The sequence below is a fragment of the Pyrus communis genome, chromosome 7 (assembly GCF_041283825.1).
Source record: "Pyrus communis isolate YQ-2024b chromosome 7, ASM4128382v1, whole genome shotgun sequence".
In the NCBI taxonomy this organism is placed as follows: Eukaryota; Viridiplantae; Streptophyta; class Magnoliopsida; order Rosales; family Rosaceae; genus Pyrus; species Pyrus communis.
The window spans coordinates 21677636-21810330 of NC_142571.1; the positions used below are offsets into that span (position 1 = coordinate 21677636).

Consider the following 132695-nt stretch of genomic DNA (forward strand, 5'->3'; position numbering starts at 1 on the left):
TGGTGTTAATGACATTTTCCGCTACCTCAAGGGTACTACAGATTTGGGATTGTTCTATACCTACGAATCTCCGAATATTGCCACCCCTTATAACTCTTGGATTGATTCTTGCCTTGTTGGTTACACAGATGCTGGATATCTGTCTGACCCACATAGAGCACGTTCTTAAACAGGTTATGTCTTTACTATTGGTGACACCACTATATCTTGGAGGTCTACCAAGCAAATGCTGGTTGCGACTTCGTCTAACCATGCTGAGATTCTCGCCCTGCATGAAGCATCGCGTGAATGTTTTTGGCTGAGAGAAGTTATGGGACATATTCAAAGCACTAGTGGTTTTACATCAGTCGTTGACTTTCCTACAACGATCTTGGAAGACAATGCAGCATGTATCGAGCAGCTGAAGAAGGGATACATCAAGGGAAACAACACCAAACACATAACGCCGAAGTTCTTTTACTCACACCAGTAGTAGCAGCATCAGAACATTGAAGTCAAGCAAATCCGTTCCCAAGACAACTTGGCCAATCTCTTTACCAAGTCATTGCCTAAGTCTACATTTTAGAAGCTTGTCCAAGGAATCGGTATGCGTAAATTATTTGAGTTGAATCGCTTGTAGTTCTCTTATTTATAAGTTATGTCTAACTCAAGGGTAGTATCTTGAAACATACTCACATGATCTTAAAGTACTCTTTTCCCCTACGATTAAGAGCATTTTTCCCATTGGGTTTTTGCTACCTAACTAGGTTTTAATAAGGCACCCATCTTAGGATGATCATACTCCGTTGAGTTCACTACCTTCGTCCAATTTGACGAGTGTTTTAGACATTATGCATATTTTCTTACTTTTCTCCTTAGTCTATGGGTTTTCCCCATTCCTTGGGTTTTACCATAGCAAGGTTTTTGTGAGTTTTTACAAATGCATACTTCAAAGTAAATTTGAGACTCGCGATCACCCGTTGTGCCGATGACTTCATCAACTATTCTACCTTATCTGCTGAAGATCTGATGCGATGGTTTGTTGAGTATTTACACACTCAAGAGGAAGTGTTGCAGTCATATTTAGAATGTGAATGTGATTTTGTAAATCCTAGGGAATCTGGGAATGTATCGTATATTCCTATTAGGATTAGATTACCTATTAAATGTTGTAATCCTAAAGGGAAATCCTTTACCCTTTCTACTACTATAAATAAAGGCACAATGGGGTGAGTCAAACACATTTCACAATTAAATCAATCTTTGTTCTCCCTAAAGCTTGCCGCACCCCTCTCTCTCTAACCCTAGATCGCTCAATCAAATAGGCCTACAACAAATAGTAATTTTTACAAAAGTATTTTTGGATTCGTAGTTCCGTAAAATCTTTATCGTAACTCCGATTTTGTTTCCGCTTGCGCCTATGCGTTTGTACCATCGAGTACTTCAAGAATGCGGTAAAATAGTAGTTTGCACACATCACGAAAAGATGGTCAACAAAAATCAACTACCTCACCTCTAGGGGCATTTTCATCAATTCATTCTTTTAAAATTTATAAAATTGTAAAATTAGAGATGAGTTGTTACATGGACTCACAAAGATGATAAAGATGTAATACATTATTGATGAGTTTGATACCCAATTGTTTCTTGCCCCGCTCGTTGTGATTTTGAATAGCTTTGTTTTGTCATTACGGTTTGATAGGATTTTTACCATCTGCAAAAGTAGGGATAAAAACAGTTAAAAATACTTGTAAGAGAATAAGGTAATTGTAGTATAAATGGCTCAAGTAAGGTTGCTCTCCACAACGATTATTTAAAACAATTTATATTAAAACCAAATCTTAATTAATTATTTAAAACCAAGTTTTGGAAAGGCTTGATTTTATGACAAAAATAATAAAAATGAATTTAATTAAAAAGTATTAAGGAAATCGACAAGATTAAAGAAACTAAAAGAAAACAATTTTTGAAAATCAAGTTGTAAAAGCACTATAGGGTTCTGTCGTCACCTTAATAATCCTACATAGTTCTTCCAATGACTTATGAATTACACATGAATATTTTGAAGGTTAGGTTTTCCTAAAGTATGTTCTACTTGGACCCCCAATACAGAACATATATCGAACATGCAATCAGTATGTGGTATTTAGACCAAATATGAACTGCAAGACTCATTAAGCTTTGTGAAAACCCTTTCAAAAACCATGCAACCCTTAAGACTTGATATTTATCCTAAATGAAATTACAATTATTAACCACAATAAGCCTTCATCAATTTTAGGAACAACCATTCAATCAAAATTAGATCAAATTACTTTTCTAAATATCTTAATGGTAGCTAAGCATCAAGACAAATAGATAGTTTCAAACACAGTGATTAATAATTCAAAACATGCATGCATAATATCATAAGTAAATTGAAAATAAGTTACATATTCTTCCTAAGGCTCGTGACTTGTCACTAGCAAAAGAGAATTAGTTACGCATAATCATAATTAAAAAGTAAAATATCATTAAGAAAAACATTGAAAACACCTTGTAAAAGAAAGTTGAATCTTCAAAAGCTCTCTAAGCCGAGTTCTCCAAAGTAGTGCGTAGAGAACCTAATGGCTAATTAGCCTTATTTATACTACTACAGAATAAAATCCTGCTAGAAAATGCCTTCTAAAAACTAAGAAACATAATAGGTTAAGAGAAACTAGGTGACAATTTCCTAGTCAAGCATGGAGAAATCTGCCTAACCACAAAACAGCCATGTTCTGTGTCTTAGACACCTCCAAAACCGGCCCAAGATGACTCTTTTAAAAGCTTAAATGTCCTGAACATATTTCCAGAAGGGCTTGCTGTCAAAAGTCACCATCTTGGATGCCCAAAAAAAAAAAAAGGTCACTTTGACAGCACTGCGAGCTGCTTCTTTTATTTTATCGTCATAAATTAACCGCTTGGTAGCAAAATCTAAAACTTTGACACTAACAAGCTGAGAGACTTACGAACATTCTCCAATTGGAGTCACTCCAAAATTTATCCGTTTGATCACTTTTTGTTAAAGAAGAAGTTGAATGTCCTACATTGAAAATATAAATTAAAGTATCAAAATCTCACCAAAATAAATACCACATACTAAAAATAAGGTTAAATATATAGTATCATATCGACTTATCACGGTTACATTATAAAAATCCTTGTAAATACCCTGTAAAGAGAAACATATTCTCAATGAAGGGTGGTCTTAAAGATTCGTATACCATACATAACGGATGGGTGATACTAAAGTTAGAAACTTTTGATTAAGGGTAGTGCTATGCATACATTCATTTTTACTTCTCAAACACTCCTCTTAATGTTCGACCGTCGAATCGAATGAACTGAAGAAAATCAATAACAAAAAATTAACAAGAGTGTGAATTTTCTAGATTAAACACCTTGGCTTTTAAAAAAAAAAAATTAAAAAAAAAATAGTTGGCTTATTTTATATTTGTTTGGATTAGGTAAAAAGTTTATTAGCTAGGCTGCAAATCTTTGACAATTAAACAAAGGGCCACAAATCAAGTTGTTTGGGTGCTAAATTACTAATGGGTATTTGGCAGATCCTAGGTTGGCAGATTATAGTGCTATGTTAATCAACCGATTACATATATATAGATACCACATAATGAAACATGAATAAATAGGGAAGGAGAGCTATGCCTTTAGCTATAGATAGGGGCCATATATGCCATATGTAATGTAAAGAAGAGGAAAGCGACTCAACAACCTCAGAGAGACCGACAGCCCCACGGTTTCTCAGAAAAAGGCAGGGTGAGGGTGGGAAAGAGAGACATAAGGAGGGGCATGAATGGATAGTATTATTATATTATCAGTAGCTAGCTAGTATAAATAGACCATTAGAGTGGGGTTAAAAATAAACATGCTCTGTAGGAGGAGAAAGGGAAAGAGATGAAAGAAAAGGAATGATGGTTCTGATCAGCACAGCAATATGCTGCTTCTGCTTTCTGCTTTTTCTTCCTTCTGCTTCTGCTGGTGCTTGAAAGTTGATGCTTGTTAATCTCCTTAGTATATGATCTTGTGCTGTTTTGGGGTTGTAGTTGTGGTACCGGCAAGTGATAAATGCAGCCCCCACAATGCTACTGCTTTACACATTTCTAAGGGAATTATTTGGGTAATCTCGCCTTTCCCATTCACTTGAGGCTCTTTGGTTGATTCTCGATCGGTTGTGTCCCCCTTGCCTTACATCATGGTCCCACTTTACCCACATATGGTGTCTCGCATTAACCTATGTATACCTATATATATTATGTGTTATTTGATTATTTACAATGTTAATACAGCTAGCTAGCATCCTCCTTCTATGTATAGCATCCTCTATATAGAACTAGTGTCCTCTGTGTGTGTGTGTCTATCTATATATATATATATATATATATATATAGTCCTACTTGATTGACTCGTGGGCTTGCCTTTGTCATCAGTCATATGGAATATGGAAGTGCATGCTGCTTTCTATATAGTTTGTGGCAGGTAAATTAAGGATCCGTTTGATAACTATTTTGCTTTTATTTTATTTTTTTTTATTTTTATAAAACTAAGAACTAAAACCTTATTTAGTAACTACTTTCAGTTTTAAGTTTTCAACTCAAAGCCAAAATTTGAAAACTCATGGAAGTAGTTGTTATGATTGGTTTTTAGTTTTCAGTTTCAAAACTAAAAGTGGTTAGTAAACAAAGTTTCGGTTTTCAAAATACAGGACAATTAGTTATGGTTTTGGAATTTGGCAAGGTGCATGGCAGTATATGTCTGTGAGGAGATGGAGGAAGAGGATGAGAGGAGAGAAGGAGGGTAGGGGACAAAATGCCAGCACCAGAATAATGATGGTGTGGAAGGTAACAGCCAACTGTATGTATGTAAGGTAGTCAGAGTGTTTTGCGATTCTGGTTCGGTTAGAGAGAGAGAGAGAGAGAGAGAGAGAGAGAGAGATTGTTGCACGCATGTGGTCCTAAAAACCCTAGGGCTTAGCTCATGGCCCTTGATCGAGCTAGCTATAGCTATCGGTAGATGATCGATGATACAGAAAAGTTGTATGCATATACACAGTAGTACTTTGCCCTAATTATCATATAATAAGAAAAGTCCAAAAGATATAGTGAAAGAAGGGAGAGCAAGTAGCAAGGAGTATCATGACTACTGTAGGAGGTGCACTCATATATGAATAAACGAAAAAAAGAAGAGAGAGAGAGAGAGGTCCCGACCCCATTAGGATTAGGGCTTCTGGGATATAGGCTTTGGCTATACCTTGGGGGAGGGGGAGAGAGAGAGAGAGAGAGGGCAGGGCGGCACCATTAAGCAGTGAGTGAGTCAGCGATGACGATGCACCATGCCCCACCCTCTGTCTCTGGAGCTTAATTTAATTTGATGTATACCGGTGACAATTCATCGGAAATTCTCAGTAAAGTTGCTTAACAACTGTTTCTGTGCAAATATATATACGTACATAAATAATCGTTGTTTGAAAAGTGAAACTGTTTGTGCTGCTCTACAATGCACATGATCTAGGCATAGCTAATTAAGCTATTCTTTCTTTATGCATATAACAGCTTTCCTTAATTGATTTTTTACCCCGGCCATTGTTTTCGTATGATTTATTCATATTGATGTAATGGACGACAGAAATCAAAAGAGGTGTGTGAGAAGTTAAAAAGAATGTCTAAAAAGCACCTCCATTTGAACTAGGATCAAGGGCACAAGAGTTAAAATGTATTTAACTAATTGAGCTACAAATTTTTTACAACAATATTTCTTAATTATTTAATATACTTGTATCACTTAGAACTACACTCTCATATTATTCCTCTCAATTTGTAAATGAGAGTTTTTAGATTTGATTCACATAATGACAATTTCAATATCAAATTATTCTACTTCACCCCATTCTATATGGTTTAATCCAAGTGTCTCATCCTTTAATATAATTCAGCATTACATTCAAAACATGCGTGTATTGGGACTTTGTATTCACCTTTTCTTATTGAAAAAGATTGATTTTTATCCCAATATATTCAACTCAAACACGATGATGAGAAACCTTTTAATGTAACAGACATGTGTATTAAACTTCACGTGTTATACTACAGGTAGACGATATAATTGATATGTAATAGATCTAGACTATAATATTTGTAGATTGATACACATATTACTAGATAAATGAATTTATAATACCTGTGACATATGCCTTAAAAAATGAGAAATGTTAAGAAGACTCTCTTAATGGTGGGACTCTCCATAAACTCTCCACCACCTCATGTTTTTAGCACAATATTTTATAATGTTGACACATAAATTATGCCAAAAACATAAAATGGTGAAGAGTCCATGAAAAGTTTTGCTTTAACAGTCTTCTTAGCATGAATGATTAGTGTGCAATACTTCAACCCAAACAATGGTTGAACAAATTAACATAGGCATGCATAAAATTCTAAGAAGTGGAGCTGGTGATTATAAATGAGAGTAGGAAGTGAAAGAAGAAATTTGGAAAACGGATTTCAAGACCAAAAAGACCATCTTCAACCGAAGGGTTCAGAGGACCAGAGGGCTGAAAATAGCCCAAAATTTGTCTCTAACCGAGGGCTAGGCTAGAAGGCTCGTGGGCCCCACAAAATCTGAAAGGGCCAAAAGGCCAAAGGGTTGGCCCCTTCCAGCCAGCCTCGGGCTGGCCAAAATTTTTGCTTAATCCTGTCAGATATAAGCGACAGGAATTAGAGCAATAATGTCTGTTATAACTGACATGAATAGTTGGAAAAATTTTGAATACAACGGCTAGATGACGTCAGCTAGCCGTTATTTTTTGTTTTTTTTTTTATAGTTTTTTTTTTATTTACAAATTTTTTTTCCTATAACTTCTATTTTTAAATTTTATTTTTTTCTATAACTTCTATTTTACAAAATTTGTTTCATATATTTTTTTTAAATTCAATTTTTTTTTCCTATAACTTCTATTTTACAAAATTTGTTTCATATTTTTTTTTTTAAATTCCATTTTTTTCCTATAACTTCTATTTTACAAAATTTGTTTCATATATTTTTTTTAATTCTATTTTTTTCCTATAACTTCCTAAGCCATTATACAATCTTAAATTAAACTAGCATTTGCCTACACACTTTGTGTGTATGAACACATTTTTTTTTTGAAAATGAGAAGGAGAGAAGGAGGGAGAGAGAGAGATAATGTGGAGGGAGTGGGAGGTTTTTGTTTTTGGTTTTTTATTTATTTTTATTTTTTTATTGGAGGTATTTTAACATCACCTGTAGGTGAGGTTTCAATAAAAAAACAGTAAAATTTGAATATGTGAAATTACATTATTGCCCATCATTTTTTTTGTGTGATAGAAGACTAATTTGTCTTTTCACCCTCTTTTTGTTGACAAAGAGGGTTTCATTAATTAGTAGAGATTAAGTAACATGAAACAATATGAAACAACATTAAATAACATTAACCAACATAAAAATTATACAACATAAATTTAAATTTAAGTTGTTGTAGTTTTTAAATTTAAGTTGTTGTAGTTTTTAAATTTAAATAATAAATTATGTTTGGCTCTATGGCCCTTTGGGCCTCGATTGGAGATGGTTTTTTGTGACAGTGCTAAAACGAGCCCTATGACCCTTTGGCCCTCGGTTGGAGATGGAGGCAAATATGGCCCTATAATATTCATTAAAATATTAATATCTTAAGGGCCAGAGGGCTAAAACGAGCCCGCTGGCTAGCCCTTGGTTGGAGATGGCCTAAAGTTAATATAAATGTGGTACCCCTAAAATTTTCCCAAGCCCTAACGTTGAAGATAATACTGGACCACAATAATCAAATATGGGCTCGTACATTCACAAATAATATACCAAAATATTATCTCCCCAATGTACAAATATATATATTTTAGTACATCGATATTTTACACTAAGAAGAGAGGGAGTTTAGCAAAGTCACACAATGGGGCAGCCTAATTTGGTATTGAATTCGCCATCGATGAGATTCGAACCTAAGACCTCTCACTTTCAAGTGAAGAGGAATACCATCAGACTGTAGTACTAAGTGCCAATGTACAAATATTATTGGGAGCAATATATATTCTTTGTCATGATGTACAGTATATCATATATATATATATATACACATATATATAGGAAATCTTTAAGGGAAGGGATCCTTATTTTTTATTTTTTTTGTAAAAATGGAGATTAGTTGTGGAGTTCACACTACATTAAACTTTAACGATCTGAACCGTTTATTTTTCAAGTTGCACCTCATAGATCATCCTTGCAAAATATTAGCCAAATCGGAAATGTTTAAGACATCTATTTTTTTTTTTTTTTGGTTAGAAAAGGAAATACATTAAGACATCTAATTGGGTTCAAAGAAGTTAACGAATACTTTGTTATATAAAAAACAATGAAATTTTATTTTGATAATTAAATAGGCAAATGGTTTCGGATTGAATTGAATTTTTGCAAGGATGATCTATGAATTGAGACTTAGAAAATAGATGAACTGACACGCCTGACCCTGATATTCCCCGAACACCAGGGTAGGCACGTGCTGGCCAACACCCAAAGGTGACGAAGCCACATTAGAATGCATGAGAACAAGAAATAAATAAGACTTATAAATTTAAATATAACAAATATGCATTTAAGGAACGTGTTCAGAGCATACAACTAATCTAGAACACTAAAAAGAAATAATATAAAATTGAATGAACAAAGGAGTGGGTCCTACACTGAGAGGACTTCAAGATGCCAATGCGGAAGTGCCTTGATGCCGAGATCGTACGCCTCGATTCTAAGTCCTGAAGGGGCGCAAAATAAACATGAGTGGACCAAGTTAATATATATAATATTGAAATAGTTATCAACACACTAACCCGTTTAATGAAAACTCAATAGCATAATATGTAGTATGTTTTCCGAAAACCCTAGCATGCCATAAAACCTTTCATGAAACATATTTCGTATATAGTGTGCTAGCTGGTGATATCAATATCAGTATCTCTCGGCCCACAGCCATCTTTGTATACCTCTTGCCAGCCATATATCTCCTTCAGCTAGATATCTCCCTCGCCCGTAGGTAGAACCATGACCACTAGATACACACAAAACCATTGAACATAGACTTTCCAAACATAGGTATATATATCTCAAAAGCATCTTCATAGTATAAAGTCATCCATCATCTATACTATAAAGAAATGTGCAAAAGCATGTTCATAAGCAATATAAAGTCATCCATCATCTATACTACAAAGAACATGAGTTCGATAAAATATGGTAATTCAAAATATTCTCAATAAGCATAATATCTCACAAAACGTTTCATAAAACGTAATCATTAAATCATGTTTTCCATGTATGCATTTCTACTATTAAAACATGCATTTTAGAAGTGGTCCACTCACAGATATTCCGTCGTCGAAGAGCCGTGTGAAATAGGAAGAACGGAATCGTCGCTAATAATCATACCTAAGCACATAAATGGTCCAATTAATAAAATTCTATTCAAACGAATGAATTTGGGAAAACGAACATCAAAAACGGATTAAGAATGTCGAATTATCCTAAGAAGGGTCTCGGGTAAATTTTGAAAAAGTCAACACAAGAATATTCCAATAATATTCCACATAATATTCCATTTGGGTTGGGCTGGCCCAGCCGGTTCTGGGCCTAGACTTTGGGCCGGTTCCTTAATTGGGTTTTGGGTTTTGTAAGGGCTTGGGCTCAACAACCCCGCCCAGGGACAATGGGTTTATGCTTTGGGCTAAATGACTTGGGTTTTAGGTTTTGGGTTTTGGGCTTGGGTTAACTAAGGCCCAAGGTTTGGGTTGGCTACATCGGGCCGGTTTAAAATAGGGTTTTAGTTGCCTGGGGCATAGTTTTAGGGCTGGGTTCTAAGGCCCAACGATATAGGTTTAAGGGGCCAAGGGCCCATTTGTTAGGTGGGTCGTCGGACCTCAAGAAAAAGAAGGCCGAAACACGGCCAGGAATTTCCATAGCTCCGATAGAGCTCGAAACATAACCAAAAGTCACCATTTTAGAACCAAAATAAAGGTAAGAAGACATAGGTTCGAAAACTACCAAAAGGAGGTCGTGACATGGCCAGAGTTGACTGTAAATCCACACGAAAGTCGCCGGGATCTGGAAAATTAATCTTCAATATCTCTGTGCAGTTTCGTCAACCAAAATTTACAAGAACGTGATCAAAAACCATCACAAGAATAAAAGAGAGGGTTTAGCATGTCTTGAGGCTTACCTAGTCGGAAAACCCAAGAACTCGCCGGAGAACTCACAACAGCGGCACTAACCACTAGGCTTAGGCACACCATTTAACACCTAAAAGCAATATCAAAAAAAAAAAAAAACCCAAATAAAGTGAAAATACGAAAATACCCTTCTGCTCCGTAAATTTCGGGACGGGTTGTTACAGTTCGGATCGTTGAAGTTCGATGTAAAGTGAGCCCCACACCTAATTCCCATTTTTTTTTTCAAAAAAATGGGAATCCCTTTGCACATAGGGCCTATATATATATATATATGTCTATGTATACATGGACAGATCCGGGACACCATTTTTTACATAGCTTTTGACTCACGTTTTTGTAGAGCCCACTTTGTATGTATTTCAATGATCCGAACCATCTATCTTTTATGTCTTCCCTCAGATATCATGTGTACCAAAAATCACCCAAATCTGAAACCATATGACCTTTGGATTAAGGGTTTAGAGTTTCTTTGTAGAGCCGGAATCATCCATTTTATTCACTATAAATGAAAGTTTTAATGGTTTTAAATTTTTCTAATTTTTTGGAAATATGTCTTAATGTTAAAATTGTCACTTTGTAAAAAAAAATGGATGAGAATAAGCTTGTTCAAGATTTTTCTTTATTTGAGGCACGCTATCTCCCCTTAGAGTAAAACTCAAGCTTTAGGTTCTGAACCTATGTCAACTTGTTCCCACCCTTGGAGTAAAACTCAAATTTTAGGCTCTTAACCTAATCCAACTTGCTCCGACCATTGGGCCAAATATGAGTTTTAATCGAAAACTCATTTTTGGGGAAAATTTAGTCTAGAATTTCCCTTGGTAGTGGGTTGGCCCACCATATATGTGTTTTATATTCTTTTTTAGTGTTCCACAAGTTTCATGGTGTCAATTTAGTAATTTTTCAATATTTATCGAAATATAAATATTTTTTTGGTTAAAATGTTCATAAAATTAAATTAGGATAGTCTACAATTTTATTTTATTTTTAATTTAAAAAAAAAGTTACTTTCAAAAAATAAAAAATAAAAAATAAAAAAAACCATCCTAAATTTGTTCTTTAATAATCTCAGACAAAAATTTAACCTATAAGGGTTGGAGTAGAAAAACTATTTCTAGTTTAAAATCGAAATTTTATGGATTAAAAATTTTAGGTTTTAACCCAAGGTTAGAGATGGTCTAAGGATTACCATTTTTTTCTTTCTTTCTTGTTTTCTATTTTAATCTTATTGAAACTTATATATAGAATCTGGTAGTTTTCGTCTACTAGCATCGGCATTCAGATGTAAGGTTGAATTGTCCGGCCATCTTACGTGTTTTTCTCGTTAGTCGATAGATGCATGTTTCCTCTCATAAACCTAAATCCTTAATTTTGTTGGAGAAATAAGTTTAGGGTGTGCTTTTATTGCTTTTAATTTATAAATGATTTATTAATTTGCGAACTTCAACATGTCTACAGAGAAAAGAACCTTGTGGCAGACAGTTTTAGCAACTTATAATCTTGATTTAGATTGAGGTAATTTTTATTTTGATACTCCTCCTTCTTGTTCAGTTAGTTTCATTTGTAAGTATCGACTTGAAATGTCCTGGTCTAGATTTATTATTGAATAGGTTTGTCTGGGCTCTTACGTTCAGCCCCGTTTTTCAACCAAAAATAAAAACCAAGATGATTATAAATAAGTATGTCCATTCAAATTAACCAACAAGATTGCTAGCGAAGAGAACCCATATTTTACCTAATAAACGCCTTCGAAGTAAACATAAAATCAAATATACGGATGAACTTAAAAAATATTTAAAAATAAAAATATTTGTACCACATTTATTGGTTATCTTATCTAATCATTACAGTCTACCCAGAGGGTTGGAGTCGTGTGAGAGATATCTCATGAAGCATTGGTCTAAGATTAGGGGACTCCATACGACCATGGTGAGAGATTAGGCGCGTGGTATGCTTGATTATCCCTTGGGCGCTTGGCTTGGCCGACGCTTTTGCCGCTACTGGCTGGCAGGACCAGCAGCACTACACAATCAATGACACCAAAAGTCAAAAGCCCCAAACCTAACTATCTATCAAGCTATATAATACAAAGGTGTCCTCCCTACGAAGACTAGTGGCCTCTAATTAACAATTACAATATCAATTAAATAATAGTTAACCATAATAATTAATTACTCTTTACTGGTTCATCACACAGAATGTGAGCTAGCCCTCTCTCTGTGGTTCTGATTCTTTAAGGACACAGCACACAGAAATACATGTACAAGAAATTTTTATACAGGACATCTTTAAGGGAAGGGATCTCTATGTTTTTTTTTTTTTTATAAAAATGGAGATTAATTTTAGGGTTCACACTTTATCGAACTTTAACGATCCGAACAGTCTTATTTTCAAGTTGCACATTATAGACCATCCTTGCAAAATATTAGTCAATTCGAAAATATTTGAGGCATCTAATTAAGTTTAAAGAAATTAACGAATACTTTGCTATAAGAAAAATATTGAAATTTCATCGTGATAATTAAAAAGATAAATGATTTCGGATTGTACTGAATTTTTTCACGGATAATATATGAATGTAGACTTAAAAAATAGACGATTCGAATATTTGAAATTCAATGTGGAGTAGGTCCCACAACTGATCCCCATTTTTTGAATAAGATAGGAATCTCTTCCCTTAAAGGGCCTGTACATATACATATACATATACATATACATATACATATACATATACATAAGCATATGCATATGCATGTGCATACAAAGAGAGATAGAGATTGCTCTCAAAAAATTATTGAAGACAAGGACAAGCTCACATGACCTTAAACCTCATCTTTCATGGGCCCCTTCGTATAAAACTTTCTTCTCCTTCTTCTGATTCCTCTCTCCATCTCTCTCCTCTCAGACATAGTCGTTTTCTTCTAAACAAGAAAAATGGAAGACGGAATTTGATGTTTTGCTTCTCATTCTAGAGCTTCAAAAAAGGTAATTAGCCACTCAATTAAACAGTAAATTTAACCATATATGTGCGTGTGTGCGTGTCTCTCTCTCTCCCTCTCTATCTCTCTAGCTTGGTAGCATAGTTTGGTCAACACTAATATACCAATAAGCTAGTTTACTACTTCATGACCTTATCGTTAAGCCGTCCATGACTAATTTTGTCACGTTTTATTAGGGTTTGCGTTTTTCCTGTTGTGGTCAAGGAAGGCACCGACCCTCTTTTGTGGATGATGAGACTCTCAGACTTTAGGGCCTCAGAGATCTGATCAGAAGCACAAAATGATAACAATTTTCAAAAGGGTATAAATTCTGGTGAGCATGCTAGCCAGTTTTTAATAAACAAAAATTTCCTTATTATTTTATTTAATTTTTTATTTACTACACTAATCAGGTGATAGGGTTTTGGATAATATTGCAAATTATTGTGATAACAAGATCATGGAATTTATGCAAAGAGATCAGAAGGGGTATTCTGACAAAGAAGACCAAGATCAAGATCTAGAACAAGAAGATCAAGAGGAAGAGGAGGATATAATCACCACCAGTAAGTTTTCTTCATCATCATCTCATACTTCAACTAACAGCAATTATGGGTCCTCACCAAAGTACAAAGCCATCCTTTTTCCTCCTCCTCCTGACCACCAGCAGCAGTACGGCCAGCAAAAGCCGCGGCTTAATATTCAGAATCACGGCTCTCCGGAAGCCATAAACTTCATGGACTTATCACTAAACAAAGATATTCAGGCTGCTGAGGGTGGTACTGACGAAAATTACTGGCCTGCGAGCTGCGAAAGGGAGCACTTGTTTGCGAAGGTTGTGACGCCGAGCGATGTAGGGAAGCTCAACCGCCTAGTTATTCCGAAGCAGCATGCCGAGCTGTACTTCCCGCTGGACTCATCATCAAACGACAAGGGATTGTTTTTGAATTTTCAAGACCGGATGGGGAAGCCGTGGCGATTTAGGTACTCTTATTGGAATAGCAGCCAGAGCTATGTCATAACGAAAGGGTGGAGCCGTTTTGTGAAGGAGAAGAAGCTGGATGCCGGCGACATTGTGTCGTTTGAGCGCGGGGTTGGGGAATCCGGTAAGGACAGGTTGTTTATTGACTGGAGGCGGCGCCCTCCCCCTCCTCCTCCACCTCAGCTACATCATCATAACCATTACGCTGGAGGCAGGTTTTACTCGCTGCTGCAGAGGCCACTGCCTTCGTCTGTGATATCGTCTATGCCTCTTAGACACCACGAACATTTTCTTCATTCGAACAACAACGTTCATCATCCGTACCACCACCACCACCATGACCATCAGATCATAAATCAACAATATTTACCGCATCAGATTCATCAGTTGCAAGGTGGAAGAGGTCATCACGTGATTCATCATCAATATCCAAGGGTTATCGATTCAGTTCCGCTTTATCAGCATGGTAACTATAGGAGTTCTACTACTAGTACTAGTAGTGAAAGTGCTAGTGTTGCTTCAGCTGGTAAAAAGCTTAGGCTTTTTGGTGTGAACATGGAATGCTCAAGTAGTCCAACCGAAAAGGAGGATCATCAAGAATGTCAGATATTGTCTTCAACAGCAATACCCTACCATCATCATCATCATCATAATCTTCCATCTTCGACGTCTTCGCTGGCTTCTGCTCCGCTTCAATTCATGAAGCTGCCCAATACAAGTAGTAGTAGTACTCCACCAGACCATCACTTCCTCTCAAACAAAGGGAAATCTACAACTACTTCGTCGTCATTTTATTTGAATCCCTAGAGAGTTTTTGATTGTTTGCTGTTGAAGGACGACTTTTCGATCTTCACTAGTTCACTTTCCTCTTCAATTAAAATTTAAAGGTACCCCAATGGATAATGATTCCCCACAGGTCTAGCTGAAGATCAGCTGCCTTTCAAAGAAAGGAACAATCTACTTGTCGTTTTATTTGGACATATATGGTGATCCCAAGCTAGCTAGCAAAGAGTTCATTTAATGTGAATTTGCAGGTCAATATATTATAAACAGAAGTGAACAAGCATTTTCTTTACATCAGTTACGTACTAGTAGTTGAATTTGCAGTTTCAGTTTATCAGAGTACTACTACTACTGCAGCTGCATTTCTTTTTGCCTTACATATATAACTGATTAGCTGATTTGCGCTTGAGCCTTACTGTATGCATACACATTTATATATGCACTCTCCTTACTACTACACAATGCACACCTAGCTACCAACATCCCACCAAAATTTAAGAGTAAAAAGGTTGAACTTTGATGAGAAAGTTTGCCCCTCAAAGATTGTACATTTTTTTGGCTGAAAATATTAATTGTATATTATTTAGTTCTCGTTACTAATTAATACATTGAAATATAAAGTTCAACTTTCTTCTCCTCAATTACTAGTTTGAATACTGCTGTTATATGTGTATGTAGCAGTAGCTGCAACATGCTTGATATGGACAATTAAATTAAATTAAATTTGTTTCTTTAGGATGTGCATATAGAGTGTTTAATTACTATTTGCTGCTGCAGCTGCAGCTAATTAAATTAGGCACCCTTTACAGTAAGGCTAAGTGCAGAAAGCTCACTGACGTAAAAGGGTACATCTGTTCATCTGTGTTCTTAATTAGTAACTTTATTTCAAAGTTTTTCTAGTGTTATGGCCAAGTACACACACACACACACACACACACACACATATATATATATAGTTATATAGTTATTGCCCCTACCTTTCAGCTTGTTATTACCTTGGTAATTCATGTTTTAATTTCGCTTATGATATATCCAGCCTGTTTTGAAATTGTATTGATATCGATACTGCAAAAACCAGGCAGCTGCTAGAGTTTAACTAGGTGTAAATTAAAACTAATACCATAAATCTGCCCCATATATACGATTAATTCCTTTTGCAAGACCAGTTTAAATAATTTTTTCTGTAAATTAAGCAGTTCTCGTGTAATATTAACCTCTATATATCTATGTAGAATTATATATTTTTTGCAATATAGTTATATATATCTATAAGAGAATGTATACATGTAGTCTAACCATCTCACTTAATTAGTAAATTTACTTGATTATGTACTCCTATATATATTAATCTTCAACACCATTGGTAATTATCATGGATTATTTCATGCAGACATGAGTCTTAAAAAGAATAGCAATCATTTATTAGTTTACATATGATGAAGAAGATTTTTATAATTAGTACTAAACTTGTTTGTAACCTTAACTAATTTGTAACTACACTAATTAATCACATCTCCTTTCGTTAATCTTCATGCGCTAGCTATATATCTAATGCTAGTTTCCATATTAAACACTGCACTCTAACATGTTAGCTTATTCTCTACACTGGCTGCCAATGGCAACTGGTTAATTGCTAAAGGGCCGGCTAGGGTTCCATATTAAAGTTCATTTAATAGAACTAAGTTTTTCTTTTTAAAGAGAGAAATAAGAGGTAATTAATAAGAAGGATGTACTGCATGTAGAGGAACAGGTGATAAGCTGAAACAAATTACTACCCAAAAAACAGTTAAGTAAACTAAGATCAATGCGCATAATATGAACTTATTATATATGTAATGTAAAATTGTTTTATGTGAGGACTTAAATTTAGGATTAATGCTATTTATCAGTAGGATAATGTTAGGGAGACCAAATTTTAAACTAAATTTGCAAACCAAATAATGTCACCAATATGAAATAAACATGTTTATCAACACTTAAGTAATAATCTAATTATCAACATCCACATCAACACGTTACAAAATTTGGTTTAAAAATTGGAAATATTTTTCTCACCACAATAAACTATGATATGTATGCTCACCACCCTAGTTATCATCGTTAGATAAGTTTGAATTTCGAGATTCGTGTAATGGATAGACAAAAATCTCAAAATTAAAACTCATCAAATTTTGTTCAAATCTATATATGAGATACAACACACACACACACACACACATATATAATTTTATTTTTTTTTCCCAAAGGAATGATACAAACTAGAACTACATGTATTTATTTGCAGAATTCCATTGTTACAACATCAAACACCTTACTGTAACTTAACAAGACTGTTGTGCAGGCCACGAAAAATCAGGATTATGATTGATTGTTTTCACAGCCGCATGCCGTTAATCTTCCTGATCAGCTTCAACTGGTCTAGGGTTAGGGTTACCGTGTTGCTCATGAAATCAAAAACCCTAATTTGATCCTGTTGGTAAAGTATTCAAATGGCAATCAACCCTAGCAATGCTCCTCGTTAATTTAAGGACGCATCAACAAAAATCCACACTTGAAAAATGAAATTTAGAAGCTATATCGACATTATGTATAAAAAGAAAAGTATAAATACAGCAAGGTGAGTTTATTGGAACGATCATATACCATGCCAACTGGTGATCAAGTCTAGCTAGCAATGGTCTCTGGAGAGTGCCCATCCTATATATGGCCTATATATATATGTACAGCAAGGAAGTCTATGTAGGTTATCTAGGCTTGATATTAAAAGGCACAATGATGATGGTGATGAACATGTCACATGGCTAAAGGTGGAAGACAAATCCTAATATGCTGCACGCAAGCGCAAGCGCGCAATTTTTCGTACTTATTTCTCACCAGTCTCAAAATACGTTAAGCTATGCCAAGATGCAAGCATACTGACTCTGTTTAACTGGGCACAAACTTGCATGGACCACATTAGGGTTCTAGCCAACTTTCTCTTCTACGATTGTTTACTAAGATCAAAATTGCAAGGGCACGAAGAGAGAGAGAGAGAGAGAGAGAGAGAGAGAGAGAGACTATTGAGGGTTTGTGGTAAGAATTTTAAATGCATCCATAGTAATATTGGGGGTGTACTGTATGGAGTTTAATGGACTTTACTTGACTCTCAAATTTAAGTGTATTCAATAAGAATTTTAGGAGTCAACAAAAGTCACCCTACATTGAATCAATAAAATGTTTATTTGAAAATGCTTTGAAAATGACTGAAAGCGCTTTAAATAAAAAGTTTTTTTGCTCCAACTTTTTGGAGAGAAGCACTTCAAGTGTTATATCAAGATTCATTTGAGTTTTTACTAAAGATTGATTCCAAAAACATTTTCACCAAAATAGTTTTCAATCATTTTTAAAATATTTTTAAATGAGTCCAAAGACTTTTATGACTTCAAAAAAGTCTATGAAAGTATCTTGTGGTATTCAATTATGACTTTTTGTGAGTCTTCAAAACTTCATGTGCATTCAAAATTTCATTGATTTTAAGCTATTTATTTTTATTTATTTTATTTTATTTTTTTTTTTTTAAAGTCATGGTTTTGATGGACTTGATTGCTTTTATAGTAAGTTTTTTGTCACTACAAATCCAACCTCTTCCCCTAAATTTTACCATAATGCAATGACTATCATTATCACTACTCCCACCACCGTGTCGCCACTACCACCCTTTTACCATAACCATCTCCTCCACCTCGACATCCACTGCCACCACTATCACCGTCGCCCCAGCCATCCCATCTTCATGAGCATATTTTCCAACCCTACTATGATCTTGACCGACGCTATCATCACTACCACCATCATCACCACCGCCCCTATTCCTACTCCTTCCCACCCCACCACCGCAATCACCACCTCTATTATTATCGCCATCACCAAATACACTAATTTTACAACGACTATCTTGCCAACAATCATCACATGTCACTTTTTTTTTTTTTTTTTGTCAAGGGTTTACTTTATTTATAACACAAGAGATTACATAAGAGAATGCCCAAATATAATAAACACGCAAACAAAAAGAGGGACCTCTATAGTAACCCAACAGCCCAAAACATAGTTTTGAGCCCTAAATAAGAAAAACACCAAAGCAAACCCTAGCAGCTTCCTACCTCCGCTGCCAACGAACATCCCCTACACCCATCTGAAATCAAAATAACTAAAGCCCCAAAGCTGGATGAAAAAAGAGCTACAGCAGGACCATAAAACAGAGCCCCAATCTCCTCCACAGCAATAGCCGCCACAAATCAAAGGAAGCCAGCGGGAAAAAACCCACTAGCAACCGTACCAACAAAGGCAAACCAAAGTAAGAGCATCACGTGTCACTTTGTCATAGTGATGTTCACAATTTTAATAATAATAATAATAATAAAAAAGTCGTCAGTGAAGGCCCAAATTTTTTTTTCTTTTATCGAAGCCGAAGCCCGAACCCGGAAACAGGAAGAACCAAGTGTGAAACAGGAAGAACCAAGTGTTTTCAGAGTGCCGAGTGAGAGAGACGGAGAAAAAAAAAGAGGGAAAAGCAAAGAGCGCCATGGAGTACAGATGTGTATAGTGCGGTGGTCGCATGACGACTCTGTTCGTCCATTACTCTCCTGGCAACATTCGTCTCATGAAATGTGTAAATCCCTTTTTTCTCCCTTTTATTTAGTTATTTTCTTTGATTTTTGAGTTGTTTTCTGCTGCTACAAAATTGGTTTGATTTTTCTGTGAATAGGGTAATTGCAAGGCAGTTGCAGACGAGTACATCGAATGCGAACCCATAGTAAAGCTCCTATTTTTTTCTTTAATTTTTTTCCTTCAAAATTCAACAAATTTGTTACATTTTTTGTTGTTTGCACTGCCAGATTATTCCGATTGATTCGATTCTGCACAAGACCAAAGCTTACACACATTTACTCTATAATGTCATCGACCCACAAGCTCCATCTTTCCAGGTACTGAAAATTATGCTGCTTTTTGCTTCTGGGGTTTTGCGGTTGTACTGTTTCTTTGAAAATTTGAGTTCCCAGGAGTTGCTTATTTGTTTTTTTGATACCCTTTCCAGAGTTTAATGTGGAAGTCGACTTTCGGGTTTCTTCTGTTGGATGCTTGTATCCATTACCATGCTTGTCAGGATTTTGTTTTTGGAAATTTGAATTTTGATTCTTTTTGCAAAATATGTGTTTTTATATGCATTGGGTGCCTTAGCAATGTGTATAGATAGGAGTCTCTTCCTGGAAAGAAGCAAGGAAGAATGGGGCTTGTCCATGAGCTTCGCTTTGTTACTTTGGATATTTCAAAAGGTTGGTGGAATTTTTACTGGATTTCACGGGTTTCATGCATCTAGGATGGTATATTATAAGTTTTAACAGATGGTTAAAATGTTCCCATTTCAGTCTGATATGATAAGAAATGTTGTTCCTATTTCAGATGCTGATGGATATTGTCTTTGGAATATCATGTTTTTTTCAACCTTTGTACTCGCTATGAGGATTCTTTTCAGCACATTCCCCAGACCGCTCAGGTAACATTTCTTGTTGATACTTCTCAGGATGACAGTGAATTTATATCAAGATTTTAACTAAGGCATCTCCTTATTTACATGTCTGTTTGGAAACTTGTTCAAGAAGCACTCCTGTTTGATCAGTCGGTAAAATGCGTGATGATGGGTGCTCAAGCTTATACTGAGAATAATAATGATTAGGAATTTGGTCAGGCTTAAGTTGATATGGTTCAAGAGCACAGTTTGAAGTTTAGGGAAAAATATTATAGAACACATAAGAAAGAAAGACAATTTGTGATCACCCGTGAGTCATGGTTTAAAAGATAACTGGATTGTTGTAGCCAATAGATACATACATATTTACAAACCCTAACATATGAATGTGTGATATTGTCAATTCTGGAACAGGTATAAAGAGCTTCTGCTGGCAATATTTATTTCAAGTTACTTCAAGATGTTTCTTATTGCAATGATGGTATGGTTCGGAAATCAAATAGCGTGTTTTTCTTTCTTGCATATTTGTAATTTTCTCCAATATACTTGGTTACACTCAACGCATATCTAATGTAAGGATGCGTTATGCGTTCTACAGGGATGGAAGTGTCCTATGATTTTGATCATTGATTTATTTGTTTCATCACCCAACACTGGCACTCAAAGGTCAGATGATAATGTATTTACAGTCCTGGACATGTTTTCAAAGTTTGCAATTTTCAATAACTAAGACTCTATGTATGTGTCAACTTTACCAGCGAAGTATCATCACAAATTTGTTACGGCAAAATGCTATTGCTAGATGCTCATTCATCCGATTACTTTAGGTCTAAGGATTACACATATTGTTTTATGATATAGAATAGATGTCCTGCTTCGATTTGATGCGGAGGTGTGCGTTAGATAACATTAGGTTTACTTAGTATAGACTCTTACTCTAAGGATGGCCAACTGCAGCTGAATATTCTTCTTTTCTTCTTTGTTTGAAACAGTGATAACTCGGTCACCTATGAGTAGATGTATAGCGGCCTGCTTCAGTGCTCATGTGGTAAAGTTTTTGGTCACATAGAGGTGCTGGAGTTGGGAACTTTGAGATCTTAAATCATTGTTTGTTGAATTCTCTCCCTGCATCGAAATGCAGCATTTCTTTAGACTCGTATTCTCATTTACTAATCTTTTGAACAAATAGATCAATACTTCCAGCAAAGGTGGTGGTGGTGTTGAGTGCTGTAATATGTGGTGTACGTATATAAGATGTGTATGGTACTATTATGAAATAGAGCAGTGCATATATTCTTTTTCTACCTATGTACATTGGACTAGTCCATTCAGTTCTCCTTGGCGTATTAATATGCATTTTCAGCTTTATGTTTTAACCCGTGGATGGCCGCTTAGTACTACAATATAGTGATTTCCCTCTTCACTGGAAGGTCTTAGGTTCGAAAAATGACAGGTTTGATGCTACTTTATGCTGACTGCAGGGCTTAACACAAAATTCTACTCTCCTTTCGTACTCAAAAGTTGTAACTTGGATTGGATGCCCGAAGGAGGCACGAAAAGTTAAATCACATGACAATGCTTGGTTGACCTAAGATACCATCATATTGATGCATAAACATTGTGGGTTCAAATATGAGGAGAGAATATAACACACAACACTCCATTGAAATTTGAAATGTTCGAAAACAAACAACATTAACATACAGGAAAGCAGAAATGCTGCACAGGAACGCAGCAGCTGATACAGGGAAATTAATTAAAGCAATATTTACATAAGATGGGTGTTTAATTCTGAAGGTTATCATAGGATTAAACCCAATCATAATCATCTGATTTTGATAATGATTGTAATTACTACTCCATTAGGGATGGAACCTCAAATTTCAGTACCAACAACCAAGACATCACCATTAGTGTCTGGTCATTGTAATATATTTGAGACCCCAGCAGCCATGTTGCAGCAGATCCTGTAGAACGCCATTTCCAGAATAATCGCCTGTGGAACGAAAGACTCAGTACGAGTCTAGAACTAGAACTTGGTATTGAGGTTTTATACCATTCCCCATCGGGGACTTGATTGATGGTTTTGAGGAGATGCTTCGGTGAAAGAACCCTATAGTTGCCTGCTTCAAAACCGTATGCTTCCAAGACTCGGTTTTTGTTTTCTTCCAGGGCAGATAAGGAGCAATGCAATACTCTGCAGCTTCCCTAACCTGCAAATAGAGTTAACAGAAATCAAATTAAGTTGAGTGAAAACGGAAAATAGCCTCCCGAAGCTTCAATACAAGAGCTTTTATTAACTATTTCAGATTTGATTGCTCACCTTGTCTTGTGATACAGCTTTGCAGTCGGATTCTTCTCAGAGCAACTCCCAGTGGCTAGATGCGAGTGGATGATGGTTGAAGACAATTTTACTGAGTTCCTAACGATTTTGGATGAAGAAAGTAGACTATTTGAAGACAATTTGCTGAGGTTCGACTTTTGATGAAGAGAGTGCATTATTTGAAGACAACTTTGCAGTCGGATTCTTCTCAAAGCAACTCCCAGTGGCTGGATGCGAATGGATGATGGTTGAAGACAATTTTGCTGAGTTCCTTACGATTTTTGATGAAGAAAGTAAGCTATTTGAAGAAGATTTTGCTGAGGTTTGTACACTTTTGATGAAGACAACTATGCTGAGGATGATTTGTAGGTCTGCTGACAGGGGAGACATGGTCTCCAAACAACTGCTTCTGTGAAAAGACATCTCTGCTTTATCTGGACTCGTCGGGGGAGAGTAGATTTCCAGATGTTTTCTCAAACACAGGCTTTTGCTGCTGTTTCTTTGAACTAACATGTTCACCTAACAAGGTTTGAAGTTTCTAAAACTAAGGAATGCTAAAAAATGGCCAAAAAGAACAAGAACAGGCTTCGCTAACCTACATCGTTGTCCTGGACATGATCGTCCAAAACTAGCAGAAGAAGTTTCTGATGCCTAAAGTTCCTGAAATGTAGCTAAGGGTGTAGATAAGGGCAATGTTTTACTCATGCTATTGCTGTTTTCCGATACTACGATCTTGTTGTTTTTCAATAACTAAGATCTTGCTGTTCACTAGCTATGCTGATGTGTTTCTTGAATGGGTAATACCGACTAAACCTATCTTGCTGCGTTTCTTACTCCGCAGTTGCTATCCTAGACTGGTGCTCGTGACTCATAGAGTCACCAAAATCCTGTATGTTGTTTCTTCCCAGGATACTAACTTACTAATCCTGGTCAACAATGATAAACCAAGGACTATGGGAAAAAAGCTGCGATCTCCGTATCTTCTAGAGACGGCAACTCATCAATGCATGCAATATATTTATTGGCACGCACAAATTCTCCCAAATCCGTGTTCATTGGTGACAGCAACAAGTAACCAAACGGACCCATAAGCTCTTCTGGATTAAAAAAAGCCTGGATTAAGAATCATAAAGAGAAAGCGTTAAGTTTTGATGTAATTTTGTGCTCTATATTAGAAAGTTCATATAAAATGAAGGAAACAACTTCTCACCTCTGAAATCCTTTCATCTGTAGCTCGATCTTGAACACCATTAGCGAGTTTGCTGACTTGTTCATAGGGATCATTGGTTGAAATACTATTCTTGTATTCAGGAGAAGAACTATTATCCGGGATTAAAGATTGCTGCTTTGTGCAATCTCCATAGACATTGGGATCAATTCCATGCCTAGTGTGTAATGGCTGCTGCACTGTGTAGGGGCAGTAATCCTGTGGTTGATGTGGCTGTGGTGACTGCAGTGGCTGCAGTGTGGAGGGGCGGTAGTCTTGTGGTTGATGTGGCTGCGGTGGCTGATGTGGCTGTGGTGACTGCGGTGGCTGATGTGGCTGTGGTGACTGCAGTGGCTGCAGTGTGGAGGGGCAGTAATCCTGTGGCTGATATGGCGGCAGAGTCTGATATGTCTGTGGTGTCTGCGGTGGCTGCAGCGGTTGAGAGGGTGAATTTGGAACTTCCCCCTCAGCACACAACTGGTGGATTAAGAATCACAAACAAGCAGGTGTTAAACTTTGGTAGGCTTTGCATGTTCATACAAAACATGTGGAAAAAGCATATGATTATCTCACCTCTCGAACCATATCAGATGCAACTGGATCATCAGAATCATTGAATTTCCAGCCAGCAGTTTCATCATCACCACCAACGGTCAAAATGCCATTGCAGTCCATAGGACAAGAACCATCTGGAGACTCAGACCTATTAACATCTCCTGGCTCTTTGGATCCCAAATGTTCCACTGGCGCCGCAATCACATCACTTACAGCATCTCGATCTTCTTCAGAATTCGCTCCCGAATCAGCTAATTCGCCGCCGATTGAATCAACCTTCGGCTCCTTATAACCAGCTGACTTGTTCCTCAGACGGCAGATGACAAATTCCATCCGCTTGGTGGGTTTAGAACCCACCTCAGTTTCAGTGAGATAATACTCATGTAATATCCAATCGGTCTTCGTTGCATTGGACACACGACCTAAATAGAAGGTCAGAGTCCTCTTCATCCCAATCACAGCTTTGGACCATTCGGCCTTGATCTCACGTTCCTTGCCTGTGATCTTGTAAAAGCCTTTGTCTGTGGCCCGGTTACAGCGAGTGCTGTTGGCGTACTTGTAATCGGGCCGGCTGAAGAAGAATTCTGAAATCCAACAACAAAAACAAAATGTTCAGAATTTGAAACCAACCACCCCAATTCTTGAAGTACAAAATCACAAAAACTGAAAAAAGATCATTACAACAAAAACTAAATATTGAAATGGGAAGCCAACCAAACTTCAAATCTTGAAGGAAAAAAAAAAACAGCACAAAGATTGAAAATTTACGTAAACAACGTCATAATCCATCAGAAACAAGATACGGGTAGTGAAGAGAAAGTAAGATACAATAATTGGTTACCTGGAAGATCGCCGGGATCGTACTTGCTGACATCGATTTCACGGATGAAGTGGCGGAAACGGGAGTCGGTGCCCTCTATCTTCTTCCTCAAGTAGTAGCTGACCAGCGACTCATCAGTGGGGTAGAATCTGAACCCAGGTAGTGGGATCACATTCACACTCACTGCATCTCCTTCTTCAGCTGTCATGCCGCTGCGGTTGCTGCTGCTACTGCTCATCTCTCTCTCTCTCTCTCTCTCTCTCTCTCTCCCCCCGATCGAACTGTGATTATTGTTTGGATTGCGTGGGGAAGCAGCATTTCATCGGTGTTGTATTTATATACACTTAATACACTCATCAAAGACCCGCTTATCACTCGAAGCACTGGTGTTTTGAAAGTTGACTAGTGCTTTTTCCTAGTCTTTGAGCTTATGGCGTAAGTTCATCTTTTGCTCCCTACACTTTTGGGGTTTCTTTCATTTTGGTCTTCCAACCTTTTCTTATCAGTTTCTTTTATTCGAGTAATATACTGGAGTCCAATTTAAAATTACATTGTAATAAATTTTAACTTTAGTAACGAGAGAAGAGGAAGAGCATACTGTTGTAGCTAACTTGGTTACGCTTAATTTATACGATGTTAATTACAAATCAATTTTAACTTAAGCGACGTGAGAATATTACACTGTTCTAACTAACTTGGCTATGCTTAATTTTTCGACAAGAAACAACAACGAGATTTCATTAATCAGCCAACACCATTACACCATTACAGAGGTGCCAACCACTTGGAACCTAAACTTTTTTTTTAACAACTGATATTATCTACACTAAAGAGACAGGAGAGTGGGCTAGCTAAGTCTCATAATGAGCTAAGAATCAAATCTGAAATCTCTCGCTTACCAATGAAAAGGAAAATCACTAACTGTAGTACTAAGTGGCGAACACAAACCATTTATTAGGTTGTAAAGAAATGTCCTCATTTACCACACATTTTTAAAAAGCTAGGGGACCAATTTGGTTAAAAAAAAGTTCAAAGACCCAAATAGAACAAATACTAAAACTGAAGGTGCAAATTTATACTATAGTCTTGAGCTTGTGATACAAGTTTACCTCAGTCACAAACATGGCTGCGACATATATGTGGATGACATCAACGTCTTTTAACGCGGAAGTTTTAAGTTTATAATTTTGTCCTGCCGTGGGAATCTTCTGATTCTTATCCGCCCCTCCTGAGGCAAACTGCACCTAACGGTTACAAGAATCATTTAGGTGGTTACACTTTTTTGCTATCTAACAGCTCATGTTGTGCCACATGGCTCAACCATTTTATTCTTATCAGCCCCTCTCGAAAGGTTGAGCTTTATCAACCTTGTCCAATATTTTTTGGAGGGAAGCATACGATCGGGAGAAGTCGAGAACTTTCTAGACTCTGAAACATGGGTGCTTTGCTCACAAGTCACAAGAAATAATTGTTTGGAGTAGAGTCATAAGACTGTAGTTCCAACTGTCGGAACCGGATAACGACCAAAGTGAAGGGGTGTGGGACCAAAGAGTCAGTATTCGTCCGTACAAGGGATCGTCAAATTTCTTAGCAGACTAGCCTTCATGCATGCACTCATGCGCGTGCAGAATACATTTTTTGAATTACAACTTGCTATTTAATAAACATCTGATTGTATTAGATTATTACTAACCCATTGTAAGATTAAGTCCACCCCTCCCTTTTAGTATAGAAATCATCATTTGTTAAAAAAAATAAAAAATAAAAAGGTCATTTGACAACTAATTGAATCACATTATTATGCTCGTGCAAAAGATCTTTTTTTTTATTTTTTTTATTTTTTTTTATTTTTTTTATAATTGGCACGACATGTCTCTTAAGTGTTTAAAAATAGAAAAAAATAATATAACTGATTGAATCACATTATTGTGCGTGGGTGAAAGACCTTTTTTTTTTATTTATCACCAGCTGTACATGACTCTTAAGATATTTTGAAAGTGTTTAAAAGTAGAGAAAATAATATTTAATAAACAACTGATTGGATCACATTATTGCTAACTCAAATCTGAAATCCAAAGTTCCACGTGAACAGAAGTTGAGTGCGCTGCCACGCGGGCCTCACCGCTTGCATGTTGTCGGCTCAAATGCCTTAATTTGCGCTTGAACTGCATGTGCCTGACGCAAAAAATTTATAAATTTGGGTGACGTCACTCTAACGTCAGACAGTCTCAAGCGAGGAGTCAGGTCATGCTCACCCCAATTGCTCGGTCCTTGGGAGATGGGCCCACTAAATTGCCTTACTAATAGGCATGCGCTGGAGCCGATTTTAGAGGAATTGGGGGATTTAATCGTGGGCCAATTTCGAGGGGTGGACATGCTCCAAGTAAGTGGAAGTACTTTTGCTCATCATTATTTAATGTGATGTGTGTTTATCATTTTATTTATCATTATTAGATGAATTTGAATTTTAAGATTCGTGTAGTAGATAGGAATAAATCTTAAAATTCAAACTCATCAAACGATGATAAATAGGATAATGAGTATATACCACACTAAATAGTGGTGATCAAAAATGCACTTCAAGTAGGTTGAGCTTTGGTAAATTTTTCCAATATTTTTTTTTGGAGGGAAACACGTATTCCAGTGAATACACTACATCACTACGTTAACTGTGCATGTCCATGACAAGAATGGAAGTTCAAAGTATAACAGATGTCGAGTTTGTATATGGCTTACTTGTAATACTTGCGCATGTGTATAATTTAGATGAATTACACCAGGAGGAACTTATTTTGATTGGATTTTTTAGGAGCACGAGTGATTTACAAGAAGTAAAACTCCAACAACCTGTAAAAATTTGACAATTTAAAATATTTCAAATTAAGTTCTTCACAGTAACAATCTAACTCTTAACCATTCTTCTCTTCCCAACGTTTAATCTCAAATTCGAATTCTTCTTTGCCTCATTCATTGATTCATTGCTTTCATTTTGTCTATTACATTGGCAGCCATGATATTGAAATGCCCGGAACCAGTATTTAAGTGACAAAAATGGCAGAAAATATTTGAAGTAAAACGAAAAACCAATACAAAATATTCCATGCAACATTCAAATGTTCGAAATAAACCACATTCACAAAAGCATTTTTCTTTTGATACAACATTCTCAAGGACATGATAATAAAAGCAATATTAACAAAGATACAAGTTTTGGTGTTTCACACTTAAAAAGTAGGTCATTGATAAGTTTAAGACCTTCAATTTTGATCATACATGTTTTTTGAAATATAATTGTAACCACTACTCCATCGAGGATGGAACTCAAAGCTCCAACTTTCATAACCAAGAACAGTTGAGTCTCCAGCAGCCATGTAGCAGCAGCTCCTGTATAGTGAAGGTGGAACAAAGCAAATCCGCTTTTGATCGAAAATCATAGGACGTGGTTGGAATTGAAATGTTGTTACCCTGGACGATTTGATTTATCGCCTAATGGAGATGCTTCCGGGAAATCGAAAGAACCCTTCAAATTCGCTGCGCATTCCACGCCTGCCTGCTTCAGACGGTATGAGCAGACAGCAATACAATGCGCTAGCTGCAGCTTCACAGTCCTGCAAACAGAAATCAAATTAAGAACATCAGTGAACGTAGAAAATAGCTTCTCGGAGTCAAAGGTTAAGCATAAGACCATTCATTTAATCACTGTGATGTTTTCAGCTTGATTTTCTCACCTTGTTTCTTGAAACTGCTCTGCATTCGGATCCGTCTTGGAGCATCTCCATGGGGGTAAACAGGAATGGATGTTGGTGGATATTGCAGTTGTCTGAGGAATATCTGTAGTTGTGTTTATAGAAGAAGTACCGTCTTCGAATAATGCTTCTGAGAAAAGACATTATTACCTTATCTGGACTCGTTGGGTTCGGAGAATCCGGATAGCAGTTCAACCATTTGCATTTTCAGGTGTTCCTTTGTACCAACAAAAGTTCACCTAACAAGGTTGAAGTGTACAGGACTTGGAGATTCTGTGACACACAACAATGATTCGGACATAATTGTCCAAAACCAATACTGTGTGTCAAAGACTACATATCTTGGTTTCAGAAATGTAGATAATTGTAAGTGTCTTTCAATTATTTGTAGGAGAATATGACGATGTAATAATGCGAGTTTGAGACACATTCTTACAAGGCCCTCTTAATATTCTCCTACAGATAAGAGTATCGTTGTCATTAACGATATTGGAGTTTTCCTCCAATAGCTAACGCAGAATAATCTTTTGCACGTCCGTGGAGTAACTCAGCATTAGTATCACTGGTTTACTCCACTATACCCATCATACACCCATCCCAATGATTCTCATAGGTTGAAGCCATTGGAAAGAGTGTACGATGCCTCTGTTATTCAAGAACTTTGAGGGAAAAGAGTCGCAAGCTCCATATTTAAAGATTGCGACTCGTTGCGTCCAATACAGGTATTGGCAAGCAGAAGCTCTCCCAGTTCTGAGAACAATATTGGTGACTGCAATGGGTAATTCTGTAGCTGATCAAACGGTTGGAAGGGTGATCCCCGATTTTCTTCTGGCTGAGAATAAGCCTGGATGAAGAATCATGACAAGCAAGCGTTAAGTTTTGATGTACTTCTGGTGCACCATATTAAGTTCATGTAATAAAAATTCAGTCTAACCTCGGAAATCCTTTCATTTGCAGCACAATTTGGAGAATTATAAGCGATGTTGATAACTTGTTCGTTGTCATAATTGGTTGCAATGTTGTTCTTATTTGTACGATAAAAACCATTATCCCCAATTGGAGATGGACAGTTACTGAATTCGCTGCTATGGGCATCTGGAACATCTCCCAGCTGGTGTTGCTGATGTGTTTGAGGTGGCTCGGGAGGAGGAAAGGGTGAATCCAAATCTTTTTGTAGCCCAGCAGGAAACTGCCATATTAAGATGGACAAAACAAAGCCAAGGTTAAATTCTGAGTAACTTCTTGTGTTTCGTATTACCAAGTTCACATCAGAAATCTTTAAAATGCGTATTCATCCTCACCTCCAGAATCACATCATTTAGAGCTTGATCAATAAAATAAGATGAAATACCGCTACTAGTTTCACCATCACCATGATTACCATTGCCAAGCACAGCAAGTTCTAGCTGTTTGTATGTCAGAATTTCCTCTGTGTCGGAAATCACATGATTCATTGCAGCAGCTTGGTTATCAGTATTATAGGTTACGCAACCACCAATACCAGGATCAATTGATTCATCACTACAGACATCAGGAGCATTTCCAAGCTGAGGTGGCTGATGCGGCCGAGGTGACTGGGGAAGAGGAAAGAGTGAATTCAGATATTCACCAGCTGAAGCACATGACTGCAATGTGTAATTCTGTAGCTGATCAAACTGTTGAAGGGGTGAACCCCGATTTTCTTCTGGCTGAGAATAAGCCTGGATGAAGAATCACGACCAGCAAGTGTTAAGTTTTGATGTATTTATGGTGCACCATATTAAGTTCATATAATAAAAAGTTCATTCTCACCTCGGAAATCCTTTCATTTGTAGCAAGATTTTGAGAATTATAAGCGATGTTGACAACTGGTTCGTTATCATAATTGGTTGCAATGTTATTCTTAATAATATCATAAGAATCATTGTCCCCAATGGTAGATGGCCAGTTACTGAATTCGCCAATATGGACGTCCGGAAAATTTCCCAGCTGGTGTGGCTGAGGTGGATCGGGAGGAGATACGGGTGAATCCAAATCTTTTTCTAGCTGATCATAAAACTGCCATATTAAGATTCACCAAACAAAGCATAGTGTAAATTTTGATATACTTCTTGCAATTCGTATTACCAAAATCCACATCAGAATGTTTAAAAACAAGTATTCATCCTTACCTCCAGAGTCATATCATCTACAGCTTGATAATTAAAATGAGATGAAATGCCGATACCAGGTTCACCATCATCATGATCGCCACTGCCAAGCACAGCACGTTCTGGCTGTTTGTCTGCCAGAATTTCTTCTGTGTTGGGAACCATATGATTCATTGCAGCAGCTTGGTCATCAAAATTATAGGGGATGCAGCCACCAGTACCAGAACCAGGATCAACTAATTCATGACTATAGATATCAGGAGCATTTCCAAGCTGAGGTGGCTGATGCGGCTGATGTGGCTGATGTGGCTGAGGTGGCTCAGGAGGAGGAAAGAGTAAATCCAGAAATCCTCCTAGCGGAGCATATGACTGCCAGTGCCAGATTAAGAATCACAAAACAAGCAAGTGTTAAGTTTTGATACACTTCTTGTGCCACATATTAACATTTTACATCAGAAAATGTTCGGAAAAGTTCTTTTGTCCTTCACGAAAGATTAGCTCATGCCCGTCAAAGGTACAAAGTACTACTCTTAGTCATGAAGGAGAGAGGACCAACACATCCAGAAACCTCCCTCTGATTCCATGTTTATTAAAACAAAAAACAATAAAGATAAATACATACGGGGACATAAAACCAAACCTCATGAATCATGTCACGGAGAGCTTGATCAATAGAATCAGATGAGACACCGCCACCAGGTTCACCATGATCATGATTTCCACTGCCAAGTAGATCATCTTCTAGCTCTTTATATGTCAAAACTTCTTCTGTATCTGGAGTCATATGATTCATTGCAGCAGCAGAAGTGGTGTGATCATCTCTGGGACTAGAGGCAATGTAGCCACTATTACCAGGATCCGCTAAATCATCACAGACCGATGTACCCTCAGGTTTCTTTTTATCAGACTTAGAATCAACTGGCTTATACTTCAGGAGGCAGAGAACATAGTCCCTCTTCAGATCCCTCTCCTGACGGGGACTAGAACCCTGCTTAGGTTTAGTGCAATAGTACTCGTGTATGATCCAGCCAGTCCTAACGGATTTAGATGCACCACCTTCTTGGAAGGTCTTGATTTGGAAGGTTAATGTCCTCTTTTTGCAAGTGAAGTATTTCAAGCTGATATCCCGCGGCTTGCCTGTGATCTTCCAAGAGCCATGCTCTGTGACTCTGTTGCAGCGAAGACTATTTATGTATTTGTAATCACACCAGCTGAAGGAGTACCACGCCTTAGCTTGAAAAACAGAATCAGGGAACATGTGTTCTGCAACACAAAGCAAGATAATGAAAATTTATAACGACTAAAGATTATATTGGATTGAATAACTCAATAGATTCAGGGTCCATTTGGTGCCTAGGATTTGATCGAATTGGATAACTCACAATCTTTAAGCTATGTTGATGGGATAAATGAAGAAATTTTGTCCACTTTGAAGGTAGAAGATGGATTACTCATACGGAAACTTATTTCTTCCAATCACTACAAAATTGGCAGGATTTGAAGGAATAAGTTTCCTTCATGTCCAATCGCACCTAATACCATCAGACATACCTTGAATGTGATGAGATATCCAACACAATCCAATCCTTCACACTGAACGATCCCTCGATGTAAGTTGAAGGAAGAAAAGAATGCAACTTCCATGTTGAAGGTAGAAGACGGATTATTCATCAAGCCAACTTATCCCTCCTAATCCTACCATGGAAGGATTGGAAGGGACAAGTTTCCCCCATGACTATCTGATCTTCTACCTTCAATTGGGCACAAAATATCGGAAACTAACATCTATATCTTCATTCAACATCCATCCATTCAACCTAGTAACTCCTCCATCCAATCTAATCCTAGACGCCAAACGAGGTCCTAGTCTTGAACAAATAAAACAAGATTACGCATGCTCAAAAATCATACCATGAAAAATAATATATACCTGGGTTTTAAAGAAAATGTGAGATAGAATAATGGGTTACCAGGTAAATCCCAAGGCTCGAACTTGCAGACATCGATGACAGGAAGGAAGTGGCAGGCTTGGGATTTGTGACTTTTCATCTTCTTCCTCAAGAAGTCTGCCATTTCCTTTTCAGTGGGATGGAATCTGATCGCAGCCACCATGTCCGGCACCGATTGTGCGGTTGTTGTTCTGGTGGTGGTGCTGCTGTTTTCCATCCCTCGTCCTTCTCCTTCAAATGTTTTATAATTTTTTTTTTTTTGGTGAAGAAATGTTTCATAAAATTGTAAACAAGAAAAACAGATGTTTTTGTCTTCAGAAAAGAAAGCAGAAGAAGTAGAGCAAGTGAAGTTGTACAGAAAGGTAAAGTCAGTGCCATTGTGCTCCTTGACTTCCAAGTATTCTTGATGGTGACGGAAATGGCTTTGAGTATGGACCTCACTCGCTTATAATCGTGTTTTTTAATTTACGAATAATGTTAGAAAAATTAAATTTGTAAATTAAATGATATGTGATTGTTAGTAATTAAATTATTACTTAAATATTAATGAATATACTTATTTATTGTTTATGACGTATTAATTTATTTATAAATTTAGTTTAAAATTTTAACCCTTCTAACTTTATCCGTTAGTTCAAAACATAAGTAAAGTTTATAATTTTGTCCTAAAATGGGAATCTTATGATTCTTATCAGCCCCTCTCGAAAGGTTGAGCTTTATCAACCTTCTCCAATATTTTATGGAGGGAAACATACAATGGGAAAAGTCGAGAACTTTCTAGACTTTGAAACATGGGAGCTTTGCTCACAGGTCACAAGAAGTAATTTTTTAGAGTAGAGTGACAAGAATGTAGTTCTAACTGTCAGAACCGGAAACGATCAAAGTGAAGGGGTGTGGGACCAAAGAGTTAGTATTCGTCTGTACGAGGGATCGTCAAATTTTTTGACCGAGCGCTAATCGAGCGGCGGGCTAATGCCTAGTGCCTAGACGGCTAGGCGGGATCTAGACTGATTTAGATAAATTTTTTATATATTTTATGAATTAATTAAATTTACTATATCAAATTTAGATAATTATTGACTAATGTTTTATTTCTTATAGAAGAACATACATATGTAAGTTGTTAATGTATACATAGACAGATTTATAATTTTCCGAAATTTAATTAAATTTATTATAACAAAAACTAGTTATACTTAATAAGACGGACTGTTTTATTAACCCAAATTCAAAGATTAATAAAATAGTAACGACATATAATGGCCCAGCCCAGCCCACCCCATTCTTTCTCCATTCTTTCCCTCTTCTCCTCTCTCGAATCTGCAACATCGTTTTAATATATTAATTAAAAAAGCCAAACCATGCAGCTTTTACTCTTCTCCTCTCTCCCTTCTGCAACATAGTTTCAATATATTAATTAAAAAAGCCAAATCGTGCAGGTTTATATGCTTTACCTCTCTCTCTCTCTCCCCCCTTTATTATAACCACATGGGTTGTTTTATACTCATACATCTCCGGCTCTCATTCTATTTCTTTTTGGTATTATAAGCATCCTCGTTTCCGTCGCCGCTTGTTCTTCACTTCTTCTCCTCTCTCTCTTAGAACTGGGTTGTTCTCCCTAACGGACCTCTCCCACCGCCTCCACAAAGCTACTCCAAACCTCCAACTTTCATTCCAAAAGTCCGATAGAATTCCAAAAATCCCAACGAGCAAACAACATCCAAAGAAATCTGAGGTGGATTCTTTGAACAATCAAGTGGGGTTTGTATGTATCGCTGAGATTTCCAGTTTAATCTTTCTCTTCTCGTCAGATTGCAGTGAAACGGAGAACCGACAAGGCTCCGAGAGGCCGCTAGATCGCCGCCTACCACTGCCGAGACCACCAGACCGCCTAAATAGCGCCTAGGTGGCCGACTAACTCCCACCCTATTTGATGAACATTTTAGCATAAATCCCGGCGGCCGACTAACTCCTACCCTATTTGATGAACATTTTAGAACACTGATAATTTAGATGATTCGTTACATTCATGAGGTACGATATATGATTCCGTGACATGTTGCATGAAAATGTATTCTTTGATCAGATCAAAGAGATTATTATTAAGCCTATGAATCCCATATCGAAAAAAAGGCAATGCATCTGCATATAGAAAATTTGACTACTATTTATATCGTTAATTAGAAGTGAGATAATTTTTACCTACTACTTTTATTCACTTTCATAACTTTTTGTGTTTTTAGCCGTCAGATTAAATAAACTAAAAACAAATAACTCACAAGACTTAAGATAAATATGTAAGAGGTTAAAAAGAGTGCATATTATCATTTCTCTTGATTTGACTGTATAACCTCACTTCTTCATAGTTGAGAGTACGAATTAGTTACAATGCTACATTTTTTTTGTACTTTATATGCATTTGATTACTATAATATTTTTATACTGGCAGTTAGTGTTGGGAGACTTTTGGGTTGAGGTGAACTTAGGCTTTGAGAATATCCCCTTGTCTCCCTTGATTCGGTTTTGTACCATGTTCTGAAATATCTCGAAAGAATTAGTATGTCTTAGGAAATATCCCAGTTGTATCAATGACTCGAAAATAACATGATTAATCAAATAATGGCTTACTCAAGTGAGGCATGGTGTGGAAGCTAGAAGTTTATCAGTTTTGCATGAAAGAGAGAGAGCTTGGGCGATTGTATGGTGTTTGTTGTTGGATAATGTGGGCTTCCTACGGTGGCAGAGGCTTACGATGGTTGGAATACTCAGAGGGAAGTTATGGAAAATACTTCGTTTGCATGGTGGCGTTTTGGGTTTCTTTTGGTTCTTTGCGTGGCTGGGGGATTAGGGAATCCTCTCTCTAAGGTTCTCAACCTATATTTGTAACTGAATGATTCATTCTCAAAGAATCTCTAGTTAGGGCATGTTTCTCCCTCCTCTTTCTCCCTAGTTCCAAAGACTCCAAGACCTAACTCTTTGAGCTGCAAGCCAAACCAAGTTTTCTTGATGGTGATTCCTTTTACTTTTAACGCGTTAGTTAAGTTTATAATCCATTTTGTCCCGTCGTGGGAATCTTATCAGCCTTGCTTGAAAGGTTGAGCTTTAGTAACTTTCTTCAATATTTTTTGGAGGGAAACATACAATCGAGAGAACATTCTAGAGTCTGATACATGGGAAGCTTTGCTCACAAGTCACAATAAATAATTGTTTAGAGTAGAGTGACAAGAATGTAGTTCTAACTGTCCGAACCTGGATAACGACCAAGGTGGAGGGGTGTGGGACCAAAGAGTTAGTAGTCGTCCGGATGATGGATTGTAGAATTTTTCAACATGTGTATGATTTAGATGATTTGTTATACTCATGCGGTAATGATATATAGGTACGTGACATGTCGCATGAAATTTATTCTTTGACCAGATCATTATTGAGCCTATGAATCCCATATCCCAAAAAAAGAAAAGAAAAAAAAAAACAATGCATATGCATATAGAAATTTTGACTACCATTTTATATTGTTACTTAGAAGTGAGATAATTTTCACATACTCTTTTTAGTCTCTCCCACATTTTTTTTTATATTTTATTTTTGGTCGTGAGATTGAGTTAATCAAAAGCAAACAACTAACAAGATTAAATAGAAGTATGTAAAAGGTTAAAAAGAGTGTAGATTATCTTTTCACTTGATTTTACGGTATAACCTCACTTCTTCATAGCTGAGAGTACGACCTACTTACAATGCTACAATTTTTCTGTAATGAATTTTCTAAAAGATGAATTTGAATCTGTTAATAAAATAGAGATAAATACTATTAGACTAATATTTTGTTTATTTATTTACTTTTACAACAATTTTAAAATGGTCTGGACTTTATATTGGTTTTGACTACTATAATATTTTTATGGTGGCAGTTAGCAAAGAGTTTTTCTATTCTATTTTTTTATTTATTTTAGAAATCTCGGCATCACAGGTGAGGAGTATGTAGCTTAAGTAGTTTGAGATAGGCTAAAGACTAGAACCCAAAAATCTCATCTTTTACATGACACCTAACTCTGATCATTTTTCCCCTTCGTAATTTAAATCTCAAATTCCAATTCTTGTTTACCTCATTCATTCATTCATTGCTTCATTTGGTCTACTACATTAGCAGCCATGACATTGAAATGCCCGAAACCAATGTTCTAGTGACAAAAATAGGATAAAACATTCACCACAATTCAAAAGTAATGTCATGGCTTTAATACTACATAGCATTCAGTGTTACAACTATTTTAATTGTTATATTTAATTTTCACAACTTTATATTCAATCCTTTCCATCCGATTTTCAAAACCATTCACTATGTTCAATCTTACCCTTCCGGTTTTTTATATTCAATTTTTAAAGAAGACTGCAAAAAAGTGATGAAAAAACAATGCGAAGTACTCCATGCAACATTCAAATGTTCGAAATAAATCACATTCACAAGAATATTTTCCCTTCAATACAACATTCTCAATGACATAATAATAATAAATACATATTAACAAGGATACAAGTTTTGGTGTTTCACACTCAAGATAGGTCTTTGAAAAGTTTAGACCTTCAATTTTAATCATACATTTAAAAAAAAAAAAAAAAAAAAAAAAAAAAACCCAACTGTAACAAGTACTCCAACAAGGATGGAACTCAAAGTTTCAATTTTCATAACCATGACATCACATTAGTGTCTGGTTATGTTAATATATCAGTTGACTCTCCAGCAGCCATGTAGCAGCAGCACCTGTACAGTGAATGCGGAACAATGCAAATCCGCCTTTGATTGAAAATCATAGGACTTGGTTGGAATTGGAATGTTGTTACCATGGACGACTTGATTTGTCGCTTAATGGAGATGCTTCCCAGAAATTGATAGAACCCTTCAATTCGTTGCACATTCCATGCCTGCTTCGAACGGTATGAGCAGAAAGCAATACAATGCGCCAGCTGCAGCTTCACTGTCCTGCAAATACAAAATCAAATTAAGTACTTCAGTGAACATACCAAATAGCTTATAGGAGTCAAAGGATAAATATAAGAGCATTCATTTAATCATGGGGACAAAGCCAGAAAGTGTTCACTTCATGTTTTCAGCTTGATTTCGTCACCTTGTTTCGTGACACAGCACTGCATTCGGATTCTTCTTGGAGCATCTCCATGTGGGTAGACAGGGAAAGGTGTTGGTGGATATTGCGGTTGTGTGTTGTTTGACTTGTAGGATAGAGAGCTACTCGTCTGAGGAATACATGTCGTTGTGTTGATAGAGGAAGTACCGTCTTCAAATAATGCTTGTGAGAAAAGACATTGTTACTTTATCTGGACTCGTCACGTTCTGAGAAGGGTAGAATTCCGGATAGCATTTCAACCGTTTGCATTTCCTGGTGTGCTCTTGTACCAACAGAAGTTCACCTAACAAGGTTGAAGTATACAAGACTTGGGGATTCTGTGACACACAACAAAGATTTGGACATAATTGTCCAAAAGCAATGTTGTGTCAAAGACTACTTAACTTGTGTTCCTTTTCCTGGACATAAGTGTCCGTACTTACGAATAAGTGTCCAAAAGCTAATGCAGAATAATCTATTGGGTATAATCTAGATATTCTCCTACAAATAAGAGTACCGTTGTTCATTAACGATATTGGAGTGTTTCTCCAATAGCTAATGCAGAATAATCTATTGCGTATCCGCGGAGTAATTCAGCGTTAGTATAACTGGTTTACTCCACTGCCCTCATCGCACACCCATCCCAATGACTCTCATAGGTTGGAGCCATTCGAAAAAGTGTACGATGCCTCTGTTATTCAAGAACTTTGTGGAGAAAGAGTTGCAGTCTCCATAGCTAAAGATTGCAACTCAATGCATCCAATATAGTTATTGGCATGCAGAAGCTCTCCCGGTTTTGAGAACAATATTGGTGACTGCAATCTGTAATTCTGTAGCTGATCAAACGGTTGAAAAGTTGATCCCCAATTTTCTTCTGCCTGAGAATAAACCTGGATGAAGAATCATGCTTAAGTGTAAAATTTAGTGTACTTCTGATGCACCATATTAAGTTCATATAATAAAAATTCACTCTCACCTCGGAAATCCATTCGTTTGTAGCGTGATTTTTAGAATTATAAGCGATGTTCATAACTGGTTCGTTGTCATAATTGGTTGCAATGTTACTTGTATTAGTAACATACGAATCATTATCCCCAATTGGAGATGTCCAGTGACTGAATTTGCTACTATGAATGTCCAGAACATTTCCCAGCTGGTGTGGCCTATGTGGCTGATGTGGCTGAGGTGGCTCGGGAGGAGATAAGGGTGAATCCAATTCTTTTCCTAGCTGAGAACAACAAAAAAAAGCCAATTGTTAAATTAGATATACGTCTTGTAATTCGTATGACCAAGTTCACATCAGAATGTTTAAAACGTGTATTCATACTTACGTCAAGAATCATATCATCTACAGCTGGATCATTAAAATCAGATGAAATGCCGCTACCAAGTTCACCAACATCATGATCGCCACTACCAAACACACAACTATCTAGCTGTTTGTGTGCTAGAATTTCTTCAGTGACGGGAATCATATGATTCATGGCAGCAGCTTGGTTATTAGTATTATAGGTGATGCAGCCACCAGTGCCAGGATCAAGTAATTCATGACTACAGATATCAGGAGCATTTCCAAGGTGAGATGGTTGATGCAGCTGAGGTGCCTCGGGAGGAGGAAGGGGTGAATCCAGATATCCTCCTAGCAGAGCATGTGACTGCCAAGTGCCAGATTAAGAATCACAAAACAAGCAAATGTTAAGTTTTGATACACTTCTTGTGCCACATATTGACATTTTTACATCAGAAAATGTTCGAAAAAGTTCCTTTTTTCTTCATAAAAGATTAGCTCATTGATAGGAGCATATTCATGCGACTTAAATAGCTTGTTCTCGTGCATTTACGTTATGTTTCTTTAGTTATTTTAGTACTTTAAGCTATTTTCGTGTGTTTGTAGGTTCAAAGGGCTAAAGGAGCAAAAAGATGCATTTTGGAAACTTTTGGAGCACTTTTGGGCTAAGGACGGATAGCTTATGCTTGAAGCCAAAGTGTTGGATGAAATTGAAGACCTAATTGAAGACCAACGTGTTGGAACCTTGTTCCCTTTAGTTTTAGGACATTTAAACCTTTCCTTTATCCTTAGCCGTGCATAACATTCCAACATTCCACACTCCCACTTATCACACACCACATATCACTTACCACTTATCATACACCACATATCACTTATCACATATCATTCACCACTTATCATATCATACACTCAATCACTTATCACATATCACTTATCACACACCACATATCACTCATCACATATCATATCACTTATCATAACCACTTATCATTCATCAACACATGCATTCACATGTTTTCACAACCTACTTCACCTACAACATCCACCTACTTCACCTACTTCACCTACAACATCCACCTACTTCACCTACAAATGACATAGCCATATGTTCCCTCCACTACTCCTATAAATACCCTTGCATTCATTCATTCATGGACATCTCATTTTCATACACAACACACCACAAACACTTCCATTCCCTCATTGCCGTGAGTCCCCCTTCCCCTACAAATCCAAACACCATCCTTCCATCTCCACAACTCCTCTTCCATTCCTCCACCACTCCCCAAACCATTCACACCATCAAACTATCCCTAGACCTTGTGCTACAACGAAGAGGAAGAGAAGAATGCCTAAACGTTCATACAATTCAAGTTTGAGTTGTTAGAATGTTTAGGTGCTTCTTTGATTTCTATGTTTAATTTCAATACTCTTTGTTTTGTACGAATGAGGCATGGAAGAGAAGAGGGCCTAAACGTTCATACAATTCAAGTTTGAGTTGTTGGAATGTTTAGGTGTTTCTTTGATTCTCTTTGTTTTGTACCATGAGGAACTAAACCCCCCCTTGGCTAGGGGGGGATTCGAAATAAATGTTTATGCTTGCATTTTGATTTGATTACTTCTAATTACGTTTCATAAGTTGTGGATTCAATTTGTTTAACCGTTTGATTAATAACTTATTTATGTATGTTTATTGAGAGTGCACGCTTAATTTTCATGCATGAATATGACGCTAGAATATAAGTGAGTTTCACCTAATCGTTATGAACTTATATTCACAAGTAGTGGAGGTTGCTTATAAACAATCACGTTAAATGAATTCTTGGCACGAGTTTCATGCTCATCATAGTAACGAATGCCTCGTCAACACTTATAGTTTTCATAATGCTTAATGATCTTTGATTGTATCTTTATTGTGTTGTTCACGTAAAGGACTTTTGGAGAATGTTGTGAATTGCGTTGCGCTAACCCATCCAATTCATTAACTTAAGGAAAACTTGACGGTTAATTTAAGCGGACCTAATTAACCCGGGGTGATGAGTTTCATAATTTATCGAAAGACCAACTGAGAATCAATCTTGTATGCAAGTGTAACATGTGTGGAGAAGAACCCCTTAGCTATTCTATCATCCATTCATTCCATTTCATCAATTTCATATTTACATTCTGTCTAGTTTATTTAACTTGTTTCGTTATTTCAATTTTCGTAAAAACCTCAATCCCCCTTTTGCTTTAATGTTCATTTTAGTTAGAATTCAATTTAGTTTGTGTTTTTAAAGCATTTTGAGTTTTTGGTTTGTCTTAGTGTTTTAAACTTTAATTTTGCATTCTTTGAGTCTAGTTTAGTGTTTTAAACTTTATTTTACGTTTTTGAGTCAGTTTCCAAGAGATTTGCAATCCCTCCTAATCCCCGGTCCAGAACGATCCCTACTTATACTTATACTACAATTGTCAAAAAGAGGGTTTAATTTGTGTGCGTATAATTCTCGTATCACTCATGCCCGTCAAAGGTACAAAGTACTACTCTTAGTCATGAAGGAGAGAGGATCAACACATCCAGAAACCTCCCTCCAATTCCCTGTTTATTAAAACAAAAAAACAATCAAGATAAATACATACGGGGACATAAAACCAAACCTCATGAATCATGTCACGTAGAGCTTGATCAATAGAATCAGATGAGACGCCGCCACCAGGTTCACCATGGTCATGATTTCCATTGCCAAGTAGATCATCTTCTAGCTCTTTATATGTCAAAACTTCTGTATCTGGAGTCATATGATTCATTGCAGCAGCAGAAGCGGCGTGATCATCTCCGGGACTAGAGGCAATGTAGCCACAATTATCAAGATCAGCTAAATCATCACAGACCGATGTACCCTCAGGCTTCTTTTTATCAGACATAGAATAAACCGGCTTATATTTCAGGAGGCAGAGAACATAGTCCCTCTTCACATCCCTCTCCTGACAGGGACTAGAACCCTGCTTAGGTTTACTGCAGTAGTACTCGTGTATGATCCAGCCAGTCCTAACGGATTTAGATGCCCCACCTTCTTCGAAGGTCTTGGTTTGGAAGGTTAATGTCCTCTTTTTGCAAGTGAAGTATTTTGAGCTGATATCCTGCGGCTTGCCTGTGATCTTCCAGAAGCCATGCTTTGTGACTCTGTTGCAGCGAAGACTATTTGTGTATTTGTAATCACACAGGCTGAAGGAGTACCACGCCTTAGCTTGAAAAGCAGAATCAGCAAACATGAGTTCTGCAACACAAAGCAAGATAATGAAAATTTAAAACGACTAAAGATTATTTTGGATTGGATAACTCATTAGATTCAAGGTCCATTCGGTGCCTAGGATTTGATCGAATTGGATAACTCACAATCTTTAAGCTATGTTGATGGGATAAATGAAGAAATTTGGTCCACTTTGAAGGTAGAAGATGGATTACTCATAAGGAAACTAATTCCTTCCAATCACTACAAAATTGGCAGGATTTGAAGGAATAAGTTTCCTTCATGTCCGTCCATTCGCACCTAATACCATCAGATACCTTGAATGCGATGAGATATCCAACACAATCCAATCCTTCACACTGAACGATCCCTTAATGTAGGTTGAAGGAAGAAAAGAATGCAACTTCCAAGTTGAAGGTCGAAGACGGATTATTCATCAAGCCAACTTATCCCTCCTAATCCTGCCATGGAAGGATTGGAAGGGACAAGTTTTCCCCATGACTAACTTATCTTCTACCTTCAATTGGGCACAAAATATCGGAAACTAACATCTATATCTTCATTCAACATCCATCCATTCAGCCTAGTAACTCCTGCATCCAATCTAATCCTAGACGCCAAACGAGGTCCTAGTCTTGAACAAATAAAACAAGATTATGCACGGACGAAAATCATACCGTGAAAAATAATATATACCTGGGTTTTAAAGAACATGTGAGATAGAATAATGGGTTACCAGGCAAAGCCCTAGGCTCGGACTTATAGACATCGATGACAGGGAGGAAGTGGCAGGCTTGGGATTTGTGACTTCTCATCTTCTTCCCCAAGAAGTCTGCCATTTCCTTGTCAGTGGGATGGAATTTGATCGCTGCCATCATGTCCGGCGCTGATTGTGCGGTTGTTGTTCTGGTGGTGGTGCTTTCCCATCCCTCCTCCTTCTCCTTCAAATGTTTTATACATTTTTTTTCGGTGAAGAGATGTTTTATAAAATTGTGAACAAGAAAACCAGATGTTTTTGTCTTCAGAAAACAAGGCAGAAGAAGTAGAGCAAGTGAAGTTGTATATAAAGGTAAAGTCAGTGCCACTGTGCTCCTTGTCTTCCAAGTTTTCTTGATGGTGAAGGAAATGGCTTCAACGCGTTAGTTAAGTTTGGGAATGTTATAACTCTTATCAGCCCCTCTCGAAAGGTTGAGCTTTATTAACCTTCTCCAATATTTTTTGGAGGGAAGCATACAATTGGGAGAAGTCGAGAACTTTCTAGACTTTGAAACATAGGAGCTTTGTTCACAAGTCACAAGAAATAATTATTTAGAGTAGAGTGACAAGCATGTAGTTCTAACAGTCAAAACCGGATAATGACCAAAGTGAAGGGGTGTGGGACCAAAGAGTTAGTATTCGTCCGTACGAGGGATCGTCGAATTTCTTAGCAGACTAGTCGTCATGCACGCACTCATGCATGTGCAGAAGACATTTTTCGAATTATAACGTGCTACGTTCGACTTATACGTTTTAAATGTATTTATATGCGTTAATTGCTTTAATAATTTTTTTTATGACAAAAAGAAAATCAAATATTTGAAGTAAACGAATAATATTCGAACATGCTAGAAGAAACCCCTCAAAAACCAATTAAAGTAGCTGAATCCACATAATAAAATTGGTCTTTCAATATCCATCTACATTATATTTAATTTACATTAAGAATAGAGAAAATAATATTTAATAAAGAATTGATTGAATTATATTATTGCTAGCTCATTGTGATGCTAAGCCTATCCCCCTCCCCCTTAGTGTAGAAAACATCGTTTGTTCAAAAAAAAAAAAAAAAAAAAGATCATTTGACAACACTAATTGAATCATATTATTATGCGCGTGAGAATTTTTTTTTTTTTTTTTTAATAATTGGCACTACTTGCCTCTTAAGTGTTTAAAAATAGAAAAAATAATACAACTAATTGATGAATCACATTATTGTGCGTGTGTGAAAGACCTTTTTTTTTTTTTTATAACCGGTGGTACACGGCTCTTAAGATATTTTGAACGTGTTTAAAAATAGAGAAAATAATATTTAATAAACAACTGATTGAATCACATTATTGCTAACTCAATGTGAAGCTAACCCCCTCTTCCTTAGTATAGATAATACCGTTTGTTTTAAAAAGGAAAAAAAATCATTTGACAACTAATCAAATTACATTATTATGCGTGTGCGAAATACCTTTTTTATAATCAGCACTACACGTCTCTTAAAATATTTTGAACATGTTTAAAAATAGAAAAAAATAATATTTAATAAACAACTGATTGAGTCTATTATTGCTAGCTCATTATGAGGCTAAGTCAACCCCCTTCCTTTTAGTGTAAATAATATCGTTTGTTCGGGAAAAAAAATCATTTGACAACTAATTGAATCACATTATTATGCGCGTGTGAAAGACCTTTTTTGTAACCGACACTATGCGCCTCTTAAGATGTTTTAAATGTATTTAAAAATAGAGAAAATAATATTTAATAAATAACTGATTGAATAACATTATTACTAGCCTATTGTGAGGTACTAATTACCAAAACAAAATTAAATTAAAAACTGTACAAAAAGAATTAATTATTAAAAAGATATTGTTTATATGATGGAAATACCCCTCCATTATTTAATGCATTATTTTGGATTACTTTTGAATTTTTTTGTTTGGGGGGCATTTTTGTCCACTTATTTTTGTGGAAGCTTGTGACTCCAAAAACAATGTTCACAGCAATGTTGGCTTTATATATATATATATATATATATATATATATATATATGTATATATATATATGTATATATTTATTTATTTATTTATTTATATAGAGATGTGTATAATTTAGATAATTCGTTACATCCATGCGTTATGATATATGATTACATGACATGTTGCATGAAATGTATTCTTTGACTAGATCAATGAGATCATTATTAAGCCTATGAATCCCATATCGAAAAAAAGGCAATACATATGCATATAGAAATTTTGACTACTATTTATATTGTTAATTAGAAGTGAGATAATTTTTACATACTACTTTTAGTCTTTCACATAACTTCTTTTATTTTTAGTCGTTAGATTAAATAAACTAAAAGCAAATAACTCACAAGATTTAATAGAAGTATGTAAGAGGTTAAAAAGAGTGTATATTATCATTTCTCTTGATTTGACTGTATAACCTTACTTCTTCGTAGTTGAGAGTACGAATTAATTACAATGCTACAATTTTTCTGTAATGAATTTTCTAGGTGATGAATCTGAACCAGCCTAGTAAAATAGAGATGAATACTATTAGACCGATTGTTTGTTCATTTATTATTTATTTTTACAACAATTTTAGTTTGGTCTGTACTTTATATGTGTTTGATTACTATAATATTTATATACTGGCATGTAGTGCTGAGGGACTTTTAGGTTGAGGTGGACTTAGACTTTGAGAATGTCCTCTTGTCTTCCTTGGTTTGGTTTTATACCAAGTTCCGGAATATCTCGAAAGAATTATCATGTCTTAGGAAATATCCCAGTTGGATCAATGACTCGAAGATAACATGATTAAGCAAATAGTGACTTGCTCAAGTGAGGCATAATGTAGAAGCTAGAAGTTTATAAGTTTTGCATGAAAGAGAGAGAGCTTGGGCGATTGTATGGTGTTTTCTGTTGGATAATCTGAGCTTCCTAGGGTGGTAGCTGGAATACTCAGAGGGAAGTTATGGAAAATACTCTGTTTTGGGTTTCTTTTGGTTCTTTGCATGAAGCTGGGGGATTAGAGAATCCTCTCTCTAAGGTTCTCGACCTATATTTGTAGTTGAATGATTCATTCTCAAAGAATCTCTAGTTAAGGCATGTTTCTCCCTCCTCTTTCTCCTAGTCCAAAGACTCCAAGTCCTAACTCTTGAGCTGCAAGCCAAACCAAGTTTTCTTGATGGTGATTCCCCTTACTTTTAATGTGTTAGTTAAGTTTATAATCCATTTTGTCCCGTCGTGGGAATCTTATCAGCCCTACTTGAAAGGTTGAGCTTTAGTAACTTTCTCCAATATTTTTTGGAGGGAGACATACAATCGAGAGAAGTCAAGAACATTCTAGAGTCTGATACATGGGAAGCTAGCTCACAAGTCACAATAAATAATTGTTTAGAGTAGAGTGACAAGAATGTAGTTCTAACTGTCCGAACTTGGATAACGACCAAGGTGGAGAGGTGTGGGATCAAAGAGTTAGTAGACATCCGGATGAAGGATTGTAGAATTTTTCAACATATGTGTATGATTTAGATGATTCATTACACTCATGCAGTAATGATATATGGGTACGTCATATGTCGCATGAAATTTATTCTTTGACCAAATCATTATTGAGCCTATGAATCCCATATCCAAAAAAAAAAAAAAAAATACAAAAGACAATGCATATGCATATAGAAAATTTGACTACCATTTATATTGTTAATTAGAAGTGAGATAATCTTCACATACTCTTTTAGTCTCTCCCACATTTTTTTATATTTTATTTCTGGTTGTCAAATTGAATTAATCAAAAGCAAACTACTAACCAGATTAAACAGAAGTATGTAGAAGGTTAAAAAGAGTGTAAATTATATTTTCTCTTGATTTTACAGTATAACCTCACTTCTTCATAGTTGAGAGTACAACCCACTTACAATGCTACAATTTTTTGAACCTGTTAAAGAATTTTCTAGGAGATGAATTTGAACCTATTAATAAAATAGAGATGAATACTATTAGACTAATAGTTTGTTTATTTACTTACTTTTACAACAATTTTAGAATGGTCTAGACTTTATATTGGTTTTGACTACTCTAATATTTTTATGTTGGCATTTAGCAAAGAGTTTTTCTATTCTACTTTTTTTATTTTAGAAATCTCGGGATTGCAGGTGAGGAGTATGTTGCTTAAGTAGTTTGAGATAGGCTAAAGACTAAAACCTAAAAATCCCATATTTTACGTGACACCCAATTCTGATCATTCTTCCCTTTTCGAATTTAAATCTCAAATTCCAGTTCTCCTTGGCCTCATTCATTGATTCATTGCTTCATTTGGTCTACTACATTATCAGCCATGACATTGAAATGCCCGAAGCCAGTGTTCTAGTGACAAAAATTGGATAAAATATTCACCACAACTCAAAAGTAACGCTATGGCTTTAATACTACATAGCATTCAGTGTTACAACTATTTTAGTTGTTCTATTTAATTTTCACAACTGTATATTCAATCTTATCCATCCGATTTTCAGAACCACTCAATATATTCAATCTTACACTTTCGGTTTTTTATATTCAATTTTTAAAGAAGATTGCAAAAAAAGTAATGAAAAAACAATTCAGAATACTCCATGCAACATTCAAATGTTCGAAATAAATCACATTCACAAGAATTTTTTCCCTTCAATACAACATTCTCAATGACATGATAATAAAAGCATATTAACAAGGATACAAGTTTTGGTGTTTCACACTTAGATATGTCATTGATAAGTTTTGACCTTCAATTTTAATCATTCATTTAAAAAAGAAAAAACAACTAGAACTAGTACTCCATCAAGGATGGAACTCAAAGTTTCAATCACATTAGTGTCTAGTTATGTGAATATATCAGTTGAGTCTCCAGTAGCTTGTAGCAGCAGCTCCTGTACAGTGAATGAGTAACAAGTTAAATTAGATATACTTGTAATTCGTATGACCAAGTTCACATCAGAATGTTTAAAACGTGTATTCATACTTACCTCAAGAATCATATCATCTACAGCTGGATCATTAAAATCAGATGAAATGCCGCTACCAGGTTCACCATCATCATGATCACCACTGCCAAGCACAGAACTATCTAGCTGTTTGTGTGCCAGAATTTCTTCTGTGACGGGAATCATATGATTCATGGCAGCAGCTTGGTTATCGGTATTATAGGCAATGCAGCCACCAGTACCAGGATCAAGTATTTCATGACTATAGATATCAGGATCATTTCCAAGCCGAGGTTGTTGATGCAGCTGAGGTGCCTTGGGAGGAGGAAAGGGTGAATCCAGATATCCTCCTAGCGGAGCAAATGGCTGCCAATGCCAGAATAAAAATCGCAAAACAAGCAAGTGTCAAGTGTTGATATACTTTTGTGCTCCATTTTATCAAGAATCAAGTTTAGATCAGAAAATGTTCAAAAGGTGGTTTTTTTTCCTTCTTCTTCTTAATGAAACAGAGGACTAGGCAAGATTAGTGATAGGTGCATTATTTATCATGTTTTCATATCATTTATCCCTATATTTTTGTTAAGGAATTGGTCTTAAAAGAGCCTTATTACTTTCCTTTTATCTGTTTCAGCCAATCTGCGCACTTAAAACGCTTTTGGCGATAATTCAACTTTCCAGAGGAGTTTTGATGCAAGGCCAATTGGAGAAGGAAGCTAAGATGCTGAAGATCATTGTGTCTGAATTTAATAATTTTTCATGGAGCCATTCATTCCAGTTTCACAAATGAATCCCGCAGAAGTTGTTTTCCCATCAGAATTGCGCAGCTGTGGGAGAATGAAGATTTGGAGGCTTTCCCGATTTTTCCTAGAGTCGTGCAATATATGCTTCGAAATATGAGAGATCAAGCTACGTTTCCATATTTTTACAGAATTTTCCAAGAGAAAAATAGACCCCAAATCTGGTGTGCAAATCAGATGCGGTGTTTCCCAAGTCATGAAGGATTCTTTCCTAGTTTGTCTCATTAATTATTTAGGAGTTTGTTTTCTTTTAGGATAGTTTTTATCAGAGTTTTGAGGGTTTTTACTAGAATAAAGAGAGGGCCTTAGGCTATAAAAAGGGAAACGAAATACACAAGAAAATTCGTCCAAAGTGAAGGAGGACAGTTTAGCGTGCTCTTACCATTCTTTTGCGGGTTTTATCTTCTTTCATGACTTCTTTTGTGATTTCTATTATGACTATGTGTAACTAAAATACTTTTCTAAGGTTTATGATGAAGCCATAACATGATTATTCCCGAAGTATCTTGTTGATTATTATTTGATTACATGCCATGTTTAGTTCTTAATCTTTGTGCTTAATCTATTCTAGTTTCGAATGTTCTTGTGACTAGCCATCATTGTGAACTTGTTTCTAGATATTTAGATAAATCTGAGAGGATAACCAATATCAATTAGGTTTATTGGAACTAAGATTAAGGAGAGTAGACAAACTAATGAGGATGACCAATATCAAACTAGTCCTACTTGGTTGACATTATTCTTAAGTGTTTAATGGGTTTTTATGTGTTTAACTGTATGCCTAACCAATAGGTTATAGTTATCACGTATAGACACACGAGTTGATGCCTGACCAAGGATTAATTCATATCTTAGAAAGAACAACCTTAAATATTGGCATGGTAATTGGATAGTAATCGGCTTGAAGAAAAGGGAATAGGATTGTTATTGGTGGATTCATGACCTTAGGCTTTCATCACATCAATTTCTTTCAACATTTCATTCGTTGCTTGTTTTCGTTATTCATATTCTTGGTTTAATTTTAAGTTGAAGTTTTAATTATTTTTCATAATCAATTAATCGATCATTCGTTTCTTAGTTAAGTTTCATGTGATCAACTGATTGAATTGGTATTAAAAGCAATCCCTGTAGGATCGACCTCGTATTTGCAAATATTTCTACAATTAATTCGTGCGCTTGCGAGTTTAATTTGGTTTAAATTAATCTACTATTTAGGTTAGTTTAAATACACATCAATTAGATCATGTCCGTCAAAGGCACAAAGTGTTACTTTGAGTCAGGAAGGAGAGAGGGGCAACACATCCAGAAACATCCCTCCAAACCATGTGTGTTTATTAAAACAAAAAACAATAAAGATAAATACATACAAGGGGAGACATAAAACCAACCTTTTGAATCATGACACGTAGAGCTTGATCAATAAAATCAGATGAGGCGCCACCACCAGGTTCACCATGATCATGATTAGCAGTGGCAGCTTGATCATCTCCGGAACTAGAGGCAATGTAGCCTCGATTACCTGGATCAGCGAAATCATTACATATCGAAGTACCCTCAAGCTTCTTGTTATCAGACTTAGAGCCAACTGGCTTATACTTCATGAGACAGAGAACAAGGTCCCTTCTGCTGATCCCTCTCCCGACTAGGATTAGAACCCGTTTAGATTTAGTGCCATAGTACTCGTGTATGATCCAACCAGTCCTAACGGTTTAGACTTACAACCTTCTTGGGAAGTCTTTTTTTAGAAGGTTAATGTCCTCTTTTTTCAAGTGAAATATTTTGAGCTGATATCCCGCAGCTTGCCTGTGATCTTCCAGAAGCCTTGCTCTGTGATCCTGTTGCAGCGAATGTTGAATTTATTCAATATAAATCAACCATAAATGGTCTACTATGTGTAATAGGAATGCATAAGTAGGAAATCAATAATGCTGTGATTTGATCCTCATATATCATATACTACATCAAGTGTCTTACATTATAAGTAGGTTTGATAGAATCCTTAATAATATATGATTATGATACTTTACTTGAGAGCCAAGAAAGGAGAGTTTTAGCTTTCCTTTATGGACAGAATCTAAGACTCCTTGGCTAGTATATAAACACCGGTCCCTGCTAACCCTAGATACAACAACTAAGGCTTCCCATAGAGCTAGGAGTTTACAGAAGAGTTGGTGTTTTTCCTCGATCAAATTATGTTTGCATGGCAGCTGCATCCTTGACAAGTAAGTAATTCTTCCTTGTGCTTGATAACTGAAATGTGTTTTGATCATGCAAACATCACGGCTAACAATTGGCATCAGAGCCATTGTTTGTATGGTTAAAACAGATAAGAATGATTTCGTATGTGGTATTGAGTGGAAAGAATGCATCATAAAATTTTAACATGCATAAAATATAAGCTTATTTCGGAGACTATCAAAGACATTCTATGTTAAAATCTTGCATAGTTTTCAAATCCATGTCAGTTTTAACTGTTCTGCATGATTGTTAGTACTTCAGTGCTTATAAAGTTAAAGATGATCAGCATCTACATAATTCAGTTAATCATATATTCAAGCTACAACAGTTTATCATGAGAGATTGAATCATGTAGTCAAGATTGCTGTTGATAAAATTGCATTTAATATATGATATACACTTCTTGTAATTTGTATTACCAAGTTCACATCAGAATGTTTAAAACGTGTATTCATACTTACCTCAAGAATCATATCATCTATAGCTGGATCAGTAAAATCAGATGAAATGCCGCTACCAGGTTCACCATCATCATGATCGCCACTGCCAAGCACAGAACTATCTAGCTGTTTGTGTGCCAGAATTTCTTCAGTGACGGTAATCATATGATTCATGGCGGCAGCTTGGTTATCAGTATTATAGGTGATGCAGCCACCAGTACCAGGATCAAGTAATTCATGACTACGGATATCAGGAGCATTTCCAAGGCGAGGTGGTTGACGCAGCTGAGGTGCCTCGGGAGGAGGAAAGGGTGAATCCAGATATCCTCCTAGCGGAGCAAATGACTGCCAATGCCAGATTAAAAATCGCAAAACAAGCAAGTGTTAAGTGTTGATCTACTTTGGTGCTCCATTTTATCAAGTTTAGATCAGAAAATGTTCAAAAGGTGGTTTTTTCTTCTTCTTCTTCTTAATGAAACAGAGGACTAGGCAAGATTAGCTCATGTCCGTCAATGGCACAAAGTGCTACTCTGAATCAGGAAGGAGAAAGGGGCCAACACATCCATAAACCTCCCTCCGAACCATGTGTGTTTATTAAAACAAAAAACAATAAAGATAAATACATACGAGGGGAGACATAAAACCAAAATTGAAGTTACGGTCAAAATTTTACTAAACTACGAATGTGAAAGGCAATTTGGTAATTTCACGTTGCGCGAGATATACTTTCTTTCTTTTTGTGGCCTTGTATTGTGAGCCAGTGGAGCCCACACCCCACTCTTTTCCCCTCTCCCATGCCTTCCATAACTCTTGGACACTCTTCTCTCTATTTCATTCTTCCCCATCATTTATCTCTCTATCTCTCCCTGTATCTCTCATTCAAACTCTCACCTTCCCTTACTACCACCAACGCCGAGACCAGGACACCACCATCCTCCTCACTGGCTCTCTATTATCATCTCTTTCTTCTTATGCCGTCTTGAACACAGACCAAATGAAACACAAGCGGGCTGTCGCCATTTCCGTCAGACTCGAGCCACCACCATTTGCCATTTTCTCTGGCGAGTTCCTCGATCACAACACCTTGGTCACGCATCCCCCCTCTGTGAGTTCTACGAACCCAGGAACGAAGGAAAACGCTTCCAAATCTCCTCCCTCACCTCACTATGCAGTGGCATCGTGACCACCCTTATCTCTAGCGAATCTCACTGTTCATGGCTTAGGTAAGCCTCGGGACTTCCTCAATCATTCCCTTCTCGTTGCCCTGAGTCTATTTCTGAAGCTACGTGCATGTTTTGATGGTATTCAAGTGCAAAAAAACCTAGGGGAAGATTTTCCAGAAAACTGGTGAAGGAAAAACCGTGGCCACCAAGCCAGGCCATTTTCCGGCCAACACTGACCCTAACTCGGCCCCACTTTGGTAAGGATTTGTTTCCTACATTTCTAGCTTCAAATTGGCTTTTGAATCATCGATTTTGGTTGAGCATCGAGCTTGAAATGAGCTTTGAAAGTTGGGAAGAAAACATGCAAAATTTGGGAATGGCGAAGAAGGCGCGTGGGCGTGCGTGGTGGCTGGCGCGTGCAGTGCATGGTTGCTAATGCAGCCACCTTGTAGCGGTGTGTAGACGAACCCGAGGTCCTTCCTTAGGTTTCTCAACTTGCCGAACCCAAATTTGCTGTCCATTCTTCGAAATTCGATCATTTTAAGATAGTTTCTTTATTAGCTATACCTTGTAGATCATTTTAAGATAGTTTCTTTATTAGCTATACCTTGTACGAAAAACACATTTATATGTTAAGTACATTATATATTTACATAAATGGTTTCATTTCTACATGAAGCGCATCGCAAGGACCCTTGATGTCCGCGAGGCGGGTTCGACTCGACTACATGATTTGTGAGTGGGTATTTTCTTTTATGTAGTATATATATTTGTTTAATTTCCATATATACATCTAACAAAGAATTTTCTATGTGATGCCGTAATTAAATTAATGTTTATAAGAAATGACGTAATGATGAGAATTAGGAAATCAATTTAAATCCTATGGGATGTCTTAATTAGATTTACGGCTATGAATAGTATTATGTCGATTAGAATTATCGAATCATTGTGGCATGCCTATATTACGTTAACTGTTCATTGTGTGCTACACTGGTGTCAGTACTCGCCCGAGCCAGGGCCAAGCTTCACTTGTATGTTCAAATCGCATCGTACGCTCACTTTGGATCCATTGTAGGTACCAGTCTTCATGTGATTGTAATACTAGAGCATAAATCATTATTACACTCAGTCTTGTTCATGTCAGAATACCTCTGCATGAACTCATGTATCAGCATGTGTCTAAAGCACTCGATGTGAATGTTCATTTCTGCTAGATATAGAAATTACTGGAAGTTATATGCTTATTTACAAATTTTTGTGAAGTATTGCATTTTTGAGATATTGCTGGCTACGGTAAGTATTTTCATATTATACGTAGTATGTTAAATTTGGAAACTATACTTGTTTTACGGCGAGGGGTTATATGTTTTCGAAAAGGTTTTTACAAAGCTTTATTTTTAGGCCCACTCACCCTTATTTTTTGCCCCTCCGGGTTTTAATAGCTGAGTTTTCGTGTTAACGAGGATTTTTGGCAAATCTCGCTATAGATGATTACCTTCAATGGTATAATTCTTATCCTACCTTTACTGTACTTTGCTTATGCTCTGACATCACGTGTGAATTGGGTTCATTCCGGCTCACATGCGCACTCTTGTATTTAAGCACTTTTAGGTTAGGTTTAAATTTATTCACATTTTCCATCTCACTACACTTTATGGTTTCATCACATTCCTGGTATCAGCTAGCACAGCTCAATTCGGAGTTCAGGTGGACATTCAGGGTCGAAGTGTGTCAAATACATGTATGAAAAACAAAAACAAAAACAAAAACAAAAAACAAAGCGCACGGAAATTATTTACAAAATATGTTTGAAGATCAATAGTAAAAAAAAAAAATACTATCTATTGAAAAAAAAAAGAATACTATCTAACCCATGTTCAAATTCCTTGCTCGTATGCTCCTCTTCCCATTGCTTTACTATACACCATGCATATGAAGCAAGGGATATTATTTATTTAGAAAAATAGTTCCTTATTACTCTTGATAGCCAAGCAAGAGACATCCTAGACTCTAAGATGTGAATCAAAGACATGTTTTTGTCCAAGTAAGAGAATATAATTTTCTCCATGAAATTTGACTAGCGGAGAGCCATTTAGATGTGAAAGAAAAGAATATGCAAATTTTCTTTTTCCGACCAAGGCATGTATTTTACATCCCGCCTATTGGAGAGCTTTCGGCCACTCAAAAATATAAAATGACTGTTTTAATGCCTTTTGCATCTCACACTGGAGATCCTCTAAGGAGTGAGGCTACGACTCATATTGCAAACGGAGTTTTATGGGGAACACAAGTTCCCTTCGTGATTGAGAGCCTGAGACACTTACAATGCTACAATATGTTTCCTTTTTTAGAGTGGTCTCGATTTTATATCGATTGGACTACCATAAAACTTTTACGTTGACAATTATCAAGGAGTTTGTAGCTTAAATGTTTTGAGAGAAGAAAAATATGTCAAAGTAAGTGCTTTACATGACAACTAACTCTTGGTCTCATCATTCTTCTCTTCCTCAAATTAAATCTCAGATTCAAATTCCCTGCCTCATTCGTTGCTTCATCGCTCCATTTGGTCTATAACATTAGTAGCCATGACAGTAAAATGCCCGAAACCAGTATTCAAGTGGCAAAAATAGGAGAAAACATATGCCACAGTTCGAAAGCAAAAAGAAAAAAGCAATACAAAACACTCCATTCAACATTCAAATGTTCAAAATAAACCGCATTCACAAGAATGTTTTTCTTTTGATACAACATTCTCAAGGACATGATAATAAAAGCAATATTAACAAAGATACAAGTTTTGGTGTTTCACAGTTAAGATAGGTCATTGATAAGTTTAAGACCTTGAGTTTTAATCATACATTTAAAAAAAAAAAATAATTGTAACTAGTACTCCATCAAGGATGGAACTCAAAGCCTCACTTTTCATAACCATGACATCACATTAGTGTCTGGTTATGTTAATGTATCAGTTGAGTCTCCAGTAGCCATGTAGCAGCAGCTCCTGTATAGTGAACGCGGAACAAAGCAAATCCGCTTTTGATCGAACATCATAGAACTTGGTTGGAATTGAAATACTGTTACCATGGACGACTAGATATCGCATAATGGAGATGCTTCCTGGAAATTGAAAGAACCCTTCATTTCGCCGCACATTCCATGCCTGCTTCAAACGGTTTGAGCAGAAAGCAATACAATGCGCTAGCTGCAGCTTCACTGTCCTGCAAATACAAAATCAAATTAAGTACTTCAGTGAACATAGCAAATAGCTTATCAGAGTCAAGGGATAAACATAAAAGTATTCGTTTAATCACGGGGACAAAGCCAGAGAGTATTCACTTCATGTTTTCAGCTTGATTTCCTCACCTTGTTTCGTGACACTGCCCTGCATTCGGATTCTTCTTGGAGCATCTCCATGTGGGTAGACAGGAATGGATGTTGGTGTACATTGCGGTCGTGTGTTGTTTGACTGCAGGATAGAGAGCTACTCGTCTGAGGAATACATGTATCTGTGTTGATAGAGGAAGTATCGTCTTCAAATAATGCTTGTGAGAAAAGACATTATTACTTTATCTGGACTCGTCGCGTTCTGAGAAGGGTAGAGTTCCAAATAGCATTTCAACCATTTGCATCTCCTGGTGTTCCTTTGTACCAACAAAAGTTCACCTAACAAGGTCGAAGCATAAAAAACTTGGGGATTCTGTGACACACAACAAAGATTTGGACATAATTGTTCAAAACCAATGTTGTGCCTCAAAGACTACTTAACTTGGTTGCAGAAATGTAGATAACTGTGAGTGTTTTTGAATTCTTTGTAGGAGAATATCACGGTGTAATAATGCGAGTTGAAGACACATTCTTACAAGGCCCTCTTAATATTCTCCTACAGATAAGAGTATCGTTGTTCATTAACAATATTGGAGTGTTTCTCCAATAGCTAATGCAGTATAATCTTTTGCACGTCCGTGGAGTAACTCAGCGTCAGTATCACAGGTTACTCCACTATCCCCATCATACACCCATCACAATGACTCTCATAGGTTGGAGCCATTGGAAAGAGTGCACGATGCCTCTGTTATTCAAGAACTTTGCGGGAAAAGAGTCGCAGGCTCTATATTTAAAGATTGCGACTCGTTGCGTCCAATATAGGTATTGGCAAGCATAAGCTCTCCCAGTTCTGAGGAAAATATTGGTGACTGCAATGGATAATTCTGTAGCTGATCAAGCGGTTGAAAGGGTGATCCCCGATTTTCTTCTGGCTGAGAATAAGCCTGGATGAAGAATCATGACAAGCAAGTGTTAAGTTTTGATGTACTTCTAGTGCACCGTATTAAGTTCATATAATAAAAAATTCATCATCACCTGGGAAATCCTTTCACTTGTAGCACGATTTTGAGAATTATAAACGATGTTGATAACTGATTCGTTGTCATAATTGGTTGGAGATGGACAGTTACTGAATTCGCCACTATGGACGTCCAGAGCATCTCCCAGCTGGTGTGGCTGATTTGTCTGAGGTGGCTCGGGAGGAGGAAAGGTTGAATCCGAATCTTTATGTAGCTCCGCAGAAAGCTGCCATATTAGGATGCACAAAAAAAGCCAAGGTTAAATTTTGAATAACTTCTTGTGTTTCGTATTACCAAGTTCGCATCAGAATGTTTAAGACGAGTACTCATCCTCACCTCCAGAATCATATCATCTACAGCTAGATCATTAAAATCAGATGAAATGCCGCTACCAGGTTCACCATCATCATGATCGCCATTGCCAAGCAGAGCACGTTCTAGCTGTTTGTATGCCAGAATTTCTTCTTCAGCGGAAATCATATGATTCATTGCAGCATCTTGGTTATCAGTATTACCGGTGATGCAGCCATCAGGAGCATCAGGAGCATTTCCAAGCTGAGGTGGCTGATGTGGCTGAGGTGGCTGAGGTGGCTCAGGAAGAGTCAAGAGTGAATTCAGATATTCACCTACCGGAGCACACGACTTCCACTGCAAGATTAAGAATCACAAAATAAGCAAGTGCTAAGTTTGATATACTTTGTGCTCCATATTATCAAGTTTACATCAGAAAATGTTCAAAAAGGTGGTTTTTTTTCTTTCTTTCTTCTTCTTAATAAAACAGAGGACTGGGCGAGATTAGCTCATGTCCGTCAAAGGCACTAAGTGCTAGTCTCAGTCATGAAGGAGAGAGAACCAACACATCCAGAAACCTCCCTCCAATCCCGTGTTTATGAAAAAAAAATAATTAAATAAAGATATACATACGAGGGGGACATAAAACCAAACCTGTTGAATCATGTCACGTATAACTTGATCAGTAGAATCAGATGAGATGCCGCCACCAGGTTCACCACGATCATGATTTCCACTGTCAAACAGATCATCTTCTAGCTCTTTGTATGCAAGAAGTTCTTCTGCAGCTGGAGTCATATCATGATTCATTGCAGCAGCAGTAGCTGCTTGATCATTTCCGGAACTAGATGCAATGCAACTACCATTACCCGGATCAGTTAAATCATCACTGATCAAAGTATCCTGAAGCTTCTTGTTATCAGACATAGAATTTGGCTTCTTCTTTAAGCGGTAAAGAACAAAGTCCCTCAGCGGATCCCTCTCCTGACTGGTATTAGAACCCTGTTTAGGTTTAGTGAAATAGTACTCGTGCATCACCCAGCCAGTCCTCTCGGATTTAGACACACGACCTTTGTAGAAGGTCAAGGTTCTCTTTTTGCAAGTGACATGTGTGGAGCTGATATCTCGTGGCTTGCCTGTGATTTTCCAGAAGCCTTTCTCAGTGATCCTGTTGCAGCGAGGACTATTGATGTATTTGTAATCAGGCTGGCTGAATGAGTACCATGCCTTAGCTTGATATGGAGTGTCAGGGAACATGCGCTCTGCAACACAAAGAAAGATATTTAAAATTTGAAATTAACCCACTTAATATCCTTGTTTAGTGTCTAGGATTGGTTGGATTTGATAACTTGTTAGATTCAGGGTCATTCGGTGCCTAGAATTGGATTGAATTGGGGAACTCACTATATTGAAGGTCTAAGATGGACTACTTTTTCTTCAAAACCCAGTTCTTACTTTCCACTGTGGCGAATTCATCTTCTACCTCCAATTTGGACAAACTTAGAAGTTGATATCTATATCTTCATTCAACATACATCCATCAACCTAGTAACTCATCTAATCCAATCGAATCCTAGACGCCAAACGAGGTCCTAGTCTTGAACAAATCAAACAAGATTATGCATGCATAAAAATCATACAGTGAACAAAAAATACCTTGGTTTTAAAGAAAAAGTGAGGTAGAATAACGGGTTACCAGGCAAATCCCAAGGCTCGAACTTGCAGACATCGATGACAGGGAGGGAATGGCAGGCTTGGGAGTTGTGACTTTTCATTTTCTTCCACAAGAAGTCTGCCATTTCCTCTTCAGTTGGATGGAATCTGATCGCAGGCACCATGTCCGGCACCGATTGTGCGGTTGTTGATGTGGTGGTGGTGCTGCTGATGTTTCCCATCCCTCCTTCAAATGTTTTGCAAATTTGGAAGCAAGATTATCAGATGCTTTTGGCTTGGGAGAACAAAGCAGAAGAAGCATAGCAAGTGAAGTTTGTATATATATAACAAAAGTCACCCAATCAAGTGAGTGCCACTGCTCTTTGACTTGCAAGTCTTGGGATGATGCCGCATAACCAAGTTTTATTGATGGTGTGGAAATGTCCTTGAGTGTGGATCCCACTCACTTCCTGTCATGCCTTTACTTTGTCTTTGTTTTTATTCTTAAAGGAATCTCATCCTTCATGTAATTGGAGATTGAAAAGCCAAACTTCAAGCTTGTACTATTCTTTTCTTCAACTGACGTTGATCCTTCATTTTGCTTGAGCACTGATGGACGTATATTTCCCTTTTGAATTTGATCCAATGGCTCAAATTAAGAGTTTCGTTCTTTATTTTCTCACATAACCTAAGCTTTCACGCTTAACAAGCATATGTGATGAATTTATGTAAAGGGAATCGAAATATTACCACATATGAGCAGTAATGAAAAATGACAATTTATGAAAAAAAAAAAAAAATTGTATGAAGGTCGTCACAAAAAGTTATTTAATGAGAAAAAATTTGGAAATTTTCTGCAGCAACTTTCCTTGATTATTTATCACTTTTAGAGCTTTTAAACCCATCAATTCACAATATAAGCGAATTTATCCCCAAACATATTCCAAAACATCATATTCAATATTCTAAACATGTTGACATCATCAAATTAACTTGTAAACATCTAAATATAATTTGGGCAGTTAAATCTATTAAGACCAAAATATGAACTTTACAATCATTCTTCTCCTTTCTTTGGCCTTTTAACCACTATTCTAAAAAACGTCATAGGCGGCCGCCTAGGCACTAGGTGCCTTGTAACTGGGCAATTTTGTGCAAAACAGCCGGAAAAATCGGTTTGGCTCTAGGTGGTGCTAGGCAGCTTTTTAATTTATTTATTTTTTTTTTTTAAAAAAATTTTTTAAAGTCTAAGTTCTAATTATACCTTGAAATTTTGTTAATTTTATAGAATAGAAGTGTTGTGTATCAACTTAAATTCCGGGATGCTAAAGATAAGTATCTTATATTATTAAATTTCCTTATTTTCCTCATTTTTTCCATTTTATGTTGTTTTAAATTGTGAATTTGTTATACATGTGTCATCCTACAATACTCCTCACTATGGTTATATGGCATATATGCTTAATGTGTTTTTAAATTTTGGACTTGTTGGATACTCTTTTTGCATTTTATCATTCTTCTATTATCTTATCCATGGATTTCATACAAGTATAATTTTTTGTAAGTGTCAATATGCACTTATTTACAAGATATACAAAAAATTTACCTAAATTCGCCTAGGTTGCCTAGGCGCCAGCCTGCCACCCGACTAGTGCCTAACGTTTTTTAGAACCTTGCTTTTAACCATAAAACCACCCCAAACACATCTGCAATGACAAACTAAACATGCTCGAAACATTCTATGTATGAAGAAATCAATATTTATCAACTTGGAACATAAATACCTTAACTTTTTTTTTTACCTTAAAAACAAAAATTCAAACGACTCAACATAAAATAGTAACAAAAATTGTACTCTCTCCCCACAAACCTAAACTAAACATTGTCTGCAATGTAAAACCATAACAAAAGCATGCAATGACCAATCCAGGTAAAGAATGAAGAAAATACGAAAAAATAACGAAAAATAAGGAACGCAAGAACCTGGTTGGGTTGCCTCCTAACAAGCGCTTAATTTATAGTCCTCAACCTGACCATGCCGAGATTAAGTCAAAGATGGTGGATCATTGAAATGAGAAACCACTCCATGTTTCTTCTTCCTGTTCCTTTCTTCCACCGTGTAGCCTTAAAATTTGGTGGAGATGCAAGACAACGAGGCAATGCATATTTTTGTGTTCTCTTAAATTTCAAAGCTTGAGACTTGTTTTTCTTCACTTTTTTCGGTTGTCTCTTCCACCATATCTTGGCCATTGGAGTGGAATTTAATTAACTAGACATCTTTGATTTTTGGTTCGATTCCAAGCTCTCTTCCATAATTCGGCAGGTGGATTAGAAGTGGATCTTTGGAAGCATGTAGAATAAATGAATCTAGCGCTCTAGGATCAATGGATTCAAAGACATAGCATTTGGGAATTTCCGGTGGAGTTGAACTTGCTTCAAACGCTTGAATTTCGACAGAGAGTAACCGGTTGGCGGAGGTGGTCGGCCCAAGCAGAAGGTCCTCCAAAGTTGCTTTGTTACCTATTCCATTAGGAACCGCTGATTTTTTGGTATCCATAGCGTTGCTTCCTTTTTGGCCAAATCCTAATTTCGTTTTGCTTCTCCCGGTCGTCGAGCTTGAGACTCGACAGTTTTCCCTAACCCCGACCTCTCACTTCGTTTTGTTCTTCTTCTGTATCGCCGCTTAAATGAAGACGCCCGATCAGCCCGACTTTCCCAAATGCCCACCACCGGCCTCCAACTTTGAGTTTTCAATCTTTTTTCATCTTCAATTAGTTCGCTCAATTCAGTGTCGATCTCATCCTCACCTCAATGTGTTATAGCACTGTCATGTTCATGGGGCACGTTTTGCTTGCCAAATTGCAGCACTGCCATGTTCATGGGGCACATTTTGCTTGCCAAATTGCAGCCGTTTGCAGCCGTGTATCCTTTCGATCTCTTTTCTCCCTAGTTGGGTGTAACATAAGACAACATGTAACAATTGACATTGCATATATAGAAAGAGAGAAGAATATGCAAAAGCCCATTCAACGTTAAGCGGTTCTGATAAACGGAAAAGCATCCTGCGATTAAATATAAATAGTACTTAACGAAAATTGACCGTATGATATACGATGAACGGTCACGATCACGGAAAAAGATCCGACGAGGATCCTTTTCCCTGATAAACATTACAAAAGGATACTTACACAAAGGTTTAACACCTTAAACTACAACCATATGTTTTGATAGTCATCCCAAATATAACAAACATACTATCTCAAGTAATGCTACAGCCGCCACGCGGCAACAGCTGCAGAACAAACAAAAGCATTGCCAATAAGGCTAACATTACGGCTTGGTCGAAACATTATTCCGTGGAGGACTTGATTAACGACTCCAGGGAGATATTTCCGCAAACTTGAAAGAAGGCTTTCAGTTGCTGCCAGCTACCTCATCCATGCCTAATTCAAACGCCCTCTTTACTATTCTCGTTTAGCTAATGCATAATAGCATTTTACACATCCATGGCACTACTTCAGTGTTCGTACCACTCCTTCACTTCAAAAGTTTGTAGTCATTCAAAATAAGTTTATGTTATTTCTTCATAGGACTAATAATCATAGTTAACTATAAACTTATTTAAGAACTTGGTGGGAAAAAAGTCATTAGCTTCAGATTCGGGATTGAAACTCACTGTCATGCAAAACATCTCCCACCGTTGTTTTCATTGGCGGCTACAGTGTGTAGTCCTCTAGTTGAGGTAGATAAAAGAAAAATTCCAGATCTTCTTCTGGTGGAGGACATACCTAGATTAAGAATCATGAACAAGAAGCTAAGTTTGAATATATCCATAAGAAGTTCATATAACAAAATGTTTAAAGAGGCTTATTCTCACCTTAGAAATCCTTTTATTCGTAACTTGATTTTCAAAATTAGGAACGATGTTCTTAAATTGTTCATCGTTATCATTGGTAGAAACATTATTCTTGGATACAAGACATGTTGGTGACTCTTGGACGACATGTAACCGGAGTGAATCCATGTCTTTTTGGGACTGAGCACATAACTGGAGTGAAAATCACAAACAAGCAGGTTAAGTTTTGATACACTTTTGTATTATTAAAGTTCATATTAGAAATATTCAAATAAGCATTTTTATTCTCACCTCTTGAGAAATATTATGTGGAGCTTCACTTTCGAAAACAGACACGGTGAAACTATGAGGTTCACCTTCATCACAGGTTGAAATATCATTCTTATTGGTATAAGAATAATTATTATCTCCAAATGGTGATTGTATTTCATTACAATCATCATTAATGCCATTGGCTTGCAGAACATCTTCCAGCTCTATGTATCCTGATGATAGGAGTGTAGAGGAACTGTTATCCTGTGACTGAAGAGAATCAAAGAGTGATGCATTAAGTTTCGATAAATTTCTAGTGATCCATGAGATAAATGTTAAAAGACCAGACGATTCTCATTCTCACCCCTGGAGTCACAACAGCTGCAGCATGATCTTCGACATTAGACACACTACAGCTGCCAAGTTCAACTTCACCGATTGAGGTATCCTCCTCTTCGGATTTTTTCTTCATGCGACAGATAACGAAATCCTTCTGCATAAGTTGGACAACAATATTATGAGCTATAGATCCAATCCAATTGCCACACTTCAAAACTATTACTTCATGTATGTTAAAACACGGAAACATTAATCCGACACACAAATTTGATGCTGCATAATCCAAAGATAATAAACAAGGAACAAAATAGCAAACTCTGCAACTGGAATAGAGAGCGACCTGAGGCAGTTTAGGATTGGCTTCACTATCTATGAGATAGTGCTCGTGCATGACCCAGTTGGTTTTTTTCGGTTTAGGCTCACAACGCCGGTAGAAAGTCAAGGTCCTCTTCTTACCAATGACAGCTTTGGACCGCCGAGCCTTGATCACACGCTCCTTGCCTGTGATTTTCCAGTAGCCTCCTGGTGTGGTTCTGTTGGACCGCTTGCTGTTCTTGTACTTATAATCCTTTCGGCCGAAGAAGTACCACTCCATATCGTCGGATGGCATGCGAGCTGAAAATTGCAACAATTCGAACCAAGAAATTGAGGCCAACCAAATTCAAGTCCTGAAAAACCAATTACTAAAAACAGAGCAAATTTTTCCCTTTGGGAGCTCATACATAATTGTTAGCGAGAAAAAACCAAGTACACCAATAGCACCAAATAAAATCAAAACACGAAATTGATGCCAACCCAATTCAGTTCTTCAAAAACCACATACTAAATACAAAACAACATACTATTTTATGAATAGTGAGAAATAAACAATGCAGAAAGAGTGAGAGAGACTGAATAATTACCAGCCAAATCCCCAGGGTCGAAGTTGCAGACATCGACTTCAGGGATGTTTTCAGCTTTGAAATCCTGGTTCTGTTTCTTGAGCTTCAAGTAATGGTCCACCAGTTCCTCCCCGGTGGGGTGGAATCTGAACCCGACCTGCCCTGAACCCCCTCCTCCTCTTGTTTTTCTCCTACTTCCCAGTGTTTCCATGTGTTTCTTTTCTCTCAGCGTAAGTGTGCGTGCGTGCGTGGGTGCGTGCGCGTGTGTTTGCGTGAAATGAGAAGAAGGTGCAGCTGCAACGATTTTATAAAGTCACTTCTGAATACTCAGTACTATTTGATCCAGCCAATCAAGTGTCGGACTTCCGAAACAAGTTTGCTGACATGCCACGCTTTTATTTTTTATTTATATATTTTTGTCCTTTTATCAACCCCTCTCGGAAGTTTACTTTTTCCTTTGATTTTTTTTGGTAGACAACCCCTCTTGCAAGTTTAGCTTTTAGAATACTTTTGACACTAGGAATCTTTCCCAACTCATAAAATCTCAGAGGACGTTACACGTCCTTTTCCTACATTAAATTACAAGTCCCAAAGCACTCGATGAGAATTGATTTTTATACCCTCGTTTTTATAATTTGCACCTTGTATTTGTTTTTATTCGTTAATTTTCTTTAACTTTTTCAGCATAACGGTAGCAAATAAGTATGGATCGTGCATGTAGTGAAAAAATGACGTGTTAAGGTAACTCATAATGATACTAGGCTTTTGTAATAGAGAGTGATTTTTACGCATCATTTTCATATTTTGCACTCTTAATTTTGATATTTTATTCTATTTTAATTTGTTCAAATCAACTGTGATCATCATCTTATATTTTAAGGGAGGAAGAGATCGCGTAATATTCGAAGTTTGAAGAGAGTACTAAGGAAGATTAAGCTCAAGTTGATCATCCATGGTTTTCAATTCTACAAAACTGCATTCATGTGTATACTCCTCGTCCCCTAACCAAATTATTAACTCTAAGCTTCACTAAAACAAATAGTTCACTCAAAAAGGGCCAAAACCTTTACATTTATCAACTCTTCTAAACACGTAAAAACAAGCCAAAATACTCATCCTCGATACATAATGGTATGATCTCTTAAAATACATCATATTCTAGTCACGTGACCTAAATTGATAGAATTTAAACAAAATAACTTTGAATCTTATAGTAAGGATGAAATTTACAATTTTTAATGAATTTAAAGAGACTCAATGTTTACTTGGATAATAATTGATAACCAAATTGGCAACGTACTCTATTTTTAAAGTTGCAATTGAGACAAGATGTTTAAGAGCAATACATGTGAAAACATAAAACCACGTACCTTGGCTGTGGAATAGTCCTTTCAATTTTCTCACGTATCCAGATTCCATTTGCAATTGGCATTGCCAGGTTGGGTGATTTTTATCTCTGATCCACTATCATCACATAGAAACTTTGGAAACGACTGCTCTACTCTAAAGACATCTCAACGTCAAATCGAATAAGATCACGATATCACATATTTTGCGAGGGAACTGCGAAGGAAACTAAATTTTTAGACCATTTTTGATAGACTGCGTGATGTAATGATTGATGATTGAGATTTTATTTTAATGAATTAAAGAAGTCCAACCATCAATTACCACATTATATAATTTACAAAAACTAATCTAAAAAATTGATCTCTTTAACGTCACTCATTTATGAAAGGCATATAACGCGATGTCATAATTGATGTGGGTGGAGGAATCCCCTTGTTTCCTCCCTCTTTATAAAAAATATAAATTTCAGAATTTTGTGATTGGAGAATGGAGATATCCAATAGGGCTTTAATACCTCCCCCACAAGTCTCAACTACTTCCTCACCATGTAGTCTCAAGTGCCTCTTCCCCTCCAAAATCATGACCTATCTTTATCTCAAGTTACATAATCATCACTCAATCTTACCATATTTTTCGACCGATAAACTTTTTCATAACTAGCCCATCTAATTTTACGGCCTCAAGATCATTCTCTAGCAGTAACTTTCATAAAAGAATAAGTGTCGAACTTTTTATAAATTCTCTAATTTTATTGTGCATGCATGTTCAATACATAATAAACTCACACGACAAACATAATTGAAATTGAAAAAGTGCATCTATCACTATTTGTTAAAAGTTGAAAATTTTCGTCGCCAGAAAGATATATACCCCATTGATGCGGTGGCTGGGGACTCATTATGGCACTTACGTTGGGGGGCTTGTGAGTCAAATTTAATGTGACAACAATGTAAATATTCATATGCTTATAAATATCTTGGCCCACAAATTGTGGCGTAATCTTTTTAAGTATCAATTTTGAATGGTAATGCAGGTCTCCTTCAAATCATTTTTGACAAGCATAATTTTTGAGGTTGGTTGTGGGCTTTAAAGTTATGTAATACAACCTTTGAACCATACATTTTATTTGTTTCGTTTAAATTGTACGTAACACAACTTTTGAACAACATTGGGGTGGTGGCGCAGTTGGCTAGCGCGTAGGTCTCATAGCTTCTGAGTGATCCTAAGAAAATATCCCAAGCCAAATGATTAAACAAAAAACAATATACTGTACTGAGATTCCAGTACCAGCCATACATCATTACATCTGGTTCGTAGAAACAGAAACATGTCAAACTCCATAGGCTATGCCAAATATAAACATTTCATCACTGCAAAACATGGCTGGTACTCCCACATTTTATAGCAGCAATAAGCAACCACTAAGTCTGGCATATTATTCATTGTGTGACGCTCATCTATCACCACTGCCCGTATAAAACTAATTCCCGAGCAAAAACAAAGAGCAATATTGCACCTAGAACCGTGTTAAAAATGTATACTGATGGGGGACTTGTTAATGGGGGGGAAGTTTCCCAGGAAATCAAAGAACAGCTCATCCAATTGCCGGCGGTGGTTGCATTGTGCGTCTGCTTCAAACCCTTTTCTGTATTATTGCTTTCCTCTATGTCTTTGTTAGATTCTGATATAAAGTTCCTCTTCGGGGGGAAATCAACAGCAGCTCGACGCTCTGCAGCTTCTTTGGCCTGCAAAAATAAACCAGATTAAGTTGAGGAAATAGCCTCTCCAAATAATCATTATTCATGTTCTCCGTGCTGCAGTTTGGGTTCTCTCACTCACCTTGCTTTGCTGCTGTTCTAATTCATTAGGTTTGCCTAGTGCTACGAGGGCACTTGTTGGATATGTTCTTCTGCGTGTTCTCTCATTGTTATAGTGTTCGTTGCAGGCTAACTGAATAGAGTTAATCTGAAGGCTAACTGCATCTACATCCACAGAGGAAGCACTCTTTAATTTTAAGGCATTAATGGGTCTTGATGCACTTTGCAGCCTGCTTGTTATTTGATGTGTACCAGAATCTTCATCACTGACTGATTGAAGACGATCAGTCTGAGGTTTAGAGGAAGCAGCCTGTCTTAAGGTCTGGTTACGAAGCATAACACCTTCCTCTCTTCTGGAGTGGCTCGAACTAGCTTGTGGCACACTAAGCATTTGTAAACTCGAGCCCTAAAAAATTAATAATAATCAGAAAATATGAGCAAGTTTCCAAAGCCTCCAATACCAAAAAGGTAAGCGAAGTTCTAGCATTTGACCTGTGAAAACTATCAACACAATGACAAAATTTGATTTTAAGATTCCATGGGAGAAAGCATTTTTACCTCTGCAGCTCGATGTTGTACTTCAGTGTCTGAGTCACTGCTTACTCCACAATCCTTTAAATACACCTTCCTAGGTGACTGTGGCATAGTGGAGTCGTTAAAGACGTTATCGTGAGTTATTTCTTCACTGTAATCCTGATACGGGTCATCCGCAAAAAATCCATTTACAAACTCCTCCGAATTTTCCTCCATTCCATGGTAATTATTATTACTATGCGCATCTGCAAGCAAACTACCCATGTGCCTCTGAAAAATGTCCACATTTTGTGGTGGCTGATTATGTTCCTGCATAATGAACAACAAACAAGCAAAGGTTTTGGATCTGTTTCTTTTGCTCCGTCTATATATATGAAGAAGTTTTAATTACCATTCGTGCTCGAGATTCTCACCTCTTCAACATGCATATTATGTGCTGGTTGCAGTTGATTTTCAAAGTCAGGTGCATTGTTGTAATTACTAGATTCACCTTCATCACAGGTTGCACCATCCGTATTCTTACCTGATTTCTTCTTTACGTGACAGAGAACGAAATCCCTCTGCAAATAAGTTGGAAAACCAATTATGTAATGAAGTATCACCAACAGAAAATTAAACAAGGTTCCAAACCAAAAGTCGCTAAACTTTGCAGATTTACAGAAGAAGCCAATTTGGCTAGAAGGGGTTTCAATTTTGATCCATTCAATGATTTCAAAACCAAAACCCCTTGGAACCAAGCCAAATAGACTTGAGTTTCACAACCAAAACCAGTCCAGCCTCCGGTTTAGAACTTGCCTCATACAATGCTGCAAATTGTACATAATATATCGATCACAATATTAACAAAAACCTGAAAACAGAAAGAGAATGATGACCTGATTAGCATTAGGATTGATTTGAGGGATGTAAAACTCATGCATGACCCAGTTGGTAACTGGGGCATTACGACCGCGACCTTGGCGAAATGTCAGAATCCTCTTTTTACCGATAGTTTTGTTGTCTCGAGCCTTGACTATTTTATCCTGCCCAGTGATCTTCCAGAAGCCTGTGTCCGTCGCCCTTTCAATTTCGTTTCTGCCGTTTTTTTTGTAAATTGGTCGGTTGTAGAAGTACCATTCATCATCCGACTTTATCAATGAAATCGCTGCATAAAACACGACATTTGGATTCAACCAATTGCATACACATTTTTAGACTCATTCAAATGCAAACTAAAATGTATCAGTAAAAGTGTAGAGATTTTCGCACTCCATTTTACAATTTTTCCAACTCACAGAGGAGTGTTGAGTGCTGAAATCTCTGACCTTCGTAAAATTGTCACTCGAGAAAAAAAAATAGTAACTTAATGAACTGGGATTAGTAGTAAGTTACGTTTGGATTAAACCCAAATACCCAATGGCAAATGCAGATTATCAGACTCATCGGACTAAGAAAAATAATGAAAATTTAAGACCTGGGGTTTTGCAAAAAATTACCAGGCAAGTCCCAGGGCTCGTAGTTGCAGATATTGATTTCACGGATGGCGTCGCCGACGAGGGAATCCATTCCCCGGAGCTTCAACTTCAAGTAATGGCTGACCAGCTCTTCTTCTGTGGGGTGGAATCGGAATCCCACTGGCAGTAACAGGTCTCCTACTTCTAGTCTGGTGAAGCGGATTCCATTGGAAGCCATCCTCTTTCATGAAGGAGCAGGGTAGTGCTGGTTGGGTTTTTGTAGGATTAAGAAAACAAGAGAAACAGTACGGAAATTGACTTGGTGTTGATCAAGTCTTTGTGGTTTTCAGCGGACGCTTTTTGCTTATGGAAGAAACCATTAAACTTCTGCTTCTGCTTCTGCTTTTACATGGTGGGCTGGGCTGTGGAATTTTTTTGTCGTGACTTTTGGTGGGACCCCGGGGAATCCTACGTGTGTAATTGTTTGCCGTACGGTTGGGTGGGCGTGCTTCCTCGGAGGACTGAAAAGCTACAGGGATCATGAGAAAATTTTGTATCCCTTTTTGTCAATAGAAGATTGAATGAGGGTAGGTTGCGACATCGTGTAGGATAAAGAGTCGATAAGCTAGAACGAGAAAGTTTAATTGAGAAAATCGGTAGCATTCTCATGGAGTTATTTCTAATTAAAATAGATCTCCATATATTGTCACTTCACAGATTTATTTATGAAGATTTTGTATCCGTTTGATAACGAAATATTAGATACATCACTTTTGAGAGTATTTCTTAATGTATAAGTTGTTGGAAATTCTTTGGTTGTAACATGAGATTCATCTCAATATATTTATCTCACTAGTTACTTAATTCACTTAAGTGTAGTTACTCTCACTAGTTACTTAATTCACTTTAGATTGATTTAGTTTATAGATTCCAAAACAAATTGCGAGTCTCAAGAAGTTCTTCCAGGGCCGTAGTAAATAAGAGATTTTTTAATATATGTTTAAAATACATAATGAATATAACATATTATTATACTATCAAATAAACACTTGAAATAAATTTTGTCTAATCAAAAGACATAAGATGAATCACTCGTTAATAAAAATAATAACGACTGACGAGGCTACCCTTTGATTTGACTGTGTGAGTCCACCGTTTCCTCTTATCACATGTCCCTTGTAGTAAAGGTTTTCTTGTTGATCAAATACTTGTTTGAACTTTGAGCAAATGTTTCCACTTCTTGGGTAGAGATTATGATTACCTCAGTTTCTTGTTGATCAAGTACTTCTTTGACCAATGTTCCATCAACCGGCAGAACCAATCTATAACAGCATAGAACTTGTAGCTATGGGGTCGTAGCTCATGATTACTTTGTGACTTCATCTCTCATTTCCAATACTAAAACGTACAACTAGGTAAATATTGTTTGATAAACCCCATGATCAAAATTTTGTTTCAATAGAATCTCTAAATGAGCATACAATTGTTTACGCATAATTTTTTTAGACGCATTAAAATAATATATAAGTTGTTTTAGGCTTAACATATGAGACTTGAAAAAACCCACCAAAGGATGAGAAAATCAAGACATAAGGCCTCCAAGCTAGTAGAAGGAATTTAGATGATAGAGTACCACCACGAGAACAAAAGACAACTGCCTTCAACAACCACTCGTAGCCCTATCTACCAACAAGAAGAGAGGTGCGCATAACTTAAAGCACTTTCCGAACACTCAAGCCAATTGGCAAGCTTGACAATTTTCTAGCATGGAGCTTCATGACAGGTATGTCCAGACGTCAACTTTGAACCATGTGTTGGCCATCGACGATAAAAGAAATATATGAAGAAATATAAATATTGTCAGGCTTAGCACTCAGATAAAGTGCTTTTCAACCACTCTTGAACAAACGTTGTGCTCAAGACGTGTGGGAAAGCATAAAATAGCTTAGTGTATGAGCTATACACAAAGCTATACATTGGTACGAGCGTATGAGCGTATGAGCTATGAGGGCTTTGTCTATTTATAGTATCTCATGGCAGCTAAGATTTGCTTTGTCTTGCTTGTCAATTCAGTACCTAGATTTCATGAGAACTTGATTTCTGCAAAACCGTTTTGACTTTTTGCACGCCCATTAATTTTGGTCCTTAATTCTCGTCTGGTTTGTTCACAAAAAACAAAAGGACGATATAAAAACGGATGTGTAGAAATCATCCCTAGCTACTAATTTAGCATGTGTATCTTCTCAATTTTAGGTTCTTTTTTATGTGTACCAACAAACACAGAAGCATACAATAACTTGCAATTTGATATGAATGTGAGCCCACCTGACAAGGCTTGCAATTGCAAAGCAACAAGAAGTGAGACAAATCCATACAAATCAATAACTCATCAAGTATGATCCTCCCCCCTCCTTCCCCAAAAGATAAAAAAATAATTTGGCCAAGGCTAGTGAGAAACAGTAAAAAGAATGAAGAATATCAACCAGAAAAAACCACTACACCCTATATTGCTCCTTTCTTTCTTTTTCTCAAACACTAGTACCACAGAAGGGACCTTTCCTCTGTTGGCTATACACATTTCCTACAGATTCTGCATATCCTCTCCGTTATGACTTACAACACCACATCCTTTCTGGTGAAAGTACAACCGAGAGGGGAGCGTGATCAGAGAGTATAATCTTCGGGCCATATCCCTTCTCCGCCTCACGGGGGTATAGAACTGCATTCTTCACGTTGAATCCGAGGGCGTCCTGCATGCCCCGTTTGGACTCCTCTCTACTACCGTTGAGACTTTCCTTATCCTCTGACGCTGTCGAGCCCAAAATTCTATTCTGCAATGCCAAATTTTTAGACACGTGATGTTAATCTTGTGGTACTTTGGAAGGACTATTACATGACGGCAATGCTAATGTAATTTCAAAAGCAAAAGAAACGAAATTATTATGGATGTAATTTACCTTAAATTCTTTGTAATCAAGAACACCATTTGCATCGGCGTCTGCCTGGATCCAGAGATCCCTTGTCTCCTGGAAACCTAGTCCCCTGGGATGACCAATTAAATTAACCTGCAAAATACCTATATGAGCAAGTCTGATCTTTCCATTTGAACTTTATACAGCTTAATAGCTAATAGAACCAACCTGTTGTAGTGCTTCACAGATAGCTGAGGACGTAATAAAATCACCATGACCATCACCCTTCAGAAAGGCAAGTGCATCATTTTCAGCCATCCAAGCTTTTCGAAGCTGGTGCAGAAAACCCCAAAAGGAAAAAGGAAGTTATTAGGATTGCATGTAGAAACTGTCTAGAGCTTGCATGCCCTATAATATAAATGATCGAAGCATTTTTCCTAAGTTTTGAACAAAGCTTTCTGTGCACAATATATCTGATGAACTACTATTCTTGCCCTCTGTGGCAAGGTATTAGATAGTAGGTAGAGAAAATGTGAACGGATGAGTATTAATGACAATAATATAGAATATGGAAACCAAATTGCTTACCCGTAATATTCCAAAAACAGCTTCGCACCAACTAGTCTTTAGTGGTTTTCGTGACTTAATGGGATTACAAAGCCAAATGAAGTCAACACCGCAGATGTTTCCCCTATGATTGCGGTGGCTAACCCACTGTCGGATATAAAATACAAATATTCCATTAAAACAGATGATGAGCACTGTATAGATGGGCCCTGTGGCAGCCATGTAAATCACTGATTTCAGAATTTAAATCCAGAAAACACCAACCTTGTGAGCATCCGCATCGGTATATTGATGAGCAGTATCATATGTTGATTCAAAACCCTGTGATCTACGGAATTTGAACACATGGCCTCGTTTACTTCCATTCCAGTCACTGCATCAAGAATAAACAAAAAAATACAAATATAAGAACTACCATCCTACACAAAAGAATACAAACAGAGAAAGCCTATAATTTATTAAATTTCCATTGTTTGTGAAGGAGGCCTTCAAAAGGATTTACCAGTTAGGATAGCTAGCACCTTCAAAAGGATGTATATTTTAAAGATTTTCTTCGGAGTATTATAAATGAGATTCTTTGACATGGAACATTAACTAAGAAAGACAAGGCAGGAGACTCACCCAGAGAGTACGATGGGCATCGTACTCTTAAGTATCCTTGTGGCAGCCTAATTGCAGCCGTGTATCCTTTTGGATATCTTTTCTCCTTGGTTGGGTGTAACATAGACAATATGTAACAATTGACGTTGCATATATAGAAAGAGAAAAGAATATGCAAAAGACCATTCAAAGTTAAGAGGTTCTGATAAACAATACACAAGGATACTTACAAAAAGGTTCAAGACCTTAAACTACAACCATATGTTTTGATAATCATTCCAAATATAACAAAAATACATCTCAAGTAACGCTAATATGCAAACTGATAGATACTACAGCAGCCACGCGGCAACAGCTGCAGAACAAACAAAAGCATTGCCAACAAGGCTAGCATTATAGCTTGGTTGAAACATTATTCCATGGGGGACTTGATTAACGACTTGAGGGAGATATTTCTGGGAACTTGAAAGAACGCTTTCAGTTACTTCTAGCTACCTCTTCCATGCCTAATTCAAAGGGCCTCTTTACTAGTCTCCTTTAGCTAATGCATAAAGGCATTTTACACATCCATGGCACTACTTCGGTGTTTGTACCACTCCTTACTACACTTCGGTAGCTTGTAATCATTCAAAATAAGTTTATGTTACTTCTACATAGGACTAATAACCATAGTTAACTATAACCTTATTCAAGAACTTCGTGGGAAAAAAGTCATTAGCTTCAGATTCAGGATTGAAACTCACTGCATGCAATATAGTTATTGTCATGCAAAACATCTCCCACTGTTGTTTTCATTGGCGGCTACAATGTGTAGTCCTCTAGTTGAGGTGGATAAAAGAAAATTTCCAAATCTTCTTCTGGTGGAGAACATACCTAGATTAAGAATCATGAACAAGGAGCTAAGTTAGAATATATCCATAAGAAGTTCATATAACAAAATGTTTAAAGAGGCTCATTCTCACCTCTGAAATCCTTTTATTCGTAGCTTGATTTTCAGAATTAGAAACGGTGTTCTTAAATTTTTCATCGTCATTACTGGTAGAAACATTATTCTTGGATATAACATATGTTGGTGACTCTTGTGCGACATGTAACCAGAGTGAATCCATGTCTTTTTGTGACTGAGCACATAACTGGATTAAAAATCACAAACAAGCAGGTTAAATTTTGATACACTTTTGTGTTAATAAAGTTCATATTAGAAATATTCAAATAAGCATTTTTATTCTCACCTCCTGAGACATATCATGTGGAGTTTCATTTTCGAAATCAGATACGGTGAAACTATGAGGTTCACCTTCATCACAGGTTGAAATATCATTCTTATTGGTATAAGAACAATTATTATCTCCAAATGGTGATTGTATTACATTACAATCATCATTAGTGCCATTGGCTTGCAGAACATCTTCCAGCTCTATGTATCCTGATGATAGGAGTGTAGAGGAACTGTTATCCTGTGACTGAAGAGAATCAAAGAGTGATGCATTAAGTTCCGATAAATTTCTCATGATCCATGAGATAAATGTTAAAAGACAAGATGATTCTCATTCTCACCCCTGGAGTCACAACAGCTGCAGCATGATCTTCAACATTAGACACACTACAGCTGCCAAGTTCAACTTCACAGATTGAGGTATCCTCCTCATCAGATTTTTTCTTCATGCGACAGATAACGAAATCCTTCTGCATAAGTTGGACAACAATATTATGAGCTATAGATCCAATCCAATTGCCACTCTTCAAAACTATTACTTCATGTATGTTAAACACGGAAACATCAATCCGACACACAAATTTGATGTCGCATAATCCAAAGATAATAAACAAAGAACAAAATAGCAAACTCTGCAACTGGAAAAGAGAGCGACCTGAGGCAGTTTAGGATTGGCTTCACTATCTATGAGATAGTGCTCGTGCATGACCCAGTTGGTTTTTTTCGGTTTAGGCTCACAACGCCGGTAGAACGTCAAGGTCCTCTTCTTACCAATGACAGCTTTGGACCGCCGAGCCTTGATCACACGCTCCTTGCCTGTGATTTTCCAGTTGCCTCCTGGTGTGGTTCTGTTGGACCGCTTGCTGTTCTTGTACTTATAATCCTTTCGGCCGAAGAAGTACCACTCCATATCGTCGGATGGCATGAGAGCTGAAAATTGCAACAATTCCAACCAAGAAAGTGAGGCCAACCAAATTCAAGTCCTGAAAAACCAAGTGCTAAAAACAGAGCAAATTTTTCCCTTTGGAAGCTCATACATAATTGTTAGCGAGAAAAAACCAAGTACACCAACAGCACCATATAAAATCAAAACACGAAATTGATGCCAACCCAATTCAGTTCTTCAAAAACCACATACTAAATACAAAACAACATACTATTTTTATGAATAATGAGAAATAAACAGTGAAGAAAGAGAGAGAGACTGAATAATTACCAGCCAAATCCCCAGGGTCGAAGTCGCAGACATCGATTTCAGGGATGTTTTCAGCTTTGAAATCCTGGTCCTGCTTCTTGAGCTTCAAGTAATGGTCCACCAGTTCCTCCCCAGTGGGGTGGAATCTGAACCCGACCTGCCCTGAAGAACCACCTCCTCCCCTTGTTTTTCTCTTACTTCCCAGTGTTTCCATGAGTTTCTTTTCTCTCTGTGTGCGCGCGTGTGTTTGTGTGGACTGAGAAGAAGGTGCAGCTGCAAGTATTTTATACTGTGATATCAACCTATCACATTTTATTTCTCATATATTTTTTTAATTTTTGATCGTCAGATCTGATAAAATTAAGAAAATCAAATGATAAAAATTATCAAAGAATGTGTGAGAAGTAAAATAAGATGTGGATAGCACACTTCATTTTATAAAGTCACTTCAGAATACAGGAAATTTTTTATTATAACGGAAATACAAGTGGTACATCACGTTTTAATAGAAGTACTGATAAATTTTATTTTTTAAATTATTAACTTTTTAGCATACATATTCCACTATTTATATAATAATATATGATGTACCCGGTAACATTGAAAAATCTTTCTTCACAATACTCTGTACTATTTGATCCAGCTAATCAAGTCTCGGACTTCCCGAACGAGCTTGCTGACATGCCACGCTTTTCTTTTTTATTTATATATATATTTGTGCTTTTGATCAACCCCTCTCGGAAGTTTACATTTTTTTCCTTTTATTTTTTTGGTAGACAACCCCTCTTGGAAGTTTAGCTTTAGGAATATTTTAACACTTGGAATCTTCCCAATTCATAACATCTGTCAGATTAAGTGACACGTCCTTTTCCTACATTGAATTCCACGGGATCATGATTCTCTTCAGAGCAAAGGATAAGATGCTTCTGATCAAGTTTATCAAACCGTTAAAATTTTAACCAACGGTTGCAAATAAAAAATCTCTATAAAAATTATAATAATTGTTGGATAAACTTGGTCAGAATGATCCTCATCCTTTACTAAAGAGAGGATTTTGACCAAAAGCATTCGATAGAAAATGATATTTATACACTCATTCTTTTTAATTTGCACCCTGTATTTGTTTTTATCTGTTTTCTTTTAACTCTTTCAATGTAACGATAACAAGTATTAGTTGGGCATGTAGTAATCTATTACTTCTCTGTCGACTTCGATTGAGAATGGCAGCTGGGAGGTTTACCTTGCTTTACTGCATGCTAGACGGTTAAGGGAGTCTTTTCAGAACTGTTGTTGGTCTTGGATTTCAAGACCAGCTAACATTGCGGTGAACTTCTTGACGTCGCAGTGTTGTGCGGAGATGTGTGAGGTTTCTTGGGTCAATAGACCCCCATCTTCGTCAGCTTTTGTACTTCATAATGATGACTTACCCTGTCCTCCTTGATGGTTATGGACAGGGGAGGGAGTGACGGAGTAGAGTGGCTATGATGTCTTCCTTTTATCTCCCTCTGCTGTGTTGTTTGCTTGCCTTGCGGTAGGCTTTCTTTGTATGTTTGGCTTCTTAGCCTGGGTATTGTATTCCCATTTTCCCAAAAAAAAAAAAAAAAAAAACAAAACAATGATGTGTTAAAGTTAACTCGTAACAATACTAGGCTTTTCTAATAGAGTGATATTTATGCTTCATTTTCACCTTTTGCACTCTTAACTTTGATATTTTATTTTATTTTAATTTGTTCAAGTCAACCGTGATCATCATCTTATATTCTAAAGGAGAAAGAGATCGCATAATATTCAAAGTTTGAAGAGAGTACTAAGGAAGATTAAGCTCAAGTTGATCATCCATGGTTTTCAAATCTACAAAACTGCATTCATGTGGATACTCCTAGTCCCCTAACCAAATTATTAACTCTAAGCTTCACTAAAACAAATAGTTCACTCAAAAAGGGCCAAAACCTTTACATTTATCGACTCTTCTAAACATGCAAAAACGAGCTAAAATACTCATTCTTGATACATAACGGTATTATCTCCTAAAGTATATCATATGCTAGTCACGTGACTTAAATTGATAGAATTTGAATAAAATAGTCTTGAATCTTATAGCAGGGATGAAATTTGCAATTTTTAATGAATTTAAAAAGACTTAATTTTCACTCGGATAATAATTGATGACCAAATTGGCAACGTACTCTATTTTTAAAGCTGCAATTGAGACAAGAAGTTTAAGAGCAACACATGTGAAAGTATAAAACCACGTACTTTGGCTGTGGAATAGCCCTTTCAATTTTCTCACGTTTCCAGATTCCATTTGCAATTGGCATTGCCAGGTTGGGTGATTTTCATCTTTGATCCATCTATCATCACTTAGAAACTTTGGAAAGGACTGCTCTACTCTAAGACATCTCAATGTCAAATCGAATAAGATCACGATATCACAAATTTTGTGAGGGAAAATGCGAAGGAAACTAAACTTTTAGACCATTGTTTATTGACTGCATGATGTTATGATTGAGCTCTTATTTTAAAAAGTTAAAGAAATCCAACCATCAATTACCACATTATATAATTTATAAAAGATAATATAAAAATTTGATCTCTTTAAAATCAGTTATTTGTGAGAGGCATATGATGCGATGTCATAATTGATGTGGGTGGAGGAATCCCTTTGGTTCCTCCCTCTTTATAAAAAATATATATATTCACAATTTTGTAATTGGAGAATGGAGATATCCAATAGGGCTTTAAGACTTCCCTCACAAGTCTCAACTACTTCCTCACCATGTAGTCTCAAGTACCACTTCTTCTCCTCCAAAATAATGACCTATCTTTATCTCAAGTTACATAATTACCACTCAATCTTACCATATTTGTCGACAGACTTTTTCGTAACTAGCCCGTCTAATTTTACGGTCTCAAGGTCATTCTCTAGTTGTAACTTTTATAAAACAATAAGTGCTGAATTTTTTATAAATTCTTTAATTTTATTGTGTATGCATGTGTAAAACATAATAAACTCACACAACAAACATAATTGAAATTGAAAAAGTGCATCTATTACTATTTGTTAAAAGCTGAAATTTTTCGTCGCAAGAAAAATACATAGCCCACCGATGCAGTACGTTGGGGGGCTTGTGAATCATATTTAATGTGACAACAATGTAAATATTCAAATGCTTAGAAATATCTTGGCCCACAAATTGTGGCGTAATCTTTTTAACTATTAATTCTGAATGGTCACGCAGGTATCCTACAAATTATTTTTGACCAAGCAAAAGTTTTGAGGTTGGGGTGGTGGAGCAGTTGGCTAGCGCGTAGGTTTCATAGCTTCTGAGTGATCTTGAGGTCGAGAGTTCGAGCCTCTATCACCCTATTCATTTTTATCTTTTGCAATTATAGGAAACGAAAACATTTGAACACTCAAGATCAAACAACACAAGCGTGGTCCGGTAATATTTATCTTTTACACTTTTAAATGATATCCTCATAGTTAGAATTTTCATATGATTTCTTTAACATTTTCAACTTCTAACACCATCATTGTCTAATAGTATTTCTTTTTCACAATTTTAAGAAAATATCTCAAGAGTTCCAATCCCCGCTCCCCAAATGATTAAACAAAAAACAATATACTGTACTGAGATTCCAGTACCAGCCATACATCATTACATCTGGTCCGTAGAAACAGAAACATGTCAAACTCCATAGGCTATGCCAAATATAAACATTTCATCACTGCAAAACATGGCTGGTACTCCCACATTTTATAGCAGCAATAAGAAACCACTAAGTCTGGCATATTATTCATTGTGAGACGCTCATCTATCACCACTGCCCGTATAAAACTAATTCCCAAGCAAAAACAAAGAACAATATTGCACCTAGAACCGTGTTGAAAAGGTATACTGATGGGGGACTTGTTAATGGGGGGGAAGTTTCCCAGGAAATGAAAGAACAGCTCATCCAATTGCCGGCGGTGGTTGCATTGTGCGTCCGCTTCAAACCCTTTTCTGTATTATTGCCTTGAACCACCTCTGCGTCTTTGTTAGATTCTGTTATAAAGTTCCTCTTCGGGGGAAAATCAACAGCAGCTCGACGCTCTGCAGCTTCTTTGGCCTGCAAAAATAAACCAGATTAAGTCGTGGAAATAGCCTCTCCAAAGAATCATTATTCATGTTCTCCGTGCTGCAGCTTGGGTTCTCTCACTCACCTTGCTTTGCTGCTGTTTTAATTCATTAACTTTGCCTAGCGCTACGAGGGCACTTGTTAGAAGGTCGGCCGGCCCTGATTGAAGACGATCAGTCTCAGGTTTAGGTAATACATCGATAGAGGAAGCAGCCTGTCTGAAGATCTGGTTATGAAGAATAACGCCTTTCTCTCTTCTGGAGTGGCTCGAACCAGCTTGTGGCACACTAAGAATTTGTGAACTCATGCACTAAAAAATAAAAATAATCAGAAACATGAGCAAGTTTCCAAAGCTTCCAGTACCAAAAAGTTAAGCGAAGTTTTGGCAGAACGCTTTTTTACCTGTGCAACTCCACGTGCATGTGGTACTTCTGTGTCTGAGTCACTGCTTACTCCACAATCCTCTAAATACACCTTCCTAGGTGACTCTGGCAGAGTGGAGTCATTAAAGACGTTAGTGTGAGTCATTTCTTCACTGGAATCCTGATACGGGTCAACAATAAGTGTATTTGCGAACTCCTCGTCTGAATTTTCATCCCGTTCATTAGCTGCAAGTGCAGATTGCATTCCATGGTAATCATTATTATCATGCGCATTTGCAAGCATACTGCCCATATGCCACTGAAAAATGTCCAGATTTTGTGGTGGCTGATTATGTTCCTGCATAATGAACAACAAACAAGCAAAGGTTTTGGATCTGTTTCTTTTGCTCTGAGTATATATATATATATATATATATATATATGAAGAAGTTTTAATCACCATTCGTGCTTGACATTCTCACCTCTTCAGCACCCATATTATGTGGTGGTTGTGGTTGATTTTCAAAGTCAGGTGCATTGTTGTGATTACTAGATTCACCTTCATCACAGGTTGCAACGTCCGTATTCTTACTTGATTTCTTCTTTACGTGACAGTTCTTCTTTACGTGACAGAGAACGAAATCCCTCTGCAAATAAGTTGGAAAACCAATTATGTAATGAAGTATCACCAACAGAAAATTAAACAAGGTTCCAACCAAAAGTCACTAAACTTTGCACATTTACAGAACAAGCCAATTGGCTTGAAGGGGTTTCGATTTTGATCCATTCAATGATTTCAAAACCAAAACCCCTTCGAACCAAACCAAATAGACTTGAGTTTCACAACCAAAACCCTTCAAGCCTCCGGTTTAGAACTTGCCTCATACCATGCTGCAAATTATACATCATATATCCATACATTATTAACAAAAACCCGAAAAGAGAAAGAGAACGACGACCTGATTAGCATTAGGACTGATTTGAGGGATGTAAAACTCATGCATGACCCAGGGGGTAATTTGGGCATTACGACCGCGACCTCGGTAGAATGTCAGAATCCTCTTTTTACCGATAGTTTTGTTGTCTCGAGCCCTGACTTCTTTCACCGGGCCAGTGATCTTCCAGAAGCCTTCACTCGTCGCCCTTTCGGTGTCGTTTCTGCTGTTTTTTTTTGTAAATTGGTCGGTTGTAGAAGTACCATTCCTCATCATCCGACTTTATCAGTGACATCTCTGCATAAAAACACAACATTTGGATCAAACCAACACATATTTTTAGACTCATTCAAATGCAAACTAAAAAGTATCAGTAAAACGGTTGTGATTGTCGCACTCCATCTACAGCTATTTGCACTTTAAAAAAATGAACATTTTACAATTTTTCAAACTCACAGAAGAGTGTTACGTGCCAAAATCTCTGACCTTCGTAAAATTGTCACTAAAGAAAAAAAAAATTGTAACTTTAAGAACTGGGATTGGTAATAAGTTACGTTTGGATCAAACCCAATTGCCTAAACAGAGATTCAAACTTTAGAATAAGTTACACATTACTAAAGTTGTCACCAAAAATAAAATAAAAAGATTGAACTTTTTAAGAACTGGGTTTGGTAATAAGTTACATATGGATTAAACCCAAATACCAAATGGCAAATACAGATTATACAGATTATCAGACTCATTGAACTAAGAAAAATAATGAAAATTTAACACCTGGGGTTTTGCAAATAATTACCAGGCAAGTCCCAGGGCTCGTGGTTGCACATGTTGATTTCACGGATGACGTCGCTGACGAGGGAATCCATTCCCCGGAGCTTCAACTGCAAGTAATGGCCGATCAGCTCTTCTTCTGTGGGGCGGAATCGGAATCCCACTCGCAGTGATATGCCACCTGCCGCTGCTGTGGTGAAGGGGATTCCATTGGAAGCCATCCTCTTTCATGTAGGAGAAATGGAATGCTGGGTGGGTTATTGTAGGATTAAGAAAAACAGTAATTGACTTGAGGTCGATCAAAGTCTTGGGCTTTCAGGGGACGTTTTTTGCTTATGGAAGAAGCTATTAAACTTCTGCTCCGGGTTTTCCATGGTGGGGTCTGGAATTTTTGTTGTCGTGACTTTTGGTGGGACCCCGGGCAATCCTACCCGTGGAACTGTTTGCTGTATGGCTTGGTGGGGGTGCTTCCTCGGAAAGGGCAGAGAAGCTACAGGGATCATGAGAAGATTTTGTATCCCTTTTTTTTTAAAATAGAAGATTAAATGAGGGAAGGTTGTGAGACTGAAATTTCTGATTCAATTGCTTATTTTGCAGTTTTGAATACAAAGGGCATGTAAGAAGTAGACTTATTTCGTCATCGTGTAGGATAAACAGTCGATAAGGTAGATCGAGAAAATCTAACTGAAAAAATCGATAGCATTCTCATGGAATTTAAATCAAAATATATCTCTGTATATTCAACTCTCAGATTTATTTATAAATATTTTGTGCGCGTCTGATAAATAAATATTAGATAGATCACTTTAGAGAATATTTTTTTAGGTACAATTTGTTGGAAATTCTTTGGTTGTAACATGAGATTCATCTCAATATATTTATCTCACTAATTACTTAATTCACTTTAGCGTGGTTACTCTTACTAAAAATAATCTTTCTAATAGTTTAGCTTGATTTAGTTTATAGATCCCAAAACAAATTGCAAGTCTCAAGAAGTTATTCCAGGACCGTAGTAAATGAGAGAATTTTCAATGTGTTCAAAATTAGATCTGCTAATTTTTTACATGACTCATTAACACGATACGTAAATGATACGAAAGTATAGGGTTTCGGATCAACACGATAACTAATTAGGTCATTAGAGGGTTACACTATAAGAACCTGTTAATAACAGATCTTTAACAGGTTTACACAGGAGTGATACGCATGTAACCCGTTTTGACACGTTAAAAAAAGAAGATATTTTGATGATTTTAATTTTTTAAACTACTAAATAAACTTACTATAACATATAATAGTCATAGTGTATATGCATATATTGTATATTAAATATGTATTATAGTAGTTATTATTCTATATAAATTAAAAAAAAAAGTTTTAATTAATTATTTATTTATATTTTAGAGTATACTATAGGCATAGAGTGAGATTTAAAAAATTAAAAAATACATTAAAAATAAAAATATGAAGTAATTTAAAAGTACTAAACACATTAAAAAATTATAATAATTAATTTACAATGCGGTATGCATATACTAATGTAGTATTATGTTTTTTTTTTTTTTTTGGATCAAATTATGTTTTTTATTATTATTTATGGATTTAAAATATATTTCCTTTAACGGGTAGCGAGTTGGGTCATATTACTTGATAATATTAACGGATCGATATCAGGTCGGATCATATTACCCGTTTACCCTAACGGGTGTTACACGACACGATCTTTTAAGATATTGAGTATGTAAAAAAAAAACGACATGATAATGAAAAATACAACACAAATGTTAGGCCCATGCAAAATACGTAACAGAATATCACATGTTATTATACTATTAAAGAAATACTTAAAATGAATTTTATCTAATCTAAAGACATAAAATGAATCACTCCTTAATGAAAATAATCACGAGGGACGAGGCTGCCCTTCGATGTGATTGTGTGGGTCCACCGTTTCCTCTCATCACTTGTCCCTTGTAATAAAGGTTTCCTTGTTGATCAAGTACTTGTTTGAACTTGGAGCAAATGTTTCCACTTCTTGGGTAGAGATTCTGATTACTTTAGTTTCGTCTTGATCAAGTACTTGTTCGAGCAATGTTCCATCAAGTGGCAGAACAAATCTATAAAAGCATAGACCTTGTAGCTATGGGGCTGTAGCTCATGATTACTTTGTGACTTTATCTCTCATTTCCAATGCTACAACTTACAACTAGGTAAATATTGATTGGTAAATCACATGATCAAAATTTTATTCAATAGAATCTCTAAATGAGCAGACCATTTTTAACGTATAGATTTTTCAAATTTATTAAAATAATATATAAGTTGTTTTGAGCTTAACATATAAGATTTGGATAAGCCCACCAAATGATGAGAAAATCAAGACATAGGGTCTTAAGTACTGGTTCGGTACTGAGTTGATTTTATAAAAAATGGGTATAAAAAAAGTTGAACTAAAAAATGTGTTTGGTAAACACTTAAAAACAACTTATTTTCATAGTTTTGGGTGAAAAATAAAGTTGAAAAAGTGAAGCAACAAAAATAAGTTTATTCTCACAGCACAGCAGAAGAAGTTTTTTTTTTTTCCAAATTTTTTCCAAAGCACAACAATATCAAACCAGCCCTAAAGCCAGCTTAAAAAATTCAGATGATAGAGTACAACCACGAGAATGAAAGACGACTGCCTTCAACAATCGCTCCTAGACGTATCTACCGACAAGAAGAGAGGAGCGCATAACTTAAAGCACATTCTGACTTCTCAAGCTAGTTGGCAAACTTGACAATTTTCTAGCACAAAGCTTTAGGAAAGGTATGTCCAAACATCAACTTTGAACCATGCTCTGGCCACCGATGGGAAAAGAAATATATAAAGAGACATACATGTTGTCAGACTTAACGCTCAGATAAAGTGATTTTCAATCACTCTTGAACGAGCGTTGTGCTCAACACACATCGATCTAGGAAATCATGCAAATAGCTTTGTGTATGAGCAATGCATAAAGCTATACATTGGTACGAGCGTATGAGCTATTATGAGGGCTTTGTCTATAGTATCGCATGGCAGCTAAGATTTGCTATGTCTTGCTTGTCAATTCAGTACCTAGATTTCATGAGAAATTTATTTCTGCAAACCCGTTTTGACTTTTTGCACCCCATTAATTTTGGTCCTTGATTCTCGTCTGGTTTGTTCACAAAAAATAAAAGGACGAGATACAAACGGATGTGCAGAAAACATCCCAAATTACTAATTTAGCATGTGTAGTAAAAAGAATTCCACATTACAGCTGCTGGAGACCCACACACATGATCCTCCCCCCTCCTTCCCCAAAAGATAAAAAAATAATTTGGTCAAGGCTAGTGAGAAACAGTTAAAAGAAGAAAGTTTTAACGAAAAGTTCATATTGTTCACTTTAACAATTATACTAAAAAGTCAATCCTAGTACTATTCATTTTACCCTTTATTTTATCTTTATCATTAAAACTCAAAATTTTCAAACTTTTTTCATTAGTTTCCCTTTAAAAGAATGAAGAATATCAACCAGAAAAAACTCTCCAACCCTATATTGCTGTTTTCTTTCTTTTTCTCAAGCACTAGTACCACAGAAGGGACCTTTCCTCTGTTGGCAATACACATTTCCTACAGATTCTGCATATCCTTTCCACATGCGTTGTTAAGTGAGGTTTATGACTTACAACACCACATCCTTTCTGGTGAAAGTACAACCGAGAGTGGAGAGTGCTCAGAGAGAGTATAATCTTCGGGCCATATTCCCTTCTCCGCCTCACGGGGGTATAGAACTGCATTCTTCACGTTGAATCCGAGGGCGTCCTGCGTGCCTCGTTTGGACTCCTCTCTACTACCGTAGAGACTTTCTTTATCCTGTGATGCTGTCGAACTCCAAATTCTATTCTGCAATGCCAAGGGTTTTAGATTCGCGATTTTAATCTTGTAGGTACTTTGGAAGGACTATTACATGACGCCAATGCTAATGTAATTTCAAAAGGAAAATAAAATAAATTATTATGGATGTAATGTACCTTAAATTCTTCGTAATCAAGAACACCTTTTGCATCCGTATCTGCCTGGATCCAGAGATCCCTTGTCTCCTGGAAACCTAGTCCCGTAGGATGACCAATTAAATTAACCTGCAAAATACCTATATGAGCAAGTCTGATCTTTCCATTTGAACTTTATACAGCTTAATAGCTAATAGAACCAACCTGTTGTAGTGCTTCACAGAAAGCTGAGGACGTAATAAAATCACCATGACTACCACCCTTCAGAAAGGCAAATGCATCATTTTCAGCCATCGAAGCTTTTTGAAGCTGGCGCTGAAAACCCAAAAGGAAAAAGGAAGTTACTAGGATTGCATGTAGAAACTGTCTAGAGCTTGCATGCCCTATAATATAAAGGATCGAAGCATCTTTTCAAAAGTTTTGAACAAAGCTTTCTGTGCACAATAAATCTGATGAACTATGATTCTTGCCCTCTGTGGCAAGGAATTAGATAGTACGTAGAGAAAATGTGAACGGATGAGTATTAATGACAATAATATAGAATATGGAAACTCAATTGCTTACCCGTAATATTCCAAAAACAGCTTCGCACCAACTAGTCTTTAGTGGTTTTCGTGACTTATTGGGATTACAAAGCCAAATGAAGTCAACACCGCAGATGTTTCCCCTATGATTGCGGTGGCTAACCCACTGTCGGATATAAAATACAAATATTCCGTTAAAACAGATGATGAGCATTGTCTAGATGGGCCCTGTGGCAGCCAGTAAACCACCGATTTCTGATATTAAATCAAGAAAACACCAACCTTGTGAGCATCCGCATCGGTATATTGATGAGCAGTGTCATATGTTGATTCAAAACCCTGTGATCTAAGGAATTTGTACACATGGCGTCGTTTACTTCCATTCCAGTCACTGCATCGAGAATAACCAAAAAAATACAAATATAAGAACTACCATCCTACACAAAAAAGAATACAACCAGAGAAAGCCTATATTTTATTAAATTTCCATTGTTTGTGAAGGAGGCCTTCAAAAGGATTTACCAGTTAGGATAGCTAGCACCTTCAAAAGGATGTATATTTTAAAGATTTTATTCAGAGTATTATAAATGAGATTCTTTGACAAGGAACATTAACTAAGAAAGACGAGGCAGGAGACTCACCCACAGAGTACGATGGGCATCGTACTCTAAGTATCCTTGTGGCAGCCTAATTGCAGCCGTGTATCCTTTTGGATATCTTTTCTCCTTAGTTGGGTGTAACATAGACAACATGTAACAATTGACATTGCATATATAGAAAGAGAAAAGAATATGCAAAAGACCATTCAAAGTCAAGAGGTTCTGATAAACAATACAAAAGGATAATTACAAAAAGGTTCAAGACCTTAAACTACAACCATATGTTTTGATAATCATTCCAAATATAACAAAAATACATCTCAAGTAACACTAATATGCAAACTGATAGATACTACAGCAGCCACGCGGCAACAGCTGCAGGACAAACAAAAGCATTGCCAATAAGGCTAGCATTATGGCTTGGTCGAAACATTATTCCATGGGGGACTTGATTAACGACTTCAGGGAGATATTTCAGGGAACTTGAAAGGCCTCTTTACTAGTCTCCTTTAGCTAATGCATAAAGGCATTTTACACATCCATGGCACTACTTCGGTGTTCATACCACTCCTGTAGCTTGTAATCATTCAAAATAAGTTTATGTTACTTCTTCATAGGACTAATAACCATAGTTAACTATAACCTTATTCAAGAACTTCGTGGGAAAAAAGTCATTAGCTTCAGATTCAGGATTGAAACTCACTGCATGCAATATAGTTATTGTCATGCAAAACATCTCCCACTGTTGTTTTCATTGACGGCTACAGTGTGTAGTCCTCTAGTTGAGGTGGATAAAAGAAAATTTCCAGATCTTCTTCTGGTGGAGGACATACCTAGATTAAGAATCATGAACAAGGAGCTAAGTTAGAATATATCCATAAGAAGTTCATATAACAAAATGTTTAAAGAGGCTCATTATCACCTCTGAAATCCTTTTATTCGTGGCTTGATTTTCAGAATTAGAAACGGTGTTCCTAAATTGTTCATCGTCATCACTGGTAGAAACATTATTTTTGGACATAACATATGTTGGTGACTCTTGTGCGACATGTAACCGGAGTGAATCCATGTCTTTTTGTGACTGAGCACATAACTGGATTAAAAATCACAAACAAGCAGGTTAAATTTTGATAACACTTTTGTGTTAATAAAGTTCATATTAGAAATATTCAAATAAGCATTTTTATTCTCACCTCCTGACACATATCATGTGGAGTTTCATTTTCGAAATCAGATACGGTGAAACTATGAGGTTCACCTTCATCACAGGTTGAAATATCATTCTTATTGGTATAAGAACAATTATTATCTCCAAATGGTGATTGTATTACATTACAATCATCATTAGTGTCATTGGCTTGCAGAACATCTTCCAGCTCTATGTGTCCTGATGATAGGAGTGTAGAGGAACCGTTATCCTGTGACTGAAGAGAATCAAAGAGTGATGCATTAAGTTTTGATAAATTTCTCATGATCCATGAGATAAATGTTAAAAGGCAAGATGATTCTCATTCTCACCACTGGGCGTGCCAAATTTGTAAATACGAAAAATTCCTGAAACAAGAAACAAGAATACGTGTACAAAATATATTTGTAGTATTAATGAATTTTGAGTTACAATCTCTTTGTAATTTGATCCTCTGATTCTATCTTCGTTGGGTGTAGGTTTGTGGATGAGCTGTTGATCCAAAGGGCCGTCGGGGCTTGATTTAGGGATGAACAGTTGATGAATGGATCTTCAAGGGGCGTTGGGCTTGATCTTGAAGAATGGGTGTATGGGTTTGTTGAGGTTGTTGATCCAAAGGGCCGTTAGGGCTTGATCTTAGGATAAACGGATGATGAATGATGAACACTTTCTTCAAGGGGCCGTCGGGGCTTGATCTTGAGTTGGTGGAAGTTCTTCAAGTGACGAAGAACAAAGAGTGCTTTTTTGATCCTTCGGGATTTTCTTGAGAGCTTTAGAGTTTCAAGGTTTCAAGGTTTTGGTGTGTATGTAAAATTCCTCCCCTTTCCTCTTGATGGAGAAGGCTATTTATAGGCTAAGAGAGTGAATCACCACCATCCATTGTTGATGAAGTGAGTGGAGTTGGTAAGTGAAGTAAATGTGTAATGTAGGTGAAGTAAGTGGAAGTTGTAGGTGAAATGAGTGTGTGATGTAGCTGAAATAAGTGTGTGAGGTTGGTGAAGTAAATGGAAGTTGTAGATGAAATGAGTGTGTGATGTAGGTGAAATAAGTGTGTGAGGTTGGTGAAGTAAGTGGAAGTTGTAGGTGAAATGAGTGAAGGTTGTAATTTTAATACATTAGTCAACATTTAGTTCACTGAAATTTCAATGTCTACAGGTATGTCCAAACATCAACTTTGAACCATGCTCTGGCCACAGATGGAAAAATAAATATATAAAGAGACATACATGTTGTCAGGCTTAACCCTCAAATAAAGTGATTTTCAATTACTCTTGAACAAGCGTTGTGCTCAACACACACCTGGAAATCATGCAAATAGCTTTGTGTATGAGCAATGCATAAGGCTACACATTGGTACGAGCGTATGAGCTATTATAAGGGCTTTGTCTATAGTATCTCATGGCAGCTAAGATTTGCTATGTCTTGCTTGTCAATTCAGTACCTAGATTTCATGAGAAATTTATTTCTGCAAACACGTTTTGACTTTTTGCACGCCCATTAATTTTGGTCCTTGATTCTCGTCTGGTTTCTTCACAAAAAACAAAAGGACGAGATACAAACGGATGTGCAGAAAGCATCCCAAATTACTAATTTAGCATGTGTAGTAAAAAGAATTCCACATTACAGCTGCTGGAGACCCACATAGACCTAGCATTCGTGTCGTGTTTCTCGTGTTCGTGTCGTTTTCGTGTCATACCCGATAGCTTAACGGGTCGTGTCGTGTAATACCCGTTAAAGTAAACGGGTAATATGACCCGACCCGAAATCAACCCGTTAATATTTTCAGGTAATATGACCCGACCCATTACCCGTTAAGAAAATTATATTTTAAATCAATAAAAATGAAAATGAAAAACATAATTTGACCTAAAAAAATGTAAAACATAATACTAAATCAGTATATGCATACTAAATTTCGGAGTTGACCCCTTAATGAAAGTTGTAAAGCTTTTTATTACGAGTGATTACATTTTTCACACTTCTACAATAATTATTATTAATTTTATTAATTTTTCACTAAAATAAATAACATTGTTCATGAGATTTGGAGGGTTTCAAAAATCTAAACGACCATGTAACCTTGCCAATGGAACTCAAAGCTTACATGTTATTCCTTTTACAAAATCCTCAATTTTCATAGATCATCATGACATAAGATTTTGTGGTATATATCCATTTCTGTAAATATTTTAAATTGACGATCAAATTAGTTCATTGTATTCATATAGGATCAAGGAGTGTAGCTGTAAAAAAATCATCAAAATCAGAGTTAAAATAACCGTTAAATCGTGATTTTTCGTTTATAACCGTCGAAACATTTTCTCTCGTTACTTGATCTTTGAATGTTTGTTTTTTGCAATTTCTGGCGTATGCGATCTCGAAGCATATATAAACACGTTTGATGGTTGGATCATTGAAATTAGTTTCATATGATGCGTATCCCATCAAAACGATACATTAACTAACACTTAGAGTTTATTTTATTTTCATTAAGTATAACATAAGATTTTGTGGTATCCACTAATGTAAATATTTTAAATTGAAGATCGAATTCATTCATTGTATTCATATAGGGTCAAGGAGTGTAGTTATAAAAAAATCATCAAAATCGGAGTTAAAATAACCGTTAAATCGTGATTTTTCATTTATAACCGTCGAAAAGTTTTGTCTCATTACTTGATCTCTGAATGTTTGTTTTTTGCAATTTTTGGCGTATGCTATCTCGAAGCATATATAAATAAGTTTGACGGTTGGATCGTTGAAATTAGTTTTGTAGGATGCGTATCCCATCAAAACGATAAATTCACTAACATTTAAGAGTTTATTTATACTTTCATCAAGTATAACATAAGATTTTGTGGTATCCACTAGTGTAAATATTTCAAATTGAAGATCGAATTCATTCATTGTATTCATATAGGGTCAAGAAGTGTAGCTGTAAAAAATCATCAAAATCGAAGTTAAAATAACCGTTAAATCGTGATTTTTCGTTTATAACCGTTGAAAAGTTTTGTCTCTTTACTTGATCTCTGAATGTTTGTTTTTTGCAATTTTTGGCGTATGCAATCTCGAAGCATATATAAACAAGTTTGACGGTTGGATCGTTGAAATTAGTTTCGTAGGATGCGTATCCCATCAAAACAATAGATTCACTAACACTTGAGTTTATTTATACTTTCATCAAGCATAACATAAGATTTTGTGGTATCCACTAGTGTAAATATTTTAAATTGAAGATCGAATTCATTCATTGTATTCATATAGGGTCAAGGAGTGTAGCTATAAAAAATCATCAAAATCGGAGTTAAAATAACCGTTAAATCGTGATTTTTCATTTATAACCGTCGAAAAGTTTTGTCTCATTACTTGATCTCTGAATGTTTGTTTTTTTCAATTTTTGGTGTATGCGATCTTGAAGCATATATAAATAAGTTTGACGGTTGGATCGTTGACATTAGTTTCGTAGGAAGCGTATCCCATCAAAACGATAGATTCACTAACACTTGAGAGTTTATTTATATTTTCATCAAGTATAACATAAGATTTTGTGGTATCCACTAGTGTAAATATTTTAAATTGAAGATCGAATTCATTCATTGTATTCATATAGGGTCAAGGAGTGTAGCTGTAAAAAATCATCAAAATTAGAGTTAAAATAACCGTTAAATCATGATTTTTCGTTTATAACCGTTGAAAAGTTTTGTCTCGTTACTTGATCTCTAAATGTTTGTTTTTTTCAATTTTTGGCGTATGCGGTCTCGAAGTATATATAAACAAGTTTGACGGTTAGATCGTTGAAATTAGTTTCGTAGGATGCGTATCCCATCAAAACGATAGATTCACTAACACTTAAGAGTTTATTTATACTTTCATTAAGTATAACATAAGATTTTGTGGTGTCCACTAGTATAAATATTTTAAATTGAAGATCGAATTCATTCATTGTATTCATACAGGGTCAAGGAGTGTAGCTGTAAAAAATCATCAAAATCGGAGTTAAAATAACCGTTAAATCGTGATTTTTCGTTTATAACCGTCAAAATTTTTTGTCTTGTTACTTGATATCTGAATGTTTGTTTTTTGCAATTTTTGGTGTATGCGATATCGAAGCATATATAAACAAGTTTGACGGTTGGATCGTTGAAATTAGTTTTGTAAGATGCGTATCCCATCAAAATGATAAATTCACTAACACTTGTGAGTTTATTTATACTTTTATCAAGTATAACATAAGATTTTGTGGTATCCACCAATGTAAATATTTTAAATTGAGGATCGAATTCATTCATTATATTCATATAGGGTCAAAGAGTATAGCTGTAAAAAATCATCAAAATCAGAGTTAAAACAATTGTTAAATCGTGATTTTTCGTTTATAACCGTTGAAAAGTTTTGTCTCGTTTCTTGATCTATGAATATTTTTTTTTTGCAAATTTTGGCGTATGCGATCTCGAAGCATATATAAACAAGTTTGATGGTTGGATCATTGAAATTTGTTTCATAGGATGCGTATCCCATCAAAACGATACATTAACTAACACTTAGAGTTTCTTTGGGTTAAATATTAGGCGGGAAATGGATGGATATAGGCTGCAAAATTTCCCAAACATTATGCGGGAAATGGATGAAACTCTTGAAATATTAGGCGGGAAATTAATTATTATAATTTTTTTATGTGTTTGGTATTTTTATATTACTTGATATTTTTTATTTTTAATGTGTTTTATGATTTTTAATCTCAATCTTTGCCTATAATATACTATAAAAATAAATAAGTAAATAAAACTTAAAATTTAAAATTTATATAGAATAATAATTAATAAACAATATATACATATTCATTATATCTATTGCATTTTATAGTAAATTTTTTTTAGTAGTTTAAAAAATTAAAATCATCAAAATAGCATTTTTCTTATCGTGTCGAAACAGATTACCCGCGTGTCACTCTCGTGTAAACCTGTTAAGGACCCGTTATTAACGGGTTATTATCGTGTGACCCGATAATGACCCGATTAGTTATCGTGTTGACCCGAAACCCGTTATTTTCGTGTCGTTTACGTGTCGTGTTAACGGGTCGTGTAAGAAATTGCCAGGTCTAGACCCACACACATGATCCTCCTCCCTCCTTCCCCAAAAGATAAAGATTAATTTGGTCAAGGCTAGTGAGAAACAGTTAAAAGGAAGTCTTAACGAAAATTTCATGGTACTATTCACTTTAACGAAAAACCATATTTTTATATTAAAAAATCAATCCTGGTACTATTCACTTTACCCTTTATTTTATCTTTATCATTAAAACTCAAAGTTTTAAAGTCATTTTCATTAGTTTCCTTTAAAAGAATGAAGAATTTCAACCAGAAAAAACTCTCCAACCTTATATTGCTCTTTTCTTTCTTTTTCTCAAACACTCCTACCACAGAAGGGACCTTTCCTCTGTTGGCTATACACATTTCCTACAGATTCTGCATATCCTTTCCGCGTGCGTTGTTAAGTGAGGTTTATGACTTGCAACACGACATCCTTTCTGGTGAAAGTACAACCGAGAGTGGAGCATGATCAGAGAGAGTATAATCTTCGGGCCATATTCCCTTCTCCGCCTCATGGGGGTATAGAACTGCATTCTTCACGTTGAATCCAAGGGCGTCCTGCGTGCCTCGTTTTGACTCCTCTCTACTACCGTTGAGACTTTCTTTATCCTCTGACGCTGTCGAACTCCAAATTCTATTCTGCAATGCCAAGGGTTTTAGACTCGGGATTTTAATCTTGTAGGTACTTTGGAAGGACTATTACATGACGGCAATGCTAATGTAATTTCAAAAGGAAAATAAACGAAATTATTATGGATGTAATGTACCTTAAATTCTTCATAATCAAGAACACCATTTGCATCGGCATCTGCCTGGATCCAGAGATCCCTTGTCTCCTGGAAACCTAGTCCCGTAGGATGACCAATTAAATTAACCTGCAAAATACCTATATGAGCAAGTCTGATCTTTCCATTTGAACTTTATACAGCTTAATAGCTAATAGAACCAACCTGTTGTAGTGCTTCACAGAAGGCTGAGGACGTAATAAAATCACCATGACCATCACCCTTCAGAAAGGCAAATGCATCATTTTCAGCCATCGAAGCTTTTTGAAGCTGGCGCTGAAAACCCAAAAGGAAAAAGGAAGTTACTAGGATTGCATGTAGAAACTGTCTAGAGCTTGCATGCCCTATAATATAAAGGATCGAAGCATCTTTTCAAAAGTTTTGAACAAAGCTTTCTGTGCACAATAAATCTGATGAACTACGATTCTTGCCCTCTCTGACAAGGAATTAGATAGTACGTAGAGAAAATGTGAACGGATGAGTATTAATGACAGTAATATAGAATATGGAAACTCAATTGCTTACCCGTAATATTCCAAAAACAGCTTCGCACCAACTAGTCTTTAGTGGTTTTCGTGACTTATTGGGATTACGAAGCCAAATGAAGTCAACACCGCAGATGTTTCCCCTATGATTGCGGTGGCTAACCCACTGTCGGATATAAAATACAAATATTCCGTTAAAACAGATGATGAGCATTGTCTAGATGGGCCCTGTGGCAGCCAGTAAATCGCCGATTTCTGAATTTAAATCCAGAAAACACCAACCTTGTGAGCATCCGCATCGGTATATTGATGAGCAGTGTCATATGTTGATTCAAAACCCTGTGATCTAAGGAATTTGTACACATGGCCTTGTTTACTTCCATTCCAGTCACTGCATCGAGAATAACCAAAAAAATACAAATATAAGAACTACCATCCTACACAAAAGAATACAACCAGAGAAAGCCTATAATTTATTAAATTTCCATTGTTTGTGAAGGAGGCCTTCAAAAGGATTTACCAGTTAGGATAGCTAGCACCTTCAAAAGGATGTATATTTTAAAGATTTTCTTCAGAGTATTAGAAATGAGATACTTTGACATGGAACATTAACTAAGAAAGACAAGGCAGGAGACTCACCCACAGAGTACGATAGGCATCGGGTTTAGCTTCTTTTCATTCTGATATGACTCCACAAATTGCAAAATTTTGTAAACCTATTAAAAATTTTCAAGAAACGGGTTAGAGTGATTGCTAGTGCAGCTTGTTAAACTAAGTTGACAATTATATGCCATAAGTTGATAACTTGTTTGGAAACTTTGAATACCTGATGCAATCGTACTATAGAGAGACTGGAATCATGAGGAAACAACAAATGAGTATTCACAATTAGCATTTCTTGTTGAACGTTTCCTCTCTGGTTTTGTGAAAACGGGGCAGCTAACTGAACATGTAATAGCTGAGCAACACGGTCTCCAAAATCATTAAAATGCAACTCTCGGTAGTTTCGCACACTAAAGCAGTCCCTCCTCACAGCAGTCAGCAAACCTGTAGAGAGAAAATACAATAAGTCAAGCCATAGAGCATGGAATAGACTTAAAAAGCTCATCTTAATCATGACAACACTCTCAAAACAAGAAATGAGTTGATATCAAACTTGAGGAACATTCTAAGACACAACTCCTTTGGAAATGCTAGCTGATATATGAAGAACCAGTGGAAGAACTCTCCAATAACTTAGACTGCTAAATTGTACTGGGAAAAGATAACAAAGAAAGGCCAATTCAACCGCAAAGTGTTGTGACAAAGCACTCCAATGCAGGAAACATGAACCAATGTGTGCAGAATAATGTACATTTTTTGTCAGAACTTTCAAGTTGTTCAGCATCTGACCTATATTGCAGTTGCGAACTTGGAATTAACATATGAATGTGAGTTAAAAAAAACCGCGCATTTTACCCATGGAGCAATGCAATAATGAGATTTAACTAAACTCGAATGATGCCAGATAAGTCTAATGTATTAAAATCAACATTAAGGAATAGATTCAAGATAGCAACATACCATCTCCCCGGTTGTTGGTTCGGGCGAGCTTAAAGGTAGTATAGCCTGCATCACCAAGCCAGTCCAGGTACATATTCACAAATTCTTCATTTCCAACCCAGAACTCCTAATATTGCAAAAAATGGGTTTGTGTCAGCACATATAGTTGGAAAGGGCTATGACCCTTAAAACCTCATACAAGTGCACTTTGTTCTCATATGCAACAAGGGGTATTTCGTTTGAGGTCCAAAAAAGCAAAAGGGTAATCAAATATCACCTGCAGACAAATAATGGCAGATGATTTACAGAGCAACCAATCCAAAATCCTCTGGTTCCTGGCCACCCAAAACGCCCTGTAGTCGCTCTCTCTAAGGCTTTGATTCTGTTTCACACACACCACAAAGAAACTGAGAAAACAAACTCAGATAAACTAAGTCCGTTTGATTACCACTTCGTTTTGAGGGTACAAACGGCTCTAAAAACGAAATAGTTATCGAACAGAGTGACTCTAAAAACGAAATAGTTATCAAACAGAGTGACTTCAAAAACGAAATAATTATCAAATGACAGACAAACGCAAATGGGATAGAATAGGACCTGTTGATCGAGTCTTTTGTAGATTGGAGCCAAAATATTGAAAGTCGTGCACGAGACTAAGCAAGGCTCTGCCAAAGTCTCTGGCTTTGGCTCTGCTATCGACGGCAACGAAATGCAGCTGCCGCTGTAGCTCCTTGAAAGGCTCTCACTTTCTCTGCGATTAATGTTTGCCACATTAGAACCCGCACCTAAACCCTGCAACGTCTCAAAATTTTCAGTATCCATTATCCAATAAACGATTTGCTGAGTACCCATTTTCTCAGAAACCAAATCCACGGAAGAAAAACAGAAGGAATCTAGAGAGGGAAAGAGAAGAGAGATACCATGTTAAAAATCCTTGCCACTGTAACTGTTTCTGGTACAAAAGTTGCTAAATTTGGAGTGGTTCTGATTAGCAAGATGAAACGAGTGATGGGTTTGCTTCCAATTTTGCAATAACTTTCAAGTTATTAAAAGTAGTGGAGATTGAAGAGCAATGTAGTTGGATTTTTTGATGAACTGTGCTACTTATAGCAAAATGTGGGGGTGAAAAATAAAGGTTGGAACTTCAATTTTGTCGTCCGCGTTGGAAGATAGAAGTGAAAGGAATTGGATGCTTGTGTGGTGGGGGCCACACCGAAGGTTCTGCTTCTATCTTAACTAAGAATATTGAGGCTTTCCAGCTAGACTTCGTGCTGGAATTGCAATCTTATAATTATGAATGCCTTCCTCAATCTTGTCACTTTAAACAATCAAATCTACCATTTGCCAATTGCAATTTGCAAGTGTCCTACTCCTACTCCAACTAGCATAAAGTGGCACAGATTGTCAGAATTTTAGAAGCAACTGTGACCGTGAAAACCAAATTCGATAGCAATTTGACTTAGAAAATGATTTTTGCACATTCATGTTCTTTTTTATGTACAAATAATTGTATTTTTCTGTTAGATATTTTAAGGGGTGTGCGGAAATTAATTTTTTTTAGTTTATATCATCTTGTAATGATTTGAGTATTAGAGTTAATCGTCTCAGTGCAATTTGACTTCAACCCCCTATACATTATATGTTTCACTTGCATCACCAACTAAAATTAGCATCCCAATTTTGTGGCTTGAAACCTAGCACTGCAACCACCACTGAGTAGTCCAATAGTTGGTAACGAATTCCAGGCCTGTATTTCATACGGTATGTCTTGAGTTCGATTCCTATCGCTGGTGAATCGCACGATGGTGATCAAGAGGAGGTTGAAATGCCCCTGTGAGTCTTTTCGAATCCTGAAACAGTAAACTGCCGTTACGAAGCTACCATGTATCCTTTTGGTAAAAAAAAAAAACAAAAAAAAGCCCCAGCACTGCTCTTTGACACACCAGCGAATTCACGTTAGGCCCTAATTTATCCACGTTACGTCCTGTGTATCAATATGGCTCACCCTGTCAAATGTTTTTTTATGCTCACTTTAAACATGATTGTCATGAAAGCAAGACATTAATACCTTAAAAACAAAAATAAGGAGTCAAGTGCTATATCTTACCTTTAAAATAAAATTTCCTAAATCTGCTATTAACCGCACAATTTAATTTCAACTTTCTTTCAACCTTGATGAGTAAGAATTTATTAAATAAAACCAAAATAGTACTATGTCACATGAAATGAACCCAAACATGGGGCCGAAAGGAAAAAGAGAAATAATGATTTGTCACAAAAATCTTGTACCGAAAGCCGAAGCATGTGTACGTACTGGACGGATCAGGATCCCCTCGTGAGCTAAGCGCGAGGATTCTCTTGAACAAGTTCATTAGACCGTTAAAATTTTATCCGACGATTATAAATAAGAGATCATTTTAAAATTATAATAATTATAACCGTTGAATAAAATTTCAACGGTTCAATTCAATATACTTGCTTAGAGAATCTTTACCCTTAGCTCAGGGAGAATCCTTATCTGTACTGATCACTACTAGTTGCACCTTAAACATGACTCATGGGTCTACACGCGCAAGAACATGACAAGATACGGTGTCGGTGACGTCCGTCCATTTGTCGGTCCATCATTGAACCCTTTTATTTTTATTTTTCTTTTATTTTTCATTTTTCTTGGGAGGGGACGTTTTATATTTTAGGGTTTTGTTAAACCACTTGGATTATTATGCTTTATACGCTCCCTAACCCTAAGCCAGGTGTGCCAAAGTGCATTACATTACAAAAAATATTATTTTGAAATATAGGGTCAAAACTGATAAATAGTGGTATGTTTGATTATTTCTGTATTTACAATAATGTTATTGTAAACTAATTTATCCACAAGATTACAGTATTATATGGAACAATTTCGTGAGAAAATAGTATTGCGAAAACAATATAATAAAGCTGCGATGGATGTGGGAAAGGTAACAGTTCGTCAATTACCAAAAAAATACTTAAACTGCTTAGGTCGTGACTCTCATTTAGACAGAAAATAGATAATTTTTATTTTATATTTTATATTTTCGAAAAATTGTAAGTGACTTTTTGAATACTTAGATGAACACTCATTATATGCTTATTCTCTATGTTTTATATGTTTAATACTTTATATCTATATATCACTCTATTTTACAATTTATGAATTCCATACAATTATGTATTTGTTAAAATTTAAGTAGACATTTATTTATGTTATATAATAAATTTAACTGAAACTAAAAAAAATCACCTAAATCCTTCTAGACGTCTAGGCACTAGACCTCTGTCAAGCTCCCAACTAACTGGTTTTTAAAGTTTAAGCAACCTTGCTTACTACTTCTCTAGAGGAACTTCAATACTTTTGTAGGCCGATATTTTGGCTTTAAAACAATAATTTCAAATTTCAATGGGCGGTTCGAGTAAATCGATATTTTCAACTATAAAGTCAGGTTCAATTCTTCAAGACAACGTCTATATATCACTTTCATCATATTTACAGTAAGTAAATATGATTGCACACTGCACACGGACTTGCTACTTTATGATATAGTTATGATCATACTTCTTTTTTTTTTTTTATAAGAGTTATGATCAAACTTTTATGTAGTTTACTAATTTTCCTAATAATGTCATTCATTGGTTAAAGCTTATCATCAATAAGTTAAAAATCCATCGAAGATCTTTCTTTAAACTTTATTTGTACTCACAAATATCAATTTCATGTGAAAATTCCACCAAGTAAATTATTTTAAAAAATGAAGGGAGATGGGGTAAGGAGAAGATTTTTTCTGTGTCTTTTGTAGAAATGAGGTGGTCTGGTATTCTGATCTTAGAATTTTTCGCATTAGAGATGCTCTAAGAGCACCTCCACCCCAAAAAATAAAGGTTGGGGCCTGCGGGTAGGCGCACTCAGCCATTCGACAAGAAATAAGGGCTAGGGCCCCCGGGTAGGCACACTTAGCCATTTTGAAGCGACGTGGCTCTTCTTGAGTCGTTGGATTTCCAACAGCTATATTTCTAGGACATTGGATTTCCAATGGTAAAAAAAATTGAAATCCAACCTGTGACATCCCACATCGCTTAGGGGAGTGGATCATGTAAGCCTTATATGTATATTCCCATCTCTATCTAGCATGAGGCCTTTTGGGAGCTCATTGGCTTCGAGTTCCATCGGAACTACGAAATTAAGGGAGTAGCACGCGAGAGCATTCCAGGATGGGTGACCCACTAGGAAGTTCTCGTGTGAGTTCCTAGAAACAAAACCGTGAGGGCGTGGTCGAGGCCCAAAGTGGACAATATCGTGCTACTGTGGATTCGAGCCCGGGATGTGGTGGGGGCTTGGGCCGAGATGTGACAATTTGGTATCAGAGCTAATCCCTGGTCGGAAATGTGCCGACGAGGACGTCGGGCCCCTAAGGGGGGTGGATTGTGACATCCTACATCGCCCAAGGTAGTGGATCATGTAAGCCTTATATGTATATTCCCATCTCTACCTAGCACGAGGCCTTTTGGGAGCTCACAGGCTTCGAGTTCCATCAGAACTCTGAAGTTAAGCAAGTTCGCGCGAGAGCAATCCCAGGATGGGTGACCCACTGGGAAGTTCTCGTGTGAGTTCCTAAAAACAAAACCGTGAGGGTGTGGTAGGGGCCCAAAGCGGACAATATAGTGCTACGATGAAGTCGAGCCCAGGATGTGGTGGGGGCCCAGGCCGGGATGTGACACAACCCCAACGTCTAGATGATGTGTAAACTTTTGGATTGTTGGATTTTCCGATCAATGGTCCAAATTTTTTGGCCTAAAAAAATCTGAAAATTTTCAATTGTTACTATTGGCATACATGTCACAATCTAGGCTGTTGGATTACAATTTTTTTGTAATCCAACTGTCCATACTAATTAAATTATTAAAAATATATATTAAAAAAAATTTACACTTGTTTCCTATAAATACCTAAACATTCTATTCATCCTTACACCATATTTCAATATTTTCAAATACTTTCAACTAATCTTTCTCTCAAAGTTTTCATATGCTTTTGTTTGCAAAAAAAAATGACTAATGATGCAAGTTTGAATTGGTCGATCATTGAATATGTTATGTTGTGTGAATGTTGAGTTTGAGCTACACATGACCCGATTATGCGGCATGAGCAGAAGTTGCGAGCACTTTGGAAGATTGTTCGTACCTTGTTTTCTGAGAAGTTTGGCGCTAGAAAAACAAATCAAGCTCTTCAAAGTTGGTGGAAAATACTCAACCAATCGTTCACTAGTTGAAGAAACACCCTTGCTAAAGCTAGTTATAATCTTCAAAGTGGCAAAAATTCAACGGATTAGTTGACAATGTTTTATTTATTTATTTGTATTACACCCAAATTGACATTAATTAGTTTGAATACAACTTATTTTCTCCCATTTTTATAGGCACTTCAAGCACAAGCTTGGTACAATATGGCCAACAAGAACTAGGGATGTCAATTCTAACAGTTAAACCCGATAACGGGGGGATACGGGGAAGGTTCGAGTATATTTTGGATATGGAGAAAAACCGTGAATATTATTTGGTTATGGTTTTGGATGGTTATAGAGGTACCAATCCATATCAGTACCCGAATTCAACCCGAATAATATATAATATAGTAGTATACTATTGTATATATGTGCATGTGTGCGTGTTCATTATTCATTGAACCTGTTACCTTGAGAATACAAAAGTTGTATTGTGTGAGTTGATTTTGTAGAAAAGTTCAAAAGTTTTGAATTAAAATCAATGAGAATTCAATGGTGCTTTTGAGAGAAATCAAAGATCAACCAACATCATCAATATTTTAAATTCAATCTTTTAATTTTATACTCCACAAGATCCATTCATTGAATCATTTTCTATATCAAATGTTTAATATCTACTAAATTATAATGCGTCAATTAAACGAATATATTTTTTGTATTGACGAAGATGGATATAACTGTTAACCTATGGGGATCCGGGGTATGGTTATGGATAACCATCGATGGTTAATTTGTGATTATGGATGTGGTTAATTTTCATGATTATGGGGATGGATATATCATTTTCGTTTCCCAAACCGAACCATTGCCATCCCTAGCAAGAACAAATCATTCAACCACTAAGAATGTAGGAATGTTGTCAAAGATTATCTCAAATACAAAAGTATGTCAATCGGTCCAAAAGTTGTTATGAATGACACCCCTCCACACTTTACACTAGGAGAAGACTCGCCTATTCAGGAAGGTGACACATTTGAAGTGTAGGAATCGACTAGTGAAGAAGTGTCGGAACCGACCCGTCATTCGCTTAGGCCTCAAGGTAAGAAGGCTGCAAGGAAAAAAGGGAGATTGTGATTATACAAAATATATGGAAGAACTTAAGCTCAGCAAGGTGAAGTGAATTTGGCATGGTATGTGGCCATAATTGAGGCAAAAGCTGTTGCTACTGAGAGACAAAAGAGCTACTTGGGCAAGAAAGAGAGATGCTTAGAGAAGAAAGGAGGGGAGAAAGATCGTGAAATTATGAACAAACCTATAGAACAAATATCTTCAAATTCTAAATATTTTTGGAGATTGGAAAAAACAGACGTAATGCGGATGAGGTGTGCAAGAGAAGAGGGACGAAGTGGAGATGGTCTCTAGCACCACAAATTCATTAGGTGATTTGTAGGGAATTTGTTGTAAAATCGGAGCCCATTATTTGGGTTGTAATTCGGTATTTATCCAATTTTGTATGTTATTAAAATTAAGAAAATCGTTAAAAAATCCTATCCGAAATTTAGGAATACAATAATCTTTTATTATTTTATAAAAAAAATATTCTAAACCAATAGCAGACTATTCAGTTTAAGGGTGGAGATGCACTTGAACAGTTACGGTTCGCTAAACACAATAATTACCTTGCTCAATAGCCTTAGCAGTAATCGCTTGAGCAATTTAGTAGGGGTAAAGTTGCTCTAAGGAATACCTTATTTCTTGTGTTGAAAAACAAAATCCAATATAAGGAAATACGTTTACTTTTAACAAAGACTAAAAATCCAAAAAAAAAAAAAAAAAAAAGAATAAAAAAGAATAATTCAAATGTCATCAATAATTTATTATAGCCAGTGGCCTTTGTCTGAGAAACTGTGGTCACTTATCGTAGCATCGTTCCATCTTAATCTACGGTAGGTGACCATTTAACTTTTATTTTTTGTATTTTTTTCTATATTGTTGAATTAAGATCAAATGGTATTTAGAATGAGACTCTATAAGTATAATCCAAAATTTGCAACATTTCATCACTCATATGATACCATAGCTTCTTCAACTATTTCAGAGCCGCATTCGTCAGCATCTTAACCATTACTCACCCTCTTTTTCTCTATCTTATTTTATAGACTCGGCTGGGGTTCAAATTCCACCTTCATGTTTTTAAAAACCTCTTTGCTTAGAACAAAATTAAAGAACAAAAATAATACTCACTTAATACTTTTTCTTTTTGCTCAAAAATCCATCGCCATTCCATCAGTTGCAAACTAGCAATCACCTACCAAACTCAAATAGCCATCCCTTTGAAATCAAGTTCCCTCATCCAGTCACACTCCCACCTCACCTTGTAACTCAATTCACTCCTCATGACAGTTCCTTCTTACTCGACTCTAGTTCTAAATAAAAAATATACCTCTAAATCCCACACTTGCCTTTAAGGACCCCGTACGCAGGTGTGAGGTTTTATCACAAAATGCTTCGATTTATTTTAACACAAGCTTTGAATCCAGTAATTGTTTTAGTGTCTATGAGCTCGTTTGGTACACATGATTGGATTGGAATGGAGAATCGTGTTCCCGGCACATAGAAAAATATCTTCTCCCCACACCATCAATTAATAATTCTTACCAGAACAAAGTCTACTCCACATAAATTATGGAGTTAATGAGACATCCACAAGAATCTTTCAAAAAATTGTCAGCTACTCAAAATGGTTCATAATTAGACCGCAGTATTTGATTCACCAAACTGCCCAAACACATTATTATTAGTGGAAGTACACACTTATATTTTGTATACTATTTTGTCAAGGTTTTGACGTGAGATTTTACATTCTTCAACACGAAGATGGTGCGGGAAAATGTTAGGATTAAGGCGGATTATTAGTTCAAATCACCTCAAAATGTACACAAAAACATACTTACAATAGTACGCAGTTGGGGTTCAAATTCCTCAAGCAAAAGGGCGTAAGAGAAAGCTTTACAAGTTGTCAAACTAATAGCAAATATATCCCTTTTTCTTAATAAAATGTGGTTCCCATGAAATTCAAAATAAACCCAATAGTTATTTTTGGATGAGGAAATACACGAATAGTTGGTTGATCTTTCTTAATCCATTTCACCTTCTGCAGAAACATTTGAACTAACTAATCAGCCAAAGGTTTCATTTCTTAGAGCAAACACCAACATTTCATGTCCTCGATATATATAAAACATGTTTTATGACCTGCAGGAAGAATCACGGTTCAAAAGGATAACAACACAATGAATTGGAACCTCTTGCGTCCCGAGTATGCAACATGGCAACCCGAATGGACTGAGGAAGAAATCCGATCAACATTCTTCAAATGCACAAAATGGCAGGTGGAAGAAACGTTGGATCCAATCAACTGCCCTTACCACTACTACTGTACCAGTTCTTATGCCGGAAACTATTCGCTGGCTGTGGATTTTCTGCTTCTGTTCTTTGCAGCAGCTTCATACTTGGCAACCCTAGTCTTTATGGTAATGCACGTATCAGGAAAGGGCCAAAAAAGTATTCAGTCAAAAAGATATTTGCTCCCGTCCGGTCCGGTTGCCCTTCCAGTGATCATCTTGGCCCTAGCCTACGGCCACCGGATCAACTCCGCCTTTCCTGTCTCATGCACCGGCCCGGCAATCCTCATTCTCGTTCTGATATCTGCGCTGACCTTCGACAATGGAGCCCAGTCAGACTTCAAGTACGTGTTTTTTGAGACATCAACAATCTCCGGAATTTTGCATGCCAGCATGTACTTGGATTCAGTCATCTTACCCTACTATACTGGTCTTGACGCTCTAGTGTCATCAACTTTTTCAGGCGAGTGTTCATCATGTGTGTGTCGTAAAGAGGTTTTGATTGTCGGAGGAACGTTGATATCCTACCGGGGATGGTCGCTGACCACTTTTTCGGTCGTGGGCACCCTATGTTCGAGGATTATATGCCGGGTTGCAGGAGCGAAAACCGGAAGGTCCATATGTATTACTTCAATACTTGAGAGTTCGAGCTGGATCTTGATATTCGTAGATTGTGTTTATCTAACCGCAAACTCCCCGCCGGAGCGATTGGAGTTGCGAGTTGCTGCTTTCGGAGGCATCTTTGTTTTGATTTGCCTTTATGTAATTAGAGAAGCATGCATTCATATCACACAGCTACATTCTGTGTATAAAAGTAGGACAGCAGTTGTTTGCAACGCAAGCAAAGTAGAAATGCGAAAATGATGGGATGTAAACACATATTTTCAGGAAACATGCACAAAGCATGATAATCTTTTTTCCAAAATTCAATACAGAATTCACAAGTCATCGGAATCGACATCACAAAATTGGTCTTAAAGCTAAAACAATGGTCCGGGCCGATGTACTTCTTGCCGTGCAGTAGCGACTCTTAAACTGTAAACGCTTGTCTTCCAGCAATGATAAAAAACTAGAACAATGTCTGGGCTGATGTACTTCTTGCCGTGCAGTAGCGACTCTTCAACTGTAACGGTTGTGTTCCAGCAATGATAAACTTGAGCAATATTCCAAAGCAAATCACAAGAAAAATCTCCTTCTGCTTGTGTCCATTTCCGGCTATAAAACAAATTGGTAAGAAGAAAAAATGCAGCAAACAGTGAATACGAAACATGATGGAATATTTTATTAAGAACAAAAAGAGATGACGCCAATATACAAAATGAATTGATTAGTAAATGTCAAATTGAGTACCTTGTGAACCCACTCATATTCCCCGCCTTTAGTATCGAAGGTCCCATGCTGCAGACTAATTAGTTTAAGGGTGAAACGAGGGCCACACTCCTGTGAGTTTAAGATGGAAACAGTGTTATGATTAACTACAAATGTTCTTGACAAGATACGTATTCAAATGCTTCTGAGTATATAAAGATGGGACCTTATTAAAACCCATAATTTTATCCTAATGGATTGCATTTTATGGAGGGCCATGCGTCACTAATTCTTTTTATTTCTTTGTGAACCACACTGGTCACAGTAATGGCCACAACAAAGCATGAAACATACTTCAAGTAGTGAAGTAAGGCCTAAGCCAAACAAAGCATAATGTATAAAAAGAATATGAAAGAAGAAAAGTTGAACTGAGAGACACCGACCTGTAGGCGAGCAATTACTTTCCCTTTAGGTCCGCTCTCACCATTTGCATCCTTGGTCTTTTTACCTTTGGACTCGATCTGTTTAGTCTCTTTTTCTTCAAAGATATACCTGAAAACATGGAAATGAAATGTATTCATTAGTAACGGAAGCTTTACAAGAAAGAAAAAATAAGTAAAAGATTTTCATATTGCTACAACTTAAAAATGCCAAAGAAGCACACCGATGATGCCGGAAGAATATAAAATCTCGCTGGTTGTGAAAAGTTACAACTCGCCGACCACGAAAGTTTGGTTCTTGCGGGAAAAGTGACTGAATTAATCTGAAGAAAGCAGGTTGACAATGAAAACCATTAGAAACTGAGAGGTTGATTCATATCAAACTTGTAAAGATATCAAAAGGCTATTAAAGCAAATTGTACAGGCGGAAGAATACAAAAACTAGGGTCCACTCATTTTGGTACCAGGTACAAGGATGTGTGCCCAAATCCAAAAGTCAAAAATGCATCACAAATAATTTTGAAGAACATTGTTCCTTTTCAAACAACAATAAAAATAAAATAGTTTTGGTTGGAGAACATTTAAACAAGGTAAAGAACACAACCTTCCAATTCGATGACCAAGGCGTGTTGTAAAGTTGTTCAGCACAAGCTCGGGCTCATGACTGGTTGGATTTCCATGATTCTGCAGGTATATCAAATAAATATAATAAGAAAAATAATACACACGTGCAGTCATGCACACACAAAAAAACAAAACTCTTCCATAAATCAACCATCTAATAGATAGTTAAAGAAATCTAAGAAGCCTAAATTGTAGGATTTATTGTTGCACTCAACTTTAAGAAAAGAAAAGTTAAAAACCCTTCAGTGCAGTATGTGTAAAGCAAGACTAGAACCAAAGGCTAGTGTTGTCTTGATGTGAAAAACAGAATGCGACTTACCTTGATATCCTTGCGTAAAACAAGCTTTGAGAGCTTAAAATGGGCAGAAGGCCCGGCAGGTAAGCCAATTATTAGGAGAGCATCTACAAGATTATAACAGTAGCTGACAGTTAGATATATTAACAAAAGGACACGAAGTGGAAGATAACACTTCAGAGACTTTACTAACAATCTAAAAGTTTTTGTCATCAGAAGCAAAGCCAGAGGGAGCACTAGTAACACAACAATTCTAGAGAACCCTTCAAATAGAAACAGAACCAACCTGGTTCTCTGCGATTGGTGTGAACAACAATTAGAGAAGTGAAGTCCTTCTTATTTGCGTACTCTACAATCTGCAACCAAAGTTAAAAAACATACATATATAAATTGTTTGAATTTAATGATCAACATATTAAAAATGGAAGGGGGGGGAAGGAAAAAGTTTTTTTTTTGGGGGGGGGGGGGGAGGGATTCTAAAAGAAAGCACCTTTTTCAAGTCATATGTTCCTCTTTTGTAGTAGGTTGCATTCGGGATCACTGAAAGTAGTTCCTTTATAAACTCAGGCCCCCTCTGCAGACCCAAAACACAAAAAACCGTAAATCAACAATAACCAAAACAAAGAATTCCCTAACCACATCAAATTCGGAATGCTGTAAGAAGCGGGGACTATGGAAAAATAGGTACAGAAGAATGGAAACGGCAAGTGGTGATTAATATCTTTGGATTCATTTCGCGCTTTAAAATCGAACTGAATTCATCGGCATCATTTCCAGCAAACAGCTGCAATTGAACACATAAAACAAAGCCGAAAGCAAGCAAACCATCATTCGATTTCCCAAGCATAAAAAACTAAACTTATTCACATTTGCTACATTGTAAGCCATTAAAACACAATCGAAAGGTGCAAAAACTTACCTCTTCGTCGTCAGGCTTACAAATAGTCTCATCGACTTCCCTGGTGTTCTCAATCGTCTTGGGAATCTTCTTCGCCGGCGGCTACAGAGTGCAATGAACAACACCAATTAGCTAATTAATCCAAAATTAAACATCAATTAACAATAAAAATCCCAATTTCTCAATTCAGAATTCATAAATTCTTAAAATTACCTCCTCGCCGAGCTCGAGAGCGCGCTTCTCGGCGGCGTCGCGGGCTTTGGCCTTCTTGCGCTTTTCGAGCTTCTTCTGCTGCTTGAGCTTGGCGTGCACCGCCGACCTTTTCTCCTTGTTCTTTATCATCGACGGCAGAATCTCCATCTTCTTCTCCGGCGGCGGTTCTTCTCCTCCTCCTTCGCTTTCGCTTCGCTTCCTTTTATTGTTATCGCCTCCCATTTTCGCAGTTGCCGAATCGATACCGCTGGTAGCTCAGATGTCAGGTTACCTTCTTCAATCTCGCGCTAGGGTTTTTGTTCGGCCACTACGATAGCCACTAGGGTTTATCCAGTTACAGCGTGCTCCTATCCGCACCGTATTTCGCTCTTCTGTTTTTAACCTTTTAACAAAAAAAAAAAAAAAAAAAAAAATGAGAGTTTTAACGAAAAACTTATGATACTGTTCACTTTAACGAAAAATCACATTTTTACACTTAAAAATTAATCATGGTACTATTCACTTTAACCTTTATTTTGTCATTATCATTAAAACTCAAAATTTTCAAGTTCTTTTCATTAGTTTTCTTAAAAAAAAAAGCCTAATCAGATAAATGGTCCCCGTGGTCTTAAGGTATTCAGAAGATAGTCCCTATAGTAAAAAAATTCAGATTTAAACCCCTGCAGTCTAAGTCTGTTAGGATTTATACCCAAAATTAAAACTTCTGTTATTCCTCTGTTAGTAGTATGCACGTGAGTCTCACCTGTGAGGATAAGATGGTCATTTCATAGTTAGTAGCATGCCACTAGCTTATTAGCTAAAACCCTCATGACATTCCCAATTCTAAAGCATGAACAAAACTTTTTTTTATTGAAATCAGAGGTTTGGTTTGTGTTTGAAAAGCCACATTGATGGCTAAACGAAGAATTGAGAGAGACATCGCACCAACATACTCAGGTATTGCTACAATCTTGATAACTTTAGGCGATTGTTCTATTTTGAAAATGGTTTGTTATTAATCGTATCCACCATGAAAGTTTTTTCTTTTTTTCCAGTCGGTCTCCTCCTTATTATGCTTCAAAGGCTTTTCCTTTTTCTTTTTTTTCAGTCGGTTTCTGCTTCTTTTTCCAGTTTGTCTTCTCCTTATTATGCCTGAAGGTTTTTTCTTTTTTCCAATCGGTTTCCTTCTTAGTGGTATATATAGGGGTTTATGTGTAGGTTTTGAAAGGGAAGAAGGCAACAAAAAGGAAACAAACAGAGCAAACTAGAAGGCAAAAAGCCAATTAGTTGTTTAATAGTAGTAGAACAAATCTTATTGCTTTTTTGGATTCCACATTCCATCGCTTGTCGGTTACCTTTGAAATTTGCATTTGATTGATTAAAGTATGCAACTTTATTGTCATATATTGCACTGCCATTTTATTGATAAAGTATGCAATTTTATTTTAATTATAGGTACTGATAGGTTAACTCTGAAGTTTATATGTGGAGGGCAATTGATGATGTTGCCCAAGCATACATATTTTGGTGGTAAGACAGTGTACTTTGACAATGTGGATCTCGATTTGTTGTCAACGATTGAACTGAAGTACATGATGGAAGAGGTTGGATATACAAATGTGAAGAAATATCATTATACTAAACTTGGAGAGGAGCCCGAACATGGTTTGCATCCATTAGTTTCTGACATTGACATAACGGACATGGTGAAGCTTATACCTAGATCAAGGAATATGACTATTTATGTAGAGCATGATGTTGATACACCACATATAGCTACAGAACCGCCTCAAGATCAAACATCAAATTATTCCAATGTATTCGATGAGATACCAGATGATGTGTTCTCTCAAGTACCAGTAGAATTATTCTCTCAAGTAACTTATTCACAACCTGATGAAGTGAACAATGAGGAGTGGGTTGGTGTGAATGATAATGTAATTGTTGGTGAGGAAGGTCATGGTCCATATGAAACTTTTGTACAAGAGAGTGGGGAGTGCACTAATGGTTCATTACGAGCATGGAATCGATAGTGATGATTTTGATTACGAGCTCTATGACAGTGAGAATGATGCTGCTATAGAATATGATAATTTGTTATTTGATAAATAGGTGGACTTGCCATTATCAGGAACTATTACGAGGGATCGTGTAGACGAAACAATTTTGCCAAAAAGCGTAGCTACTGAGAATCTCCCAATAGAAAAAGAGCTGCCAACAGAGGAATTACATAGCCCTGTAAATTCAGATGATGAAGAACAATCTAGTGAGAGGGATCTTGAGTTTAATGGAAGCACATATATGGAAACCCCTAGTTTGAAGATTAGAATGAGGTTTGCAAATCGTGAAATTTAAAAAAAAAAACAGTGAAGCGATACTCAATTGTTGGTGGTTATGACATTGGTTTAAAAAAGAATGACCGAAGAAGAGTTACAACTTTGTGTGCAAAACCTTACCCTTGGAGATTGCATGCTAGTCAGATGCAAAATGACACCACTTGGCAAATCAAAGTACTTGTTGACAAGCATACATGTAGTCGAGTATGGAGAAATAAACATTTCACCTTCAAACTCATGGTTGAAAAATACATCGATAGGTTTAGAGATGATCCACGAATAGATGCAAAAATTTTGCAAACCGTAATTAAGAGGGAGATGGAATTGGAGGTATCCTTAGATCAGTGTTTCAGGCCAAGACACGAAGCCTTAGAAATGATAAGAGGGTCAATTGCAGAGCAATATGGTAAGGTTTGGGAATATTGTGAAGAAATTATACAAACCAATGTTCGAAGTACAATGAAAGTGCATGCAAATCCTCCATTCTTTCAGAGACTTTATGTTTGCCTTGATGCTTGCAAAAAGGGATTTAAAGCTGGGTGCAGGCCAATGATTGGAGTTGATGACTGCCATCTTAAAGGAGCTTTTAAAGGTAAATATATTTTTTCTTTTTCTCAACCTTGAATGATTAAAATTTGAAAGCATGATTTCAATTTATTTAAGAAATATACAACATGGTTACAGGTCAACTACTAGCAGCTGTTGGCATTGATGCCAATGACAATATGTATCCAATAGCCTATGCTGCTGTTGAAATTGAAAATAAAGATACATGGTGCTGGTTTCTACAGATTCTTATTGATGATCTTAGACCAATTCATGAACATGGATGGACATTTATATCGGATCAACAAAAGGTAAACTCTATGTTTCCTTTAAGTTATGCAAATATAGTGGCTTATTTAATTTGTATTGATGTTGCAGGGTTTGGATACAGCTTTTGCTACGGTTATGCTAGAATCTGACCACAGATGGTGTATGAGGCATTTGTACGGAAACTTTAAAGTCATTCATAAAGGTAAGACATTAAAAGATTTGTTATGGAGTGCTGCAAGAGCCCTCAACCATGTTGACTTTGAAGTTGAAATGGAGAAGTTGAAGAGCATTGATGGTGAAGTCTATAATTGGTTGGTAAAATGAGATCCAGATAGGTGGGCTAAGTCTAGATTTAGCACAAGGGTGAAGTGTGACATGCTTCTTAACAACCTATGTGAAACCTTTAATAGTTGGATACTTGCTGCTAGGGATAAACCAATTCTAACCATGTTGGAGATGATATGGTGTAATTTAATGGAGAGGTTATGTGCTAAGAGGACAGAAATAAGTAAACTTTAGAGGAATGTATGTCCTAAGATTCAACACAAGTTAAACAGGGAGAAGTTTGCATCTAGGAATTATTTGGCCCTATTCAGGAAATTATAAATTCCAAGTTGGGAGTGGTTTGTCCGATTTGTTTGTGATTGATATTGCTAATAGGACATGTAGTTTTAGACGGTAGGAGTTGACCGGCATACCATGCTTGCATTGTTGTGCAGCAATTTGTCGTAATAGACAGGATCCAAAGGATTAAGTGGATGAGATGTAGCACAAGGAAACCTATTTGAAAGCTTATGAGCCCATGATTCATCCATTGAAAGGATGTAACATGTGGCCTAAGTGCAACATGGACCCCCTTGTACCCCCGTTAGTGAAAAAATAACCTGGTAGACCAAAAAAAGCAAGGAAAAAGGATCCTAAAATGGAGAAAAAGGTAAATGATAATAATAGTGATTCTAAGCAGGTTGTGAGTAGGAAGGAAAAGACAATACAATGCCACAAGTGTTGGGGTTAGGGGCATAACCAAAAGTTTTGTAAAAATGAGCCTAGAGATGCCCCACAAGGTGTATATGTTGACAAGAGATGGGCATATTCTAGACCAGAAACTGGCAACGAGAAAAAAAGACAAAGTAGTGGTTCATCTGCTTAAAGGAGTGGAACAAGTACAACTGCTGGAAATGAAGACCAAGTAATGAATCAACGTACAATTGTTGTTTAAGTTGATGCTGGAGATGTTGTACATTCAATCGATGGAGGTCCAGCACCTAAAAAGTCCAAACTTATAGTAAGGAGAAACAACCCCAAGCAAGCCTTGTATTGTGATCCCCATGAAGCTACAAAAGTGAGTTCTTATTTATATTCAATTGACTTATAGTTTGTATTTTTCACAATTGATAAGTGAATAATTTCATTTCATTATGTTACTATCACAGGTTCAAGATAACAGTCAACCAACCATTACTAGAGGGGTAAGAGGTGCCACATTTACCACAATTCCTAGAGTGGAGATGCCTCAAGGTATAGTTGGAAGTTCAAATCCTACGATTGGAGTATCTCCTCATCCTCCAACCATTATTGAAGGGGCAAAAGGTCCCACATTTACCACAATTCCTAGAGTGGAGATGCCTTAAAGTAGATTTGGAAGCTCAAGTCCTACGATGGGATGGCCTCCTCATCCACCAACCACTTCTAAACAAACTGTTGCACCATGGAAACCTTCTGGCAAGAGCTTTGTCCACAAAAATCAGAACCTATGGTAGGAGAAAACCTGATAGTGCTCTTATTTTATTTTGGATACATTGTGTTTTGATTCTTTCATATGTGGGAGTCCACTATTTTTTTTTTTTTTTTTTTTTTTTTTGCTCTTTTGTAATCGAGTCAACAAAGTTGAATTTCGTAAACGATTGAATGTTTTTTGGTAGTTTGTTGTGCTTATTGATTGGAACCATGTTTATCAATGGTGATTATAAATCTTTGAGAATGAATGGTCATTCATCCCTTCCGTTCAACGTTCATGAGGAGTGAAGAGCAAAACCAGGCGTTTCGGCCACTTCAAGTAATACGTTGGGTTGCAGACCTCAATCTGCTCGACGATCGTGATCAGACCCTGACCATCGTACCAAATTGACATTGGCCCTTTGATTTAAAGGTACAACATCAAAGATGCAGTGAGACAAAGAAAACAATTTTCTTCGATCCAGAAACAACAAAACGACGTTCAAATTGTTTCGTAGGATCAAAATGCCAGACGGGAGTGAGTCAATTGCAAACATCTCAAGCTGCGATATTATCTCTTTTCAAATGAGATGTGTGATTTGGTACGAGGGACGAAATGCAAGAGAAAGGGGAAGGGGACGACTGGAGAGTGACTATGGAAGCCTCGGTACGGGGGACGAAACGTAAAAGAGAGGGGAAGGGGACAACTGGAGAATGACTATGCAAGCCTGAATGGATGAAACGGGGGATGAAATGACGATCTTATCCTCATATGTGACACTCACGTGCTTGATACTAACGGAGGAATGATGTAAGTTTTAATTTTGGGTATAAATCCTAACAGACTTAGACCAAAAGGGTTTAAATCCGAACTTTTTTAACACAGGGGCTACCTTCCGAATATCTTATGACCACGAGAACTATTTATCCGATTAGGCCAAAAAAACAAAAACTTTTATACCAGTAATTAGCTATTTTATTTAACTTTTGTTTTGTTTGAGGCTTTTGCTTATTTAACTTTCGTCATCAATTTTTACCTTGTACACATTTTTTTATTTTTTATTTTATTTTTAACAAACCATATTATCAATATTCTATATTAAAACCTACTCCAACCTTAGATGAAAATTCAAATTTTAGGTTATAAACTTACCCTAACTTGCTCCAACCATTGGGCAAATATGATTTTTAACGCAAAACTCATTTTTGGGGCAAATTTAGGCCAGAATTCCCTCTGAGTTAGTAGGGCTGGCCCACTATATATGTGTATTTTTTAGTTTTATATTTATAAATTCACTGAATCCAATAGCTAAGATCTAATATGACCAAATACAACGGTTAAAAAAAAAAATCTTTTGTGTTTTATATTCTTTCATAGGGTCACGAGTTTCATGGTGTCGGTTTAGTAATTTTTAAATATTTATCGAAATTTAAATATGTTTAGGTTAAAATGTTCAGAAAATTAAATTACGATAGTTTACATTTTTATTATTTTTTAAGTTACTTTAAAAAAAAATCCTAAATTCATTCTTTAATAATTTTGAATTAAAAATTTAACCCATAAGGATTAGAGGAGAAAAACTGTTTCTTGGTTAAAAAATTTAAATTTTAACCTAAGGGTTGAAGATGGTCCAAGTGAGAGGAGGTCAGTTAAGCTTCATAATGGCTCTGATATCAATATTAGAAACTTTACTTCTTTCTCAATTGCACAATAACTTGTATTACAGAGAATTATTAGAGCACCAACAACTCCTTTTAATCCCTCAGCTGCCTATTTATACAACATATACTATTAATATGATGCCGACGCGTGGCCTCCTAGCAGCTAGTTATAATGTGATTCAAATTTGCCTTTGATGAATATTGAATCTAAGATTTCTAATTTACAAGTGAAAAAGAATATTACTAGACAATAGTATTGCACCTTATATTTTTATTTTAGCCAATTTATACGCCTAAATTTTCATAAATATCCAATTCTTTGCATGGCCTATTTAAAATTTCATCTATTTTTTCGTTCATATTTGTCATGTTAATAACATGTGAACCACTTAAAATGGCAAAAACATAACTTTATAGCAACAGATACGTCATTAGACAAGACGAAGGAGAATTAGGTTTGCAAGATTGAGTTTTAGTGCGGCAAAAAATCGTATTTACTTTAGACAAAATGTGAATAGGGATCACGTGACAAACACCAATTAAATCTTACGCATAATCTGATGTAAGCTCATTTTTGTAAAGCCACATTAAAATTAAGTCCAATTTTGTGTTATTATTCAAATAGATCCAATGACTAAGGGCTGGTTTGGCATAATCTGATGTATTCTTGTTAAAGATAAATTCGAACCAAATTATTATAGGTAACCCATTGTAAGATTCAACCTACTGACCCACATAACTAATATGGTCTATGTTGCTTCAGTCTGTTTCATCCCTCTTTTTTTTTCTTTCCATTTTCTAAACAATTCCCTCTCTTAGATCATGAAATCAAAATTACTTCTCAACTTCACCAAAAAATAGAAAATTATTTCTCATCAAATCGTCCTCTTTATCTCTCTTCTTTGACGAATTGCAGGGTGATGATTCTTGTGTTCCTATCTCCAAATTCGTTCATCATGATTTCAATTGTTACATTGCTTTCACAATTTTTTTTCTACCTGTTAATTTGGTAATACAGTATTCTTAACGTGGGTCTCCAGAATAACTTGGTCCTACTTTTGGCATGTCATCATTGTGAGAGAAGACTCTTTAATTGGGGACTAAATCATTGTTGGATGGAGGAGACCCTTTGGCAAGTGATCAAATCTCTAATGGCCTACTCTCTAGTGATATGTGCTCAACTAAGACCACTAGACAAGAGTGCACCACTGAGATCACTAAACCATGGTGTTCTATACTAAGAATGTCAGATAAGGGTGCTCTACTAAGACCATCAAACTAGGGTGCTCTACTGAGACTACCAGACTAGGGTGCTCTACTGTGCCCACCATACTAAGGTGCTCTATTGAGACCACTAGACTGCCTCTCCAGAGCACTTTACAGATAGACTACTATTGAATGAAGACCCGTTGACTAAGACTAGATATTTGTTTGTCTAAATATTTATTGGGTGTATAGGAAGAGGCCACATCACCTCTTCTTTGAGGCCACACGCTTGACCTTCCTTAGGATGGTGGCTTTTGTCTATATAATGAACAGTAGGCTGGATGAAAAAAGCCATTTCATGTAGCATTTGTAACCTCACACAAATATATATACAAACGACAGTGGACTTAGCCCTTTAAGTTAACCTCTCAATTTTGAGCATTAACAAGCATCGATTCCAAACATCATCATGCATTTGCTCTATGTGCGTATCATAAAGGTAAAAACAAAATTGGCAAGGTGGTACAAGTTCCCTTTGTAATTGTCTATTTGATGCATCTACTTCACATAACAACCCAAGTTATGGGTTGCCAAAATGGTAAAGCCGGAAAGAAAGAGTTTAGAGGCTGCAAAGTTCTGCTTCTTATTTCAATTGATTAGCCATGTTTACAACATTTGATCTGACCAGTGCGGAAAAAAAGTTAAAAATCTAAACATTTCAGAAGGGTTATCTATTTACATCAAGGGGCATGCCTCGTGGCGTTGGACCAGATTCTGGATCTTGATCAATTGCTTGTGTCTGCTTGATCACCATTTCCTTTTGATCGTTGCTTTTACCCCACAGTAAAATGTACATGCCAATTATGACAGTAACAGATCCCACCACGCTGGTAAATTAAATAAGGCCAAAAATTAATTAGCAATGGGTTAATACGAAGATAATTAAAATTAATGATATATGTAAACATTCAAAATTAAACATAATTGAGTGAATTACCTTCCGAGGTAAATTTGTTCATGCAAGAAAGAGAAGTCCAACATGGCCACAAATATCTGGGTGGCGGGGGTAAATGCTGCTGTGAAGAGTGCACCCTTTTGTTTCACACACCTTGACATCCCTACATAGCATAACCCTGATCCTACTGCTCCCTGAAATGTCAACACACATGAAACCCTAATTAGTTCTTGAAATAATATTCTAGACTGTAGCATTTGTATGGATTACTAAATGAAATCGAAATTATCGATCTATCACATCCACTGGCTGTTAAACAACCACTAGACCTAAAAGCTTATGTTGTATGGAAATATTGACCTATAACAATATTGTATATCAAGGTTACTCCCTCCTCGCGTGCATGTTCATCTTGTACGTGGACAGACGGACTAGTAGGCGAGAAAGAAACATATAGGTGCGGCCATGACACCATGTTAGACAACCAATAAACCCTAAAAACTTAATTTGGTAGAGAATGAGCACCAACATGCATGAAAATACTAAACCCTAAAATCTGCTTGAGTTGTCTCGGAGGGAGATGCCGTTTTAGGCAACCATTATAGCCTAACGCTCAAGCTTACATTAGCTAGGAAAGATTTGAGCAGTGAATATTGAAGAGATGCCAAAGAAAATACTCACAGCATATACGACACTCAAGATCTCCAACTTCCCCTTGAGAATCCACATTGACATGACGATGTGCCTCTGGGTTATGAAGCACAAGATGGCGGATTGAATGGTGCCGAAGAAGGACAATATCGCAGTGCTAGAGTACTGAAAAGGGTAGCTCTTGCCAATCTTTTCTTGGATGAGAAACCACGAAGACCACAAGAGGCAGCCTGATGCCAAAAATGCTGAACCAGCCCACCTCTTAGTCATTTTAGTTGATGAAGCCATTGTATCAGCATGGTTTTGCATTTGATGTGTGGATTCTGAATGTTGGTTGGTTAGTGGCATTCCTTTGTATAAGATCAAGGATACAGCTCCACCAATACATATGAAGGCACCCAGGATTTTAGCTATCCCATCCCTTCTCTTTATGTTCACTTTCTCTAGACTGCAAAATCAAGTCCGAAAAATTGAAGTTATAATTCCATTAACAACATGTTTACCTACTTAGAATGCGAGAAATTGTGAATGGGGGAAGTCGGGCACATGAGATAGAGGGAATGAGTATATTTTATCACGTACTTTTTTATTACGTCTGTATTAGTAAACATAGAGGAAATCAGGATTCCAAATTATACATTCCAATACCTATTTCAGATAATTAATCAGACTTAAAAACTTATTCTTTGTACTTTACCCAAATGGTAGAGCCAAAAGGAAAGTGTAGACAGGCACCATGTTGATGAATGCACAGGAATATGTAGCAGAGGTGTATTGAAGTCCAAGAAGAAATAAGTATTGTGTGAAAGTTGTCCTGAAAGACACAAGTATTTAGCACAAAATTTCACAAAAAGATAACAACCTCAAATGAAACAACATACAAATATAAAATCTGAGTAACCGTATCAATCGTAAATACCATTACTAACCCAATAAGAGCACTGATGAAAAGGAGGCATAAGATTCGAGTTGTAAGCTCTGGTCTGCTTTTGCTGCAAGAAAACTAACTATACGCTTAGTATACTAGTGGCGCAAATAAAACTACATACCATATTTACTGTTCATTTTTTTTTTATAGAGATAAGGCTGACTCGATAGTCAATGTTCTCTACGTGGAAGATCGCTAATATAATACATGTAGCATTAAACATAAGTAATAACTCAAGTATATGTAGGTTTTACCTTTCCCAAAAGAAGGCAATGGGTGTCAAGAAAACAGCAGAAACCGACTGTCGATAAGTAGCAATTACCAAACCGTTTAATCCTCCATCAAGAGCCTTCTTAAGAAGAACATTTACAATAGCTAATGCAAGGTTAATGACCAGCATGACAATAACAAGCTTCCATTTTGCCCAACAATTCATCTTAACAATATATAAGTATACTGCGATTCAAGGCATAATGCTGTAAGTTATTAGACTGGTTATATGCTTATATATACTTATAGGTGAACCAACCAGCTGCTTCCCTCCTACATATGAGGATATAAATGGTTAAAATTCTTGGCATCATTTCAACAGATTGATGCAATCAACATGCAATTCTTTATAATATTTTCATCCTTTCAGACGTCTTTTTACTGCAACTTTTTTTATTAAGTTAAGCAAAGAATCAATTACTATATGTGGCCTCAGATAAAATATATTTCAATTTTTTTTTATTTATTTATTTTTATGTTACTTCATTGTAACTAATTAAGAGAATTCTTCTTGAACACTATTTTACTTCTTGACATTATTTTACAATTCAAATACCATAATAGAAATTGTTTATTTTCTTTATTATCATCTAAAAATCATCGATGACAAAATTTATTTAGTTTGAAGTCCGTTCAGTAATCCATAGGAATCAAACAAATTGACGTTTTATCATGAAAAGTTACTTATTAACATCATCGTCAATTTGTTCATCTCATATAGATGGCTAAAGTACTCTAAATTGAAAGAACTTTTCTACAAATGATAATAAAGAGAATGACAGTTCAAATTGTACAATAAAATTATGTCACAGTATCGTTGAAGGAAGAACATCCCTCCTTACATATAAGAAGCAAAGCATTTTAACCATTCTTCTTGCCATCTAGTTTTTTCTTTTCTTTTGAATAATTCATTGCAAATTCATCTGGAAGAAACAATACTGCATCAATGAACATCTTCTCGAAAACTACTAGTGGTTGATATGATGGCACACTATCATTTCTTCAAAGTAGTATCTAATACTTCCATGTAAAGAATGCAATATTGCATTATTTGGATGACAAAGTATTGTTCATTGCTATTGCATTGTTTTGAAGAACAATATGTCACATCTTAGAAAAAAGATATAACCCAAATATATAAAGCTAATGGTTATTGCTAGCTGGGCAACTTGACAGGCCAATTATTTTGTTATTTAACTCAAAAAAGAATGTTGCCGATGTGTATTTAGGCGCGTCATATAGCCAAATGAATGCTGAGAATGGTAATATACTTTATATTATATATTTATATGATTGTTATAGAATTAGTGGGTGAATGCCCACTAAAAAGAATGCCCAAAGACTTAGTAATTGTGAGTAATAGTGTTTGGTACTTTCAAAAGTATCATCATTATATTTTGATGGTTGTAGTTACGAGAGTCGCTCTATAAATAGAGCACTCCGTCTGTTATCAAATGCACTGCAAAAGAAAGTAAGAGAAATAATATCAGTATCCCTCCCTCTCTTTATATGCCATCCTTTTTTGTGTTATAGCTGCTAAAGTCTTAGTGTGATATTTTGCACCTACTTCACTCCTGTCCTTAGAAAGGTTATATTTCTAACTTTTGTCTATTTATAACATGTTATCAGCACGACTCTCTAACCTTAAATAGTTCACATCTCCCTTCACCGAAAGAAAAAAAAATGCTTCCTTTAAGGTTTTTCCTGTTTTTCTTCTTCTTCCGCTTCATCTGCGTGATGCACCCTCGCTATGAACTGCTAGCACCATGCCTGCTTCTCAGTCTAAATTTAACAGTTACTTATATCTTTGATTTCTTGTTTGGTGTAGTTCTTGATTTCTAACCCAGTGTTTATTTATGTTAATTTTACTGTAATCAAAGATGGTGCGGTATAATCGCCCATCTTGAACTGCAAATTTAATTTTCACTGCGATCAAAGATGGTACGGTACAATCGCCCATCTTGAGCTGACTACAATTTTAGGTGATGCGGTATAATCGTCCACTTTGTTCTACATATTTAAATCGATTATATCATGCTCTGCATATTTAAATTTTTCTGCTGTTCAAGTGGTGCGGAATAATCGCTTATCCTATGCTTGTTTCGATGAGAATGGTGCGGTACAATCGCCCTTCTCATTAATCATGAAAATCTCGAGCCTGAAGTTTTGAGTGCTTATCATTTTTGGCCGAAAGATCAAAATGAAAAATTTGTAAGAACTAGAAGTTCTAACGCTATATTCCTCCAGGAATACATATTATTGCAAGTTCTTACGCATCTCATTTTTCTTTCAGAAAGAAAAGAAAATGGCGAACTTGGCAAAGCTTGATTTTATTGCCTTAGACATTACTGGGAAGAATTACCTTACCTGGGTACTGGATACCAAGATCCATCTGGAAGCAAGGAATCTTGGAGATACCATTAGGGAAGAAAACAGCTCATCCTCTCGAGATCGGGCGAAGGTCATGATCTTTATTTGTTGCCATCTTGATGAGGGACTAAAGAGCGAGTACTTAACGGTTGAAGATCCGTTAGCTCTCTAGAAGGCATTGAGAAACATATACAATCACCAGACAACGGTGATTCTTTTAAGGGCTCTCTATGAATGGACTCATCTAAGGATCCAGGATTTCAAGTCAGTGGCTGAGTACAATTATGCGTTGTTCAGAATTACCTCTCAAATGAAGCTCTGTGGGGATACCATTACTAAGGAAGATATGTTGGAAAAGACTTTCAGCACATTTCATGCCTCTAACGTGCTCCTACAACAGCAGTATAGAGCGCGATGCTTCACTGAATACAACCAGCTGATATATGTGCTTTAGTAGCTGAACAAAATAATGAGCTCCTGATGAAAAATCGTCAGTCCTGACTTGCTGGATCTGCACCATTCTTAGAAGTGAATACTACTTTCCTCGAAGTGAATGCCACATCTTCTGGTGGCGATAATCATAAACGAGGACTTGGCCATAAGCGAGGCCGATGGAACAGGAAAGACAAGAATCATGGTGGTCAGTTTCACAACCAGATTCCAAGGCAAAATTCAGGCCTGAGCTTCAAAAATGGAAATCGCCACAAAGGCAAAGCTCGTATGAACAATACTCCTAGAAACTCTGATGGAGCCTGCCATAGGTGTGGTGGTGATGGGCATTGGGCACGTACCTGTCGTACCCCAAAACATCTGGTGGATCTATATCAAGCCTCCTTCAAGGAGAAGGGTGTCGAGACTAATTTCCTCGACCAGGCTAGACCAATGGATATACCTGATCCAGTGTGCGACTTATCAGGACAGTTGAACACAACCCACCTAGATGTCTCGGACTTCATTATGGAAAGGGGGAATGAAGTGTATCAGTCTGACTGAATCATTTATATTTGATGTACTTTTATTATTCTGAACTTGTAGTTTAAAAACTCGCATTTCAATAAAAAAGGCATTTAAATTTCTAAGTTGTTTTTAATCGTGATCCCCTTTACTTAGAAAGTATGGATAAAAGCTATGGTTATTCTCAAAACATGAGAAATGGCGGAGATATTTGTCTTGAAGACATCATAACCACACATACAATATTTCGTGATCGAAAGTATTTCTCAAGCTTGATGCTTACAAGAGTAAGGGTAACAACAATATCAGGTCTATCAGATGTAATTGAAGGCTCAGGGAAAGCCCAGATTGTGTTACTAAATGGAACAATATTGTCCATACAAAATGCATTGTATGCTACTCGATCTACTCGAAATTTATTGAGTTTCAAAGACATACGTTTAAATGGATACCCCATTGAATTGAAAAGTGCAGAAAATGTGGAGTATCTATGCATTACCTCGAATGATACCCAGAAACATATATTAGAGAAGTTGCGTGGTTTGTCAAGTAGATTGTATTATACATATATAAAGACAATTAAATCATATGCTGTCATGAACCAGAAGTTCATTGATTCAAAAGATTACATGCTTTGGCATGACCATTTGGGTCATCCAGGATCCATCATGATGCATAAGATCATTACCAACTCTAATGGACATCCATTATTGAGCAGAAACATTGCTATCTCAAATGATAACCCTTGCAAGGCTTGTTTTCAAGGGAAGTTGGTAATTAGACCATCACAACTAAAGGTTGATGCTGAATCCCCATCATTTTTGCAAAGAATTGAAGGGGATATTTGTGGACCTATTCAACCATCTTGTGGACCATTTTGATATTTTATGGTTTTGGTTGATGCATCTACCCGATGATCACATGTTTGTCTCTTATCTACTCGGAATATAGCTTTTGTGAAACTTCTTGCTCAGATAATCAAGTTGCGAGCATAGTTCCCAGATTATCCTATTAAGTCAATTCGACTTGATAATGCTGGTGAATTTACGTCTTAAACCTTTGATGATTACTGCATGACATTGGGCATTGATGTTGAACACTCTGTTCCTCATGTCCATACTCAAAATGGTTTAGCAAAAACATTGATCAAGCGGCTTCAGTTAATAGCTCGCACTCTGCTCATGAAAACAAAATTGTTAGTTTCTGCATGGGGACATATCATGTTACATGTTGCATCATTGGTTTGATTGAGACCTATCGCCAACCACCAATACTCCTCAGTACAACTCGTGTTTGGACATCAACATTTCACATTTACGAGTTTTTGGTTATGTTGTTTATGTGCCCTATTGCACCGCTGCAACGCACTAAAATGAGACCTTAACGTAGACTGGGAATTTATATGGGTTTTGATTCACCATCTATCATTAGATATTTGGAACCTCTGACAGGTGATATGTTTACAGCTCGTTTTGCTGATTGTCACTTTGATGAGACAGTCTTCCCGTCGTTAGGGGAAGAAAAAACCATTCCAGAAGAACGGCAAGAGCTAACATGGGTTGTACCCACCTTGTCTCATTTTGATCTTCATAGCACTTAATGTGAAAATGAAGTGAAAATGATCATTCATCTTTAAAGTATTGCCAATCAAATGCCAGATGCATTTAATAATGCTATGAAAGTGTTAAAATCACATATACTAACTGCAAATGCACCTGCAAGAATTGATGTCCCTGTTGGACAAAATAAAATGGCAGCGAATGATTCATCTGGTGCACGCCTGAAGCGTGGTAGACGCCCAGGTTCAAAAGATTCAGCCCCTCGAAAGAGAAAGACAAGGGCACATTTGAATCCAAATGAAATCATTCAAGAAAAGCAAATGAATGAAAAATCTGCAATTCATGATTCTGTACTTCCAGAAAAAGAAAATGTCCTTGATGAGACACATGTCCCTGAAAAGACAACAGTACATGAAAGCAAAGAAATCTCCATAAATTATGCATGTACAAATGAATTGTGGGATCAGAATGAAATAATCATCGATGATATGTTCGTATTCACAGTAGCCACTGAAATCATATTAAGTGATGATATTGAGCCCTACTCTGTTGATGAATGCAAACAGAGACAAGTTGGCCAAAGTGAAAAGATGCAATCCAAGCAGAATTAAATTCCTTGGAAAAACGAAGTGTTTTAGGACCAGTAGTCCAAACTCCGCCTGATGTAAATCCCATGGGTTACAAATGGGCATTCACAAGAAAACGCAATGAGAAAAATGAGATTGCAAGATACAAAGCACGATTCGTTGCACAAGGCTTTTCACAAAGACCTGGAATTGATATGAGAAGACATATTCTCCTGAAATGGACACAATTATGTTCCGTTACTTAATAAGTTTAGTGGTTTCAGAAAAGCTTGCCATGCGACTTATGGATGTCATCACTGCGTATCTATATGGAGAATTAGATACTGACATATACATGAAGGTCCCAGAAGGACTTAAGTTGCTTGAAACAACTAACAAACCACGAGGTATGCTCTCGATCAAATTAAGACGATTTGTATGGGCTGAAACAATCTGGATGAATGTGGTATAATCGTCTCAGTGAATATTTGATCAAAGAAGGATATATCAACAATGCCATTTGCCCTTGTGTGTTCATTAAGAAACCAAATACTGGATTTGCTATAGTGGCAGTATATGTTGATGATATGAACCTTGTTGGAACTCCTGAAGAGCTCAATAAAGCTGCTGAATATCTGAAAAGCGAATTTGAAATGAAAGATCTCGGGAAAACAAAATATTGTCTCGGCCTGCAGATCGAGCATTGTGCTAATGGAATTTTGGTCCACCAATCAGTTTACATTGAAAAAATCCTAAAGCGATTTGGCATAGACAAGGCTTATCCACTCAGTACGCCAATGGTCATTCATTATTTGGACATTAAGAAAGATCCATTCTAACCAAAAGAAGATGATGAAATGGTCATTGGTCTAGAAGTACCATATCTGAGTGCAATAGGTGCTTTATTCTACTTAGTGCAATGTACTAGACCAGATATAGCTTTTTCAGTTAACTTGTTAGCAAGGTATAACTCTGCTCCAACAATGCGTCATTGGAAAGGAGTCAAAGATGTTTTGCGATACATTCGTGGGACAACAGAAATGGGTCTCTTTTACTCAAGAAAATCCATAAATGACCAGATCCTTGCTGGATATGCAGATGCTGGTTTCCTCTCTGATCCGGATAAAGCCCGCTCATAAACTGGATATGTGTTCACTAATGGAGATACATCAATCTCATGGCACTCAACAAAGCAAACATTAGTTGTTACATCTTCAAATCACTCAGAAATACTTGCTTTACATGAAGTAAGTCGTGAATGTTCTTGGTTAAAATCAATAATCCATCATATCTGGAATTCATGTGGTTTACCTTTGAAGACAGACAATCTAACTGTCATCCATGAAGATAATGCAGCTTGTGTTGTCCAAATGAAGGAAGGATTTATTAAGGGCGATAAGACTAAACACATATCGCCAAAGTTTTTCAATGCACATGAGCTTTAGAAGGCTAAAGTTATTGAAGTCAGACAAATCCGTTCCAATGAAAATCTGGCAGACCTGTTCACCAAGTCTCTACCGAAGTGCACGTTTTAAAAGTTAGTGCAGACTATTGGATTACGTTGACTTACCAATCAGCTAAATTTGAAGAATGCAGAATCAGGGGAAGATAAATATTAGGGGAAACATCCATGATACATGCTTGTTGTACTCATTTTCCTTCGACTAGGATTTTTCCCACAGGGTTTTTCCTAACAAGGTTTTAACGAGGCAACATAAGCATACTTAACACTATATCAACAATTTAGGTAAAGTTGTACTCTTTTTCCTTCGCTATGGTTTTTTCCCACTGGGTTTTTTCGAGCAAGGTTTTAACGAGGCAACTGATATTGATATGTAGGCATCCAAGGGGGAGTGTTACAGAATTAGTGGGTGAATGCCCACTCAAAAGAATGCCCAAAGACTTAGTAATAGTGAGTAATAGTGTTTAATACTTTCAAAAGTGTCATCATTATATTTTTGATGGTTGTAGTTACGAGAGTTGCTCTATAAATAGAGCACTCCGTCTGTTATCAAATGCACTGCGAAAGAAAGCAAGAGAAATAATACAAGTATCCCTTCCTCTCTTTATCTACCATCCTTTTTTGTGTTATAGCTACTAAAGTTATAGTGTGATATTTTGCACCTACTTCGCTCTTGTCATTAGAAAGGTTATCTCTCTAACTTTTGTCTATTTATAACAATGATGTCTACATGGTTAGTAATATAGGAACTTTGATGAAAAGCTTCTGGTACTGTTCATTTTAACGAAAAACCATATTTTTACACTAAAAAGTCAATATGGTATTATTCACTGTACCTTTTATTTTGTCCTTCGTTAAAACTCAAAGATTTCAAGCCATTTTCATTAGTTTTTCTTAGTAATATTCCAGAGTCCATTTGATATCTGTGTGAAAGCATATGTCTATGCAATGCACATAGAGGCCTTTCTTTACATCACATTACGATCATATGCAGACTCATACTAGCACTAAATATGCACTATGTGAAAGTGCATTCTAGCTAGCAATTCATATACACTGTGAAAGTATGTTTGTTTTTTTGTTGAAAGTATTTTTTTATTTTTTTTATAGTTAACCCTAATGATCTGAACTTTTATCAAGTACAAAGTTATTATTGTAGAGACATAAATTAACCACATCCAATAGGATAAGGACACTGGACAGTATGCTCAATATGATTGTCTTACCCTTGACGCCGTGAGTAGACCACAAATCACCTCAAGGGAATAAAACATAGTTTGCCCTAGGGTAGTGAACCTTTATGCCACTAACAAACCATGGACTCTCAGAGCTATCCATAGTACAAGTCATGGGCTCTCTGGGCCATCAATACATATATTATGGGATCTCCGACCCGCCCATAATTATCGTCAAATCGATTTTCAACAAAATAAAAAAGACATAAATGGTAGAATTGCAACTATAAAATACGACCCTAATCAAAATGCATACATTTGTCTTATACACTATGAGAATGGTGAGAAAAGATATATTTTACTTTAGGTTTTGCCATTGGGTCATACCTAGCCCACTGGTGGCAGGACACCGACTCTCCGAAGTCTCCCCTTAGGTGTCCGACGCGACTACACTATTACCAACAGGGACCTTTAAGATTGCAGGGACTAGCTTGCATCATCAAGGACTGTCTAGTATGCTTTGCAGCCCCCTATTCCCAGTTACTAGGGTTTAGTCTCTATAAATAGCCAGGTCAAAGAGAAGAAAAGGTAATCGCCACTTACTACTCATAACTCTCTCAAGTTCTTTTTTTTATCTCTACTCCTTAGGCATCAGAGGCATGTGGCAGACACCTTTCCTTACTTAGAATAGAGAAAATCATGAATCGAGAGAGTCGGAAATAGGAAAGAGACAAAAGGGATAACTAGTGTTACTGAATATCTAGGTTTTTTTTAACAAGGTGATGTTATCCACATGCTCATTTTTACTTCCTACACACACTCCTTGTTAATCTTTGTCCATTGGTCATCTTCAATTCATTCAATTAGCCAGCTACAAATTGAGAAAGGTGTATGAGATTTATAAGTTAAAAAAAGTGTGTGGATAGCACCACCCTTTCAAGAAACCATAATAGTTTTAATACCCATGTGTAACCTATAGGAAGTCAGGACTCGTAACAATTGTTTTTTTGGTCAAACAAGATTATTTCGATTAAAAACTAGAACAAGGCCCAAAAAGAGCCAACAAAACAACAATAGATAATGTAAAAGGCCCAAGCAAAACAGGAGTAACAACCCAAGATACAATGGGAGTCCTTCACAAGCTTAGGCTTGAAGGTAGTAAAAACAAACAACAAAAAAAAAACCTAACTTAAAGCAGCTTAGGCGATCACATCCTTGGAGGAAAGCAAACTCAAAACCGAGAAAGTAGACACTAGATCCAAGTCCCTTCATGTACTGTAACGATCTGATATTTCTAATTCGGAAGCTAATTACTAAGATAGGCCCCAAATTCATTTTCTTAGCAAATTTTACTGAAAGATCAATCTCAGGTATTTTATTATGGTCGCATCTAACCTTCTCGTTAGACTGCCTACGCACCCTATTAAGGGATCAAGCCATTTGTAGTTTACATTACACTTCTAGAACAACATACTAAAATTTCATTTCAATCCCACGGTCGGATCTCCGCCAATCACAACATTCGAGTGGCGGTCGACGTTTTAATTTACTATCTTACAAATCCAATTCGGGAATATCCATACGTCAGATTCTGATCTATAAGTTCCTAAGGTCCCCAAATATTACGTACTATAATGTACTAAAGTTTGGTGACGATCCAAAGGTCGGATCGTCGATTCATATTTTGACCAAGTAGTGTATCGTAGTGAATTTAGGTTCAAATGACCAAACTACGTTGTACGAATATCAAATCTGAAATCAAGACATCTAATTTAGCTTAAAATAGCATTGTCGGCCCTCTGGCCATGCGCCCCTAGGCCAAAGTCCAATTTGGCCAGGAAACGCCTGAATTTTCCCATGAACAGCCAGAACCCTAGGTGTGGGCGTGCTTCGATTTGACCACCACCGGTGCTCCGCTGCCCCCAAACCTGTTTGGGCTCTATTCCTGACCTCTAAAGGAGTGTTTTGGTGATGAATATCGAGTGTATTTCATTCGGAATTGGCGGATTGCCACCAAGAGTCCCACGGCACGGTCGCCACCGTACACCATGAAAAGGCCTCGTTTGCTTTGAATTTTTGGATGATCAACTAAGGAGGAAGGACATGAGGATGTTTGCAGGTGATGGAGAGTCATGATTCGCCAGAAATAATGGCGAATATAGCCAAAATTGGCTCGGGGAGGTCCGAGTTCTCCTCGGGTCGAACGGGTCACAAGGATGAAGGGCACGGGTGTAGTATGCCTCACTTCCCTCCTTTCCCTCCCTGATCTCCCTTCCTGATTGGATTCGCCCGATTCCCCTTTTTTTTCTTCTTAATTGGTTCCCCTTCTTCTTGATTCCTCCCTTTTCTTTTCTGCCATCAGGCAGTTTTATTTATTTATTTTCCACCAAAAACATATAAAAAGGGTATTACATTCGACCCCATTAAAATAAATCTCGTCCTTGAGATTTCAACCATCGAAGAACGTAAAGGAATTTAGAATTAATCCCACCATTCCAATTATAGTGAATAAAATCATAACTTCTGTCTATGATTTTATTCAAGTTAAAAATAAATAACTCAACGAAGAAATCATTATGATTCTCACACATTTTCTCAGTTTTCCAACCACAGTCTTTGGTAAGGAAAAATACTAGAACTTCTAGCCACACACATTGGCAAAATAAATATCAGAAATTCCAGTCACACGAATTGAAATTTTCAATCATAATTATTGGTAATACCACTTACCATTACTTTTGGCAACACCAATATCAGGGATTCTGGTCATAAGCAACATTAGCCAAATCAAATGTCAAATTTCAAGCCATGACTATCGTGGCCTAACAAAATATCAGAATTTCATGCCATAATTCATCAATGGCAAACAAATATCAAGATACCAAACCACAACTACCATTGGCTAAATAAATACTAACATATTTGACCATACTCATTGGCAAAACCACTTACCATCACTGGCTATACACAGCCGTTACCTCGGTCTTGCCTAAAAATTTGTAGTTATAAGCACTAGGGATATCAACCATCAGAAAATTTTGCCATTTTCATTCTTGACAAACAAATATCATAAATTCAAACCATAGCCCTCATCAGCCAAATAATTATCACAATACCAAGCCATAATCATCAGTGGCTAAGTGCATTTCCCCATTTCAAGCCAAATCACTCAAATTGGTAAATCAAATATAAGAAATTCCCACCATATCATTGGAATTTGAAATCATAATCACTCGTAAAATCACTTACCATTATTGGCTATACACAGTCGTTACCTCGATTCCCTCTCAGAACTCGGGTGCCAACATAATCCAACGTGATGACCAGTTCTGTGGCCAATTACCCTCATTTCAATCTGACCACAATAGCACGAAGTAGGGTAACGGGAGTGTCTATTTAATCCTACACCCCAGAACCATGTACCCTCCCCACGGGATATGGTACTAGTCTGGTCGTGTAGGCTTCTAGAGGTTTAGGGGATCGAAACCCAAGGCAGCGCGCGGTGCCAATCACTCCTTGTAACTCTTAATCTAGGAGTGTCCATTTCCAACGGCCATACCACATAGACTATCCCTTAGGAGTAGTTCGACTATATAACACCCTCTAAAGTTTTAGGGAATCGAAACCCAGGGAAACCTCACAGTCCCTTTCACTCTCACATCATCCAAATCATCCATAGAACCTGCATTCACAACTCACAGGAACCCGTACTCACAACCACACGGGTGAGCAATCCACAATACATATACGTAACTCACATATTCATAGAAATTATGAAATATTGCAACCACAATGCTAAACATAATTTCCACTAACGAAATTCCATTATCTCCATGGAAATTGCACCAAATCACAATGCGCATCATATATGTATCACACGGATGTCACTTTAATCACAAAAATTATGAAATATTGCAACCACAATGCATATCACAATTCACACCAACGAGAACTCAAGAAGGTTGCATAATATGGAGCAGGATCATTTGCTCTGATACCAATTTGTAATGACCCGAGATTTCTAATTTGAAAGCTAATTACTAAGATAGGCCCCAAATTCATTTTCTTAGCAAATTTTACTAAAAGATCAATCTTAGGTATTTTATTATGGCTGCATCTAACCTTCTCATTAGACTTCCTACGTACCCTACTAAGGGATCAAGCCATTTGTAGTTCACATTACGCTTCTAGAACAACACACTAAAATTTCATTTCGATCCAACGGTCGGATCTCCGCCGATAAGCTAATGAACTCGCTAACAAAGCAGGGGGTTTATATGAACAAAAATGCTATTTTTACCAACTAGTTGGACAATCTCTCTAATAAAGATAGAACCCACATGTGTTGGCCACCCCTATCTGTATTAGAGATATGGTATAACTAAGTGGTAAGTGTAGTATTACTCTTATCTCAATGTGGTTGTGTACAACACCTTGATTAATGCGAAAAGGAAGACTAGCCGGATTAATTGACGAAGTAAACAAGCTCTTTGTGATGAAGAGAGGTTTATCAACTTTTCTTTCTTTTTTTCAAGGGGAATTGCTATTAACACTCTAAAATCTCATTCTGCACTCCAACTTTTTATAATTTGAAAGAAAAATACATTTGTAAAGAGTATTGAATGAAATTTTTAGAGTACTAATAACAGTTTCCTTTTTAGAACTCTGAAATATAATTGAGATTTGTTAAGCAATTATTTGTTCTTTCTGCAATTTTGAAAAGATGTTACGAATATATTTCCTATCTAA

At 36.6% G+C, this 132695-nt stretch overlaps 17 protein-coding genes and 2 pseudogenes across 23 annotated transcripts; 6 read left to right on the forward strand and 13 right to left on the reverse strand.

Moving 5' to 3' along the window:
• Positions 1–12975: 12975 nt before the first annotated feature.
• Positions 12976–15357, forward strand: LOC137735582 (B3 domain-containing transcription factor NGA1). Of its 2 annotated transcripts, none has more exons than XM_068475013.2 (3): positions 12976–13265; positions 13456–13592; positions 13672–15357. In XM_068475013.2, the coding sequence occupies exon 3, from the start codon at positions 13719–13721 to the stop codon at positions 15045–15047; it is 1329 nt and encodes a 442-aa protein (XP_068331114.2). In that variant the 5' UTR covers positions 12976–13265; positions 13456–13592; positions 13672–13718; the 3' UTR covers positions 15048–15357. The 2 variants fall into 2 exon arrangements, with proteins under 2 accessions (XP_068331114.2, XP_088552656.1); XM_088696530.1 differs by having other exon boundaries at positions 13011–13265; positions 13456–13580.
• Positions 15358–19454: 4097 nt separating this feature from the next.
• LOC137735579 (protein ARV 1) lies at positions 19455–21836 on the forward strand. Its single transcript, XM_088696531.1, is given in 11 exon segments — positions 19455–19674; positions 19771–19818; positions 19901–19990; positions 20101–20146; positions 20256–20338; positions 20466–20484; positions 20487–20559; positions 20947–21013; positions 21131–21186; positions 21188–21198; positions 21525–21836. Coding segments are annotated over 11 exon segments (681 nt in total). The 5' UTR covers positions 19455–19587; the 3' UTR covers positions 21626–21836.
• A 329-nt stretch (positions 21837–22165) lies between these two features.
• LOC137735138 (uncharacterized) lies at positions 22166–25758 on the reverse strand. The gene is made up of 5 exons (XM_068474524.2): positions 25459–25758; positions 24636–25201; positions 24066–24539; positions 22856–23968; positions 22166–22745 (listed from the first exon to the last, which is right to left on the reverse strand). The coding sequence occupies exons 1-4, from the start codon at positions 25673–25675 to the stop codon at positions 23807–23809; spliced, it is 1419 nt and encodes a 472-aa protein (XP_068330625.2). The 5' UTR covers positions 25676–25758; the 3' UTR covers positions 22166–22745; positions 22856–23806.
• Positions 25759–28551: 2793 nt separating this feature from the next.
• Positions 28552–33593, reverse strand: LOC137734374 (uncharacterized). 3 transcript variants are annotated; one of them, XM_088696532.1, is made up of 8 exons: positions 33283–33593; positions 31953–32575; positions 31334–31681; positions 30975–31208; positions 30485–30883; positions 30118–30372; positions 29166–30027; positions 28552–29045 (listed from the first exon to the last, which is right to left on the reverse strand). In XM_088696532.1, exons 1-7 carry the CDS (start codon positions 33476–33478, stop codon positions 29836–29838), a joined length of 2247 nt encoding a protein of 748 aa, XP_088552658.1. In that variant the 5' UTR covers positions 33479–33593; the 3' UTR covers positions 28552–29045; positions 29166–29835. The 3 variants fall into 3 exon arrangements, with proteins under 3 accessions (XP_088552658.1, XP_068329752.2, XP_088552659.1); XM_068473651.2 differs by having other exon boundaries at positions 30975–31220; XM_088696533.1 differs by lacking the exons at positions 28552–29045; positions 29166–30027 and having other exon boundaries at positions 30134–30372; positions 30565–30883; positions 30975–31220.
• Positions 33594–37972: 4379 nt separating this feature from the next.
• Positions 37973–53195, reverse strand: LOC137734375 (uncharacterized). Its single transcript, XM_088697415.1, has 12 exons — positions 53091–53195; positions 52121–52444; positions 50810–51016; positions 48667–48990; positions 43599–43921; positions 43452–43512; positions 43210–43261; positions 42227–42929; positions 39621–40052; positions 39358–39508; positions 38385–39271; positions 37973–38239 (listed from the first exon to the last, which is right to left on the reverse strand). The coding sequence occupies exons 1-11, from the start codon at positions 53193–53195 to the stop codon at positions 39080–39082; spliced, it is 2874 nt and encodes a 957-aa protein (XP_088553541.1). The 3' UTR covers positions 37973–38239; positions 38385–39079.
• Positions 53196–55939: 2744 nt separating this feature from the next.
• LOC137733433 (uncharacterized) lies at positions 55940–62498 on the reverse strand. 2 transcript variants are annotated; one of them, XM_068472581.2, is made up of 6 exons: positions 59596–62498; positions 58554–59161; positions 57945–58256; positions 57625–57834; positions 56629–57533; positions 55940–56483 (listed from the first exon to the last, which is right to left on the reverse strand). In XM_068472581.2, the coding sequence occupies exons 1-5, from the start codon at positions 59792–59794 to the stop codon at positions 57342–57344; spliced, it is 1521 nt and encodes a 506-aa protein (XP_068328682.2). In that variant the 5' UTR covers positions 59795–62498; the 3' UTR covers positions 55940–56483; positions 56629–57341. The 2 variants fall into 2 exon arrangements, with proteins under 2 accessions (XP_068328682.2, XP_068328683.2); XM_068472582.2 differs by having other exon boundaries at positions 59556–62498.
• A 94-nt stretch (positions 62499–62592) lies between these two features.
• Positions 62593–73640, reverse strand: LOC137734377 (uncharacterized). The gene is made up of 14 exons (XM_088697416.1): positions 73515–73640; positions 70057–70543; positions 69457–69725; positions 68995–69141; positions 68606–68890; positions 68070–68453; positions 67695–67975; positions 67504–67574; positions 64902–65174; positions 64340–64614; positions 64025–64153; positions 63700–63930; positions 63430–63600; positions 62593–63340 (listed from the first exon to the last, which is right to left on the reverse strand). Exons 2-14 carry the CDS (start codon positions 70250–70252, stop codon positions 63269–63271), a joined length of 2784 nt encoding a protein of 927 aa, XP_088553542.1. The 5' UTR covers positions 70253–70543; positions 73515–73640; the 3' UTR covers positions 62593–63268.
• LOC148695884 (putative calcium-binding protein At1g02270) lies at positions 72621–74134 on the reverse strand. Its single transcript, XM_088697417.1, has 6 exons — positions 74115–74134; positions 73758–73866; positions 73515–73640; positions 73155–73259; positions 72972–73079; positions 72621–72845 (listed from the first exon to the last, which is right to left on the reverse strand). The coding sequence occupies exons 1-6, from the start codon at positions 74132–74134 to the stop codon at positions 72621–72623; spliced, it is 693 nt and encodes a 230-aa protein (XP_088553543.1).
• A 144-nt stretch (positions 74135–74278) lies between these two features.
• LOC137733435 (NAC domain-containing protein 71) lies at positions 74279–77174 on the reverse strand. The gene is made up of 6 exons (XM_068472585.2): positions 76526–77174; positions 75965–76239; positions 75651–75779; positions 75326–75556; positions 75056–75226; positions 74279–74966 (listed from the first exon to the last, which is right to left on the reverse strand). The coding sequence occupies exons 1-6, from the start codon at positions 76716–76718 to the stop codon at positions 74895–74897; spliced, it is 1071 nt and encodes a 356-aa protein (XP_068328686.2). The 5' UTR covers positions 76719–77174; the 3' UTR covers positions 74279–74894.
• Positions 77175–80111: 2937 nt separating this feature from the next.
• On the reverse strand, positions 80112–83029 carry LOC137733436 (uncharacterized). Its single transcript, XM_088696534.1, is given in 7 exon segments — positions 80112–80614; positions 80709–80933; positions 81026–81343; positions 81468–81632; positions 81945–82157; positions 82159–82217; positions 82717–83029. Coding segments are annotated over 7 exon segments (1467 nt in total). The 5' UTR covers positions 82913–83029; the 3' UTR covers positions 80112–80323.
• A 3193-nt stretch (positions 83030–86222) lies between these two features.
• On the reverse strand, positions 86223–88023 carry LOC137734378 (putative calcium-binding protein At1g02270). Of its 2 annotated transcripts, none has more exons than XM_088696537.1 (6): positions 87871–88023; positions 87512–87620; positions 87270–87395; positions 86910–87014; positions 86727–86834; positions 86223–86598 (listed from the first exon to the last, which is right to left on the reverse strand). In XM_088696537.1, the coding sequence occupies exons 1-6, from the start codon at positions 87888–87890 to the stop codon at positions 86371–86373; spliced, it is 696 nt and encodes a 231-aa protein (XP_088552663.1). In that variant the 5' UTR covers positions 87891–88023; the 3' UTR covers positions 86223–86370. The 2 variants fall into 2 exon arrangements, with proteins under 2 accessions (XP_088552663.1, XP_088552662.1); XM_088696536.1 differs by having other exon boundaries at positions 86910–87020.
• LOC137733437 (uncharacterized) lies at positions 88022–89300 on the reverse strand. The gene is made up of 3 exons (XM_088697419.1): positions 89022–89300; positions 88751–88921; positions 88022–88661 (listed from the first exon to the last, which is right to left on the reverse strand). The coding sequence occupies exons 1-3, from the start codon at positions 89298–89300 to the stop codon at positions 88590–88592; spliced, it is 522 nt and encodes a 173-aa protein (XP_088553545.1). The 3' UTR covers positions 88022–88589.
• Positions 89301–94365: 5065 nt separating this feature from the next.
• LOC137733434 (putative calcium-binding protein At1g02270) lies at positions 94366–98169 on the reverse strand. 2 transcript variants are annotated; one of them, XM_088696535.1, is made up of 11 exons: positions 97837–98169; positions 97514–97708; positions 97194–97298; positions 96938–97043; positions 96201–96421; positions 96014–96090; positions 95657–95765; positions 95415–95540; positions 95055–95165; positions 94872–94979; positions 94366–94738 (listed from the first exon to the last, which is right to left on the reverse strand). In XM_088696535.1, exons 1-11 carry the CDS (start codon positions 97837–97839, stop codon positions 94709–94711), a joined length of 1191 nt encoding a protein of 396 aa, XP_088552661.1. In that variant the 5' UTR covers positions 97840–98169; the 3' UTR covers positions 94366–94708. The 2 variants fall into 2 exon arrangements, with proteins under 2 accessions (XP_088552661.1, XP_068328684.2); XM_068472583.2 differs by having other exon boundaries at positions 94366–94743.
• Positions 98170–105401: 7232 nt separating this feature from the next.
• LOC137734379 (uncharacterized) lies at positions 105402–106488 on the forward strand. Its single transcript, XM_068473657.2, has one exon. It carries the CDS (start codon positions 105453–105455, stop codon positions 106425–106427), a length of 975 nt encoding a protein of 324 aa, XP_068329758.2. The 5' UTR covers positions 105402–105452; the 3' UTR covers positions 106428–106488.
• LOC137734726 (uncharacterized) lies at positions 106445–109725 on the reverse strand. The gene is made up of 11 exons (XM_068473995.2): positions 109342–109725; positions 109150–109230; positions 108919–109014; positions 108721–108804; positions 108517–108586; positions 108255–108337; positions 107916–107995; positions 107536–107634; positions 107315–107423; positions 106914–107003; positions 106445–106778 (listed from the first exon to the last, which is right to left on the reverse strand). The coding sequence occupies exons 1-11, from the start codon at positions 109561–109563 to the stop codon at positions 106740–106742; spliced, it is 1053 nt and encodes a 350-aa protein (XP_068330096.2). The 5' UTR covers positions 109564–109725; the 3' UTR covers positions 106445–106739.
• A 1097-nt stretch (positions 109726–110822) lies between these two features.
• LOC148695885 (uncharacterized) lies at positions 110823–112614 on the forward strand (annotated as a pseudogene).
• Positions 112615–112742: 128 nt separating this feature from the next.
• On the forward strand, positions 112743–114103 carry LOC148695886 (uncharacterized; annotated as a pseudogene).
• Positions 114104–117783: 3680 nt separating this feature from the next.
• Positions 117784–120026, reverse strand: LOC137733332 (WAT1-related protein At3g30340-like). The gene is made up of 6 exons (XM_068472485.2): positions 119845–120026; positions 119592–119654; positions 119360–119476; positions 118693–119110; positions 118054–118205; positions 117784–117943 (listed from the first exon to the last, which is right to left on the reverse strand). Exons 1-6 carry the CDS (start codon positions 120024–120026, stop codon positions 117784–117786), a joined length of 1092 nt encoding a protein of 363 aa, XP_068328586.2.
• A 2139-nt stretch (positions 120027–122165) lies between these two features.
• On the forward strand, positions 122166–122684 carry LOC148695887 (uncharacterized). Its single transcript, XM_088697420.1, has 2 exons — positions 122166–122389; positions 122480–122684. Exons 1-2 carry the CDS (start codon positions 122166–122168, stop codon positions 122682–122684), a joined length of 429 nt encoding a protein of 142 aa, XP_088553546.1.
• The last annotated feature ends 10011 nt before the right edge of the window (positions 122685–132695 follow it).

What these genes read in the sequence shown, in the direction of transcription:
- LOC137734377 (XM_088697416.1), bottom strand. Translation starts at nt 70,252, where the DNA reads ATGGCTTCCAATGGAATCCGCTTCACCAGACTAGAAGTAGGAGACCTG. An exon ending in TAGAACAGCAGCAAAGCAAG is followed by an intron (nt 67,976 to 68,069) that starts GTGAGTGAGAGA and finishes TTATTTTTGCAG; the next exon opens with GCCAAAGAAGCTGCAGAGCG. An exon ending in TGGCTGGTACTGGAATCTCA is followed by an intron (nt 65,175 to 67,503) that starts GTACAGTATATT and finishes AAATCGTTGCAG; the next exon opens with CTGCACCTTCTTCTCATTTC.
- LOC137734378 (XM_088696536.1), bottom strand. Translation starts at nt 87,890, where the DNA reads ATGCCCATCGTACTCTGTGG. An exon ending in ATGCCCATCGTACTCTGTGG is followed by an intron (nt 87,621 to 87,870) that starts GTGAGTCTCCTG and finishes TTCTCGATGCAG; the next exon opens with TGACTGGAATGGAAGTAAAC. An exon ending in CCGATGCGGATGCTCACAAG is followed by an intron (nt 87,396 to 87,511) that starts GTTGGTGTTTTC and finishes TATATCCGACAG; the next exon opens with TGGGTTAGCCACCGCAATCA.
- LOC137735138 (XM_068474524.2), bottom strand. Translation starts at nt 25,675, where the DNA reads ATGAGCAGTAGCAGCAGCAACCGCAGCGGCATGACAGCTGAAGAAGGA. An exon ending in CATCTGATATGGTTCGAGAG is followed by an intron (nt 24,540 to 24,635) that starts GTGAGATAATCA and finishes TTAATCCACCAG; the next exon opens with TTGTGTGCTGAGGGGGAAGT. An exon ending in CAGATGAAAGGATTTCAGAG is followed by an intron (nt 23,969 to 24,065) that starts GTGAGAAGTTGT and finishes TTCTTAATCCAG; the next exon opens with GCTTTTTTTAATCCAGAAGA.
- LOC137734379 (XM_068473657.2), top strand. Translation starts at nt 105,453, where the DNA reads ATGAATTGGAACCTCTTGCGTCCCGAGTATGCAACATGGCAACCCGAA.
- LOC137733435 (XM_068472585.2), bottom strand. Translation starts at nt 76,718, where the DNA reads ATGGAAACACTGGGAAGTAAGAGAAAAACAAGGGGAGGAGGTGGTTCT. An exon ending in CGACCCTGGGGATTTGGCTG is followed by an intron (nt 76,240 to 76,525) that starts GTAATTATTCAG and finishes TGCAATTTTCAG; the next exon opens with CTCTCATGCCATCCGACGAT. An exon ending in CGAATAAAAGGATTTCAGAG is followed by an intron (nt 74,967 to 75,055) that starts GTGAGAATGAGC and finishes TTCTTAATCTAG; the next exon opens with GTATGTTCTCCACCAGAAGA.
- LOC137734375 (XM_088697415.1), bottom strand. Translation starts at nt 53,195, where the DNA reads ATGCGTGACCAAGGTGTTGTGATCGAGGAACTCGCCAGAGAAAATGGC. An exon ending in TGTTGAATGAAGATATAGAT is followed by an intron (nt 43,262 to 43,451) that starts GTTAGTTTCCGA and finishes GGGATCGTTCAG; the next exon opens with TGTGAAGGATTGGATTGTGT. An exon ending in TTAACAATTGGCTTTTTTTT is followed by an intron (nt 39,509 to 39,620) that starts GTTGTTCTCAGC and finishes GGACATTCATAG; the next exon opens with TAGCAAATTCAGTCACTGGA.
- LOC137733332 (XM_068472485.2), bottom strand. Translation starts at nt 120,026, where the DNA reads ATGAATTGTTGGGCAAAATGGAAGCTTGTTATTGTCATGCTGGTCATT. An exon ending in ATTGCCTTCTTTTGGGAAAG is followed by an intron (nt 119,655 to 119,844) that starts GTAAAACCTACA and finishes GTTTTCTTGCAG; the next exon opens with CAAAAGCAGACCAGAGCTTA. An exon ending in TCTTGAGTGTCGTATATGCT is followed by an intron (nt 118,206 to 118,692) that starts GTGAGTATTTTC and finishes TTGACATTTCAG; the next exon opens with GGAGCAGTAGGATCAGGGTT.
- LOC148695887 (XM_088697420.1), top strand. Translation starts at nt 122,166, where the DNA reads ATGGCGAACTTGGCAAAGCTTGATTTTATTGCCTTAGACATTACTGGG. An exon ending in TACTTAACGGTTGAAGATCC is followed by an intron (nt 122,390 to 122,479) that starts GTTAGCTCTCTA and finishes GACTCATCTAAG; the next exon opens with GATCCAGGATTTCAAGTCAG.
- LOC137735582 (XM_068475013.2), top strand. Translation starts at nt 13,719, where the DNA reads ATGGAATTTATGCAAAGAGATCAGAAGGGGTATTCTGACAAAGAAGAC.
- LOC137733434 (XM_068472583.2), bottom strand. An exon ending in ACAAAAGACTCGATCAACAG is followed by an intron (nt 97,299 to 97,513) that starts GTCCTATTCTAT and finishes TGTGTGAAACAG; the next exon opens with AATCAAAGCCTTAGAGAGAG. An exon ending in AACCAACAACCGGGGAGATG is followed by an intron (nt 96,422 to 96,937) that starts GTATGTTGCTAT and finishes TTCTCTCTACAG; the next exon opens with GTTTGCTGACTGCTGTGAGG.
- LOC137734374 (XM_068473651.2), bottom strand. Translation starts at nt 33,478, where the DNA reads ATGGAAAACAGCAGCACCACCACCAGAACAACAACCGCACAATCGGTG. An exon ending in TAGATGATATGACTCTGGAG is followed by an intron (nt 31,221 to 31,333) that starts GTAAGGATGAAT and finishes TTAATATGGCAG; the next exon opens with TTTTATGATCAGCTAGAAAA. An exon ending in TAAATGATGTGATTCTGGAG is followed by an intron (nt 30,373 to 30,484) that starts GTGAGGATGAAT and finishes TTAATATGGCAG; the next exon opens with TTTCCTGCTGGGCTACAAAA.
- LOC137734726 (XM_068473995.2), bottom strand. Translation starts at nt 109,563, where the DNA reads ATGGGAGGCGATAACAATAAAAGGAAGCGAAGCGAAAGCGAAGGAGGA. An exon ending in CACCAATCGCAGAGAACCAG is followed by an intron (nt 108,338 to 108,516) that starts GTTGGTTCTGTT and finishes ATAATCTTGTAG; the next exon opens with ATGCTCTCCTAATAATTGGC. An exon ending in TTTTACGCAAGGATATCAAG is followed by an intron (nt 107,996 to 108,254) that starts GTAAGTCGCATT and finishes ATATACCTGCAG; the next exon opens with AATCATGGAAATCCAACCAG.
- LOC137733433 (XM_068472581.2), bottom strand. Translation starts at nt 59,794, where the DNA reads ATGGGAAACATCAGCAGCACCACCACCACATCAACAACCGCACAATCG. An exon ending in CGAGCCTTGGGATTTGCCTG is followed by an intron (nt 59,162 to 59,595) that starts GTAACCCGTTAT and finishes TTTGTGTTGCAG; the next exon opens with AGCGCATGTTCCCTGACACT. An exon ending in TACGTGACATGATTCAACAG is followed by an intron (nt 58,257 to 58,553) that starts GTTTGGTTTTAT and finishes TTAATCTTGCAG; the next exon opens with TGGAAGTCGTGTGCTCCGGT.
- LOC137733437 (XM_088697419.1), bottom strand. Translation starts at nt 89,300, where the DNA reads ATGAGAAATTTATCAAAACTTAATGCATCACTCTTTGATTCTCTTCAG. An exon ending in CACATGATATGTGTCAGGAG is followed by an intron (nt 88,922 to 89,021) that starts GTGAGAATAAAA and finishes TTTTTAATCCAG; the next exon opens with TTATGTGCTCAGTCACAAAA. An exon ending in CGAATAAAAGGATTTCAGAG is followed by an intron (nt 88,662 to 88,750) that starts GTGATAATGAGC and finishes TTCTTAATCTAG; the next exon opens with GTATGTCCTCCACCAGAAGA.
- LOC148695884 (XM_088697417.1), bottom strand. Translation starts at nt 74,134, where the DNA reads ATGCCCATCGTACTCTCTGG. An exon ending in TCTGTGAAGCACTACAACAG is followed by an intron (nt 73,080 to 73,154) that starts GTTGGTTCTATT and finishes GGTATTTTGCAG; the next exon opens with GTTAATTTAATTGGTCATCC. An exon ending in TTGATTACAAAGAATTTAAG is followed by an intron (nt 72,846 to 72,971) that starts GTAAATTACATC and finishes TTGGCATTGCAG; the next exon opens with AATAGAATTTTGGGCTCGAC.